The following is a 144,179-nucleotide window of genomic DNA, read 5'->3' on the forward strand; positions in this document are numbered from 1 at the left end:
TGCAGAATTTTCCATTTGTGCCAGACGTGGCCCTCTCTAAATCTCCTGGCAACCACTGTGCACTGCTAGCGCTATCTGCCCTGGGAGAGAAGAGGAGAACTCAGCAGATTGCTGCTATAGAGCTTTTTTGGGGGGGAGAGGGGTGAGACTGACCAGAATGGCCACATTTCTGAGACCACAGGATGCCTCCACACATTCAAGGCCCTTCATCAGCTTCACTTTGTCCATGAAAGTGAACAAAAGGAACGCATTCGTCAAAGCTGAGTCTTCCTTTGGATGTCTCAGCCCATTCAATTGTCTCTGTTTTCTCCCTGTGATGAGTGTTTGCATCCATAGGTCTGGATGAGACACTTAGAGTGTAAACCCTTTAGTATCTGGGGACCTTTTGAATGGGGTAGAAGTTTGGCAATAACTAGGCAGTGTTTTGTACCGGGGAAAGATCCCACTGACGATGTGGCCTGGAAACTTGAGGTGGGTCACTGTGGAGGTCCAAACTGAGCAGTGGGTATTGGTTTAGAATTATTTAATCTCGCTGTAGTTGTGTACTATAATTTTACAGGCTCCTTTTGTTTTGCAGTCCACTGGGGGATGGTAGTGGCAGCCAGTTGCTCTTATGAGTCATCTGCAGGTATTCACTTAAGAACCCACACTTGTAAATCGGAAAAGAACTGAAGCAACAAAACTATAGTGTTAGCTCAGTGAGTCCTTCAGCTGAACCCTTTTCTCACGTTTTTTGTGCTGATCGATGGGTCATGGCCTTTAAAATATGGTGGTAGCAGATTAGAGCCAGCCCAACTCTGGGGGGTACCTATTCTCTACCTTTCCACTCTTTAAAGCAGGAGGTAAGAAGTTTCCAATGTTGCCCGTTGGTTAATGTATCAAGAGCAAATGCTTCCTCCAAAACAAGAGCTTAAGTAAAGAGAACAAGAGGAACACACGTTTGATGAACTTTTAAACGTCTCATTAGTATCTTCATTTTACTCCTGCAAACTGCTGGGTTTTGGGGAAGAGGTTTCATAGCAAATAGAGCAAAGGCATTTCAGTGGTCGCAGCTAAACATTGACAAAAACCAAAGAGGGAAACCAGTTAGGATAATGTGTATGTCAATGAAACTGAAACTGAAACCCAAATCAACAGCAGAAAAACGTAATTAATGTTCATTCTCTCTGTGCTCAGCTGGGAGAAATGTAGTTTTCTCTTTTGTTATCTGTTTATCTGTCTAGTGTGTGTGTGTGTGTGTGTGTGTGTGTGTGTGTGTGTGTTAAGGCGGATGCCTGCAACAAATTTAGTACAGCGTTTCTTGTAACTTTAGTGTGTTTTCTAACATCATAACAGAAACTGCTTATTACTGTATGTGCTGATTTTACAGTACCAAAAGGAACATTTTGACCAAGAGCTCCTTGAATCTCTTTTGGGGAATTTGGCTCCAGTGTTAAGAGGACAGATAATGTGAATTCTCAGTGAAATTCCACAAATCTCCCCAATCATTTAAAAAAAAAAAGTGCACACTACATATGCTGAAATATAGCTCTATCAATACCCCCCCACCGCCCGGAAAAAAAACCCAATGCCACCCCCCCGGCTCCCCAACTGGCTGCTGCGATTCTGGAAACTTTATGCTATTTCCTGTGCAGTTTATGAACCACACACTCAAGTTTCAGGATATAAAAGTTGTATTAAGTGCATCTAGCCAATAATAACTGTTGTCAGTAGCCACCGGTGTGGTGCTCTGCTCTTATTCGATGATGATAACAGTTGGCTGCATGCGTGTTCCCTCTGCATGCTGCCCCAGCTCTGCGCAGATCGCTGACACAGCAAACCCCGAGAGAACCCCCAAAGACCACAGACTCTAGTAAGGTACGAAGGAACCCGAGCCAGGTTTATTGTCAAACGAAGCACAGTAATAGTTTCCTATAGACTCTACAGGACATACTACGAATATGTGCCCCCTGGCAATGGACACAGCTCAGTCAGTGGCGGGACTTTCCACTGCCCCCTAGGCTGGCCAAAGATACGCATTCCGGGACCTACTTTTATACAGTTACAGGACAAATTACTCATCCCTCCTGACATATTGAGGTACAGCCTCTTGGCTCATTAGGGTGTTGTCTCCCCTTTGATCATGTTGTTCCAGACATACAGATCTATCCATCATGCTGTCCTGTCTTTAAGATGCCCCTGCCTGTTCCTTGTTATGTCTATGGAGTGTCCTTGCATCGGGCTGTCCAGGTGCCATCTTGGCACAAGTTCCTCTTATTAGCCCTTATGTGTGAACGCACCTGCTTCTAACAACCCTCTTCTCGACAATTTCTGTGAGTGAGGCCTGCCTCTGGCTCACAGCCCAGTTTTTGCTTAGCAGTGCCTGGAAGTACTTTGGTTCAGGCTTCAGGCCTCAGACTAGGCCTCTAACACAAGAATTTATATTTCAGGGCCTCATCTTACTACAATAACCTTTAAATGCTTGGAGCTGCAGCCACAGCGATGTCAGTGCTGCGCCCAGTGCAACTGAGGAAAGGGGCATATGGGTGGGTTTGTGACACCGTTATGCTCTGCTGAGGGCTGGTTTGTGTTCTGGCACATCTTATCACACAACACTCTTAGGACTGTCTCCTTCCCAGCCATACCTGCATTAAACCCTCTACACAGGAGACTGAGGGAAACAGCAAAGAGCCAGCTATGTTGTCTGTTTGCCACCCATGGATTTCCTAATACCAGAAAAATCCTCAAGTAGCTGGTTATGTCTTTCTGGTTTTATTTAAAGTAAATTTAGTGATTTAGTGTACACCACTGGGGGGTTGGCTCTGGTGGCTACAGTCTCAAGCTCAGTGCTCTGCCACGATTTCAGATCTAACGCGTCTAGGAACACATGAAGCCCAAGGAAAGTAACACATTCACAAGAACAAAGTCTAACATCTTTTATCAATTGGTATGAATATCCAAGCATAGATAAATCCTACATATAGCCATGCACAAATTATAGCTACAGTCATACTCACATCCTCCTAGGCAGTACTAGGGTCTGCTGGGTCTCATGGCTTGATCATGAGTAGAGGGATGGTTCCGTAGGGAGGGCAGTTTTCCCAAGCTGACTGTATCTCATATCATGCACAATAGCCTGGGTTGTGGAAGACCAAGGTTCAGTTCCTGCGGTGCCAGACACATCCTGTGTGATCCTAAGCATGTCACTTAGAACCTCTGTATCTCAGTTTCCCATATGTAAAATGAGGATAATAGCTCTGCCCTAACTCACAGAGTGAGGATCAGTACATTAGATTGCTCAGCTATTACAATGATGTGTGGCCAGATAAGTACCTAAGTCAGAGAGAGAAAATTGCCCATTGCAATAATATTTCTCCAATTGTACCTAGGGTTTGGCATTTACAGCCCTACTTTCTGTAAATGTTTAAAACAGAAATAATACTTCTGAAACATTGATGCTGGATTAACTCCTAAGGATAGAGTGTAGCTAAGGCAGCGGCCCTGTTGGCTGTATTTTGAACTAAGCAGAACTCATGATGTGAAGGTCTTTCAGGACCGATAGCCACTACAGCTTTAATAGAACAGCCTTGTGTTTACGGACATCGAGTGATTTAAAAAAAATGTTTTTTGCTAACGATATTAGGTACTTTGTGTAATTTTCTTAGTCTTGATACTTTACTGAAGTAACAACAGTCTGGCCTATTGCACACAGCTAGAGGAAGATGGCCTGTTATAAGAAAATACATATAATAAAAAATCATTAGCTTGTTCAAATTAATGTTACATTTCTTATAAGGTACAAGGAAAGGCGAACTTGAAACTAAATGGAGGACAAATGTCACAGGAAGTGGGATCTGAGATTATAGAATAGGAAAAAATGGTAAAGCACAACAATTATATATACATCCACAAAACAGACAGATTTAGCCTAAACTGTAATTCTATCTAGGGTGCCCAAGGACATGCACAAATCACTCAAGCTTCGCATGAGGGGCTTTTGTCATTAGTGAAAAATCTCCATTGAAATTAGAAATTCTGTACAGTTTGGGGTAAGAGTAAATTAGGTGTTTAGATGCCCAGAATCTGGTCTCAAATCCATCCATAATGTAAATATAAAAAATATTCTATGGGTCTGCTGGCCCCAAAAATGTGGTAGGCATGCTAGGGATGTATGTATATGCATGCACATGCAAGATTTTAAAAAGTCGCTAGTGATTTTGGGTGCCCAGATTGAGACATCTTTTAAAGAAGTGGTGCTCAGCCCCTTCTGAAAATTAGGCCACTTTAAGGGTACGTCTTCACTATCCGCCGGATCGGCAGATAGTAATCGATCTATCGGGGATCGATTTATCGCGTCTCATCTAGACGTGATAAATCGATCCCCGAACGCGCTCCCCGTCAACTCCGGAACTCCACCAGAGCGAGAGGCGGAAGCAGAGTCGACGGGGGAGCCGCGGCCATCAATCCCACACCATGAGGACGGGAGGTAAATCGAGCTAAGATATATCGACTTCAGCTACGCTATTCTCGTAGCTGAAGTTGCGTATCTTAGATCGACACCCCCCTCCCCCCAGTGTTGACTAGGGTTACCATTCGTCCGGATTTACCCGGACATGTCCTCCTTTTTGTGCTAAAAATAGCGTCTGGGGGGAATTTGTAAATCACTCAAAATGTCCGGGATTTCCCCCCTCCCCCCGGCAGAGCAGAGCGAGCGGCTGGGAGGGCTGCAGGAAAGTCACGGGCTGGACTCCGGAGCAGCTCCTCCTCCCCCGCCCCCTCCCTGCATTCTGAGCCGGCAGCTCCCTTGCAGCCCAGTGTCCCGGTCCGGCAGCACTGTGCAGGGCCAGGGACCGGGTTTTGTGTTGCGCTGACGTGTCCGGCTCGCACAGAGCCCAACACCCTGTTCTGAGCAGCAGGGTAAGGGGGCCAGGGGGCAGGAAGGTTCTGGAGGGGGCAGTCAAGAAACAGGGGGGGGCTTTTGGGGGGGAGTGGAGAAAGTTTTGGGCAGTCAGGGTACAGGTAGGGGGGTAGGGTCCTGGGGGGCATTTGGGGGGTTCTTAGGAGGGGGCAGTCAGGGGACAAGGAACAGGGAGTCTTAGGTAGGGGGTGGGGTTCTGGAGGGCAGTTAGGAGCAGGGGTCCCAGGAGGGGGCAGTCAGGGGACAAGGAGCGGGGGGGTAGGGGGCTGGGAGTTCTGGGGGGGAGCTGTCAGGGGGCAGGAGTGGGGAGAGGGATCGGAGCAGTCAGGGGACAGGGAGCAGAGGGGTTTAGATGGGTTGGGAGTTCTGGGGGGGGCTATCAGGGGGTGGGGAGTGGTTGGATGGGGCGTGGGAGTCCCAGGGGTCTGTCTGGGGGTGGGGGGGGGGGTGGATAAGGGTTGGGGCAGTCAGGGGACAAGAGGCAGGGAGGCTTAGATAGGGGGTGGAGTCCTGGGGGCAGTTAGGGGCAGGGGTCCCAGCAGGGGGCAGTCAGGGGACAAGGAACGGGGGGAGGGTTGGGGGTTCTGGGGGGGCGGGAAGTGGGAGGGGCAGGGGCGGGGCTCCTCCCATCCTCTTTTTTGCTTGCTGAAATATGGTAACCCTAGTGTTGACCAGCCCTTAGATGTCTTCAGTTGGGAACCCAAAATTGCTTGAAATCCAGGCCAAGGTTGTTAGCTTATGAAGAGGTTACGCTCTATATTTTAGAACTGACATTACAAGTGATAATTTTTTTTTTTAAAAGAGAGGGGAAGCAATATGGTGAAGTTGAATAAAAGTTATGCCCGGCCCCTGAGCTCCTGGCTGGGGAGGCTAGTCCCCGGCCCCTCCCCCGCAGAGCCACACCGCTAGGCAGGCAGCGCTCTGGGTGGCGGATCTGCGCCTTCCTGCCGAGCAGAGCGGCAGCATGTCTGGCTCCAGCCGGCGCGGCAGCAGACATGCTGCTCTGCTCGGCATGGTAAGTGGGCTGGGGGGGTTGTATAAGGGGCGGGAGGCCCTAGGGGGCAGTCAGGGAGCAGGGGGTGGTTGAAGGGACAGAGGTTCTGGAGAGGGGGGGCAGTCAGGGTATGGGGAACAGGGGGGTTGGATAGGCGTGGGGTCCCAGAGGGCCTGTCAGGGGTGTGGATGGGGTCGGGGCAGTCAGGGGACTGGGAGCAGGGGGGGTGGATGGGGGTGGGGTTCCAGGGGGTGGTTAGGGGCGGGGGGGGGGGAGGTCCCAGGAGGAGGCAGTTAGGGGACAAGGAGCAGGGGGGTTGGATGGGTTGAGGGTTCTGAGGGGGGCAGTAAGTTTCGCAACCCTAATGTGGCCCCTCGGGCCAAAAGTTTGCCCACCCCTGGTTTAGGCAGCACACACTTTGGTCATTCAGTTATTGTTTATTACATATATTTGTATTAATTCAATTCTTCTAGCTGGTATGGCAGGAGGGCTTTTTTGAGGGGGGAGGGGCACTGAATGATGGTGAGGTCTCATATCACTCTATGAAAACTGGGATGAGCAGGGCTTTCCAGGTCCAGAGGACTGCATGGAAGGAGAGCCATAAAAGCAGGGGTAGAAGGAAACAAAAGGAGTGTTGAGGCTGGCTTTGAGGAAACAGGAAAGGTGACATGGTCAGAGAAGTAAGCTAGAGATATAAGCGCATTTTTGATCTAGAGTAAGGGATTGTCTATATGGTGTGGAAATGTGCACTACGGGGGGGGTTGATTTTTAAAGTACACCAACATGTTGCATATTAATTGGTTCAGATAGACCCTGCCGGTGCATGTTAAAGGTTCCCCAGCATGCATTAATAGAGAATGTTAAAGTGCACTAGAGACCCTTTAGTGCACACCAGCTGGGCCTGCAGAGACCAATCAATGCACAACATGTTAGCATGCCGTAGAACTTACATCCCCTTAGTTCTACATGCCCTGCCATGTAGATGAGCCCTGAGTCTACATTTCTTAGGTTCTCCATAGTTACCACTGTAGAGTTGTACTATTAGGAAACTGCCAGGCATACCTATACTACTATTCTATTTACTATATTAGGCTATGAACTTCAGGGGTGAGAATCTCAGCCCTGGGCTGTTCCCTTTATGCTAGGTAGAAGAGCAGGAGTGATGTAAATGGGCTGTAGAAGTAAAATGGGGATAATGATACTGCCCTCCTTTGCAAAGTGCTATATGAGAGCTAGGTATTATTTATTTTTATTGAAATCCTTGATTCCGGCTGAGGGAGGATTTCCCTTGCAGAAGAGGGCCATAAAATTACTTTCTGTGAACCCCCTTCAAAATCCTGGTGTAAGGGCAGGGCTGCAGTACTGCTGAGATGCCATCAGCCTGGGGAGGATTCTGTAACTTGGCCAGGTTTCTATGAATGGCTAAATTACGCAGACTCTGGAGGATGGGAAGGGTGCAAAAGTGGTTTAAAGCCTTAGCCCCCCCACAGGACTCCAAGAGGGAACTGTTTTTTGTTTGGCATTCGCTGAAGCATGACAATTGTCCTCTTCTTTAAACCCTGGTTCACTTTTTAACATTTTTTAAAACAAATATTTTACTATGAAATCAACCAAAAATTAGAACTTTAACTGCTATGCTAGACAGCTAAATGGTTAATGTAGAAAAAATAACCCCCCACCAAGCACACACTGACCAGCACTGTAAAGGCATTGGGTATCCCCCTCCTGACCACAGGAAGGCATAAACATGCAAACACTGCATAAGTCTTGGTAAGATATCACTGATATGGAACAAATATTAACGTTTCAAAGACTCACAAGAAACTCTTGTTTTAAAAATGTAATTTAATCCATTAATTCTACAGCAGTCATCATACACATCAGCACAATACTTAAGTACATTGGACAAGTATCCAAGAAAGATGCAATTACCCAGAAATATTCTTTTGTTAAAAAAGAAAAAAGAAACAAACTTCTAAAGATGTAACAGGAAAAATATTGGTTACAATAAACAGCAGGTTAATTGACTAAACATGTCACTACTTTTCATTATCAAGTTAAAGGCACTTATCATGTTAACAAACTCCAATTTGTCTAGGCCTCCTGTCTCAAGTGCCCTGAAATCTAGAGAGGACCAAAGGCCAGATTCTGATCTCTCCTCCCTCACTGTAAAGACAGCATAACTCCATAGAAACTAATGGAGAGTAGGGTATGTCTGAGATCAGAAAATGGCCCTTAATATGCAGGCGGTGTTATAAGTCTTTAGTGTCCCACAAGCCATTTGGCTAGAAGCAAATGTATCTTGCCACAACTGTTGTCTGCTCTGACAGCACTGGCAAAGGTTTCCTGGCATTTGGACTGTATGGTCATGGCCCAGTTCTCCTCTCACTTGTGTCTGTTTGGCACTGATGTAATGGCATTGATCTCAATGGCATTATTCCAGATTTATACCAGAGAAAATGAGAAGAGAATCAGGCCCTAGCTCACTGGATCATAAATATGAGCCAACTGCTGCACTCAGTTGCTTATATACCATTGGGACTGGTGAGTCTTTGCTTGCCTGAAACAATGCATTATTCCTCATTCATGATGGACCTATTGCTCACCTCTGTCCCAATTATTTCACAGCAATGAACCAAAACAAATAAAATGGAGCAGATGCCTGCATGCTTGGCCATGCTGTGCTGTTAAATGAATGGCTGTTGTGCAGAGCTGTACAAGTTAAATTATCTATTGCGGTCTTGATTGCTATGCTGGACCACATATTTGGAGGAAGGCTCTTTAGATGTTTTCCAAATCCTCCCCTTGGATTCATGAGTGGTATGGATTGTGTGTATTTAATGGGAGCTACATGCAGGCAAGCATATGAGGGCTGAATTTGTCCCTTTTCTGTAATCAAGGGGGATTTTCTAAGTGAGCATTGAGCAAAAAAATAACTCAGATCTGGCTGCCCCTTCTTTTAAAAACCTGCAGAGGGAACTGAGGTGTGTGGGGGAAATGCGGGAAACATCACAAAGGCTACCTTGCACTTTCCCAAGATTATCGGGTTTAGGAGATGGGGGCAGGATTTGTTGACCAGCAGAATAAATGGAGGTTGGGGATGGTGACTGACTGCCAGAATCTGTGAGCTCTAGTGGCTGACTGGATGTCATAGCCAACCATGCAAAGGCCTTTCCATAACTTCAGGTTTAGGGCCCCCTCATCCTGTCCCTAGATAGCTTGGCTTCATATGCTGACAGACACAGCCCATACTTTCATATCCTTGGAACAACCATTGTAGGAGATTTGCAGCCTTTGGCTGTATTAACTTTTGAGCCCATTTCCTGCCATTTGGTGGGAGAGGGTGGATGCATCTGGCACTCCCACCCTCTACATGAATCCCTGTTTCCACAAAGGGCTCTTTGTGCAGTCCAAAGATTGTGCCATATCTGCAGCTGTCTTCCCCATGCCCCAATTCTGGGTGAGAATGGGGAGAGGGACTCATTCAGACAGGAAGATCTGAGCCTGAACACAGAGCATAGAACTTTGCACCTTTGAAAGCCAAGAAGACTGATGCTCTTTGCAGGGATGGGGTGAATCAGAGATGAAAAAGGCCTATTGACTTATCTATTCATTCACGTGCAAGGGCCAGGATTGCTTCAAATAATGTATTTTCTAGTACTTCATGGAAAAACTGTCCCTTTATGGAGCATTTGGGTCTAACCACTGTTGTGGGTGTTCACTGTTCTCTAACAAATGGATTGAACAGCAAATCACTTTTAGGGATATATTCTTGCTTTGATACAGGCTTGGGACTCCAATTATTTTTAATAGGATTTGTGTCTGCATATTGCAGGAAGGGACCCCATTAAATCTTCAGTGCTATACTTAGCAGGAAATTAATTCTTTATAATAAATCAATACATAATGACTGAAGGTACAGCTTCTCATAGAACACAGCAGCACTTGCAGTCGAACTGCCAGACATGTTCAGTTGGGCCTTGAGGTTCATCCAATGACACTATTCCTGAGACATATTTGTCTCCATTGCACATATTCATTTATTATAGCATCTCAGTAGTGTTCTATAATCTGAAAGTCTTTATCAGAGATGAAGGTATGTGAGAGAGGTGTTACTATTGTAACTTTATTACTGTATGTTATCACACACACCTAGAGCATACCAGGATTTTATTTTATTTTATTTTATTTAGCTTAGCCCAAAGTTTTCAAATTTGGGGCCTCCAAGACAAATCCACAGTTAGGCACACAAATAAATGGCCCGGTTTTCAGAAATGCTGAGCATCAACAACTCCAATGTCTTTAACAGAAACTGCAGGTGCTCAACACTTCTGAAAAACAGGCCACATAAATAGGTATCTACATTTATGTGCCTAATTCTGGTCTCCAAATTTGACAGTTTTGGCCTTAGAGCACTGAAGACATGGAACTTTACAAAGCAGAAATATAAAAATAGTTGAAACCACAGTGCGCACACAATGTCAAGACAACCAAGAGATACAGGGAAATAACATCCAAAATATTTTTTCTGCATAGATTCGAAGAAAGCAAAATAAATAATCTTAATTTTACATTCCTGTTTTATATGTATTCTATAGGCTAGCTCAGCGGTTCTCAAACTCTGTACATGCTATGGATCACTTCTTAAAATAGAGATGAGCTCTTTCCTGGACACTTCCCCCCTTCCAATTTCCTAATCCCAATTCAAGTTTTGGTTACTTGCAAAACTAGTCTCAGAACAGTATTAAGGAGACAGAATGAAAATCAACTTCTTAGTACACTTCCACATTTTTTTCATGTGCTATTTACTCCCTATCTCTGGATGCACAGAAGGAGTTTGTAGGTGGGATTTTCAAAAGCACACAGTGCTAGCCTAACTCTGCTCCACTGAGGTTAGTGGGAGCAGTTATATCAACACTGAGCACTTCTGAAAATCCCACCCTCCGCTTAGTAGTACTAAATCTCTCCTTGGTGCCTTTCCGCACCTGCTTTCATCTGCACTTTGGTCATATCTGCCTGTGTGTTTACTATCTCTCCACTTTAGGTGTCATCTCTATATTTGAACCCAGAGCAACACCAGACAGAGAGCATCCTGATGCATGTGTGCTTCATTTATTCAGTTTAAAAATAAAGTCCTGGACAGGACTACAAACATCAGGGAACATCACCAACTGGAAACTGACAGATGCTTCACTAGCATGACATGCCTCCTGAAGGGATCCGCAGATTAGTTTGAGAACCCCTGTGCTAACTTCAACTTAGTACAAAACTGTAGTGGCAAATTCAGAGCAATGACATTCTTCCTGCCAGACTTAAAGGAAAAACTGTGAACACTTCCCTCTTGAAAAGCTGCAGAGCAGCAAATATTTTCTAATAATAAAATACAGAATGTACATCAGTGCTAGAAAGTGTGATCCATCTACTCCCTACTAAAGCAAATGCCATCTGGCACGTGAAGACTACACCTATGCCACAAAGAGAAGTTTCTTATAACATAGTAGGGCTCTGTTAAAACAAAAAACCTACCAAACTCCGCAGCGTTTTTGTGCCTCATTTATGGACTGCATAATTGCTGAGACAAAACAAATGTAAATAAATAATTTTATAAAATACATTCTTCATGTGAGGTGAAATTTTAATGTAACATATGGCTCTGTTAAAGCATCCTGAATAATTCGTTAGCCATAACCTTGCTCAAGATAAATTTGTCACACCTCAGAGAAAAAATAAAGCAAAATGTAAAAGATAACCTGTTTTGCATAATGTATATTTCAGCTGCTGGCTACAGCTATCTAGTACTAGGTAAAGATAGGTTGACCTGGTATGTCAGCATGAAATCAAAGAAATCAAAGACTGAAGAGAATTATTTGGTTATCTAGTCAGTCCTTGGTGCCCAGACAGATGTAGCAGATACTAAACTGATGAAGACACTGTGATCTCAGCCAAAAGGTAGTGAAGTGGTTAATTACCATACATGATACATTTAGTGTGTTAAGATTTTGACACATTTATATTTTTGACAGTTGGTGAGTTATTTGAATATTTAGCCACAGACATTAAAATATAAAAACATCTACTGTATGTGCCTGCTGATTCTAACAACAGTCATGATATTAGGATTCCCAGTGAATACTATATATAAGAATATCCTAAGTTCATGTCACATATACTTTATGAACTTACAAATAAATAGATCTACAAAAATCTGGTCTTGTCTCCTCTCTCTCTCTCTCTTTTTTTTTTTGTAAAATGCAATATGCAAAAAAAGCTCTTTCTGGTGATGAGAAATTAGGAATTGCACATTTAGTAGGATGAATATATTACTGGTGCAACACCTAAGTCAACCACTAGTCAACAAAAAGACATCATATGAAACAAAATTTTAAATTTTATTTTACATATTTATACATAAAACTTTCAAGGTAACTCTCTGAATCCAACTGAATGTTAATAGCACATTTAAAAATGAATGTCAGGTAGTCAACATTCACAAAATGTTGAAAACTGATTAAAATATACATATTACTGAACGCTACAATTTCACTATGAGGCAGGCATTTTTTTTTTCTTTTTACTTGTATAGCACCGTCAATTACAGTTTCTTTGTTTAAAACTACAGTGAAGAATAAAAAGTAGTCAATGGTAAAATACTGTTCAACTTAAAATCTCTAAACAAACAAAAATAAAGGTAAACTACCTTTTCTTCTTATCCATGGTTTGTAATGTTATAAGTACTGTACATTTTTGTAATAATATTATTAAAATGCCTGATATTTAGTGGCACAAATAAAAAATTAAAATAAATTAAGGAGCAGAGGCCAATCACTGGACATAAAGCTTCAGACATTATCAATGACTAACACTCATTTTCTTGTGCGCCACCTTGAGCATCAGCATTTGTACAACCACAGAAGCAAAATAAATGCTAGCGTATTCTGATGGCTTCTTGCTTTATTTTGCTGGCATTTTCTCTGCCATGTGCTTCTGCTGACTTTCAGCATGTCTGGGGAGGGGAAAAAAAGCTATGTTACTCACTACCAAGAAAAATTAAATGGACTATTCAACATCTTAAAACATACTTCAACCTAAATAAGGCTTCCCCAATGAAGAGAATATTAAGCAATCAAATATTACTGTGTTCAGATTAGCTTAGTGTAACCTTTCATGACCTTGGCCTGGTTACCTAGTGTACAATACATGTTGAGAGGAAAGAAACATTCCTTAGACTAAAGGAAACTCCTGGGATCATATAACCTGCAAACATTTTCCCTGCTCCCACCCAAGGAATTAAATTTGTTAGTTTCAGAACAATTAGACGGTATAACAAGCTGAGGAATTAGCCAGGAATTAGGGTTGACACTGCATCCCTTGCCCTTTGGTGACATGACAATACAGAGTAATATCACAAAGTGTAACAACGAAATACACTGATATAGAAGATGTCAAAGACACTTCTAAACGTTTAAACAATTTCATTTACTACTGATGCAAAATGCTTTCAGAATGCTGAAATGTTTTTGGAAGCACAGAAAAAGAAATAGATGGAACATCAAGCAAACACTGCAAGGTATACAATGATAGTAAGTGATGTAAATCATTGTGCAAATTCATATTCCTGCAGTACCCATCACAACAAAAAGTACATATAACATCCTAAATACTATTTGACAACACAAGCAGCACTCATTACTAGGAACTCTCAGAACTGATTACTGTCCAACCACTACAACTAGATAATCCACTGCTGTTTGTCCCAAAGTACTGGGTAGTAGAGGCGTTAGCTGCTCTACTTCAGGGTGTGGTCAGCCCTGCTCATGTGAGCCGAGTGCGACTGGTTCCAGCTGGTAGCACCCAACAAGGGCCCCTGCTCAAGTAATGAGCAAAGATCAACAACAGGGTGGAGCTGTGGCGGGACCAGGGGGGCGCGAGCACCCACTGGCACTGGGGAAAGTTGGTGCCTATGGCCATCATTGTACTAGGGTAAAGGATCTCCCACTGAGTGAAGGAACTACAGGTTGATCTCATTGCTATCAGTCCCTGGAGAGGTCTGCACTTGTGTTCTGCTTGGTAGGATACAGCCGCTCCTTAACAGACGACATTGCTGTGGACAATCAGATTTCACTAATGAGTGGTCGACAACAGATGCTATCCATACTCCCTGGCTTCTGGCTGAGCTGCACAGAGAATTTAACTGCCTGCTTCATGTGGCATATATAGACAACAAAGCAGCTTTTGATTCAGCTGACAGATCAGCACTTCGGTTTGCACCAAAAGGTCTTGGCACACCAGATATTCTGCTAAATCTGGTGCACGATCTTCACATCAGTACCAATGTGCTGGTCAACTGCTTTCACTGGATTTCTACACAACCTCAGACATGCAGTAGGGATGTATTCTTACCCCAGCAGTATTCTGTTGCGCTATCAAATGGATATTAGGACTTGCAACTCCACGTCGGAATCAAGGTTGGTCAAAAAGTGTTCACCGACCAAGACTACGTTGATGACACTGCCTTGCTTGTGGACAAGCCAGAGACTTTCAGCCCTGCTTTTCAAAGTTTCTAAGATGCCGCCCCCATTATGAGGTTGTACATCTCATGGCAGAAGACCAAGGTCCAGAACCTGAGCTGGGACACCAGAACCCTGATGCAGGTGGGTTGTATAATGCCATCAGCCGTGGTCATGGTGGCTCGCGTAACGCTTCTCAGAAGACCATGCATGTTTGATGATAATGGGGAGAAGTGCCTACAGGCCAACTCCAACCCCTCTTTCCTGTAAGTTCACCCAGGCAGGTGTGCTACTGCTGACTTGGAGGGGGCCCGGATGAATGCGAGGATGCCCAAATTGTACAGCTGAGAACCCTGCTCTGAATGAACTCACTGTGAGACAGCATGCAGGGGCAGATCAAGTATCTATTACTGTGAAAATCCTTCAACCCCCAAAGGTGGGACTATGTAATAGACCAAGGCCAGGCAGAGAATGTTCACTTAAATGGGAAATTCTCTGGCACATAACAATTATTTTGCATAAAGCTATGTTACAATGCACTTGGGATCTCTAACAGATATTAACTTGTGCATGCCTGAAAGGAGACTTTATAATTATTCAGCTCCACTCCTAACCCCAAATCCTCTTAAGTTTTACTGTTATTCTGCTAATTACCACATAGTGACTGTGCACATGCAAGATTTCTAAATGAGGAGGCTTTACTTGTGATTGCAACAGAGGTGAGCCAGGACTGCAATATTTAAAAGCACCCATAGGTGGCATGTAAACTACTTTGAATGATGGTATTTGACTTAACTACACTCCAATTACCATATCATTTATGACAAAACTTTTCCCAGGTAGTGGCTAACTGTATTTCAACCAAATATAATGCAACACAAAGGTCTTTAAAAAAAATAATAAAAATCAAACATTACACACCATTTCCCCCCTTTTCCATATCATCAAAATGGAGTTCTGAAAATATCATTTTAAAATAGACTTTGTTTAAATGTTTATTCAGAAAGATTTTTAAAAACTATTACAAATGTTTTTGGCGTCCCATACAATTTTACATGGGAAGTTTAATGCTGCAGTGCTGAAAATAGTAGCTCTGACCAATATGCACTGGAAATAATCCAACATCTTTTTAATCTTTATTATGCAGAAACCTTTAAAATCTGCCATAATATTATACAAGTTAAAAATATCCCTTAAATCATGTCAGAGACGATGGATTAAGTGGACTTAATGCCTGTATTCTGGCATGTTTTCTCTCAATCCACTGCTTAATATTGTTCTATCTCCTTGCAATCCTTCTGGTTGCAAAGTCTACCTCATCTAGCCTGCACCACACAAATCCTATGGGGATTTTTTTTTAAAACCTTTTTGATGTGTTGGGATTAAAACTTTCTGGCAGCACCAAAGCAGATTTATTCTTAACTAGCTTCTATTCTCTACCTTTCAGAAATGACAGTGCCAGACCTTGGTAAAGCAAACATCTACATTTTGGTCTCTAGGGATATGGAGTTGGACAGCTAGTTGATATTTCTCAGCAGAAAGTTGCTGAAAATATTTAGGATTGCCTGTGGCTGAATTATTTTGCTATTGTTGCAGAAATGGCCTTAAAGTACGGTAACACTGATGGAGACCATTGTGTAAAAAGATATCCAAAGAGTTAAAAGTCATGCCCTGAGGAAGATATAGTCCTGGCTCCAGCCTGCTGCTCCTCCCCAAAGTTAACCCAGGTTTCCCATTTCCGAGCCGTAATCATCTCTGAAGTTCCACTTATTTTACTGAGAGTGCTTTTAGAGAAAATTGTGGCTTAGTTTTAGACATGAATTGGGTCCAAGAATAGGAACCTTCATTTGGTGAATGATATATCATTAAGTAACAGCAATTACTTAAATACTATTCTGTATCGATTAGTAATTGATTTTTTTTTATTGCTCAAAGCACCCACTTACCTTGGCAGTGGGTTCTAATATAGATTTCTAAATAAAACACACAAAATAATGGTATGAATTGCAATAAAAACTATGTAATGGAGGATCAAAGTGGTAACTGCTCAAGTTTTTAATGCTTACACTGGTGATCCAATATGAATTTTGTAAAAGGAAGATTTGTTCATTTCAGCTGCTCTGTGACAGCTTACAGATACAGGGTTTACCCATCACCACCAACTTTTAGGCCTGCCATTCTCCCCAAATATTGCTCCAAAACATAGAAAGTATATTAAACTTGGAATATTCTCAGCAGCAGTGTTTAACAGAAGACTTTACTAACCTGGTCAAGTCTTCAATGTCTACCAGCATTGCATCCTGCTCTGTGTGCAATTCATCTCGAATAAGAAGCAGCTGCACCAATTCTTCATTCAAGCCTGGTACCAGAGACAAGGAGTTTATAATTTAATTCAATCATAGATTAATGATTAGGGAATCTGTTAGCTCCTCTTAAATCATTATGTTGCATATAGTAAACTACTGCTTACATGGAGAAGCAGAAAGATTCCCTATGTAAGGTTTTGGTCTCCATAAAAGGAAGCGTATCGCAAAATGGAATAAAAGTAGTGATTATCTATATTACTGATAGAGCTATAACAAATAACTACTATGGGTTTCATGAAATAACTGAATGTAGCATCCTCTCAATTCAAACTTTAGGTTTTAGCTAATCCATCTACTTAAAGACAGTTGGAAAAGACTTTTGGTCCGAGTAGCCTCTACTCACTAAGAAAAAATAAATCACTCATTAGGAAAAAGTGTGTGAAAAAATAACCTAAAGTAATCCCAGAAGAAGATGTCTCTAGAGCATAATGAGCTTCCTGGAACTCTCCCCTTCTCAATGCTGCCATAACTGCAAGCCTGACACTGTTCTGTAGCCCAGAAAATCTGCATCCTAATCTGAACACAGACCTTTTCTGTTCAAAAAGAAGAATGGAAATGAAACAGTGTGAAGAAAAAGGGCAGTATTTCCAAATAGCTCTGAGAGATGAAAGAGCTGTACTTCAGTAAAAGAAATCAGTGGCAGATTTGTGGTAATGGCAGACATCTTGAATACTACAACAGACTTTCTGACCTCTTGCAGCCTGTAAACAAAAACCTGTGGTTGATATCTACTTATAGGTTAAGGAATGTAGTGATTCTAAGCAAAAATACAGCCAACATGTGACGCAAGTGACAGTGGGTAACTATATAAATGTTACAGGATGCTTGTTCTGCTTTGCCTGGAATAAAATACATTGCAATTCAGAATGGAGTGCAGGTGGGTTCTTCCTTAATATAGCAAAATGATATGGTGAATCATTCTGGAGAGTGGTAGGGGACTACTGAGTTTCTGACTGACTGCTAGCTAATCCAGAAAACACCACAAAGGAAAGTGCACTTGCTCCTTCGTGTGCACACACAAAATCTGCCTTTCAAGCTAGAAGCCACACACCACAATTCAACAGATAACAGTAAACAGAAAGGGACCTGGGTGGGGAGCAGTCAAGAACAAAAATGATGCCTGAATGAAATGTTTAGAATAAAAATCTAGTGATATAGGTTGTGGTTCTGTTAATGATTCACTGTCCCACTCAGAAACCGAAAATAACTGTAGTTATAACCGCAGGCACGGAGGTAAACCTAAGTAAACAAAGTGTCCCAGCGTGCCAGCTGCTTACTGTGACGAGCTGGGACAGCAACTGTTGGGGAAATTTTTTGGGGGTGGGGGGTGGGAGAAGCTGGGGTCAGGGGAGTAACCCCTGTGGCTGTGTTAGAAACCGATGGCCCTGTGTCCCCGTTTTTCCTCGTTTGGTTTTCCCCCAAATCAGTAGGATTCTGCCCACTGATACCTAGAACAGTCAGTGAAAGTTTGGAATTGATTGGATGCGGCATTTAAAAATTATCACATTACATACAGACAGCAGTGCTGGTGAGTTGAGTTTAAGGCCCACACAAGTTCGGCCAAATATGATTTTTCAAGTTAATACATCAAAATGAACACACAAGATTTACTTTCTTCCTGTGGTAACATACATATTGCACTTTTTCCCACACCCAGGGCTGGCTCCAGATTTTTGCTGCCCCAAGCAGCAAAGGGGGTGGGGGGCTGGGGTGGGGGGGAGGAAGCCACGATCGGCGGCATTTCGGCGGCTACTCTACTGCGCCGCTTCATTCTTTGGCAGCAATTCAGCAGCTGGTCCTTCCCTCCGAGAGGGACTGAGGATCCGCCGCCGAATTGCCGCTGAAGACCCGGACGTGCCACCCCCTTCCATGTGCCGCCCCAAGCACCAGCTTGCTCCGCTGGTGCCTGGAGCCGGCCCTACCCACACCTAAGTTAATGTACTATAACTAATTAAAAGGAAAATACCAAATAATTAAAACAAAAGTCACTTACTTTCTATTTGTGAGTGGAGATCATTGACTATCACTTGTAGCTGCCCAATAGTCATATCTCTCAGGTCAGTGGGTTTTAAACTTCTTTTCATCAAGCATTCACTTATATGAGGCATATGTGGCAGCTAAAGATGGATTAAAAGCCTTTTAGGTTATTATTACTTCAAATGATTTATATTTCTAAATAAAAATAATAAAAAATGTGTTGACATTCCAAGTACTATCCTCCCCTTTCCCTATCCCCTACCATGTACATGCTTTCATGTAGCCATAGAAAGCCCATTTACTGAGACTTCCAAAATGAAAACTTGTGATTAATATTTAAGTCAACCTTTCAAAGGAAAGAACAAGGATGAATAAATCCTTTTATGAGAAACTGTCACAAAAATAATCATCATCCCCGTAGTTATAACCTTCTAGCTTCATCACTTCATTTCCCCCCACAGATATCACTCCATAAATGACCCAATACAGTGACCCATGTTGACTGCAACTACTGATTGAAATTTCATACCTAAATCTCTTGCCTTGTATGCAGTTATACATGGTAACTGCACATCCTTTGGCATATATGGATATTCCTAACTGAGCCATTTCTAAAACACTAAGAATCAAGCTTAAAACAAAGCGTTTAGCCACTGGACTGTATCTACATCATCACAATATAAACGTTGATGTGGCATTAAACTAGACAAGTGTCAACTTAAATAGAAACATTCTTGAGAAAAGTCATCTAAAAAGACAGCTGTTACCAATTACTGACAGTTTTAAATTAAGATACCATTTTAATTCTCAATCAGCCTTTATGTTTAACACAGGCAGACAGGATAGATGGATGAATGGTTAGCCTTAGTTTTTTGCTGCTCTTCAGAGAGTGATTTATACAATATAGAGCGAGAGAGATTTATTTGAAAACCATTTTAAGTCTGGGATTAATTTTTTCATATATTACATTGCTATAGATGTTGGAAGAATGACTATTGAGTTAAGGTCTCATCTTTGAAATGTACATTCTACTTTCAAGTACTTATTTTTTTGGTTTTCTTTTCATTTCTGCTTAGCAGAGTTTTGTTTCTGCTGCATTCTTTAATTACTAATCTGAACAGATTTGTGAATAGCGGTAGTAATGATTATATATTTATCTCTTAGTTTTCTCTCTAGATACACATTACACACACAGTTAAAAGATTAACAAAGGCTTATATAAAAAGTTAGTTCTAATTTACTGATAACGGGCAGATGCAAATTAGCTCCTAAAATAACATTTTGAAAGGCTTAAATGTTATTAAAAATTATATGCACTTTATTTTTCAGCACACACAGATATATTATTATATGTGAATAAATAGAACTTCACTCGTGGGTAGTTCCACTGACTGCAAAAACATCCTTTTGAAGTACACTGTATTGTCATGCCTTACTCCATTTCTGAATTTGAATATCTTTATTATTCTGTCAAATCTTCTAAAGCAGAGGTTCTCAACCTTTTTGAGATCAGGACCCATTTGTAAATGTTTATGGGCTGTGGTAACCCAGTAAATAGTCAGGGATGGAAGCCCTAGGGTGGTTTTGGTCAGGTCCTGCCCAGTGGCAGGTCCTGTGCTGAGGGGCTGACTGGGCTTGGCTCTCCGCTCTGGGTGTTGCAACCTCTGGGGTTGCAGAGCCAGTAAGGTTTGGCACTGCCTCCCCCCCCCGGACAAAACTTGTGTGAGTGGACTTGTCACCTGGCTCATGGGGTTGCAGTGCCAGTCATTCAAATTTGGCCTACCAGGACTCCCACCATCATGAGGGCTGGGCCAAACCTGACTGGCGCTGGTACCCTAGAGGTTGCAATACACGGAGCAGGGAGGTGAGCCCAGCCAGCCCCGTGGGACAAGAGCCACAGGTTGAGAAACCCTGTTCTAAAGTTGATAATTTCCAGCTGAATAACCTCAGATAATTTTGTAACAACTAGGAAAGAGTTTCCTAAGAATCTCTCTCACTCTCTCAAACACACTTATTTATTATTACTTATAAACAAATAGATACACATATATGAACATACAACCTCTAACTTGTAAGACACAGTTTGGCTTCATTATTATAAAATATTAAGTATGGATCTGATCCTGCAAATGTTTACTAGCAGGTGTAGTGCTTGATCTAAATAAGACTACATGTGGCAGTAAGCACTGCACCCAATAAAATGTGTTTGCAAGATAGCACCTTAAAGCTAGATGACGTTTCATTGAATAGAATTTATTTTCCCTACTTTCTCGGACTGTAATGAGCACTAAAAATTATTTTAAGTGCATTTTACTCTTTGTAAATAAAAAAATCCTTTGTTCATGTTGTTTTGCAGATATTTGGATGCACTAGTACAGAATTTGGATAACTGGAAAGAATTAGTTATTCTCAAGTGGTTAAGTATTCCAACAATAAAACAACAAATTAACAACATCTGGTGGTCATTGAATGCATACTGGCCTTTGGTTTGATACTCACAAGATCAGCTACGGGGGATTTTTTCCTGTTCTGCTTTTCCACCTCCACTTGCATTTTGGCCATTGGTTTTGCCATAGCCAAAGCCATTTTGGCTTCAGCTTGCAGTTTCTTTTGTCTAGTGAGAAAATCCATGTCATCTAGGGATTCGGATTCCTCTTCAGTAGTGTCTCTATCAGAGTAGGAGGAGCTTTGCTTGCTCTAAGAAAGTGCACACACATCAGTTATAAGTGTATAATAATGTTCACACTTCAAGATAGACAATATTGTAAGAAATTTTAGCTTTAAGCTTTAAAATTTTCATGTGTGCAAGTGGTGTGATTTCTTCAGGGGAGATGGAGATCATTTAATTTTATTTATTTGCTCAACAAAATGATTTTTAAATATCAAAAACCATTTTTCAAGACAGGAACACTTAAATGCGAATAGTAACTTGAGTTTTAGTTAGGGAGAGAAACCTGCTAGATCAGTGAGTGTTTGAAGGCGTGGATTGAATCAAACTCTGGGAAATCCCAGGGAGGCCCTTGGGTATTGTTAATATACGGGGAAAGAAGGAATTGTGGCAGATCTGCTAATTTCCTTGTTACAATAATGTTCAGAAGGAAGGGGTGGTGAGAAGCTGATGATGCTCCATGCCATCCCCTTCCTTACTGTTACCAGCCCATAAAAGGAGGGAACTTATTCACATATCTAGCACATCTGAGCTACCTAGGAATATGCAGTTTGTTGAAGCCATGTTGGTCCCAGAATATTAGAGAGAATGTGGGTGAGGCAATATCTTATATTGTATCTCTCACCAACAGAAGTTGGTTCAATAAAAGGTATTACCTCACCCACCTTGTCTCTCTATCTAGAAATAGTTTGCCAACTGCGGCCAGCAGTCAAAATATTTTTACAGATAATCAAGGACTGTTCTTAAGATAACAAGATGGTTATAAAAACTTAACAAGCTCCTTGTCTGCTTACATCATTGCCAGTTTATAACTTTTCCCAATCATAACTTAATTTATACCTATCTTAAATATATTAAGAATAGCACATGCATGTGCTAAAGAATTATTTTAAATAATAGAAGCTCATGTACATACGTGTGCTTTAAAATCTTTTTATTTCTTCAACAAGGCCTTTTGTGAAACTAGTTATCAGACCTACCATTGGAGACAAAGGTGTATCCAAGCTTGTTTCAGTCTTGCTGTCATCGGCATCGCTATCCTTGTCACTACCACTGTCATTTACAAAACAAATCTGCAGGTTCATCCCACTTTGTAGCCTGGAGGGGGAGGAAAGGGACAGGTGTTAGCATGCATACTCTCTCTCAACAACAAATCCAAAGTACTGTCACCAGCAATCACTGTTTCTTAACAAGATGTGCTAACATATTAGCAAATATAGGAGCTCTGACCTAAATCAACACTGAAGGTTTAACTGTCTCTATCAGCATATCCTTCTGAGAGCCAGACTTATTTCTAGCAGAAAACAAAATGCTAGAGTGCCTTAAGCACAAGTTATTTAACTTTTAAAAAGAATGCCGTCAACTTGATTTTTTTTTTCAATTTGTGTAAAAACAAAAAGTGTTTCCAATAGTTTTTTTTTTTTTAAGGGAAGTATTCATTGTGTCTAAAAACAAACATTCCCCATGGTATTATTTGAAACTTAAACATTGCAGCACTAAACTTGAAAGTGAAATTGACTATAAACAAAAGTGTAATTGACTTAACTGATTCTCAGTGTTGAAGAGGAGAAAAATATAAAGAGTAAACGAGGAGTATAGCGTCAAGTAAAATTCATTCACTTTTAATAAATCTAGGGTGTTCTTAGGAACACAGTGAAAGCAATATATTTAACACACTGGGCCAGATCCTCTGATGTGGCGTGGCTGCTTTGCCTTGCAGTGCTCATGAAACTTATTTATTTATTTGTATTACCCAAAGTGCCCAAGAACCCTAGTCATGGACAAGGACTCCATTCTGCTAGGCTTGTACAAACTCAGAGCAAAAATCAAGCCGAGGAGCTGATGGATCCAACACTGGAAGGAAGACCTCAGTACAAGAGAGATCCTCTGATGGCCGAGAACCCACACAGAAGCTCTTGTGCCACTCCCCATCCCTGCTGCTGGCACAGTTTCTCCATCATGCACTGATCTCCAGCAAAGAGAAGTTAAATTCAAGAACCAATTCAACAGCAAAGCCAGGAACAGAACACAGCTTTTCTCGCTGAAAGTCTTGTGCTCTACCACAGTACTGAAACACAACCGCTGATTTTAAATCGTAGTTCCTGTGTTTCAATTAAAAAGCTCGCCAATTCAGTAACGGTACTGTGCTTTTGCTGCCATCTGTTGTTGAATTTTAGTATTTCTAAAAGCTCTACACAGTTTGTCATTATACCTTTCTAGATAGAAAACATGCAGTTTGTAATATAATGCACAACTGCCGCAGTGAAATGATATTCATTGAAGGGTTTAATTTACAGTATTCCTATTAATGTCTTTGTATAACCTGACTGCCTTTCAGACCAGTTCCAATCTAGACATTCCCCTGCACCCCCACTCCTTGTTTGCTCGTCTATTATTGTAAACTCTTTGGGGGTGGGAACTGTCTCAAATGATGTGTTTGTACAGTACCAAGGGACTGGATCCCTGATCACAATTGTGGCCACTAGGTGCTACTGGGGTACAAAGTAATAGATGTGCCTTTATTGGCAAAAGGCGGCAAGGACCATTGTCGGTCTTTCTAACCTTCTGTGCTGTGAGAGATTTGCCCTTTCCAAGAACACTTACGCTCATTTGTCAACTGAGTTTTTTCCAACTTGATGACTTAGAACAATGTGGTTTCAAAATGCAGATAATAAGGCAGATCTCTGGGTGGGGGGTGGGGTGGGGTGGATTAACTGTTCTAATGCTGGGCTTTGCCCCACTTTTGCTCAGATAATGGTTATCCCTTTGAGTACTAAATTTATCAGCTGGGGAATTTTAGAAGCAGCATATGCCTTAACCTTATCAACCTTTAATTCAAAGATTCATGGAGTTTAAGGCCAGAAGAGATAATTAGATCATCTAGCCTGACCTGTATATCATAGACCATGAAATTCCATCCAGTTGCCCCTGTATTGTGTTTGAATAAAGTATAACTTGTGCTTGGCTAAAATTTATCTTCCAGAAAGGCATCTGGTTTTGATTTGAAGACATCAAGAGGATGGATAATCCAGCACCTACTGAGGGAGTTTGTTCCAGTGGTTAATCCCCATTACTGTTAAAAATGTATGCCTCTTTTCTAATTTGAATGTGTCTGGCTTCAACATCTAGCCATTGGTTTTTGTTATGCCTTTCTCTGCTAGTGTAAAAAGACCTTTAGTACCATTATCTCCTCCCTCCCCCCACCCCGCCCCAAAAGATACTTTATACAGTATAGTCAACTAATCTCAGTCTTCTTTTTGATAAATTAACCAAATTGGGATCTTTAAGTCTCTCATTGTAAGGCATCTTCTCCATTCGCAAATCATTTATGTGGCTCTTTCCTTCACTCTGTCAACATCCTTTTTAAAATGCTGACACCAACACTGGACGCAGTAATTCCAGAATCTGTCTCCCCAATGCCATATGCAGAGGTAAAATCATTTTCAGCTGTTTGTCCATTATGACCCCTAAATTCTTTTCGGAGTTACTGTTTTCCAGTACACGGTCCTCCATTCTGTAGGTATTCTTTGTTCCTATATATCTAACTTGACTATATTAAAATACATTTTGTTTGACTGGCTTACCAAGCAATCCAGCTCTCTCTCTATATGACTGCCTGGTCCTCCTCATTATTTATCACTCTGCCAATCTTTGTATCATCTGCAAATTTATCAGCAGTGACTTTATATTTATTTCCAGATCACTGATGAAAATATTCGTTAGCGTTAGGTTTAGTACTGATCCCTGTGGAACACCCTCTTTCAATGAAGATTCCCCACCAACAAACTACTTTTTGAAATGTGTCAGTTAGCCAGTTCTTAATCCATCTAATGTGTGCTTTATTGATATTGCATAATGTTTTTTTTATTAGCATGGCAGCTGTACTGAGTCAAATACCTTTCAAAAGTCTACATCTATCACATCTGCAGTTATTTTTATCAACCACATTTGTAATCTCATCAAAGAATAAAAGCTGTATTTTCCATAAAGCAACATTGACTGGCCTTAATTATATTACTATCCTTTACTTCTTTACTGGTTGAATCCTGTATCAGCTTTTCCATTATTTTGCCTGGGATTCATCTCAGGTAAACCTGCCTATAGTTACCTGGGTCATCCCATTTGCCCTATTTGAATATTGGCATGACATTAAAACTCTTCCAGTCTTTTGGAAATTCCCTGGTATTCCAAGATTTATTAAAAATTAACATTAGGGGGCCAGAGATCACCTCAGCCAATTCTTTTAGGATTGTTAGGTGCAAGTTCATTTAAGATGGAAGTTTATATATAAAATAACATCTGCGTACCACCCTCCCAGCTCCCACCACAACTTCCTAATCAGAACCAAGATACACAGGAAAACTAAAAAGTGTGTAGGAGATGTTTCTCCTTTTTAAATACAGGGAATTATGTTCACAAATTCCCATGCCTCAAAATGAGAATGAATCCTCTAGCTGGGGCCATTAGGATAGAAGAGCTCTTGTAGGATCAAGATCTTGTAGGATTCAGAAAGCGTCAAAAGGAAAATAGGAGAATTGCTTGGACAGAGTGAATGAGAAGGCATTTAAAACAACAGGAAATCACCTTAGCACCACTTTGTCTCTGTGGGAATGCAGACACACCTTCTCTTAGGGCAGGTCTTCACTACGGGGGGGAGGGGGGGGTGTCGATTTAAGATACGCAAATTCGCGTAGCTGAATTCGACATATCGGAGCCAACTTACCCTGCTGTGAGTACGGCGGCAAAATCGACCTCCGCGGCTCCCCGTCGACGGCGCTTACTCCCACCTCCGCTGGTGGAGTAAGAGCGTCGATTCGGGGAGCGATTGTCGCGTCCCGATGAGACGCGATAATTCGATCCCCGAGAGATTGATTTCTACCCGCCGATTCAGGCGGGTAGTGTAGACCTAGCCTTAGGTTAAAGCCTGTAATTCCTTTACATTCCTGGTAGAGGTAGTAACCAAGAACTCTACCCAGTAAAAAGTATGATACTACAGTTAATGGTTTAAGAGTGCACTTTGAAAAGCATTTAAAAATAGGCTGAAGTTTCCAGGTAGATCTGATTGCCTTCTAGCTTGACTGCTGCTGTGCCAATGGTCTCTGCATATTTCACTAACTTTAATTTCACTTTGAACTTTTATAACTTATAAAATTCTCAATGGCCTATTATGTGAACACTCTCTTTCAGAGAGGCAAGGAGCTCTGTCAGTCATTCCACTTGCAATATCCCATGCAAGGGCAGATACCATTGCAATCCCTACATGCAAAGGGCTTAAGACTGTTCCGTCCATGCACCCTCAGAGGTGCAAATCATTACAAAGGAGGTGGGGGAAGAAGCTGAGAGAATGTCTCCTAAGCTACAAATACTTCCTTCATCTTTTGAGCTCCCTCATGGAGGATGGAAGTTTTTGGTAGTTATCTCAATCAGAGGTGTGTACTGGGTAGGTAAAGAATTGTGCAGGTTTTCCCCCCACCCCCAATATTTTCCTATCCTACTCTTAAATTAAGGACTGCTGTACTCTGAAAGCACTGAGCCTGATTTATAGACACTGGGGTGTCTGCAGAGGAACAATTCAGATTTAAAGAAAGCTCGTTTCTATGCCCAAACTTTGCACATACTTTCTGTTCTTCCCAGATGTGTAGTTTCCATAAAGAAGCTGCGATTTGAGAATTATTCACAATTCTTATTTCACTAAGAATTTCAAATAAGAGGGAGAAGTAGACATATCACTACACACACAACATAGCGTAACTCACAATCACAGGCTCTGATGCATGTCATTCTTTATTCCTTATTCCCAGCAGATTTGCTTATATTCTATTTAGTGGGAATGGTCAGTAGAATATCATTTTCCATTTATTTTAATGGCTCTTTTGATGCATTATTAATATGCAACATAATGATAAATAATTGCACACTGACATTATACCACATTAGGTTTTCAATGGGTTTTAGGCATAAAGAATGAATTACAGCTACCCAGGGAAACCTGTAACAAAATACATTGTTCTACTTTGCTTAATATTGAATTGTTCAGAGAGGGAAACAGGTGTAACATGCTGGTTTGCTCAACTCAGACCCCTTTCAAAGGCACAACCTGAGCACTTCAAAAACACAAACAATAACAGAAAAGGCACACAGTTCAGGTTAGAGAATAAAGAGCTCACATGGGAGATAACTGTTAAAACTAGATTCTATTGACTTTGATATATTAAGAACAGCCGTATTATTCAGGTCCGATTAAAGTGCTACACAGATTTAAAGAAGAGACTGACTGTTAGGTTTAGCAAGTGATTACACTGAGAGGGGAATTTGCAAAATTGAGACATTGAGCTGGATTCTCCTCCCCTCCTTCCCCCCCCCAAAAAAGCCTCCTGTTAGGATACATGGCTGGAAAATAGAGAAAACAAGAAGCTTTTTCAGATGATGGCTTCTCAGATGTGTATATTGTCACGTCTCCTGTGGGCTGTTGCAGCTCAGTTTGCATGGAGACCTGTTTAGGGTTTTTATTTTTATGCTTGCATACATTGCCCCCAGCAATGGCCATTCAGATCTTATTCATAACACCTAAATAAAATTCTAGAGTAATAAAATGTTAACATGGATAAATGCCTTTACTGCCATTATTTGCTCTCACAATGAACATACTTCAGAACGCTAAAACAATATGAGACAAGAAATTTCTTGTTACATTAGAGCAGCACTGGCCTAGCTATTCATATGAATTCCCTACATTGCACACGTACAACTACAGTCTATTTTTTAACTCAATTTCACAAAGAAAAAGTAAATTTATCAACTAAAAGTTAGACTGAATGCACATTCATGTTATGACAGTAGCTATCAAAAACAAAAAATTCAGTAATGAAATGCACCTCACTGCACTCCACGATGGGAGTTCACCCTTCAACAGCAATACTGTCATTTTCATTATTTTCTGCCACAACCGTAAAATTCTTGGAATATATTTCATAGTGAACTGTAATATATCCACCACACTACTATCATGCATTATTTGTACTACAGTAGTGCCTAGAGGCCCCAGCCAGACTACAGTCCCAGTGATCTAGGTGCTATAGAGATAGAGGGAGAAAGAGAAGACAGTCCCTGCCCCAAGAGCTTGCAGTCTTAGACCCTAATCCTGCAAACATCTACACATGCATGTAGCTTTACTACCATGACAGACAGCAATGTGAATACTTACAATCAAAGTTAATCATGCATATAAGTGTTTGTAGGACCATGGCCTTAGCTTAAGACACTGTAGCGAGTGAGTGAAACAGCAGGGCCACTGTAACATGAGCATGTGCAGAATTTCTAGGCACAGGAAGGTTTTTTTGTTCGTATGCTGCTAACAGACAACTTTCATCATCTGCATTTTTTATTTTGAAGTTTTGTTTGAGAATTTCAGTCTCTTGAAAGATGCCAGATTAACAGCCCAGGCAATTCACTCCTGTATTCATTCTTAGAACAGGTACAGTGTGAGCAGCAGTGGTGCAAACTTCCCCATATGACTCTGTCAATATGTCTAAATCCTGATGCGGAGGGACCATCTCAAGAGGTAAAAGTCAGTCTCCATATCCATTCAATATTTGGTCTGTCTGCTGAGACTGCAAGGAAGACTGCCAGTTGGTGCTAATTGTAAGTAGTAGTTTTTGCCATATGGACAGCTATTCAATAGGAACTAACTCATTTGACAAAGGCCATTAAAAAGAAATAAAATCATCTTCTGGTCACTAACAACCTTAGCTGGATTCAAACTGGTAACCTAAAGAGGAAAGACTATGTATTCCATGTTGCCAGCCTGGAATATTTTTTGGTAGTGATTCATAAGTTCTGTAAAAACATTCTGAAACTACAGAGTTTGAGATACATGAATCACAAAAAGAATGGTGGGAGTCTCATTATATAACTGCTCACCGGAAAATCCTATTTCTCTTTCCAAATCAGTTTTCCATATATGCAAACAATGCACCTTGCACGCAAATGTTGATTGAATAAAGGGGGTCGGGGGAGAGAGAATACAAGAGCTGGACACGTGCTATATTCACTATACAGTAAAGGGCTTTTATTATGTTTTTGTTTTCTACAGAACATATCCTTTTTCAATACGAAAGCACTCCTACGAAGATTCCTCCACCCCCTATAATAACAACCAATGTGTTTTAAAGTTCTGACCGGTGTATAAATATTAACAAAATTCAAAAGCATTTAGTACATCTGGTAATTTCACTTGGTACATCTGTCAAATTCTGCTTGCACACTGTTAATTAGACCTGCTGTATAATTAGAAGATAGGGGTTACTGGCTTTGCTTTAAAGGAAAGTAGTTACTAAACAAAGTCAAATTGTTTTTCTTTTCAATTTATTTGAAGTTAAGCTTGATTTTATAATTGTAGCCTCTCTCAAATAATGGTTAATTCTCTCCTGCTTTTGTGCATCTTTAAGATTTTGTCTCTAGCCACACCCTGGAAACATGTACTTCTCTACACTTAACATGAGAGTCCATTCAGAAACTTCCCAAACGAGGTTAGCTGTTATGGGGAGAACAACTGGTTCACCACTATCTGGGTAAACACACATCTCTGGACTATTTTGAAACCTATTGTAGGTTTGTATAATACGACTGTCATTTTGGTATAAACATCAAACAACATGATAGTGAAGTATGAGAACAGATAGAGCCAGATCCACAGATATGGTAGATTTCCACACATAGTGCAAGCCAAAGGTGGCTTAAAGCTTATCTTTCCACTCTATGCATCTTTTCAGGGATGATTCCCCTTAAGTAAGGCAGAACAGACAGATGGCTGCTCTAACTTATGCCAGCTGTAAACAGATCTAGGATGCCAAAACAATGCAGAGGCATATTTGCCTCTCTCTGTCTCTGCTCTGCCCATGCCCTCCCCCCCGCAGTGTGTGTGTAACTGGGAGAGCATGAAATGAGAGTGGCATATGAGCTCCTATATTGGCTCTGCACTGCTGGGTAAATACCCTTACATTGCAGATATCCCACCAGGGCCAATTATACCAGCACTGGAGCTAGTTTACACTGGGGCATGGTGAAATCAGCTGCATTTCTCTGGAGAATTTGGCCCATGGGATTCTCTCTCTGTTCCCTTTGGATTTAAAATTATTTAAAAAAAAAATACAGGTGCCTTGTGAAGAAAGGCTTTCTTTAAAAGATCCTTTTATACTTCCAGTTAATATTACTTTTTTTACATTGGTGGGTCTTTAGGAGCAGTTTGATGAAGTCTGGGTGCACCCTGGGGTCACAGCAGGCTGTTCCACGCACATGGAAGGCTGCATCAAGCCATACATTGGAGAAGACGAAAGGGGCATCATTGGATAATCAAAAAGCGGTCATCTGAGCTCCTCTATCATGGACATCCATAGTGAAAACACACTGCCCAGAGCACCTGAAATTTAAAACCCGGGTCTTTCCAACTGTATGGCTCTGTGAAATATCATTGTTTTGGAGGATGAAGTAAACTCTGTAGCAGCCAGATTCCAGTTCATTAAGGACTCTGTAGATTAGGAACAGGACTTTGAATACTTATGTAAAAGGGGAGCGGGTAGTTTATGGAACATTTGCTATGCATCTGTTGCTTGCATGTCATGTGTCCATATCATCCTTTGTTGCACATGAAGTGCACTGCTGAAAGTTGCACCAGCTTAAGCCTTCTGGTGGTGGCTGTGTTCAGTTCCAGGTTGAATGAGCTGGGTAAATCTAACCTAGAGGAGATGAAAGCATGTATCACCATGTCTTGATTCTAGCCAGAAAGGAAAGGGGATACAGTGTCCTGGCTAACAGACGATGGTACCATCATCTTCAGGAGTAGTGACTTCAGCATGATTTTAAGGCTGCACATCAAATTGATGACACCCTGGACAGCTGTTGAGATTAGCATATTGGCAATTTCCTGAATGTATTTCTCTTTCCTACTATCGCAATGCTCTTTCTTAGACTGACCACCAAATCTGGTCATTTTATCCAGGCATTGGACATCTTGATGACAGAAAAAGCCCAGTAGTTAAGTTGGCAGAACAAGAATTGATTTTCATCCAAATATGGGTGGTACATGAGTATGTGACATTTCATGATCTCTGAATGACCTTATAAAATGTTCAAAGGAGAGAGAATAATGAGCCTTCTGGAACTTTCATGGTTGGGGCACAGATGATGAGGAGCAAAACACGCATCTTATTAACTTTAGGACAGAGTTTTACAACAGAGAAGACAAGGGAAGCTTCATATTGTTGCTTTCTTTAAATATTAGAAAAATCTGAAAATATAACAGACGATTTCTTATTTTCTGCTGAAAATGTTCCTAAATGTATGCTTTCTGATTGGAAACAAATACTGTATAAACATATTATACTATATTCTTAATGGATGTTTTGAATAATTTACTAAGAAAAACCAGAAAACTGAGCTGTTCACAAGTTGTCAGGAGGGATAGCTCAGTGGTTTGAGCATTGACCTACTCAACCCAGGGTTGTGAGTTCAATCCTTGAGGGGGCCATTTAGGGAGGTGGGGCAAAAATCTGTCTGGGGATTGGCCCTGCTTTGAGCAGGGGGTTGGACTAGATGACCTCCTAAGGTCCCTTCCAACCCTGATATTCTATGAGTTAGTATGGATGTATCATTATTTTACATACTGGAGGGATGTATATGGCCATGAAGATTACCTTTATGTGGGAGTAATTTGTAACTAAGCTCTTATGCATCAAATGCATAGTTTAGTTTAAAAAAAGGACTACTAATTTCTGCAACCTTATCTTTTTGCAAGTCCTGACCAAATTCCCTGGCTTCCTCTATTGGATCATCCCTACTTCAATCCCAGATCTGGAAGCATGCATGTGTTTTCCTTACATTTAACTCTCACATACAAAATACCTTCTATACAACAGTATATCCAAACAGATTAACCAATGCAATATATTTCTTTCACTGTCCAGTTTTCTAATGACATGCACAAACCAAGACAAATCAGGTTCTGTTTTTGAGAATGCACATACCTAGATGGATCTATGCTGTAATACTACTACCTCTATTGCCAACTTCTTGCACACCTGAGATAGTGTTATTCACATTTAGCTGGGAGGGAATGGGGGGGAGGTCGGGGGAGAAGAGAAGAGGGAAGAGCTGCAACATTCCCATTGTTCAGAGCCATGCTATTAATGGGGCTAACTGCGACATTTGCTTGTGTTGATGATTTTATTTTGGGTATGTTCAGTAACAGCAGCAGCAACAATAAGAACAACAAAAGGATAGCTCTGCTTTTGAATTAAAACCAGAATATTGTTTGCCTGCATGACAAGTAACAGGTCATTCTACCTCTATTCTGTTATGTTTTCATAGCTAATCAGCAACTTGATCCTGCAAGGTGCTGAGTGAACCCAATCCCACTGGAGTCAGGGAGATTTGAAGGTGTTCAGGGATCTTGCAGGAATGAGTTGCAAGTTCTCTTCCCCGTTGTCATATAGACGAACACTTTATGGTGGAAGAATTCAGCTCTGTGTAAAGCCCTTTGTAACTGTAATATCTCTGTCAGCACAACAGGCAAGAGAGGCATTTGTTATAGAATTCTAGAAATTAAAGATGGTAAATTACAGGATAGGTCACCTACTCCATCTCCAGCCAATGTTCTATAACCTCAGTCCCAAGATTGTTCTTTTTTGGAAATTATTCACAACAAACTGACATGACAGATACCAAATTTGTGTGGAACCTAGGAAACCATGGATCTAAAATGAGGGCCATTTAAAGGTATTGTTGCCACTAAAAATCTAGGGAGGTAACCAGAAGAGAAAATGGAGCCTACAAACATCAGGGCCTCCCTCAATATTCTAATGAATTTCTCATAGGACTTCATACTAAAGATATAATACACTACCCAAAGCCTCTCATTGGTTTTTACCTCCCCCGTGCCCACATATTCCCCTTTAATTTCACTCTGATGCTATGCCACATGAAATCCATAAACATTTGGAATGTTCACTATGCCATTTTACTTACCGAGAAGAAAGGCTTGGCTTGCCACTTTTGCTACAGCTGGTATAAATTCCTGGGCCATCATCAAAGAAACTTCCAAGTGCCAATTTCTGCCTGATAGACTCTCTCTCATTTTTCTGAGCCTAAAAGTGCAGGTAGACAACAAAGTATTAACCCATCAGCTATAAGAACACATTTCTGTAGTAATCAAGCTGACAGCAGTACAGCATTTACAGTATTGTAACATTAGATAAGCAAAATTAGAAACCCACCACCACATTGAGGACATTTCAGAAGCTTTGTTTTAAATTAATAATGTCTTTTCAGTTGCCACTAATGTACATACACTATTTATCTCAGCCTTGTTCACCTCAAAATTATCTAACCCACTCAGCCTCAATGCTTTAAAGAGCAGCTTCTTCATTCTTCCCTTGCATTGACTGTCACTCAAGTACCTAGTCTCCAGTGGAGATGATGATAAATGGAGATGAAATGGTGGTTCTAGAAAAAAAGGTACGGAAGGAAACCAACCTTTTATGCCTAACAACTCATTGTAAACCTAAAAAACTGCTGTGTTTATACTGTTACTTGGATTATGGACTCATAACATTTTAAGGAAGATTTTCCAAAACATTAGCAAAATACTTTCATATTGAGCTAACAACATAAAAATATCTGTTCAAAAGGAAGCTGCAGCTATTATAGAAAAAAACAGAGTGAAATCATTGGCTCATACATAAGAGTATAAACATTTATTAATTTCCTTAAAAATATAAATGATGAAGATAGTTTCATAAAATGTTTGTTTTCAGATTTATATTTTTAAAATAAATAATAATTATATATATAGTGGTTGTGCCGAAAATATAGGTAGTGTGAAAAGACACCTTTTTTCTGTCCGAGAGAGCTTACATTCTTATATATGAACGGACACAAAATAATTGCTGAAGCAGAGTAGAACAAACATCTGGAAAGTAACCAGTCTGATCTGAACTGAATTACCACAATCAAATTTATGTTACTTTTTCTATATACACCTCTATCTCGATATAACACTGTCCTCTGAGCCAAAAAATCTTACTGCATTATAGGTGAAACCGTGTTATATTGAACTTGCTTTGATCCGCCGGAGTGTGCAGCCCCGCCCCCCACCCCCCGGAGCACTGCTTTACTGTGTTATATCGGGTCGCGTTATATCGAGGAAGTGGTGTATATTTTCTTATGTGATTGTTTCTTCTCCAAACAATTTATTCAAAATATATTTATAATGGCTATTGCTGAATTACTTTTTATGGTTTTCTTTATAATTTTACATTTAAAAAATGTAAGCTACAAAGTGCTTTAAAAATCACCAATCAATGGCTATAGACTTGGTTTTATATTTGGACTGAACTGATCAATATGCAGTAAATGAAAACTTTATTTATGTTTAGTATTAATAGAATACTGTACCAGAGGACCATAAATAATTGTGTGTCAACATTGACAGAAAAAACATGTAGGAAGGCAAAGGACTAATGGAAAGAACATGTTCAGCCTATCAACTGCTCTAAGATAATGTACAGCACATGCTGTAAAATATGTAATAGACAAAGCAAAAGTGTACTGTGCAAGTCTGGGTTTACTTCTGATGTCTTCATATAAATGCACTTGAATTGTTTTACTTGTTTAATGTAATTAAAGATAAAATACCTTTCTGATTCTACATGGTAATATAAAATTACATGCAATTTTTTTTAAGCACAAAAGAGCCAGATCATAATGATTTAGTTATGACCTCAATCCTGGATACCGATTTTACACTATTATATCATCCATTATATGGTCAGATTCTTAGTAGAATTTGGTCTTCATTTGAAACCTGAACTCTCTTCTCGTATCACAATCTGACAAGGATGGCCAACTTTCTACTGTGTGAAAACCGGACAATGAGCGCCCGGAACCTCTCCCGCCTCCTGCTCCGCCTCTTTCCATCAAGTCTCTGCCCCCTGTTCCTCCCCCGCCACCATCGCTCACTGCTCTCTCCACCTCCCTCGCCCTGCCAGCTGATCAAGACTGTAGGGGTGGGGTGGGTAACTGGGGCAGGATGGGAGAGGGGGAGCCACACTCCAGAGGGAGGGGAAGCTGCAATCTGGGGTGGGTGTGGGGTGAGTGGGGCAGGGTTGGGAAGGGGGAGTCACGCTCAGGGCAGGACAGGGGAGCCGCCAGTACCTCTCTCCACTGGAGCCGTTCCTGAGTGCTCCTCAAGTCTCCAGCAGCAGCTGCTGCTCTTCCTACCCACCACCCCTGGTGGCAGAGGCCAGTTACTGCAAGTAACCAGACAGCGTCAGCAGTGCTAACCAGACTCTGCCAGGTTCCCTTTTTGACTTGACTTTAAGGGTACGTCCACACCACCTGCTGGATCGGCGGGTAGCGATCCATCTATCAGGGATCGATTTATCGTGTCTCATCTGAACGCGCTCCCCGTCGACTCCAGAACTCCACCAGGGCGAGAGGCAGAAGCGGAGTCAATGGGGGAGCTGCGGCCGTCGATCCCGCGCCATGAGGACAGGTGGTAAGTCGATCTAAGATATGTCGACTTCAGCTACGCTATTCTCGTAGCTGAAGTTGCGTATCTTAGATCGATTCCCCCCGCCCCCCAGTGTAGACCAGGCCTTAATCGAAAACCCGACACTTGGCAACCTTAAAAATTATAGGCAGGCCTGGTAGCAAAACCTATAATTAAAGTTGTCTAGCATTTTCAATTATAAGCCCCAATTTTCAGATGTTTACAACTTAGCCAGACTAACTGTTCTAGCTAAAATTTTCCATGTTTGCATCCTTCCTCAGACTGATCTTATATATGTGTTTGTTTATTTTAGTTTCAGCAAAAATTGTTTAGTCAGTTCAAAGAATAAGTTTAGGCAAAAATAGGTAGTTTTGCCAATACTACCTTTTCTTCCCAACTGTTTCTTATTTGTTATTTTATTAGCTCTCCCTGGAAACATCTGAAAAACAAAATACTTTTGATAGCTATTGATGCATGGGAAACTTCACACACAACTCTTCCCTCATTATGATAAAAATATACACTCTAGGACTATATCCTTTTGCAGCCTCCAGCAATTACTAGTAGGCCATATCCTGCTATTGATTTTTATGCCAAACCTTCATGGACTTCAGAGACAGTCATGTGATAAAGAATGGCTCGATATAGCCTATGGCACTTTTTCCAACATAAAGCTCTGCATTGGGTTTCTAATTGGAGCAGCGTACCACCACTGCCAACTTTGGAGAACAGCATTGGGGGAAAAATGAGAGGAAAGACTTGAAGATGGCTATCCAATGTAACGTCAACAAATGAATAAAATACAAATTTTTGAGGACAAGGAATGTATTTTTAAATCTCAATATTATTTTATTATATTTTACTTCATGCAATGAAATGCTATGCTAGACTGTGCAAATACTACCAGTTAACTGTCTCTCTAGTGATCAATTCATAATATATTTCATTACAACAGCTAAAAAGGTAGAAAAGAAAGTCTACTTCACACAGCACAAGCCAGATAAAGCAAAGCTGTTCTTTAGATTCTAATTCCTTGATTGTTTGTCTTACAGTTTGTAGCTGACGCCACATTGTCTGTTTTGAAGCAATTACATTAATCCCTCAGCTTCAGTGAAACCTTCTGTCTAGTGAATTCTGATAGCATCATCGTTAGTAGCCCTCATTAATGAATAAATCTAGATTTTGATGCTCACTGTGTACTATTCTCTAAAATTTACAGTAATGTATAGTCTTTCATTCATCCAGTAGATCGCTTTTCTATCCAAACATGATGAAGTAACATACTGCAGCACAAAACAAAAATCAATAGCTTTAAAAGCACATTTACTGAACTTAATAAGATGGAATATTAGTTTTCAGTACACCGAAAGTGCTGATACCATAAAGTAAGCCCCCATCAAATGATCCCTTGATTAGATTTTTCATGCAATCTATTACATGCTGAAGATGCTTGCACTCTTAATCTCTCTCAGCATTTTTTAAACTAGAAAAATGTCAGTTTGAAGGGCAAATCAAGATGTGAAGAAGGCACTCACTAAAGAAACAATGTACTATATCCTATAGTATCAAAAAAATCTAAATACAAGGTTAGAACAAATACAGGCCAATTCCTGCCACTTCCAGTTCTCTTATCCTATTCATTTTTACGATGAATCACTATTTTTAACTTTCCACAGAATGTTCTAATAGGATCTTTAGACCCCCCCAGGCCATGCCTCAGTACTAGAAGCTAGGAACTCCTGAATTCTAGTGAATACTAATACCTACTTATCTCTCTCACAAGGTTGCTGTGAGGATTAATTAAGATCTTTGAATATAGAAAGTATAGGTAAGTGTTAGATGAAAGATTTTTTTTTTAAAATCTGAAAGTAAACCAACCATGCTATACCATATGATGACAGCGTTTTGCCGCCTCAATCTCGCTAACCTGGGTTGTTTGTCCTGAACACACAGAAAGGCAGAAAAGGTGTGAGGGATGCAATATAATTCTGTTGCAACTTTAGTAACTTAACTCATTTGGGTAATATCTTGTACAGTGCAGGTCATGATTAATTTATTAATCATTTCCGCCAGTTGGAGGGCTACCATCAGTCCCGCACCACCACCACCTCCCCCACCCAGCCCCCTGCTCATTGCTGGGACCTCCAGCCCTCCCCTCGTGTGAGGGTTAAGGGACTAGGGAAAGGGAGTTCTTCTCTCTTCACTGTACCAGTCATTAGGAACCACAGCATCATTCTCCAGCTTCTTTAGGGGATATCTTCCACTAACTCCACTTTCAATTCTGGAGTATCAGGGAACCCAGACTTCCTCAGGACTGAATACCTGCACTGGACATCTTTTGCTTTTGCAGTCTGATATAATTGATCAACCCAGTGTTTTTAGTACATCATGGGCATACACCAACAGCATTAGTCAGCAATTAATCATCTTTTAACTGACACTCTTTGCATAGAACACATTATATCCTAATTAGTCTAAATCTACACAAACTTATATTTTGACTTTGTATTCATATGTATTATGATACTTAGTGACAGTATCATGTCCTATAGGTGCGTAAGGATTTCTGGGTCAATGCACATGAAAACAAAAATATTATATTAGTATCCGAAGTTTTAATATAAAAATTAGCATTGTTTGCAGTAACTTATTTTAAAGCTACAGAGTCACCACAAACTTTCTAAATGTATACAGTGCTCATTTACACTAGAAACACAAATTCAAAGAACTCTATAATCTAAACATTCATTGAGAAATCCACTGAAGAGACTGATATACTCTGGACAAGGCTAGCCACAAAACTGAACTTAAGCCCTTAGTCTGCCCTTAGTCTGTTCATTCCCTCTGGGGCACCTGGCATTGGCCACTGTCGGAAGACAGGATACTGGGCTAGATGGATCTTTGGTCTAAGTACCAGTATGGCTACCCAGTACGGCTGTTCTTATGTTACTAGTATGGTGACCTGGGTCCTAGTGACAGTAGTATTCCTCTACTCCCTTAATATGCACCTAAGGGTCATGCCCCACGAGTTCAAAAACATGTATCTACTCCAGTGCTTGCAAAGAGCAATGTTTTCTTCAATTTAATCTACTCTTAAGCACCTCTGCTAGAAGGAGCAGTGGCCTTGTTATTAAGGAACTGTCTTGGGAAGGCCCCAAATGCCTGCAAATTGAACATTATGATGATTAAATATTTACATAGAGGAGTGCCTAAAGACTGCAAAAAAGGATGAGAACCTTATTGTGTCCGGTGCTGTACAAATGGAGGAGAGAGACAATCCATGATCTGACTGGGTTGCATGTTGACTATGGCTTTCTAGTGTTTTAAGTTTTTCTTTACCTCAAGTCTATTGCTTATTATTCATCTCATTACTGTAAAAAAAATTTCAATTTGTATTAATATACTATCCTCAAATATCCCTTTCCTCCAAGTCACACAATTAATTTCCTTATCTTCTAACCTATTTACCATTTTTGTGGCCCTTGATTGGATTCTGATGTATCTATATTCTTTTAGAAATAAGATGCCAAAAATATAGGACTCCCTCCAAGCTGGCATAAAGTATTTTTAACATTTCCCATGTTCTACCAGTGCTATCCCTACATTCAGACCAGAATGTCATTTGCCTTTTTTGCAGCTTCACTTCATTTTCAGTTCATGTCCCATCTGTCTGTCTCTCTCACCTCCAAAGATTTTTCTGCATTACTGCTCTTTAAGTAGCACCCTCACCTTTTACGCTTGTACTGGGAGTTACTCTTCCCTGCTTTTTTAATTTTACATATTTCGTCCCATTTAGATCTCTCTAAAACTTTCAAATCAATCATTCTGTAATTTTGATCCATCCCCCAATGTGATTGCAATTCTTCCCAGTTTGATATCTGTACATTTGATCAATGTTCAATTTATTTTACCCACTAAATAATTACTGATATATTAAATAATACAATTCCAAATTCTGAGCCCACATTATCCCACTTTATAAGTCACCCTCTAGATAATGACCATAAAGGAATCAATTGTGCCATAAAGTTGTTATAAAACAGGGAACAGTTCCTAAAAAGCCTAATATACTTGAGAGCTGGATTTCATGTTAAAGATAGATCACCGTACCAGGTACACTGAATAGTCTAAGAGAGATATTAGAGAAACTTGGTTTCAGACAGGAACCAAATCAATAATCTCATTCCTCAGCTACCAAGAATTTTAAAATTATTTTCTACATAAAAAAATCACCATGAAACACTTAGAATTTAAAAACATTAACATAAATAATATTGTATTATATACATCTGTGGTCAAAGATAGGTCTGTTAAATCTATAGTGAGATACACAGATTTTCACCAAAGAATCAATTTTGTGGCTAAATCACACAGTCTAAAACAGGGCTTGGCAACCTTTCAGAAGTGGTGTGCCAAGTTTTTATTTATTCACGCTAATTTAAGGTTTCGCGTGCCAGTAATACATTTTAACCTTTTTAGAAGGTTTCTTTCTAGAAGTCTATAATATATAACTAAACTATTGTTGTATGTAAAGTAGATAAGGTTTTTAAAATGTTTAAGAAGCTTCATTTAAAATTAAATTAAAATGCAGAGCCCCCCGGACTGGTGGCCAGGACCCGGGCAATGTGAGTGCCACTGAAAATCAGCTCGTGTGCCGCCTTCGGCATCTGTGCCATAGGTTGCCTACCCCTGGTCTAAAAGGACAGCAGAAGTTTTACTTGTAGCTGTTACCTAGGCGAACACAAATGCTACATTTCACTAATCTCATGAGTTGTTTTGCCTTCTATCCCTTCACCTAGACTTTCACTAAGCAAAACAGGTTTGAATTATTAATTCCCAAATTATAAGTGCTATAAATAAATAGTGTTATAATTCTGAACACTACATCCTGCCACTAGACCACCTCCTGAAGGAAAAGGAAAAGTTACATAATCTCTTCCTTCCATATCCATTGAAGGATCTAATTTTAACCACAGGAATAGAACTGTTTGATTTTTATTTTTTATTTTAAACAACAATACCAAAAATATTTACAAGAACATAAAGAAAGAAAGAAAGAAAGAAAGAAAGAAAGAAAGAAAGAAAGAAAGATGTGGTATTATCAGTATATAACAAGGTCTAGCACAGAACTCATGTATGGATCAATTCCCCAACCATTGATTATGTGTGACTAAGTTAAGTTTCAAGGCCAGTTTGGCTAAACCAGTGAGATATTTGTGGTTTAGTCAAGGAAAGGAAAATGAGAATCTCTACATCTAAAACACTAATTTCAATTAAGTTTACATTAGGAGAGGTGCCAAACTGTCCTCAGTAAATTAACAAAAATGCCATGGTGAGGCCATCCTTATGACCCTCTGTGATCATAGTCTACCATGCCACTTCTATATAATTACTGCTTTTTAAAATATATATTAATTACAGCTTTGTTGTTTACTGACCCATACATTTACAATTTGTTTTCTTAATGGTCCTTATCTTTCCCACAAGAAAAAATAAAAATAAAAAACTTCTCACCCCTCTTTCAACCCCACAGCAATAACTTCCATTTACCACATCTGTCCCACCCATTTACCATCTGTTCTTCTTGCCAAATATTAGAACGGAGAAACATCCCTAGAGCTGCGCTGGTGATAATAGCACAAACAAGACGATTATAAAAGTTTTATGTATTATATACATAAAAATAAAAGCACATGCCCCTCTGCCGACTTATGGTACTATATAAATAAAGAATGCTTGCATCTGTGATTTTTCATTGTGTAGTTATGGATGCCACATTTTATTTCCAATGCATTAAAAGGGCAAATGTTACACACTTCACTTGGAAGTTGGAGTGTTGAGAGTTATGCTATTAACCTTGGGGCACTTGCCCTGGAAAACAAGTTACAGAAGTTAGTCAATCGGTCCAAAAATATTTGAGTGCTGGCTAAATATTCTTATATGACAATATAAAATTGATTCCATGGGTAATGTATTCACCATTTACATTTTAATCATTGGTGTAATTCTCTGCTGCCTGAACATTTGAACTGGCTTGATGTTTGAGAGGATACAACTTCCTCAGTCATTAGTAGTTGCTTTTTGGCACTGATCTACACTCCTGCAATGACCTACACTCTGTTGAAGGGTGACATGCTGTTTTCTGTTAGTTTGTAGATTCTTGAGCATGACAAGACCAATGTGGATAGGAATTATGGAAGTTTCTTGAAAGGTATTATTTATCACATCCAGTGAAAGTACAGGATTTAATGCTGATTGGACACACTGAGAGCTTCTCGGCTCTCTATGAGCTGAGAGGTGAAAACATTATCTAGGAAGACTAGCCCTGTAGGGCAGTCTTTTTTCCAGCAGAATTTCTACATAGACTCAATACAAAGAGGGGGTTTTGTCATGTACGGACAGGAAGTTACCAGATAAGCTTTTACAGTTTTTATCTTTTTTCACAATATACCAGATATTTGAAATATTATTACATTTGTTGATTCAACACAAACGTGGCAAGACTATATCAGTTACACATGGACCAATCAAGAGAAACTCCAGTGAGTCACTTGGGTTTATAGAAGTGTAACTGAAAGCAGAATTTGACCCACTGAATCTGCATTCAAGGACTAAGTAAGATGAACAATATAAATGCTGTCATACCTCTGGCAATGTACAGGATTAAGACAGTTGTGTACATGTTGCCAACAGTTTACTACTTGCTTTGGCTACACCTGCTTTCTGTTCCTGGATTAACTCCACATTTTCTTTCTTTGCTTTAGTTTGCTTGTAAAAGGTTTGGGATTAACAAGAAAAGACAAGACTTAAAAATACTTTAGTGCAACAATATTATCTCCAATTCTTACTTGTCAAATAAGATTGGGCAAATTTGTTTGACAAGAAAGCTCTATATGCCCTCAGAAAAAGGAACAGTCTAATGATCCAATAGCGTTTTGGGAGTACACGTACTACTGAGTTCTGTTTTATTTCTAATTCATCCACTATTGGAGAGTGCTAAGACAACATTTACTGGATAAGCTTTCTTGATTTGCTCAGTTTTATTAATGTTGTTTCTGAAATATCACTGGGTTATTCCCATCATTTATACTGTACGTTAAGAAGAATGTGAATCCCACAAAAGCAACTTGGAACATTAGTTGATTGACTGACCTCCTTTTATGTATACTTCATTCCACATATAACAAACAATAATTGACTCTGATGTGGGATTTAACAGTTTGTATATACAGTAGATTTTATATCTATATAGTAAATTGATTTAAATGTAGAGTTATTGCTGAAGTATTTTTACTGGGCAACAGTGTGAAATTTGTTCCAAACACGGCATCTTCCCTGTACAAGAACTTTACCGCAGGGGGTGTTAACATGTCATTAATGTGGACACTTATCACCTCAGACTTTTTCCCTTCTTGGCAATTATACAACATTGAAAACACAAACCATGGCAGGCTGACAAAAAGCAGTACACGAGTCAGCTCTTGGGATTAATTTACAGTATTTCCAAAGAAGTTTAAAAACCCAGCAGGGTTATGGCAATTTTTTATTTAATATTAGAAGCAATTGACTAAATGTTGGAAGGCGCTGAGGTTAGATACAATGGGCTGGATGCTGCCAGGTGCTGTAGTTAGTGAGAATTGGGGACGGTGGGTCTGTTATGAAATGATACTTCTACATACTGTGAAACAGTTTAGAACAACATTTGTTTCCTTGGGAGGAGGCGGAGGGGTGGGGGGGGGGGGGGAGGGAGAAGAAGAGAAGTTGCATAATATCCTGGCTCTGTAGGGAGAAACATATACTTGAAGTTAATGTCAGGACTTCAACCATGCAACTGAAGCTATTTTTGCCTTAGGTCTGTCATTACCAGATGCAGACAATTACTATATTTAAAGTTCCAAAACTGTACATGGCATACTTTATTTTTAAAGGGACAAAGGCTGTTATAATATTTATGAAAATCCTGTACCCATAGAACACTTGTTTTTGTATCTTTCACTACAAGATGTATTTACGGTGAAGTACAAATAAAATGAAAATTTAGAGTCAAAATGTTTCATTTCTTAAGCTGCACTGTAATTTGTATTAAAAACTAGAGGGTCACAATATTTAAATTATAGTCTTGACAACTAAATGTAGTGTGTAAGAAGTTTTACAGAACATTGTAACAACCAAATTTTAATGAAAATTACTTGTGTGTTAAATACAACAGAAAGTTTCACTATTTTAGCAAACAAGAAAGAAACATTTATATATCTGGATGAACTGTAGCATAGGGTGCTTTGAATGGTATTGGCAACTCTTCAGATTTGAACTGTTTCTCTTTTGCAAAAACAGAGCAATTGTTAGAAGACAAGCGTCCTTTTTGTCTCTTACCTTTTTATAATTCCCCTCCATCTCCAACGTGGATACTTTACTGATGATGTCATCCATTCCATCACTGTCCAAATTCATTCTTTAACTCTCAAACCCCCTCACTGCAGATTAAATATTCCTTGCAATTATCACTATTCATTGTATCCATAATTTATTAGTCCATACTCCAAGATCTGTTTGGATTTCTCATTTTTAAACTGAAATATCAGATGATAACTGAAATTCTGTCAGTGTCCTTGCTCTTTTTCATTCAGAGAGACTGTCTAGTACTTATACCTTCGTCTCATTCACGCTAGTGTGAGGACAGCTGCCATTCCATGCAGTTAAAATGTGACTTCTTGCTGACACTTCGGCCTGTCAAGGGTATGGTCTCCTCACAATCTGCTATCACCTTCCTCTGAATAATTCTGCTAGAATCCTCTTCAAAGCATGTTTCTTTTCCCTAATAAAGTAAAAGGCTGTCTTTGAGCCTTAGCCAGCTGATTACACGGAGTTCACTGCTTAGCAGTGTGTGTTGTAGCTACAAGAGGAAAGCAGCAGTCTTCATCCAGCCACTGGTAGTGCAGGATAAAAATAGATGGAAACTTGCCTAGCAGACTACACCAAGGCAGAGAAAACCTGGTATCTTATGACAAAATTAAAACAGTGTGGTTCAAAGTCAAGGCTACAGGAGGCAAAACTGGACTCACTTCTGAGACTTTCACGTACAACCTCCCTGTACAATAGACAATACTTTCTGTACAGATTGGTTGTTCTGTTTCAATATCCACAACTTTAGTCTATTAGGGGAAGCAAAAAAGAATTCCATAATTTGTTTGGAAATTCACCCAGTGCATTTCCAATTTCGGAAGGAGCTCTTCATTCTTTTTATTGCCTTTCTTGCCTCCAAGCATTGCATGGTTTGCTTACTTGCTTAAGAGACAGGAGTAACAAAATCTACAACTGGAGGATTTTTTTTCATCCATTTCTTTCACAAAGTACATAACTAGGGATTTTCTATTTTAAGGACGATTCCTTGGCTGGAATATTTACTTCCAGACATAATAAAGCTTTTAGGAGAAAAACCATAAATCATAGAATATCAGGGTTGGAAGGGACCTCAGGAGGTCATCTAGTCCAACCCCCTGCTCAAAGCAGGACCAATTCCCAACTAAATCATCCCAGCCAGGGCTTTGTCAAGCCAGGACTTAAAAACCTCCAAGGAAGGAGATTCCACCACTTCCCTAGGTAAAGCATTCCAGTGCTTCACCACCCTCCTAGTGAAATAGTGTTTCCTAATATCCAACCTAGACCTCCCCCACTGCAACTTGAGATCATTGCTCCTTGCTCTGTCATCTGCCACCACTGAGAACAGCCGAGCTCCATCCTCTTTGGAACCCCCCTCAGGTAGTTGAAAGCAGCTATCAAATCCCCCCTCATTCTTCTCTTCTGGAGACTAAACAATCCCAGTTCCCTCAGCCTCTCCTCACACGTCATGTGCTCCAGACCCCTAATCATTTTTGTTGCCCTCCGCTGGACTCTTTCCAATTTTTCCACATCCTTCTTGTAGTGTGGGGCCCAAAACTGGACACAGTACTCCAGATGAGGCCTCACCAATGTCGAATAAAGGGGAACGATCACGTTCCTCCATCTGCTGGCAATGCCACTACTTATACAGCCCAAAATGCCATTAGCCTTCTTGGCAACAAGAGCACACTGTTGACTCATATCCAGCTTCTCGTCCACTGTGACCCCTAGGTCCTTTTCTGCAGAACTGCTACCTAGCCATTCGGTCCCTAGTCTGTAGCAGTGCATAGGATTCTTCCATCCTAAGTGCAGGACTCTGCACTTGTCCTTGTTGAACCTCATCAGGTTTTTTTTGGCCCAACTCCTTTAGCACCCTTGGATGCAGCGCATCCAGCCTCATGGATTTGTGCTCATCCAGTTTTTCTAAATAGTCCCGAACCACTTCTTTCTCCACGGAGGGCTGGTCACCTCCTCCCCATACTGTGCTGCCCAGTCCAGCAGTCTGGGAGCTGACCTTGTTTGTGAAGACAGAGGCAAAAAAAGCATTGAGTACATTAGCTTTTTCCACATCCTCTGTCTCTAGGTTGCCTCCCTCATTCAGTAAGGGGCCCACACTTTCCTTGACTTTCTTCTTGTTGCTAACATACCTGAAGAAACCCTTCTTGTTACTCTTAACATCTCTTGCTAGCTGCAACTCCAAGTGCGATTTGGCCTTCCTGATTTCACTCTTGCATGCCTGAGCGATATTTTTATACTCCTCCCTGGTCATTTGTCCGATCTTCCAATTCTTGTAAGCTTCTTTTTTGTGTTTAAGGTCAGCAAGGATTTCACTGTTAAGCCAAGCTGGTCGCCTGCCATATTTACTATTCTTTCTACACATCGGGATGGTTTGTTCCTGCAACCGCAATAAGGATTCTTTAAAATACAGCCAGCTGTCCTGGACCCCTTTGCCCTTCACGTTATTCTCCCAGGGGATCCTGCCCATCTGTTCCCTGAGGGAGTCAAAGTCTGCTTTTCTGAAGTCCAGGGTCCGTATTCTGCTGCTCTCTTTTCTTCCTTGTGTCAGGATCCTGAACTCGAAATCCCAACCCAATGAAGAAAAAGGAAGCATTCAAATATAAAAATTTCACTTGTCACAAGCTTCTAGTATTTCCAGAGTCAGATTAAACCCCACTGGCATAGGCAGATACAAATTCAAGGAACACTGTGGAACCTTGCTCCCCAGCCAACCATCACAAGTAAGTTCCTCACTGCTCCCCACTCTCCATACCAGGATTCCTTTTGGATTTTGTAAAACCGTCTACTCACTCCAGATTTGTGGGCAAAGTATTAGTTTGGTAATGGTATTTAAGAAGTCATGGATTCCATGGCTCGCCATCTTTTTCCAAAGCCCAGTGTCTTTCCCTTTTTAATCCTTGCTCAGATTGAATATATGATTTCTATGGAGGAAGACACTGTTGTAAGTCACTCAGGAGTATTCATTCTGCTGCATGACAATTGTCAGTGGAGGAAGGGAGAAGGAATGGGGAATGGGTGAATGTACGAAAATCCTCCCACTGCATGGGGGATTTAAAGATCCTGTTGAACATGGGACACTGGTGCCAGTGCTTGTGGTGCTCTCTCTCCCCGCTTTACAGGGAGCCTGGATATTACAGCACCATGCATGGGGAGGGTTCGATTTTCCATACTGCATAGTTACAGAAACATTCACACTCTGCTCCCTCCAGGGGATCCCCTTGAGAAGAGGTTGGAGCCTGGTGTCTCTGATTCAGGGGCAGTGAGATTATGGAGGGAGGGAGAGAGAGAGCAGATTCCTCTCCTTCCCTCCTAAGAGCATAAGAATGGCCATACTGGTTCAAACCAATGGTCCATCTAGCCCAATATCTTCTCAAACACTGCATGGGTAGTTGATGAAGAAACTCCTTTCTTGGATTCTTCTCAGCACCCATGCATGCCTTCAAGATACATCAACCCTCAGTTGGTCTTCATTTTCTCAGAGAGGAGTAAAGGGTTATTGACAGTTTCTACTGCAGGCACAGCCAACCCAGCCAAGAATGGTAGAAACACACCAGGAATAAAGATTTCACTTGTGTCTGTCCTGTTTGTGGGACACAGAAAAGAACATGCCAGAAACAGGTAACTGAGTTAGGCACTCCGGCTGTGGCCGATGGGAGACAGGCTGTGATTACGTCCTGTTTGTTTACACTTCAAAGGCAATGTTCCCAAGGAAAAGGGCTAGGAAAAAATGGTGGTTTTTTTTTAAATGGAAGTGTAGGTCTCCACCAGTCGTTTGGTGCTCTTTTACAGCCTGCCAAAGTCCAATGGTTGATGATGATGTTCTTAATTTGCCAGTAGATTCTTACTATGCCTTTCCCCCAAGGGGGGGGGGGGAAAAAGCAGAAGTCTTGCACATAAGTGCTGAGATTTTCAAAGGGAGTAAGGGAGTTTGCCACCCATTGATCTTCAACACCTTTGAAAATCCCAGACTAAATTTTACCAAAATCTTTCAAATAAAACACATCTGAGGTTTTTAAAAGCTTTTTTGAGCTATGGGCAAAAACCAAACATACATAAAACAACACTAAGCAACCCTCCCCAGTACACACACTAGAACAGTGGTTTTCAAACTTTTTTTCTGGCGACCCAGCTGAAGAAAACTGTTGATGAGGGATTTGGGTGCAGGGGTGAGGGCTGTGGGGTGGGGCCGGGAATGAGGGGTTCAGGATTTGGGAGGGGCCTCTGGGCTGGAGTAGGGGATTGAGGTGCGAGAGGGGGTCAGGGTTCTGGGCTGGGGGTGCAAGCTCTGGGGTAGGGCAGAGGATTGGGGTGTGGGGTTGGGGCACAGGCTTACCTTGGGCGGCTCCTGATTAGTGACGCAGCAGGCATGCTAAGGCAGGCTTTCTGGCACCGCGGACTGCGCTGCGCCCCGGAAGCGGCCAGCAGCAGGTCCAGCTCCTGGGCAGAGATGGACAAGTGGCTCTCGCCCGCAGGGCCCCCCCCGCTCCAACTGGCCAGTTCCCGGCCAATAGAGTGCCGAGCTGGTGCTCGGGCAGCACGCCGAGCTCTGTGCCCCCTCCCCCACTTCCCCTCCTCCTGCCTAGGAGCCGGATCTGCTGTTGGCCACTTCCGGGGCACAACACAGTGTCAGAACAGGTAGGGACTAGCCTGCTTTAGCCGGGCAGCACCGCTGACAGGACTTTTAACAGCCCGGTTGGCAGTGCTGACCATAGCCACCACGACCCAGTGCCTTACATTCCATGACCCAGTATTGGGTCGCGACCCGCAGTTTGAAAATCACTGCACTACAAGAATTTTCAAAACATCTCTTCCTGCCCCCAACAAATCTCAAATTTTTGATTACGATTCATTTTGGACAAAAATTGTCTTCTGTCCACAGAGCAGTTATGCAAAAGTTGAAGTAGGAATGAGTTTAAGGTGGCGTATTTTAGAGTTTGGCACAAGGGGGGAGGCAAGTTTGGAGTCAGAGAAAACAAACTTCAGCCCCTATTATGTAAAGGCTTACATTTCTTTATAATGTAAAAAACTGGGGTTTGTTTTCATCGTAGCAGCAAATTTTGAGGTCAGAAAAAGGAAATAATTTGCATTGTTGCTTCCCTCCTACACGGCAGGTACAAGCCTTTTATAGCTAGAAATCTGTGTTCAAATTGTGCCTCGTTTCGCAAGTGAAAGTTAGTATGGTAGTTCCTTAACTAGATCCTGGTAGAAATATTTAGACTACAGAAACCCACTATGCACACTAGCGGGTCTTTCCAACTTGTTTTAGTCAGAGCTTTGCAGGTCACGAAGGAGATGAAGCGCCTGAGCCCAATGCTTGTACAGCAACCTGTCACTTTGATTGGCTTTAGTTTAATGCTATTAGTCCACTGCTTTCATGGCTGTCACTAAATTTCACCTACTAAGACTCCGCTCCAGGAAAGCACATGAGTCAATGTGAATCTTCATGTACTAAAAGTTAAGCATGTGTTTAAGTGCTTCACTGGATCAGGACCTAGATTTCTAAAGGATAAACACAGGCAGGATGGGATTTGTATTGCCAGGCTACAATTTTCTCATCTGTGCAGCAACAGTGATCTTCAAAGGATATCAAATATGCAATAAAAGGGCTGGTATCTAGTACAATATGACTAAACTCTATATCAGATTATTTAACAGTCCTAAATTGCTTTTTAAGTCTCTCATGAAATACCCAAATTATACTGACATGTTCACTCAAACTGCATTTTGCCAGTTAGCTTACTAGTTTTAATGATGTACAAATGATGCATAGTAATATTCTAAAACATTCTACTCAGAAGTTTAAAGAAAAAAGCATTAATAAATAGGGCTGGCTAAAATCAAGTATTTTCCTAGTTGGCTGCTTTGTAATTACTGTACTTTTTCTGCACAAGGGAATTTTACTTATGGGCTTGTTTTTATTATTTTTTTATTCCAATCCACAGCTGACTCAATGTGTCATTTTCCAGTGTTACTAAAATTAACTTCCCTTTTCCTGCAGTAGGGCTCCTGATTTTTATTTCTGATAACATCATTTGATTTCTCAATGTCTCCTTTCAAAATACATTTAGAGACATTTAAGTTATTGGCTAAAGGGAAGAAAAGTCCTTCCCTGTACTGCTGCATAGCTTTAATAAGCAGTTTTTCAAAAAAGAATGACTTCCCTGGATAAATCCTATGAACTATCCTTCAAAATTACTACAAAAGTTCATACTATGTAATTCACTTAAGCTTACAATGTTCAAAAAATGTATTTACTGTATATACCAAATAGGATCTGTGTGTGCTTTGGTAGGGTGACCATTCGTCCGGATTTACCCGGACATGTCCTCCTTTTTGTGTTAAAAATAGCGTCCGGGGGGGGGACTTGTAAATCACTAAAAATGTCTGGGATTTCCCCCCCATGCAGAGCGAGGCGCGGCTGGGAGGGCTGCAGGAAAGTCAGCCGCTCGCATGGGGCTCTGGCAGCCAGAGCCCTTCCCCCTGCAGCTTGCCGGGCTGGACTCCGGAGCAGCGGTAGAGCTCCTCCTCCCCCCCCCCCCCTGCATTCTGAGCCGGCCGGCCTGCCGGGCCGTTTGCATCGGGCCTCGGCAGCTCCTCCTCCCCTGCAGCCCAGCGCCCCGCTCCAGCAGCACTGTGCAGGGGCAGGGACTGGGTTGTGTGTTGTGCTGGGGAGCGCAGCCACGTGTCCGGCTCCGCACAGAGCCCAACACCCTGTTCTGAGCGGTGGGGTAAGGGGGCCAGGGGGCAGGAGAAGGGGCAGGGAGATTTTGGAGGGGGCAGTCAAGAGACGGGGGGGTCAGGAGTTTTGGGGGGGGCTTTTTAGGGGGATGGAGGTTTGGGGCAGTCAGGGTACAGGTAGGGGGTAGGGTCCTGGGGGGCAGTTTGGGGGGGGGTCTTAGGAGGGGGCAGTTAGGGGACAAGGAACAGGGAGGCTTAGGTAGGGGGTGGGGTTCTGGAGGGCAGTTAGGAGCAGGGGTCCCAGGAGGGGGCAGTCAGGGGACAAGGAGCGGGGTGTGTGTGTTTGGGAGTTCTGGGGGGGGGGCTGGCAGGGGTGGGGAGAGGGATCGGAGCAGTCAGGGGACAGGGAGCAGAGGGGTTTAGATGGGTTGGGAGTTCTGGGGGGGGCTGTCAGGGGGTGGGGAGTGGTTGGATGGGGCGTGGGAGTCCCAGGGGTCTGTCTGGGGGTGGGGGTGTGGATAAGGGTTGGGGCAATCAGGGTACGGGTAGGGTCCTAAGGGGCCAGTTAGGATGGGGGGAGGGTCTCAGGAGGGGGCAGTCAGGGGACAAGAGGCAGGGAGGCTTAGGTAGGGGGTGGAGTCCTGGGGGGCAGTTAGGGGCAGGGGTCCCAGGAGGGGGCAATCAGGGGACAAGGAACAGGGGGAGGGTTGGGGGTTCTGAGGGGGGTGGGAAGTGGGAGGGGCAGGGGCGGGGCTAGGGCAGGACGGGGGCGGGGCTCCTCCCGTCCTCTTTTTTGCTTGCTGAAATATAGTAACCCTAGGTTTGGGCAGGAGAGTGGGGGCTAAGGTTTGGTCAGCAGGTACACAGAGCTTTTTATTTTACTCAGGGGCATGAAAATTAATCCACACCAATTAAGTCTGACTTCACTGAAGGTAAAAATCACATTTTATTCCTTTTTACCCTACATAAAGTTGGCAACCTACCTAGTAAGGATATCAAATGCTATCAAACATACATTCGGAATCTTCAAATTTGGGTATGGAACACATGGATTAGAATCATTGCACTATACTTTCAGAATACTTAATTTATATTAAGTATTTATGCATTCTGGGATTTAAATATTGTACAATATATGGCAAATTCATTTTCAGAAATAAAGCATGGAATGCTTTGAAGACAATTGTCTTTATGCAAGAAATGTTCTAGGTTAACTTGCCTGGACAATATATAATCATTATTAGACAGCATAAGGATTTTTGACATTATACTTTTTTAATTTATGGAGAGCAAATAATTGTATTTTTAAATGAAAAACATCCTAATGGAAGAAACAAGGCAAGTTTTCTCATAAACCTTCACTGTTCTTGTAAAATACTGTGTTTATACTCAGGTATACGGTAAATAATTATATCAAAAAGTCTTTCTACTCTATAATTTCAATATAAATTAAACAACAACATGAAGAGCTGGCGTTTATTCAGCCGTTTTACACTTGCTTCCCCCTTAAATTATCTGAAAAGGTCCACTGTTAATCCAGTGATAAAATACTGTGTCTGCCTATTAAAACTGATATTTAGAAATGCGTCTAAGTATTTCCTCATGGGATTAATACATAGAAGGTTCTGTTGAAGCAGTTAATCACTATGGGTTGATCATTTGTCCCTGGATAAAGAGCATATTCTTTTTACTCTTCCTGACAAAGCAACATTGTAATAAATCAGAATGAATAAGTAAAAGAATTAAAAAACCAACCCCCCCCCCAAAAAAAAACTAAACACAGAAACATCCCCCCCCCCCACTTCAGGGTATGAAAAAACATCATAAGTGTTAACATAAACAAAGAGTTTATGCATCGTTTTAATTTAATCCAAGAGAAAGGACAGTTTTGTAGTTAAAGCCCTGGACTAGGACTTTTGCGATCTGGATTCAGCTCCCCACATCTGTCCTTGGACAGTCACTGACTCTCTGCCCTCATTTCCCAACCTGTACAATGGGAATAAAATGTTCTGTTTTATCTATTTAGATTATAAACTGTTTAGGACAGGAGCTCTCTCTTATTACATGTATGTATGGTGTCTAGTACATGGGGCCATGCGCCCAGTGGGGACCTCTATGTACTATCACCACATAAATAATAAATGCAATTAATGTATGTGATGTGATTTTATTTCAACACCACTAAAGTAAAAGTCAAGCTTTTGGGCTTTGTAATTATGTTTAGGCAAAATGAAATGAAATGAAATCACACACACCACTGCAGTATCCAACTCAGAATAGTTTGCTTCTTTCATTAGACAAAAAGGAGACAGGTTCTATTTAGAATACATTCACACAGAATCTTTCACCTAAACGGCCTCTTTGCCCTTTATTTAAACTTTTTCAGGCTAATTACCCTGTCATCCAAGTACAGTTGGAGAAATGTCTTCGCTGAGATTCGCTCAGGACTAACTTTGTAATGAGACCATCCGACAGAAAAAAAAAGTCATATCAGTTGATTTAGCTTATTAGTCTAGAACAGGGGTCGGCAACCTTTTAGAAGCGGTGTGCCGAGTCTTCATTTATTCACTCTAATTTAAGGTTTCGCGTGCCAGTAATACATTTTAATCTTTTTAGAAGGTCTCTTTCTAGAAGTCTATAATATATAACTAAACTATTGTTGTATGTAAAGTAAACAAGGTTTCAAAATGTTTAAGAAGTTTCATTTTAAATTAAATTAAAATAAAGAGCCCCCCCGGACTGGTGGCCAGGACCCGGGCAGTGAGAGTGCCACAGAAAATCAGCATGGCATGTGGGCCATAGATTGCCTACCCCGGTCCAGAAGCTGATAATTCTGGTTTTAACTCAAATCAAATCAAATCACAACCTTAAATGAAAATTCTTTGTTCAATGAACATCTTCTTTCAAATGAGAGAGAAGAAATCAATTCAGAATACAGTACTATGCAATACAATAGGTTTCTGACAAAGCAGGGCCTCTTTGTACAATCTAACTACCATTTCTAGGGTCACATTGCAGCCACCAGCAATTGTCATTCCTCTCAGTAGCTTCTCAAGTACTGAGAGGACGAGGGTCATTGTACAAAGGCATTATACCTCCACTTCTGTTAGAGGGCATGCCACTACTAATATTTAAATTATTGCCTTGAAAACTAAACTATAAAACAAATGTATTTCTGGGTTGTCACAACATTGCAGAGCTGACTGGGCATTTCAGTAGACAGCTACTTTCTTCCCATTTGTAGTTTTTGGCAATAAAGCCAATTGGAGAGGATTACACGGCTGCTGTACATGCTGTATCCATTCAGATAAACAGTTCAGTCCCTAGGCCAGCCACTCTGGCACCCTTTATGTGCTTTAAATATATACACAGACAACATGCATTGCAGTCAGTTTAATGACACATACCAAGCTACATTATAAGGTACACTTAGCTTTTGTATTATTAGGTAAGGGTTACTTTTGTGAGAGAGAAGTCCATGTAAAATTTCGTCAGCTATGAAACTCGAATCATGGTTATAGTTACAAAAACTGTTTCTCCTTTCAGTGAATTTAAATGGTAGCAGTAGGGAAGAGAGTTTGAAGTCTGAGGTTGTATTTGGGGCATCCTAACATAAAAACTGGAACACATATTTAGTGCAGCTCTACTTTATTATTAGTAGTAGAATCACAGTAGCAACTTAAGAGGCCCCAATCAAGATAGGGGCTTCATTGTGTGGGGGCAGTATAGACACAAAGGGAGATAGAGTCTCTGCCTAAAAGAGTTTATAATTTAAATAGATGAGACCAAGGGAGGAAGAGTTAACAGAGGCATAAAGAGGGGAAGTAACTTCCCCAAGGTCACAAACAAGGTCAATGGCTGAGCCAGGAATAGAACCAAGGTCTTCTAACTCTGTTCAGTCCTCTATACAATAGGCCATGCTGCCTTCCTGTGGCTCAAGCTGCTACAGTTAAGAATGCAATGTAATAACCCCCTCCCCACTCCTTCATATTCAAGGATCGAAATTAGTCACCCCCTTGAAGATATAAAACTATATATCAATTTCAAGCTATACCATCTTTTTGGTGCATGCAAAGTCTGGGGGAAAACGCATTTCAATTTTCAGGTTTTATAAAAGCAAGAAAACAGGACAGATTAACTCTTAGTCTTAAAATTAAAAACTTAATTTTTCATACTGATAGTAAGGCATGAAACAGTAAGTGCCTTCTGCTGTTTTTTTTAAAGGTTACTAAAAATGAGCAATACGATTATAACTGAAATTTGTAGGAGTATTTTAAACATTCAGATTTAATTATGCACAGATAACACTTATCTGAGTCAATGAAATGAACAAAACTATGAACTATACATTTTCTAAGGTATGACATAAAGAGAATGATAGAGAAGAGGCCATAATGATCTTCTTGTTCCAAGGATCCAATCTTTTCCAAAGAGTGCACTTTAGCAGATTATCTAGTTAACTGATCCTGGTAAGCCAACTAGAGTACCTATACCTATGAACACCTCTCGCAATAATCTCAAAAGTGGTTGCTAGTTTATTATTTATTAGTAGAATTTACAGCATTTTTTATATATGGTTAGGTTATAAACAAGTTTGGAAGGATTACATTTCTATCAGTAAATGTCAATAAACATTGATTTCACTGTGCACACAAACGTATGAAAATATATTTTCATCAATAATAATCAAAATGAACAGATAGGCAATGTAAGAAAAATGCTGCTTGAGAACTTCTGAGAGTTTGATTTAAGGATATGTACTTTGTATATTTTAATATGTGATGTCGACAATTTGCATTTTAATGGTTATAAAGCTTTATCTTTTTGAATCTCAACTATCATTAAATGATTATCTGACCTTCCCCATAATTTCCTGCAACTGTAAAAATTTAAATTTATAAAAATAGAAAAAAATGCTTAAAATAATCAATATTATCCATCATAATTATAAAAAATAAAATTCTGCCAAGCCTAGAGAAATGTCATATCAATGGACAATTATTTAAGGAACACTTGTTTTATTATGAAGGTCTGAATGGGTTACTTTAGAAAAACTCTTTTAAAGTCAGTCCTATTATGAAAGTACCACTCTGAAGGCTGGCCATCATCCGTCTTCACATTTATACAGACATGTCTGAAAAGTTTCACAGGATGATCAGAAAGCACTTTCAGGTAGAGAAGGGGAGCTTTTTTCACAGCTCCAAAGAGAAAAAGAGCCAGCCTCATCCTTGCATTCTAACCTGTCTGTTGAAAGGGCTCCCGAGACCCCATTTCCATGGCAGCAGGCTCCTTTAGTTTACTTAATAGTAGCAGTTTTTCCATTGGTGATCAGTGTGCCCTGGAGCTATTGATCTACTGAGCTCCAACTCCCTTGTTACAAAACGGTTTTTAGCATTTACAAAATGCAGAAATCAGCTGAAGAAAAGAATGATTTTGGAAGATAGGATGGGTGCCATGTCTTCTGCCCTAATACAGGAGAAGTAGACTGCAATGTTGCCAACTCTTGTGATTTTATCTTGAGTCTCATAATATTTGGTGTCTTTCCTGAGTCTCTCAGCTTTCATTTCTAGTATTTATGGTTGCTGAGAAATCTTCAAAATGTGAATCCTAAAGGCTCAAAAAATAGAAAGCAAATAAAAGGACCCCCAAATTAGTTATGTTTAAAAATGTAATGATTTATAAATCAAATTTCATGATTTTTTGGAGACCCTGACTAATGATTTTTCAGTAGTTGATATTAGCATTACTGAGGCCATATGTATACTTCAGACCTTTGTTGATCTAGGTATATCAGTCACAGGTGTGAAGAAAAGTTAGCCCTGACTGACATAGCTGTGGCAGCAAAAGTCCCTAAAATGGCCTGAAACAGCAAGTACTTTAGGACCTCTCTTTCTTTTCCCAAGGAAATCAGGTGGCTGTTAGATCTACAGACAGTTCTTTACTGAAAGGACTCCTTTCAAAATGGAGAGCTTGTAGCCTACAAGCTGACCAACTCCCTAAGAATTCTGCAAAGGGAGAGGCATTTACTGAGAAATATCACTCTTCCCCTTCTTTCTATGGAAGTGCAGCAAGTCAAATTTAATACAAGTTTAATATGGAGGGGCATCCTGATGTTTCAGCACGTGTATATAGCTACTAAATTTTGTGCAGCTCCATATGACATTAATGCACAGAGATCATACAGAAAGCTTGGAGTAGCGCGGGGGTGAAATGTTGAGGAAGAGGGATCTGAATACAGGATTTGGGGACTGAACTGTTCCGGGGAGGGAAGGCTGAAAACTGAAGGTCCAATCAAATTTCTGAAGTGATGCTGAACATGTTTTAGTTCAGTTAACACATGGAAATAAAACAGTTTTTAGTCACAATTCAAGCTGTACAAGTTGTCAGCAAAAGGTAAATATCCTAGTGAAGACAGAGCCATACTATCCAAATTCCATCTAAGCAGATCTTGTCCTATGAATTGTGTCCCAGACCCTTCCTGAAATACCTGTTTTGGAGCTAATTCCAGGACTTCTAAGAAAATCAAATCTAATTGGTCATATCAGTTTTTTATCTGTGTATAAAGCCCAAGAATGTTTGGCCTTTCAGCCAACAGAAATAGGTACATATCCAAATTGATGCTAGTCTGCAAAACTGAATGGCTCCCATGGGCAATTTTCTGTTTAGGGAGTATTATATTACACAGAGATTCAGTTTCAATGTTTTGGAGTCCAGAAATTTATCAACTTTTAGAAGATCATCAGAAATAAGTCTGAGGTGGTGATATTTAACATTACTGCCATGTTAATAGTAGTATTATGGTAGCATCTATGTAACAAAAAGGCAAACTCTGATCCGAAGAGCTCACAATAGACTCATTCATCAAGATGAAGAAAATATGCAAGAAGCTGACATTAGCTTGATTTTCAGAATAAATACAACCTTAACTATGTTACTCTATGCAAAGGGCACCTTAAGGATTTAATGGTGAACTGAAATGCTTTATTACTTAATACTAGTTAAGATCCTAAATCATTAAAATAGTACATGGGTATATTTAAATTGCAAGGAAGTACATTATAACAAAATATTTTATTTACTTATCAGGGCCTGAGTTAAGGTTGTATTTCTTCGATGCATGTTGATGACATCATAGCTGTCTCAAGTATTTTAAACAAATGTGCAAGTTCTGGTATTTTTCATGTTAAATTTGCAGGAGAAAAAATAGAGCCCTAAAGCACAGGTCTTGGGAGATTAGTTGAAAACACATTTGCAATTTACTTTTAAATTGTATTTATTCATAATGTTAACACTACACACATATTCTCTTAAATATTTCACTGATCTTAACAAGTGTTTGGCATTACTTACAAAAATAATTTCAATCACTTTTAATGGTGCTGTAATGGAGATTACCAACATACCAATGCCAATATGCCTGAACTGGATAGGCGATCTGTAATGGTGAAAGGGTCTATGCCTAATGAGTCAATAATAGTAGGGATGGCAGTGGTTTGTGTAATAATTATTAGTTGGGAACTGGACGGAGGCCACTACACAGCCTCAAGTGGTAATAACTTTTGGTCACCAGTGACCTGGTATGGATTCAGATTGATAACCTAGAAGTGAAAGGATTCATATTTCATTACCATATGACATTCAATTCCACTGCAATCAATGTATAATCCTTCCAATTTAAGAGATTCCATATATAAAAGCACAGATCATTAACCTTCCCAGGAGAGTTATCATCATATTATTTAGAATATGATCTAAAACTGTTTAATGAACATCTAGCATTTTTCTTCTTGGAATTGTGAATTCTGTTTAAAAATCTAATTGTATGGATCATCTTCTCAAGAATTTAGAAAGTAGCAGCAGCAGTTGATTTAGGTCAAACAAGATCTGTGTAGTGAGATGTGTATAAATGAATTGCTTTTTGCTGTCTCGGGTTTTAAGATAAAACTGTGCTGCTGATCCACCACTCTAGGATTCTTATGGTAGCATAATATACAGTCCGGCTTAGCATTTAGAATTTATTTTTTAAACAGCCCCTGCAGGGATTTAACATCTCAACTGTATAGGGTCTCTCTCTTTACTAAGTGTATTTTAAAGCTCTGATGAAACCCAAAGCACATTTCAAAAAGGAATTTGACCACAGATATCACACGTGACTATAGCAGCCTTAACATTGACATTTTCCCTTCCCCCCCATCACAGCCCGTGTTTAGGGAAGCCACCCTTCCTCTCTAGCTTGCTGAAATCCAATCATTTATGGCTTGTAGTTTGATTCTAAACCCTGGATTGCTGATCACAGAAGGATTAAAACTTGACCTCCAGGTTAAAGGGTTTGATTATTTGGGTTGTTTTGTCGCACCGTGCAACCAAACAGAGGTATTTAAACAAAACAAAGATCATTCTCATATGATATTTTTCTAAAATAAAGATTCACATACGACTAGTGATTTAGTGTTAATATTTTTGTTTTGAAAGAATACATTGTAACGAATAAGCAGATTAAAAGTATTAAAAATGTAGCCATACTATGATCACACAAAACCAAATGCTTTAGGATGCTACCCAGCCTAATAGCAGCATTCTTGACTGAACCTAATGTATCTTCACTTAGTCACAGTTCCCAGAAGACTGGCTTCCATTTGAGAAGAGACAATAGGCGACCTTTAACCCTTCAGTTCCCAGAACTATGCTGGGAAAACATTCTCAGAGACACAACAATGATGCTATTTACTAAATTACTAACATGACAGGCTAAAGGCTTCAGAAAACTATTTAAATACATTTTTAGAAGGGGATAGACTGGAATAATTATTGTAAACTGCTAATTGGATTAAAAATCTTCAAACTCAAAAATCATTTTTAACTCTGTACTATGTGTATATACTGGTACTTTGGTTTACTTCCCTTCATGCTATAATGCTGTTTTATGCATGCGGATATATGTGATTAACAGTAATCTTCAAGCAGGACCAAGCCGTGGGAGTGGAATCTGTAGGTAGGTAGGTAGGTAGGTAGGTGTGTGTATGTGTGTGATAATACTGTCCCTCTACTGTTAGGAAAGTGAAGTAATGTCAGTGTAAACGCCTAAATTCTTACTTTGCCCTATGGAAAGGTAATACATTAGTCTTTGTTACCAATTATCTTCTCACCTTCATCTCTGATTATTAGCATTGTGGCAGTGCCCAGAGGGCCCAACCAAGATTGGGAGACTACACTGTGCTCGTGCTACAAACCCATAAAAAGGCACCGTCTCTGCCCCAAAGACCTTGCAATCAATTAATCCATATTTTGATTATTTATCAAAATAGCAAACCATAATGTAAACAATGAAAAGACAGCATTTGAAAATGACGACTACATTTTAATGCATCTACCAGGATAAATAGGCAATTACAGACAGTGAATATAGAACTCTTAAAAATATTAAAAGCTAATTTCTCTTCATATATAACTACGAAGGTGCTAAAACAGCCACTTCGTACAAGTAATTTAAATCAAGTACTCTCATTTATACTTGTCGTAACAGAGTAAGTGTTGACGCATTATATAACGTAAAATGCAACTCGTTCACAAAGACTCAGATGAATACATATTACTGAACGTAAAGCATCAATGAATGGAAGTGGCAGAGAAAATAAATCAGTTATCTGTTCCTTTTCCACTTAGTTCATCTAAATATTTTTACTGTATTAGTGAACATTGTGTAGTGTACACAAGAATTTAGACATTGACACACTGAAAGTTAACATTTAAAAATATTGTTTACTATTATTTTATGCACCTGTTATTTGTTCCATAATTTGCTTCCCAAAATTGTTTCCCCATTTCTTAAAAAGCTCTTCATTTAAAGGAGTTCCTGTATCCATATAGGCATACATGTCAGGACAAATTATACCTATATAATTCACATTTTACAAGCCAACTAAGCATTATTTTCTACACTGCTCATCAGATTTACAACAAAACACAGTACTAACAATACTGTAGAAGCCGAAGAGAGACAACCTGCTGCACTGAAAAAGGCAGGCCTTTCTCTCCCCAAAGGATGCCTATCATCGTAACAGAGCTTTAATTCTTACCTGATACGAACAGTTTTCCTGGTGTACCATCTCAGTGCATCATACAGAGAGCAGACACCAAAGCCAGGAATGTTTACAGAAGCTGCACAGTTAAAATTTACAGCATCTGAAGGAGAAAAGAACGCCCTTGTAAGGCGAGAAGCTTCCTGCAGATTAAAATGGATGCTGTTTCTGCTGTTTCAACCTGCGCAATGGCACTGCCTTTGCTAGTGAGGAGTGTAGCAGTGCTGTTCTCCTCAGGGAACTAGCAATGAGGTCTAACAACATGTAGCTGAGACTGTGATGGGGGAGGGGGTTCACTCATCACTAGCACAATCGGCCAATTATATTATAGACACAAAGAAAAGGATCAGTCTGAGGCTGGTGTGACCTTCTGGTGCTTTCTGAAGGCAGTTAACTGATGTGGAAACATTCTAGTCCTCATTAAAGGGAAAAAAAAAAGGGGGGGGGGGGAGAGAGACAAATCAATACTTCACTTGAACATTTCTGACCTTCGGCATCCTACTCCCTCCCTATAGCCGTTCTTCGATTACTGCTTAGAAGTTTTAATGAGGCTTACAAACAGAGAGTCATAATTGTATTACAGAAATATAAACAATTGCCTTGGTAATTTAAAAACATGAATCTATTTCAATCAAACAACATTTCTTTCTTTGGACAAGACCATATACAGCTGAATAAACCAAACTCAGGTGTACATTCCACCCAAAAAAGAATCGAGGTATGTATTTCATCTTCCCAAAATAGATTTTAAGATATTGAATCATTAAATAATAGGTAGGAATGCATTCTAGTTATTTTCTTTTAACAATGTATCTGAGAAACATAAAATCTTTTCTTGAAAATATTTTCTAACATTTCCTGTGAAGTATAATTATAGGATGCAATGGTGTTTAAAGAATTTACTTTCTATATTGTAATGTCCATTGTGAGCTGGAGCTTTGAACACAGATATTATCCAATACAGGGAACAGTTAATGCCACACAGTTTGTTTCAAATGAAACAGACATCTGTGTTCTTTGCAACAGCCCCAAACAAAAAATAGGCTATTCTATAACTAAATTTCACTGATGAAAAGAAATCTGAAGATCAGACAAATATCCAGAGGAAACTATACTCAGCCACAGTTTGCCTGCACAGCATTTTTAGGAACAACTATGACTTGGTATTTTAGATCTGAGCTTGTTTATTTTTGTAATACCCTGTCATCCAATCCTCAGAGGAGAGATAATTAGGCCTGAAAATTCTTAGAGGCTAGACAAATATTCCAAAACAGCAGTGATAATTATTTAAGAATAACTAAACAAACATTAATTTTTGTAAATCTTCTATTGCACTTTCAGAATAATATTTTGAGATTATACACTGGTTTTACAAATGGCAGTACAGGTCAGGCTGTAATTCTCAACATATAAAAGAAACTAAATACAAACTTTGTATTCCACTGATGAACAGTCTTATTATAGAAGACAAGAGTGAAAGAAGAAATAAAATACTATTTTACAATTTCTCAGAATTTGTGACCTTGGGCTGGGAGTTTTAGCAAGTAGCTCATAGAAAAACGTGAGATTTCAGAGTCACTTTCACCGCTGGGCTGCTCACCTTCAATTTAAAACGGTGAAAAAAATGTTAGGTGGTCCTGGCACATTAACAGTCAAGTGTAATGTGTAAAACACTGAGGCCAGATTGTGCCTAGCTCTTGTGTAAGTGCTAGGACATCAGAGCATTTTTTTGCTCTTGTATTCAAGAAATGCTCCCTCCTAATACTTCTAACCATACAGAAAAGAGCATGGAGACATCCAGACATCAGGCGAAGAGCACGTTCCTATGGTACATCACAGTGGTCATGCTTCCTCCCTGAATGCTGCAGAACTCCAGCAGGGATTGTGCCAATCAGAGACAAATCCTTCCAGAGCTCAACATAGGGTGGTGCGTCTGCACCAATCCCAAGCCGACCAGTGCCTATCATGCACAATCTAGAGCTCAATGTTAATAGACACCTTCAAACTCTGCCAATCTTTGCATAGGAATACAAGATGTCTCCAGTCCTGCATAATGCCATCCCCTGGGATTGCCCCTTTAATAGCGTAGCTATGATGTTCCAATCTCTTGCTAGCTCACGTAATGATGATATCAATGAAGCCATGCTTCTTTCACTGCACTGCCAGTGGAGAAGACATGCTGAGCTGAAGTCCCTCAATTTACCCTGGAGGAGACTGCTGCTTGATGTATTATAGACTAGGCTATTGGTAAAACATAGTAAAAAGTTAAAATGTACTGAGTAATATTCATTTTTGCACAATATCCTGTACGGTATGAAAATGCACAAAACTATCTCTGCAATAAAAAAACTATATGCTTCTCCTTCCTAAATCTATTATTTCTATAAATTTGAGAATGCTAGTTTCATTACTGAAAAGCTATCAGCGTATCTCTTCTATATTATTTGCATTAAGAACAGGAGTACTTATGGCACCTTAGAGACTAACAAATTTATTAGATCATAAGCTTTCTTGGGCTACAGCTCACTTCTTCGGATGCATAGAATGGAACATATATTGAGGAGATATATATACATACATACAGAGAGCATGAACAGGTGGGAGTTGTCTTACTAACTCTGAGAGGCCAATTAAGTAAGTGAGTAAGTCCATTAATTAAGTCCATTTCCTGGACACTACTGTGCTAATAAGCGATGGTCACATAAATACCACCCTATACTGGAAACCTATTGACCGCTACACTTACCTACATGCCTCCAGCTTCCATCCAGGACACACCACACGATCCATTGTCTACAGCCAAGCTCTAAGATATAACCGCATTTGCTCCAATCCCTCAGACAGAGACAAGCACCTACAAGATCTCTATCAAGCATTCTTGAAACTACAATTCCCACCTGCTGAAGTGAAAAAACAGATTGACAGAGCCAGACGAGTACCCAGAAGTCACCTCCTACAAGACAGGCCCAACAAAGAAAATAACAGAACACCACTAGCTGTCACCTTCAGCCCCCAACTAAAACCTCTCCAGCGCATCATCAAAGAGCTACAACCTATCCTGAAAGATGATCTCTCACTCTCACAGATCTTGGGAGACAGACCTGTCCTCGCTTACAGACAGCCCCCCAACCTAAAGCAAATACTCACCAGTAACCACACATTACTGAACAAAAACACTGACCCAGGAACCTATCCTTGTAACAAAGCCCGATGCCAACTCTGTCCACATATCTATTCAAGTGACATCATCATAGGACCTAATCACATCAGCCATACCATCAGGGGCTCATTCACCTGCACATCTACCAATGTGATATATGCCATCATGTGCCAGCAATGCCCCTCTGCCATGTACATTGGCCAAACCGGACAGTCTCTACGCAAAAGAATTAATGGACACAAATCTGACATCAGGAATCATAATACTCAAAAACCAGTGGGAGAACACTTTAACCTGTCTGGTCATTCAATGACAGACCTGCGGGTGGCTATCTTACAACAGAAAAACTTCAAAAAACAGACTCCAACGAGAGACTGCTGAGCTGGAATTGATATACAAACTAGATACAATCAATTTAGGATTGAATAAGGACTGGGAATGGCTGAGCCATTACAAACATTGAATCTATCTCCCCTTGTAAGTATTCTCACACTTCTTATCAAACTGTCTGTACTGGGCTAGCTTGATTATCACTTCAAAAGTTTTTTTTCACTTACTTAATTGGCCTCTAACAGTTAGTAAGACAACTCCCACCTGTTCATGCTCTCTGAATGTGTGTATATGTATCTCCTCAATATATGTTCCATTCTATGCATCTGAAGAAGTGGGCTGTAGCCCACGAAAGCTTATGCTCTAATAAATTTGTTAGTCTCTAAGGTGCCACAAGTACTCCTGTTCTTTTTGCGGATACAGACTAACATGGCTGCTAATCTGAAACCTGTTATTATTTGCACTGTTTCCTAGGCCTGTGGAGGCTGAGTTCACAAGTTCAAATGGCTATGGGAAAACAGGAATCTTGAGTTTTCCTCACAGCCCCTGATTCAAGTGCCAAAAATCTATCCCCGACTCAGGATTTCTCTCTCAAAAATGGCCTTGCATGATGATCTCGCCACCCCCACTTTTCTCAGCTCTTCATCCTTGCAAGTACATTAAAAAAACAGGGGAAAATGTGGGTGGATGGAGATTCACCAGAGTTTTCACACAAGTGGGAGGGCAAAGAGCTGAAGGGAGAAAAATCCCATAAAACCAATTGTTTTCTCAGTTTCTTCTTTCAGGGCCTTATCCAGTATCTCAGCAGAAAGGCTGATATGTAGTCATCACCCGCACAACCATGTGAGGAATTCTTCATCTCTGCAGCACAGCTTCACAGGAAATAAGGGCTCAGTCAACAACTCTGGTCAGTGTCAACAACTCAGTGTCAACAACTCAGTGTCCATCCCCACCAGGGTAGGAATGCTACGTGGCTACAGTTTGTAAGGACTGTGGGACAGGAACAGCTCCAGGCTGCTCTCAGGGGAGAGAACTGAGCAGAAATAAGAACTACCTTACCTTGCAGAAGGAGGTTTCAACTACTCTGCTGCATACTGCAGAGGTGTTTGGATGGGGAGGGGGAAAAGTGCATTTCTTTCAAAAGTTTTACAACTTTTACAAGCAAACAATAACAAAAACCAAAACCAACAGGTTGGGCTATGAGGGAGGAAGGCAAGGAAGTTTGGTTGTTAGGAAGGATGGAGAAAGAAGAAGGCTACTTTATTTCTCTTTTTGGCTGAACTCCAAAATGGAAGACAGACAACTGATAATTATGACCAGACACGGGTTCCTCTAGGTGGCTGATGTTCACTCTGGTGGAGAAGCCCTTATCATCAGTGTATGTGTGGACTTAATGCTTAGCAAATCTCAACATAAATTACCCAAGATATTAATTGCCACATATGGGATAATCATAATGAAACAATTTGCAAACTCCAGCTCTGGAAAGAGGGTGAAAAGACAGGACTCCTAACCAGGTACACAACAGGTAGTTGAGAGGGGATAAGCCCTCTTAAGGTAGGGAATGGTCTCTGTGGCTCTGGAGTCTCAGCAATTTTTGATGAGTGAACATCACCTGAAGTGTTTTGGTTTTTTGGGGGCTGGATCAGACAAACTGCCTTTTTTTTTTTTTAAAGAATGATATAAAAACACTTAAATTTTAATTTTTCATTCTGAAGAAATGTAAAGGGATCTCTCAGCAAGACTTTTTTTCAGAAGCTTCCTTTACAGAGGGCAAAACGTTTGCCCCAAAAGACCAAAAAACAAACAAAAACCCCACAACCGAAAAAACAAAACAAAAAAAAACAAAACTCCTTGCTTAATGCTAAAAGCAGCTTCCTGTGTTACATAATCTCCTGATGACATTTATCATGTGTGTCATAAGAAAGACTCATGAAATTATCCCACTCTTCACACATTACTGGTTTATTTATAGTTGAAATGACTCAGTGCCATTTCACACAAAGCAGATTTCTGACAAGAATAGCGTGAATCTTGTTGGACACAGCTTTGGCGCAGTGAGGTGCGAAGTATACAAAACCACCCTGTTTAACAGTTTATTCCTTCTATACGTATTTGTGTGTGGGGGCTGCTTTATGTTTAACTTTTAGTTTGCGGCACAGTATCCCTCCACCTCTTCCAAGAGACTATTCTTAACAGACCAACTGGTCTGGTTGGCATATAGCTCCCAATTCTGCAATGAGCTGTGTGTGGACATATGCCTATATCTATGCAGAATCCCATTAAAATATCAATGAATCAACACAGGTGCAGGGGTCTGCCCGTATACAGCTCATTGCAGGATCAGGGCCATAATTACACCATAGTAACAGGCTCCACGGGAATTCCTTAGAGCAAGCAAAGAGTCTTTCTTTAAATTGAAAGAATAAAGGAAAGAGTATCTGTCTAGAGGTTAGTGTACTAGGCTATGAGCCAGGCAAACATCTGCACCTGCTCTTTCTTCATCACTTTGTGATTATCCATCCAGAGGGCAAGTCAGATAGGTAGGTAATAAATAAAGCTGTGGGTGCTTCAAGTGAATGAAAGTTATTTGGCTGTCTCCCAAGTGGGTCACTACAAAATGGTGTCCCTTGCTATAGAAAAGAACATTCCTATTTCTGCACCTACATGATGCCAATTAGAATGCCTAGGAACCTTTGACAGTCCACCAAGGGAGGAAGGGGTCTTGAAAATAAACTAAATTTCACTGCCCTAAGAACCTCTTTCTGAAAACTGCTTTTGATAATGCAGTATGGATGCTTTCGTGTTGTTTTGAGAACACATACAAGGATGACTATGCTGTTAGCCTAAACATTCCTTGCTGAGAAGAGATACAGCACATCTCTCCGGCCAGGAGAAAGCTACTGCACGAATAGAGAGAGATCTTAGCCTGGCAAAGCACTGACTTTTCCGTCTCTTCTGACTACTGTTAAATAATGGAATATTTAATCCACCTTGCCCAGCTGGCTTTAAGAGAAATGTTGCCCCAACAAATAAAAGGGAAAATGTTGCCTGACTTACAAAATGGTTTTCTATAGTTGAAATAAAATATAAGGGTCTCATATATGTTGAGATAGTGCTACCTACTTACAGTGTCAGACAGGGATTGAGGTTGATATGAAAAAAAGACATTTTATGAAGAAAAGCAGGAACAGTATACAACACTACTGGGTCTTAATGAAAGACTAGGTCATAAACAACAAAATCTAACTCTTATATATAAGGCTTTTCATCAGTAGTTCAAAGCACTTTACAAAGGTGGTTAGTGTCATTATCCCTATTCTACACATGGGAAAACCAGCAGGGAGCGGAAATGACTTTGCCAAGATCACCCAGCAGGCCAGAGGCAGAGCCAGGAATAGAACCCAGGGCCTCTCGAGTCCCAGTTTTGTGTTCTGTCCAACTAAGCAGACCTTCTTGGATAAACAGATCACTGCTGAGTAGCAGTTAGTTCCCATTGCATGAAAGGAAGATAGAAACAGAATTTTGGTTTACAAAGGGAACACAGGATCCAGGGGATAAATGTAAATCTTCAAAGAGAAATAATCTTCCTTCCAAAAACCTAGTTACCAGGGTGGGAACCTGTCAGTGTCCTGTATTCTCACCAAATAGACCCCAAGGTGAAAACCTGGGACTCGCAGTGAGCTAGGGGACAATTCTATAGGCAGCCCTCTCCACAAGATTGTATGGGCTGTTAAAGAGAGAAGTTCCTAAAGCAACCACCTCCCTAGACTTGCATCACCATGAGAAACTCCATTGAAAGTCCACCTAGAAATCAGATTTGGGGAATGGAGGAAAGTGTGTCACTGCTTAAAGAAGTCACAATCTGCTCAACTGTCCCCTTTCTGAATCCAAGGCTTAATAGAGAGAGGAAAAAATCTTGAGATCTAGAGTTGATCTTTGACAGCAGTCGTGGGAATTGATGAACCAGTGCCACATACTAAGCCTATTGTGAACAGTTTGGGATCACTAGAACAAAGCAAGCTCTGACATACTGAACTGTTTGGAGAATTTTATGGATAAAGGCAAGAGGAAATCAGGTTGTGGGGATTAGCAGTTAAATATAAGAGGGGTGTCCCTGGGTCTAGGTATCAATTGCACATTCTTACTGAGGTGAAGTGATCAGGAGAGTTGCATGGGGAACTAAGAAGCATGAACCTGACAAAACACAGCAAAATGTCTGGATGTTAAAAGTGTGTTATCTGTCCATCTACTGAAGGAGGAGCAGCACCTAGGTATTACCATTTGGTGTGTCCCGATTCAGGAAAGAAATTTTACTTAGCTGTTAGCTTCTAGTCCTGTGCATGGCACATCTCTCTATTCTTTTATTCCTAAAATGCATCTATTTCTTTAACTGCCATATGTTAAGAGTATTCTTTTAAAGAATGAAGTGTTCCGTGCAGCAAGCCACCAGTTAAACTCAAAGAAGCCCTCCTGAATCAATGCCTATGTAAAGGACTAAACTGCTCAGCAGATAGTATTTTATATTTGCTCATACTTTGCTATCCAAAATTTGCCAAGATTTGTGCTAAACTTGTCAGAAGACTGCTCTGTTTTAAGTTTACAGTGTGCTAGGTCATTGCTTCATTACTGAATCAGAGGGAAGTCTGCCTCACCAAAATCGCTTCATACAGCACTTTTTTTTTTTAATTAAATAATGGAGATTTCCTATCTCCTAGAACTGGAAGGGACCTTGAAAGGTCATCGAGTCCAGCCCCCTGCCTTCACTAGCAGGACCAAGTACTGATTTTGCCCCAGATCCCTAAGTGGCCCCCTCAAGGATTGAACTCACAACCCTGGGTTTAGCAGGCCAATGCTCAAACCACTGAGTTATCCCTCACAGTAAGTGTTTCTTGAAGATCTTGCATCCAAAAGCTGACCTGGCCTGACCCAACTTAAGCTATGTCTACACTTGCAGAGTTTTTTGCGCTGTCAGTTTCACCGGTGATAAGGAACCGGTAAAAGAAAAGCGCTGGTTTGGGTTCTCACTCACTTCCACAGGCGTCAGATCGTGCTCACGTTTGCAGCACTTCCATCACCGATGAGAGCAGCACACTGAAGGCAGCTATCCCACAGTGCAGCTCTCTCCAAAGGGTGAGGGGGTGATTGTGGGGCATCCTGGGTCCCTGCACAGCCTCCTCTCCCCAAACACTGATCCGCTCCAGTGGCTCAGCACTGCTCCAAGCAGGGGACTGTTTGCTCTGTGGAGCAGCCATTATCACCTGGCCAGCTAAGTGAGCACTTGCCAAGAAAACAAAAAGGAGAGTTTCAAAGTTCCGGGAGCTTTACAGGGGAAGGGGCGGATGTCTGTTTACCTGGCTTCAGAGCAGCGGAGCTGCTAGCCAGAGTAGTCACCTAGGCATTGTGGGATATCCTCCGGAGGCTAAACGCTTTGTAAACAGGAAGAATGTATCTTCACTTGCATATCACCGCAAAAGTATCACCGGTAAGAACTGAACGCCTCTTGTGGAGGTGGTTTTCTGTTTGCAGTGAATCTTCTGAGTTTCACCGCAAAAAGTCATTGGCAAGCGTAGATGCTCCCGCGGTTTTTGTGCAAAAAAGGGACTTCTTGCGCTTTAAATGGCAAATGTAGACATGCTCCTATCCTGTGAAATCTTATGGGATCACAGCACAATGTGGCACACAGATTGCAAAACTCTTTCTGAGCTTAAATTCAATAAGGCTCTTGGAATGTTTTACAGTCCATACAGGCTGACCATTCCTCCCTGTCCCAGAATTCAGGTATGTCTAGGATTTGAAAACCTTCAGGACTTACATTAAGCAACTGAAAAGGAAGAGAAGGGAGATAACGTGGCAAAATTAACTTTTTCTCAAAAACAAGGAATCCGGTGGCACCTTAAAGACTAACAGATTTATTTGGGCATAAGATTTCGTGGGTAAAAAACCCCCACTTCTTCATGCATCCGAAGAACTCCTCATTGTTTTTGTGGATACAGACTAACATGGCTACCCCTCTGATAACTTTTTCTATAACTCTTGCCACCACCCATGCAAAAAACTACACACCAAAAAAACTTGTACAGTAAACCAAAATATAGTAAAAAGAAGAACAGGAGTACTTGTGGCACCTTAGAGACTAACAAATTTATTAGAGCATAAGCTTTCGTGGACTATAGTATTATGCACTGTGTCAGACACTAGAGTTGCTGAGCACTCTCAACTCCTACTACCACAGAAGGGGTATGCAAAGTTGTAACTCACCTGGAAGCCATAACCTTACTTCTTTCAGCATATGTAGTACCCCACCACCCCTCATTATAGTTAATGTACAATGCAGCTGAATTGCAGTAGCTGCAAGAACTTAAAATTGAATTTACAGATACTATGTTTTAATTTTTAAACCATAACATTGCACAAACAAGGATTTTTAAAGAAGTGAATTTCTTTTTGTATTTCTGGGATTTAAAAAGATGAATGAAAAAGCAAGGTGCTGGTTTGTATGTTATTTGAGCATTTATCAGCAACTTGCTCCCTTAACTTAATTCTTGGCCAGAGCTGATCCGAGGTGCTCTTGCCCTAAATATAATGAGAGTAACTCTCTTTTTTGCCCACAGTCACTCTCACAATAAATGGACACTCAATATTTTGATGCCTTATGTTGCTTGTTCTGTTTATCTGGGACAGCTGGGAGAAAGCTGGGTCTTCTGGCTAACAGTGGTTTACAGTACACAATGCTGGAGTTAGTTTTAGTTTAGTTTTCTAGAACTTAATTAATATATGCTTCATGTAATGAGCAAGGTAAAACTCTATTAGGACTTTTTTAACAAGTTATTCATGTGTAACAACGGAAGAGTAATTAATCAAACTGGTTACTTGTAGGAGAAAGTTATACAACCCTTATTCAAACAAATGACACAGTATGTCTGCTATGCATACTATCCATAGTTACTCACACTCCTTTTTTCTTCACCAATGACTAGTTTTTTCACTAACACTAGAGGCAATGCTGTTTACTTAATGCTTGCATAAGTATAATGTATTTTCAAGAAACCTATGAAAAATACATGCACAATTACTGAAATGTAATGGTAATTTGCTCATGGTTTCCTTGGAGTTATGTACTTAGCTGTATTTTAGGTTAAGCTACACATTTTTCAGGGTTACTGCACCTGGCAAATATAGAAGGAATGTTTTTTGAAAACTGAGCAATGCTAGCAATCTGTTATGACAACATATTTGCTTGAAAACGCGAGTCTTTCCTCAAATTACTATAATATATAGAATACTTTAGATTAATTTCTTATTTAAACAGGATACTGCTGAGATGTTTTCCATAATTTTGAATATATCACTATTCTCTGTAATAAAATAATCCTTTAGAAGCTTAAAAATTCTTGGCACTTCTACAATTTCAACAAAGATTCTTAAAGTGCTTTACAAACTGTAAGCCTCAAAAAACCCTAGGAAACATAGTAGGATAGAAACTGAAACGTTTGCTTCATTGGTTTGTTTGGGAGGTCTGTCTGCTGTAAATTGTAGGTTAAAAATCTCCCACCAATGCTCTCCCACCAGTGCAACTCCACCCTGTGGTAGCAAGAGTGAGATTACTACAGCAGATGGGGAATCAGTTATTTTACCACCACTCCCCTCCCTCCCTGCCTTTTCTCATCATATTAAAGATGAAGTAGACTGCTGTTCTCCCTTCCTTCCCCACACACCGAGGGTGGAGGAGGGACAGCAGCCCCCCAAACCTTGTCAGCCCTCTCATCCAAGAAAAGTTTCAAGAGAGTTTTTTCCAACCCCGAATAAAGATATGACAGGCAATTATGACAGTGAAAATATAGTGTAAGTATACAAGATTTAAAAAACAAAACAAAACAAAAAAACCCACCCAAAACAAACAACCCCCATCCCACAGACACAATATGGGACAAAAGTTATATATAAGGATAGCAGGGGTGGGCAACCTGTGGCTCCGGAGCCACATGCGGCTCTGGAGCCACATGCGGCTCTTCATAAGTTAATATTCGGCTCCTTGTACAGATACTGACTCTGGGGCTGGAGCTACAGGCGGCAACTTTCCAATGTGCCAGGGGGTGATCACTGCTCAACCCCTGGCTTTGGCACAGGCCCTGCTGATCAGCACCTCCCACATCCCACGCCTTCCCCCCAGAACCTCCTGCATGCCACAAACCAGCTGATTGGGAGGTGCGGGGAGGGATGTGGGAGGTGCTGATCAGCGTGGCTGCCGGTGGGTGGGAGGCGCTGGGAGCGGGGGCGGGGGGAGCTGCTGATGTATTACTGTGGCTCTTTGGCAATGTACGTTGATAAATTCTGGCTCCTTCTCAGGAGGATGGCCACCCCTGATGTACAGAAAGAATGTATCCATCTATTCACACGGGAAGAGATAATGCTGCAAAAGTCCATTTTGATCTAGTCTTGGTCTACACTACAGAGTTAGATCGACATAAGGCAGCTTATGTCGACCTAACTGTGGCAGGGTCTACACTAAGGCTACACTCTGCTGGAGCCCTGAAATTGACAAGAGAGCCAGCTCCTAGCTTGGCTGCTGCCCCCTCTCCACTCCAAGTTGGGCTGCCACCCAGGATCCCAGCTTGGGCTGCAGCCCAGGCTCCCCGCTGAGAGCCCTGCTGCCCCCGGGAGCACAGCAACCAAATGGACTCCGGGTGCGGATTTCCCCACTGGAGGCAAGAAGCCCCAGGAGCTTCCCCACTCCCCCCCACTCCCAGCTGGGAGTTGGGAGGCAAGAAGCCCCAGGGTGCAGTTGGGCTCCCGGGGGCGGGGAGCTGCACGGACCTGAGAGCCCTGGCTCTCAGCCCCCCACAATGCCCCTCTTCAGTCAGTGGAAGAACTCCTGGCGAGGACATGCCCCACCGACAGAAGGAGGGTAGTGTGGATATCAGACACTGCAGTAATTACGGTGATGGCTGTAAATCAACCAAACATAGGTTGACTTAAGACTGTAGTGTAGACATGTCCCTAAAAGCACTTACCTGTGGAATGTTAACATACTCTGAAAGGACTTTTTGCATGCATGCATGCAGCATGTCTCCTTATAAAACACTACTGCAGATTTGGGATGGGAGGTTTGGCATTTAAAAAAAAAAAAAAAAAACAACACCAAGAAAATGTGTGTATAAAATAGATGTTGATTCTTGATCAGGAAAATGTTCGTCCTTAAAAAGGAACATGCAATGGGGTGTTGCACCCCACACTTGCCCGGAAAGCGTTAATACAGACTGAGAAGGGGGCTAATTAACCCAACACTCCACAGCTGAGGTGAATCAGGGGGCTGAGTAATCCTGTGACTGAGTGAGAGAGTCCAACTGAGGAGGAAGAGTTGGGCTGGGACTATAAAGACAGGAAATTGGAAGCAGAGGGGGGCTTACTGGGAAAATCTGTGGTCACCCCTGGGAGAAAGGGAGGTATGTTTGGGCTGGCAAACTCGGGAAGCAAAGGAAGTAGGACAGGGCTCAGGGAAAGGCAGTCGTGTTTAAGAGGGAACAGACCTTGACTGCTAGCTAGAGGGTTCGTGAGCTGGAACCCAGAATAGAGCGCAGGCTTGGGTTCCCCTGCCAGCCCCTGAGGGAGTGGCACTACTAGGCAGCAAATGGGAAAACTGCCTAGGACTACTGGTGAGGAAAGATTTTGACACCCCAGAAGGGGAAACAATTTGGTGATCTGGCTGGAAAGCCAAGTCAGAGAGGGGCAGCAGAAGGTTGTGGAGAGAGAGAAGGGCCTCGGACCCAGAGAGAGAGGCAGAAAATGGTATGCAATCACGGGAAGGGGCGTTGACTTCAAGCTACTCCCCAGAACCTCCAGGAGGAGATAACATCCTAGTGGTGAGCGGACAACCCCATCACAGAACAAAATATTTTATACATTGCTACTATTTTATTTGTGACAATACACTTGTGCAGGGCTCTCTTACAGAAGGTAATGTCATGAAATTACTTTTGACATTTTCAACATGTCCCCTTATAAAACACCCATGCATCATAACAAACATTTGATTTCCATGTCCCTGATAAATATGGAGAATGGTACAACAGTCTTTTCAGTTTCATATTACAGTACATTTATGCCTCGTATCTCAAAATGCTTTACAATGAAACATTAAAATTATTCTCCAAGTACTGTAAATCTCCAGGGACTTAAATTGTGGCAGTTACTAACTCTTTCCTGAAGTTATACATAGACCTAGCAATACTTGCTGATCTAACAGTGCAAACTTCTCCCCCTATTTCTGGCTCTATAATCCACTGGCAGCACCCTCCATGGTTAGTTCTGAGATTGCAAAAAATGTACCTATTATGCAGTTGCATTATCTGAGCCAATCAATAATTACTTACTCTAGTTCATCTGCCAGGTATTACAGAGGATAGTGAAATGGCAAGGGAAAACTATGGTTGAATTAGTTTGCAACTTTATTTCTTTGTATCCATAAGAAAAGAGTTCTTTGGATAGTTAACATATTAATCAGAAAAAAGGACATAGTAAACACAGGCTTTTTCATGGATCTATATAGAAATTCAATTGCTTTTTTTTTTTGGCACTAATGATAACTAGATGGTGCAGCCCTCCTGCTCTGCAGCACTATTTCTACCACCTTTGGGAGATGACGAAATGTGTCATGGTTTCCATTCCCATCTAGTAAAAGGCAATTCACCATTTCTGGCGCACTTACACAAAGGGAGGAGAAGGGAATCTGAAGTTCTATGAAAGCAGGTGTTTGTGGATTAGCTGATACATACCACAATTCATTCAGTCATAGCCTATTATTCTACACCATTTCAACTCAACCAGAATTAAACCTCCTCCATCAGCTTCTCCCTGCAGAACTAATACAAAAAGGCATCAAGTGTAAATTAAAACCAAAAAGCATTTATGGTTCGCTGATAGGCTTTCAGACCTACTTCATACTAGCTGGGCCCATATTTATTGTATTTTCTTTAGCAGAAAGAGCCAAGTCCAAGAAGTTATAAGACCAAAGTGTCAGATGCACAAGTCTGTACCAACCAGGTGGACTGACCATTCATAACTAGCACAGTAGTTCTGACACATTAAACTTTGGGAGAAACTACAGAAAGCAGTGGAAAATATTGATTGAAGTAATAGATTTTCCCCCTCAGGATCCCACAACACGCTCTGTGCAGCTTCCTTTTCTCTAGCAGAGCCTTCTTGAGGAGCTCTGCAGAGGAAGTTAAGAAAACCCTATGACTTTTGATTTAAAGACTGCACAAGATGAATACATCAAAGATAGTGAGGCACTCATACTATTGTTATGGAGGCCATATAGTAGCCTATCACCACAACAGTAAATTAGTCCCATGCAATGAAAGCAGTAATTTTTCCACCTCCTACAATAATTGCAATTAAGTTTCATAGCAGAAAAGTTATTTTAAAAAGTTGTTTATAAATCCACATCTGGATGTGTACACATTGCCTAGGGGGAAAAAAAGTCAGAAGGCCCGTTTACAACCCTCCACTTACACTGAATGAACACACACACAATTCTGCAAGGGGTTAAGGTAATAAACCCATCTTTAGCACTAGAAATACTGCTATACCAACTGAACGAAATATTTAACCTCATTAGGTGTCCCTTACCCACCGTGCAGGCCAGCCACTAGAGGGCGACATGATCAGTCACTTACGGTATGTCTACACTGCACTCCACTGGCAACAGATACACATTGCAGTGAAATGCAGGCATGCGTCCACGCTGCACTGCATAGCTATACACAGCAATGAAAGATTCTGGCAGTGGGGAGGCAACCAGGAAAGACTGTGGAAGCGGGAAACTGCTGGAGCCCTTTCATAGAATCATCATAGAATATCAGGGTTGGAAGGGACCTCAGGAGGTCATCTAGTCCAACCCCTGCTCAAAGCAGACCAATTCCCAACCATCATACCAGCCAGGGCTTTGTCAAGCCTGACCTTAAAAACCTCTAAGGAAGGAGATTCCATCACCTCCCTAGGTAACCCATTCCAGTGCTTCACCACCATCCTAGTGAAAAAGTTTTTCCTAATATCCAACCTAACCTCCCCCACTGCAACTTGAGACTATTACTCCTTGTTCGGTCATCTGGTCATTCAGGTAGTTGAAAGCAGCTATCAAATCCCCCCTCATTCTTCTCTTCTGCAGACTTTCCTGCTGCTGGAGACATGTAGTACCCTTAACTTAGTCAAAGCTTTGTTGAATGACTTACAAAACCACCATTATCTTCTCTCAAAGAAAGAACTGAACTGCTGCATTTGCACTATCATTTACTTGAACAAAAACATGGGACAGTACTTACCAATGATTTGCACAATTCCTAGAGAAAGTTGATAAGGTAAACAGAGGTCTCAAAGCTGCAAAATGAAATAAATGGCACCTTACATTTAGCAAATGTGAATGTAAACTATGGGGGGTGGGGACAGAAGTGGTGAAGACAAACACCCCCTTAAAAATTATACTACATGTTTTGAAGGGTCCCCACTTTTCTAAAACTTGAGCTGCACTTATGCTAAAAATCTAAGCTACTATGGTGGGTGTCCCACCAGTATCCAAATCAGGAAGCTAGATACGTTATTACCAGTGATACTTAGTGTATCTGCTTTTCTTCATCGGTTCATTCTTGGAAAGAGGTACACTACCAAAATTGAAAAAGATTCTTGTTCTCTAAAGTACTACCTAGGAAAGAAATCTTCTCAATTCCATACTCTACCTGCCAAGGCTGCTGGAACAATTTTTATAGTGGGGTTGCTGAGAGCCATCACATCAAACTAGACCCTGTATATAATGGAATCCAATTCAAGGTGAGGGGTGCAGTAGCACCCCTAGTTCCAGCACCTATGCTACCTGCTCACAAGAATGGAGTAAGCAGGTAGAACGAACAGAGCGAGCTGCTGTACTTGACATGGCAGTAACAGGGTTCTTTCCAGCTGAGGGGCTAGGATCACAAGACTACTGCAGCCCTCATTTAGTGCTCTTAAGAAAACATTTGAAAACTTAAATAGACAACTTTTTCCTAAATGAAGCACTGTATAATTACACCAGATATTCTGAAATATTTTAAGCTGGCTCTTCTTGTGTTTGACTGTATAACATTTTCATTCTTGCTATCAAGTACACTCAATGGATCCAACATAGTAACAAACCCAGGGCTCTTAATTTGAAGAAATTTTTAGCTGACCAAATCCCCTTCTCTCAGCTCCGTTTGTTTGTGTAAGGGTCTAAATTTACTCTGCATTACGGTGAAGTTTTCCACATGATCTTTACTGATTTTTTTCCTTCTACCAAAAATAGTGCTGGAGGTGGAAATTTTTCAATTTTCACGACAGGGTGGGTTTAAGATTCAGTCCATGATGACAGGGATAAATTATTTTCCAGACTTTATCCTCTAGCAGTTTCTCATGGCTTCCAGGGGTCGGTCTGTATGTCAAGTGCCCTGGGGACCTGGCTTTCAAATTCAGCGCAGCCAAAGTCTGTAGCGTTTGGGGCTGAGGGTATCCATACCAACTCTGTCCCTTCTCAGCAAGAAAGACTGCCCTCTGCTGTGTCTTGCAGGAAGCTTCCTGCTGCTCTCTAGGAAAGGCAGAGAGCAGGCGCAGCAGGGCTAGTAGGAGGCAGCTCTAGACCTGCTTCTTTCCTCCACTCCTGAAATGGTTGGAGAGAAGAGAACAGTATGCTGAATTGCATATGTAGGGGGAGTGGTAGAGGAAGATGAATTAGAGAACAGTGTGTTGTGGTGCAAGGGAGAGAAAGCTAAAGCAGGGAAAGAGGAGGACAAAAGATTGCCCTGGAGATGGGGAGAAAAATGGCGTGGGGTGGAATTACATGAATCCACATAAAACATTTTACTTCCTCTCAGAGTTTAGAGTCTAACCTTCCTGCCCCCCCTCCAAAAAAAATTATATCTACAAAAGCATAGTTGAGAGATTACACACACACACATACACACACACACCCCAGAGCAGGCTAAGTAAGGGCAGTGGCAGTGCAAGCGTCCCCACATTGCCCTGGCTATGTGCCTTAATCTGAACCTAGAGGAACCTGAGTGAGGAGTTCATGCTGTTAGTGTACAGTCTATTCATTCCTTGAACCCTGTGAGAAGACTGCAACAAGAGATGCCAATTGCTTCCAAGTGAGGGGATCATCTTTGTGATACAGACAATTCAGAAAAATAGAAACTGAATATTTAGAGTCAGTACAACAGATGAAGGAATCCTAGTTTATTAATGCCAGAATTCCACAGAGAATATACGTAAAAGGAATGAAAAGAAGCTTGTATCCCATAAAACAAACCAGTATTATGAATTTTATTAACTTAGTTCATTTTCTAATTTCAAGCTACTGCATAAAATGAGCTCACGCTAGTAGATTCACAGACTGAAGCCAGACACATAAGTAACATCCTCAGGATCAAGGAAGCTATAGCATGTAAAGCAATTTTAATCACTAGAGGTCCCTGTGACACAGGAACAAAAATACAATACTTGGGCAGCTAAAGTAAAGTTTTAAACACAACTTCAATAAATCATAACTTTGAAAATCACTGTTTAAAAGTAATTGTATAAAATCTGTATATTTCAAATTATCTTCATGTTAATTAGGCATTTTTATACAAAAGTAAAAAAAGTTTCCTTTCTTTACATCTGATTCTACAGAAACACATTAAAGCTGGAGTCAAAAAACAAAAATACAGCCTGCAAGTGCTTTCCTTGACTTCAAAAGGACTAACATGCCTAAAGTTCAGCATGTTGTGGAAGTGACTCAACAACCGGTGCATCCCCTTGTGGCTGGGCTTGGCCTAACAGGCTCCCTGTCTGGTGCCTGCTATGAACAGCTACTCCAGCCTTGAAGTGGTGTGCTTCTTCCAGCCAGGTCACATTCGGTTCCACCCCTTCCAGAGTAACAGAGTCCCACAAGATAATGGTCCAGTGTCCTTACACAAGGTCTTCAACTCTGGGCCCAGAGTTCCTTACACCCCTTGTTTCAAGGCTTTCAATAATCATTACCCTTTGTACCGGGGGGTGCGCCGGGCCGCCGGGGGGTGCGCCGGGGGCCGGCGGTGCTGGGCGGCCGGGGGGTGCGCCGGGCCGCCGGGGACCGGCGGTGCTGGGCGGCCGGGGGGTGCGCCAGGCCGCCGGGGGCCGGCGGTGCTGGGCCGGGGGCCGGCAGTGCTGGGCGGCCGGGGGTGCTCGGCCGGGGGCCGGGGACCGGCAGTGCTGGGCGGCCGGGGGGGTGCGCCAGGCCGCCGGGGGTGCTGGGCCGGGGGCCAGCAGTGCTGGGCGGCCGGGGGTGCTCGGCCGGGGGCCGGGGACCGGCAGTGCTGGGCGGGCCGGGGGTGCTCGGCCGGGGGCCGGGCCCGGGGCCGGCACCCCAGGGCCCGAGCTGACCCAGGCTGGAAACGCCGGGGGGGCCAGTCTGGGCCGCGCCTCCTCCCCCCCCCCCTTACCTGCTTCAGGCTTCCCGCGAATCAAATGTTCGCGGGAAGCAGGGGAGGGGGCGGAGACTTTGGGGAAGGGGCAGAGTTGGGCCGGGGGCATGGGCGGGGCTGGGGCCAGGGCCCGTAGAGTGTCCTCCTTTTGGAGGCACAAAATATGGTAACCCTAGTCAAGGTAGCCATAGCCATTTTATGCATGAAACAACTAAGGTCTTTGAACTGTGAATGATATCCTAAACAAAGCTCTGGCAGAATGATTTTTGTATGCAACCTATAGTTACATACCTCTGACCTATTTGTTTTTTGATGCCGGGGGGGGGGGGGAGGGAGGGATAGCTCAGGGGTTTGAGCGTTGGCCTGCTAAACCCAGGGTTGAGAGTTCAATCCTTGAGGGGGCCATTTAGGGATCTGGGGCAAAAATCTGTCTGGGGATTGGTCCTGCTTTGAGCAGGGGGTTGGACTAGATGACCTCCTGAGGTCCCTTCCAACCCTGATATTTTATGTATCAACATGAAATAGCTTTAAACCACATAGATCTCACAGTTAGATCTGTCAATTTAGATCTGTCATGTTACTTCCCATACCACACTAGATGCAATCAGCATGTATATTATTGTAAAGTCTCTAGAGATCTCAGGAAAGACGAGCAACTATAGTAACGACCCTCTTCAATTAAAATACCCCAGCCAAACCACACAACCACCATCCCCAACCCAAAATATACCCATTGTAATGCACCGGCTGCGTGTGCATGTGCAACCAATGTTGCCCTCTAACAATTGGCCCACAGAGAAGATGAAGAGACATTTCAGTTCAAGTAGCCTATGTTTTTGGAGCAAAAGAACCAAAGTTAATTCCCTGGCTTCCAAGCGTGAGTGAGGAATATGGTGATATCAGTTGTCTGCAACACATCAATTCTCTTTTATTTCCCCTCAGGTTTCTGAGGAGGGAGTGGGTTCAAGGGAGATTCTTTATGGGCAGTCTTATATTAGAAGATATTTTAACAGGACAGGTGCCCTGAGAACAGGATGGGCACTTATAGATTATATGAATATGAAGAAATAAATTGCATCACCACCATGAAAGCAAGGTTCTCCTTTTAAAAATAAATAACCAGATAATACCAACATTAACATACACATCCCAAAACTAAACACACAATAGTAAATATAGTGTTAATTCCATACAAAATACAATAACGTAGAACCAGTAAAGCAGACCTTTACCTGAGGCAGGGTCAGAAAGAATAATAAGTGAAAGATGAAATTTCTAGAACTACATCAGGAATTTTCATATTTCAGACTCTACAACCAATGGCTAGCATAATCTGAGAGCATAATTCTCCAAAATTAACAGGTCTCCAGTTGGGAGATTCAACATCTAAAATCTCAGCAACCCACATTGCTCGGGAGTCTAATTAACATGCAGAGTAAAGTCCTATTCAACTGAGTAATCTGTCTAAGAATCTGGGCCTTAATTATGTTTAGTCTACATTTTAAGCCTTGGTTTTATCAAAAATGAATGTAAAGATAACTTTCTAAATCAGGGGTCAGCAACCTTTCAGAAGTGGTGTGCCGAGTCTTCGTTTATTCACTCTAATTTAAGGTTTCGCGTGCTGGTAATACATTTTAACGTTTTTAGAAGGTCTCTAAGTATATATATTATATAACTAAACTATTGTTGTATGTAAAGTAAACAAGGTTTTTAAAAAGGTTTAAAAAGCTTCATTTAAAATTAAATTAAAATGCAGATCTTATCAGTTTAGTGCAGTGGTTCTTAACCTGGGTGCACGCACCCCCTGGAGGTGCAGATGCCCTTTCTGGAGGTGCGAGACTTTTTTTAGAAGGTAAATCATCGAAAACACAAATTAAGCACAGGCATATAAGTACAACTACTTTGTTTCATCAAACCTATGTATTTATTAACATTATACTTTTTTAATGATTACTGTAATATAGAAACAAAGTTTTTAAGTTTTTAAGCAAGTTGTAGTGTAATTTTTGATAAGGGCTGCAGAGTTCTGGGACCAGGCCAGGAGCAGAGCCCTGGGCTGGCTGCTGGTACCCCAAGCTGGCAGGAGGTCTGAGCAGGGCCGGAGGCCAGGACCCCAGCTGGCAGGGGGCCGGGCAGCTGGAACCCCAGACCAGCAGCAAGGTGAGCGGGGCCGGTGGCTGGTATCCCAGGCCGGAAGCAGGCTGAGCGGGGCTGATTGCCAGGATCCCGGCTGGCAAGGGGCCGGTGGCCAGAACTCCAGACGATCAGCAGGCTGAGCGGGGCCGGAAGCCAGAACCCCAGACTGGCTGTGGGCTGAGTGGCTCAACCCGCTGCTGGTCTGGGGTTCCATCCGCCAGCTCCTGCCAGCTGGGGTCCCGGCCGCCAGCCCCGCTCAGCCTGCTGCCGGCCGGGGTTTCCGTTCACCCAGGCCGCAGCTGGCTGAGCAAGGCCGGCAGCCGGGACCCCGGCTGGAAGCAGCATGCCAGTAAAAATTGGCACGCGTGCTGCAGGTTGCCAACCCCTGTTCTAAATTCTCAATCCCTGTGATTGAATTTATTCAGTAAAATCATAACACACACAACTTTTTTATTCAGATTCCTCAGATGCTGGCTTTTCTTTAATGGGAGTGGCAGAAAGCATGGCATAACCAGGTCCTACAGAAATCAGCCAGCAGATCATATTTTACTTACGTTTGTTTAAGTCTCACATTTTGAAACTGACATCAAATAGTTATGTCAGCAATATTATTCATAACAAAATACAGCAATAAAAAAATGTTTCACTAATCATTTCTGAAACCATCGACAGGCTGTGTTCTCAGAGTTGGAAAAATTCCTAATATGAACATAAGATTCTCATGTTGATAAAACTATTTGAAATCACTGTGGGAGAGTGTAATTTTTGAAAGGGAGGGCCCACTAAGCAATAGGATGTAAAAAGCGAATAACAGGAAAATCAAGGGTGGGTCTCAAGTGAGCTTTATTAGTCATGGAAGGACAGAGAACACTCACTGGCTGTTCATATTGTGACAAACAGCACCATGGAAAAGCAAGAGAGAGTATCTCATGTCTTAAATCGGAGTTCTCTCCCTTCTCACTTGTTGGATAAGACTTTTTTCCTCTTAATATAAAACTCCAAAATGCTGGAAATGTCTTCACTTTTTCATTACCAAGATCGCACTTTTTAGCACAGTTTTACATGCATTATTAAATGCCATTAATATCAAAGCTGATTCAGTTATTTGTGTCTGCTTCAATGAGAATAAAACGGCTTAAAAGTTATGTGGTAGAGTTGTTGATCATAAAGCCCATTCCACTCAGAACCAAATTTTGGGTCAAATTCAGTCCTCAGTTATCCTTATGTGAAGTCAACGTTTATTATTACTATTTACAAAAGGGCAACATTTGTTTTCACAAACTTGGAAGGATATGGAGAAAGAGAGGTGAGGTGAAATGGCCAAGATTTAAAGATAAAGTATCAGACATTACCCAGTATAGATCAATAATAGTTTAATAATTATTAGTTTCACACACTACTCAATTCTTCATGAGGTCAAAATACAAATATTTGCCCACATGCTAGGAGGTATCTTCTGTCAAAATGACTGCAACCCACTAAGGCTAGAACATAACAAAAATGAATGCTATGTTTGACATTTCAAACTAGTGTTTCAATATAAAGCCCATACAGAGTATAATGCTCAGATTTCATTAAAGATTTCAGTGCATTTTACACTGGCAACAGAATGATTAAATAGGATAATCAAGGCTTTAAATCCACAAACATTCTTAAAAACCAATTCAGAGATCAAACACCACAAGGAGGGGCAACAAAAGCTAGGAAGTTCTACTGCAAATACAAATACTGGACTACAACATGGGGGGGGGGGGAGGGGGAAAGCTGCTTTACAAACTGCATTACAAAAACATTTCAACCCTGATACGATTTTTATTTCCACACCCTTGATCCTGATACGATTTTTATTTCCACACCCTTGATTCCTTTAATTCAAGTGTCCCAGAATGTGAAATGTATTCACTAACGAAATATTTTCATCTCAGCATGGAACATCGGCAGCTCTTCATTATGATTTCCACCCTTTCGGGCAACAGGTGATTTTCATGCTGATTCACCAAACCGGGTCAGAATGAGACATTTATTTCTTGATAAGAACTATAGACTAATCCTCACCCCTTCAGCTCAAGCCACCAGAAAGGTTCTTCCACAGCTGTTAGAAGCAGTCCACCAACTTATTATTAGCATCAAGACAACAACTTGATATATAACCTTAAGAAAATTATATGTCCCGGTCTCCCTTTAGGGAAAATTTCAATATGTACTTTGGTCACTTCCCAGACTACCAGGGTGAGCTGAATGAAAACAGAAGTTACTAACAGAATGAAAAATTTCTTATGTGATGATTTTCTATCTGTTGCACAGCTTCTATCCTCATTCATTACTAATGGGAAGTAATGAACAGTGAATCAAATAAGTTTGAGGGAAAGGATAAGCAGAGTTTTAATTATTATAGTAGAATAATAGGCAAGAATGCAAGTTTCTCCCAAATCAAGCAAGAGCTTTGTAAACTGAGGAGTTATGTGGGAACCAACCTGGTAGCATCTTCCTACCAAGAGATGCCTCTCAGGAAGAATGGAAACTTAGGCCTTGGCTACACTTGCGGATTCACAGAGCTGCCGCGGCAGCGCTGTGAAGCGCAAGTGTAGTCGTGCTGCGAGAGCTTTCTCTCGCGCCGCCTGCGCTGCAAGTACTCCACCTCTCCGAGGGGAACAGCTTACAGCGCTGCGAGCGAGCGTGCAGTGCTGCAGGCGCTGATTACGCTGGCACTTTACAGCGCTGCACTCGAGGGTGTGTGTGTGTGTGTGTTTTCACACCCCTGAGCGCAGCGCTGTGAATTGCCAGTGTAGCCAAGGCCTAACTCTGCAATTTTTCCCCTGATGAGGCTCACCCTGTCCCTTCCCAATGGCCCTGAGAAGTTCCCAGATGACTAGCATGTCAACTGGTGCAGGATTTTAACTTCTTGCCTGCAGCAACTTTGTGGCCCTAAGGCCTTGGCATTTTAGATGGAATGAGATAAACTGGGTATAAATCAGGGGTTCTCAAACTGGGGGTTGGGACCCCTCAGGGGAACACGAGGTCATTACAAGGGGGGTTGCGAGCTGTCAACCTCTACCCCAAACCCCGCTTGCCTCCAGCCTTTATAATGGTGTTAAATATATTAAAAGGTATGTTTAATTTATTAGGTGGGGGTCACACTCAGAGGCTTGCGATGTGAAAGGGGTTGCCATAAAAAAGTTTGAGACCCACTGGTATAAATGCATATGTACCTCCTGTATTCTTGGGATATTAATTTGTATTACTATACTGCCTGGGAGCTGTAGTCATAGATTCCCAGAGCACTGGGAATGCCAGTTTATACAGAACTCTCAAAGAATGCTAAGAGTTAGAACAAAATGATGGGAGAGCTATTGCACAGGAATTGTAGAAAAAGGAACTTAACCTTTGGACAGAAGTTTCTGGAGCGATAACAACCATCTTTTCCTCATGACCACAGGAGCATGATTCTTACAGAGAGAGGGGGGGGGGAACAAATTCCCCAACCTGCCTTTTGGAGGTAACGGTGACTTGGAAGGCCAGCCACAGACTTGTATAATCTGGGCAGCTGTGCACACCCAAATAGTCTGATATGACTATCTATATAACGCTGCTATGGCTGGTACCCATATTTTTATGGTGCCTGACTGTAGGATTTCAACCAACACTCATGTAGCTTAGATCACCAGAACTTGGTGATTATAATGTTTGTATTACGATACCATCTAGATGTGAGGGCCCCATTGTACTGTGCACAGAACAAATGAAGAGGAAGTGCCTGATTCAAAGAGTTTGTTTCCCTGGCACCAGAAACATAATTTGACCAAGTCAATGAAAGAAATTTCCTAGTTGAGTTCTGTCTAGATCAGGGGTCGGCAACCTTTCAGAAGTGGTATGCCGAGTGGTTTCGTGTGCCAGTAATACATTTTAACGTTTTTAGAAGGTCTCTCTCTATAAGTCTATAATATATAACTAAACTATTGTATGTAAAGTAAACAAGGTTTTTAAAATGTTTAAGAAGCTTCATTTAAAATTAAATTAAAATGCAGATCTTATCAGTTTTAGTGCAGTGGTTCTTAACCTGGGGTGCATGCACCCCCTGGGGGTGCAAGATGCCCTTTCTGGGGATGCGAGATAGATGAGATTTTTTTTTAGAAGGTAAATCATTGAAAACACAAATTAAGCACAGGCACATAAGTACAACTACTTTGTTTCATCAAACTTATGTATTTATTAACATTATACATTTTTTTAACGATTACTGTAATATACAAAGTTAAGTTTTTAAGCTAATTGTAGTGTAATTTTTGATAAGAGCTGCAGAGCGCTGGGAACAGACCAGGAGCAGAGCCCTGGGCTGGCTGCCGGTACCCCAAGCCGGTAGGAGGGCTGAGCAGGGCCATAGGCCCGGATCCCAGGAGGCTGGAACCCCAGACCAGCAGCGAGGTGAGCGGGGCTGGCAGCTGGTATCCCAGGCCGGCAGCAGGCTGAGCAGGGACAGCGGCCAAGACCTTGGCTGGCAAGGGGCTGTCGGCCAGAACTCCAGACCATCAGCAGGCTGAGTGGGCCTGGCAGGCAGAATCCTGAGTGGCTCAGCCCGCTGCCGGTCTGGGGTTCCGTCCGCCAGCTCTTGCCAGCCAGGGTCCTGGCCATCAGCCCCCCTCAGCCCGCTGCTGGCCGGGGGTTCTATTCACCCAGGCCGGCAGCAGGCTCTGCGTGGCAGGGGCCAGGATCCCGGCTGGAAGCAGTGTGCCAGTAAAAAAAAACGGCATGCGTGCCGCAGGTTGGCAACCTGCGGCATGCATGATAGCAAAAATGCAAAATGGACTAATGGAGAATCCCTACTGAACTACACTTCTCTACACCAGCAATCCTAACCACCGCCTATAACTGGCTACAGCTAACCACTGTCAGGAAATTACTCATGCAATGAAGCTTTGGACCTTTACAAATCTTTACCATTTATAGCACGGTAACATTATAGCCAGAACCAAGTCTGTTTTATCCCTCAGTGAGCAATTCTCTGCAGTGGAAACCAAAGGCTCTTCTTGATTTTTAAACAACTGGTGGGTATGAATCCTTTTCCAGCAGCTGTTAAGTTATGAATGGGCACTGATTAGCATGTTGTCTGAATAGGGATAGGTGCATAACTTGCAAACTGAGCCTTGCTGTGACTAATGCCAGCTGGTCTAGATGAAATTATAAAGTGGGTTTGCAACTGGTTGAAAGACCATACTCAAAGAGTAGTTATCAATGGTTCGCTGTATAACTCATGGTGAGGGGGTGGGGGAGAGATGTATTACGTAGGGTCCTGCAGGGATCAGTCCTGGGGCTGACTAGTCAATGTGTTCATTAATGACTTAGATAATGGAGTGGAAAGTATGCTTATAAAATGTGTAGATAACATCAAGCTGGGAGAGGTTGCAAGCATTTTGGAGAACAGGATTAAAATTCAAAATTACCCTGACAAAGTAGAAAACTGGTCTGAGTTCAACAAGATGAAATTCAATAAAGAAAAATGCAAAGTACTTCACTTAGGAAGTAAAATATCAAATGCACAACTACAAAATAAGCGAGTAGGTGGTAGTACTGCTGAAAAGGAACTAGGGGTTATAGTGGATCACAAATTGACTATGAGGCAACAACATGATGCAGTTGCAAAAGAGGCTAATATTCTGGGATATATTAATAGGAATGTTGCATGTAAGACAAAGAGGTAATTGTCCTACTCTACTTGGCACTGGTGAGGTCTCAGCTGGAGTATTGTGTCTAATTCTGGGCACAACACTTTATGAAGGATCTGGGGAGGGTCCCGAGGAGAGCAACACAAATGCTAAAAGATTTAGAAGAGATTAGAAACTGAGCATGTTTAGTCTTGAGAAAAGAAGACTGAGGGAGGTGGAGTGAGAGAACCTGAAAACAAATACATTAAGGGCTGTTATAAAGATGACTGTGGTCAATTATTCTCCATGTCCACTGAAGGTAGGACAAGAAGTAATGGAGTAATATGCAGTAAGGGGGATTGAAGTTAGATATTAGGAAAAAAATTCTAACTATCAGGGTAGTTAAGCTCTGGAATCAGCTTCCAAAGGAGGCTGTAGAATCTTCATCATCACTGGAGATTTTTAAAAACAGGTTGGACAAACACCTGTCAGGGATTGTCTAGGTGTACTTGGTTCTGCCTCAGCACAGGAGGCTGGATTTGATGACTTATCAAGGTCCCTTCCAGACCTACATTTCTACAATATGTCTCACTCCAAGCAAGGACCAGATAGCTAGACAATGAGCCACTTGCTTGACACCAAGAAGGTCTTCCTTACTAAGTACATGACAAATTTTTGGTCTGAATGGATTTATCTGAGACTTTGAAATTACTATGCAGTGCGTCCTCGCTCTTATGGTCTTCAAAGAATCTTTTTGAAGGAAATCCCTTCTGAAGGTGTGAATATATAGCTACTGCTGCACCAAATTTATATTAAAAAAAATTATATAAAAACAAAGATATTTCATAACATTTTAGTTTAACACTTGGTTTTAAACAGAAGTCCTCTTGCGGATGTTCGGATGTCTTCAAAGTAGATGCCCATAGGAAACTGCATCTAATAATGCTTGTTAATACTGATGAGGTCCTTGCAAGCAACTGGCATCCTGTCCTAGAAAAATCCTGCAAGGTGTGTGTTTGTTTGTTTTTTTAAAGTGGTGCAGGTATGGTGCTTCTGCTGACTGTTCACAGGGGGCAGGCAGCATACTATTTGTCCTGGCCTGAAGAAGTCCTGCTTCTTTTCACTGGGAAGCTGAAAACACATATCCAGTATCTTGACAGGGAACAGGACAGACTTTGGATCCCTTCAGGATTTCTTCCCCCTCCAGCCCAGATCTATAATGGGAAGTATGCTCTGAGTTGGCTGGATTGTGTCCTCCTCATCTTTAGACTCTCTTCCAAAATGCTCAGAAGCTCCAAATTGGGGCTTTTTTGCATTGTATGTTGGCTCTAACTCTAAGCCCTGTATCATGGCAAAGCGAGGTGTGTGTGTGTGGTGGGGGGGCGAGGGGGAGGCTGGATGCGAACAAGAAGGGCATAATTCACTCTCTGTAGAGCTTCGGGGCCTCGCATAGCAGCACTTAGATTTAACCTGGTGTTTGCAGGACAGTTCTGCCACATCTGAGTGAGGGCAGAGAAGTCCTAGAAGGGAAGCACTGGGAGTGGTGGATTCAGATGGTTAAAGCCACCATAGTGCCAATACCAGATCTGGGGGAGGAGGAAGAAAGATTATATATTGCCACTGCATGAAATATAAACTAAAGTTCTAAAATAAAATGACCAGAAGATAGAAAATCTGGTGGCTTGACCTGAAGGGCAGGGCTTAGTCCTGAAAACTTCAGCCACACCACTCAATTGCCTCTAAATTCCAAAGATGGGGAGCCTTACACTCTTGGTGATTGAGGTCAACAGCTATGCAACAGAAAGAGCTGACTTAATAACAAGTTTTTCCAAAGTACTGTTTTGTTTGTTTCCAGTATAGGATTGTGCTGTAGAAAATTTTAGATCACACTGCAGTATCTTAGCAGATAATTAATTTAGCCAAAAACCGTGGATGACACCGTATTCAAGACTCTCAAAGAGGCCAGGATATTTCTCCACACCATACATTTTACTCTCTTCTCTCCATTTTTACACAAATCACCTCTACTTCTGTATCTAAACACATTAATCAGTAATAATTTCTGCCAAGGTTAGTTGGGTTATTACCCTCAAATGTCTGAATACTCTAAAACAAATTAAAATGGTCTTTGACTACCAGTCATCACCTCTGGGGTGGGGATAGATGGAGAGCCTGTCCACATTCAAGTAAATGGTAACTTTCATTGATCTGAATGAAGCCAGGATTTTGTCCCAGGTGCCTGGGATATTTTTATGGGGTTTGCTATTTTCCCTAGTCCAGTTCATAAATCAAGATAAAAATAGTTACCAAGCCTCCCTTAAAAATACAGAATAACAAACAAAATATATTTATGGTCAATTTAAATACAATTCTATTCCTCCCCCCAAGGAAAAATACTTGCTATACAAGCATTTGATATTGAAATATTAAATATTTTTAAACATACTGTACATTTGTATGTAGAACCACTACTACCATAGTAATATTGAGAGATCATCATTCTGCTTTTTGAGTTTCTTCACAAAATAAATATAGCAATAGCACACACTCCTGCGTGTCAAACAGAACTGTAAACTTCAATACAGTAAGTGCGTGACTCCTTTAAGTGATATGAAAAATAAAAATATTTGCCATTTTAATCTCCTGACAAGAAACATTTTCCCAAAAGGTCTTAAACAGAAGGATTACCAGGTCCCTGAATGCTGCACTGCACCTATCACTGACTAACAATCATGGATGTTCCCCTGACTTTCTGCTCCCTTTCATTTCTACAGACCACCAAGAAGTTGAGAGTTTCCCAAGACTTGGGGTAAAATCCTATTTCCATTGAAGGAAATGGCAAAACTCCCTTTGACTTCAGTGAAGCCAAAATTTCTCTAAATCTTCATAATTTCATTTTGCTTTATCAAGACTCACCCCTCTCCTCCTTTCTGCTTTTTGGCTAAAAGCAAGCAAGACTTACTTTCTGCTTAATTAACAGGTCTGTCCTTTCCCCGCGTTTTCTGGTCCCTACCCCGGTGAGGATCAAAAAACTGCTGTGCATACAAACATGTTGTTTTCTATGTCCACCAAAGGTAGGACAAGTAATAATCAGTGTAATCTGAAGCAAGGAAGATTTAGGTTAGATATCAGGCAAATCTTTGTAAATAAGGATAGTTAAGTACGGGAATAGGTTATCAAGGGACATTGTGGAAACCCCATCATTGTAGGTTTTTAAGAACAGGTTAGAAAAACAACTGTCAGGGATGGTCCAGGTATACCTAATCGAGCCTCAGCATGGGGGAAGAAGGGTGTAGGGGGGATGGATTAGATGAACTCTTGAGGTCCCTTCCAGCCCTACATTTTTATGCATCTATGATTTTGTAATAAGATATGGCCCATGCCCTGAAGACCATAAATAGACAAAATGAACATTATTCTATTAATAGAAATCCCCTCCCCACCTGTAAATCCCATTCTCCCCATATAGATGATTTAAATTAATCATATTTTTTTAAAAGCTAGAAGGTGAACACTGTATTAACCCCCCCCCATATATTGTTTTCTTTTAATTTGCCTACATAAGTGAGGCCTAAAACTCAACTCGATGCCATTTCTCCACCTGCCTATAATGCAATAACTTTTGAAGACCACCTCCAATCAATTCCACAATTTCAGGGAACATTCTAGGCATCAATGGGGAAAGCCTGATTGATTCTGGTGATACTGAGAAAACCAGAAAAGCCTGATTCCACACAGTGTTCCTCTGTGTTTCCAGGCAGAGGCACCTCAGCTAGTCACTTCCCTCTATTTCATTTGCATACTTCAATCCCATTTGTTGAATGGAAGCAGCAACTAAAACTGCAGATCAGGATTGAGGTGATATGAGAGATTGCGGGGGGTGCGGGGTGCGCATGGTTTCAGAACTGTATTAACAGGGGCTACTTCAGCTCAGGAGTCATATTGGCCGAGTAAGAGTGAGGCTGGAGATCAGCTCTGTGGCTCCCTCCACACTATGCGTGGCTCAGGCAATATCATTTCTCTCTGCAGCACCAAACTGGCACTGTCAAGGGAAGAGATGACCATAGCAGGCAGTAGGGTTAGGGTTACTGGAAGGAGTGAGTGATGACTGGCTTTGTTACCTCTGATGTCATACTACTGCTCAGGCTCCTCTCCATGCAGCACTAAATGGGCAGTGTCAAGAGGAAGTTGTTGACTTGAAATGGTAAAGCAAAGAGAAGATGGTTTAACAATAATATTTAAGTTTGGTGGCAGTGTCCTGTAAAACTCCTACAGGTTCACTCACCTGTCAGCTCAGCCTACATAAGCAACAAAGCGCACAACCATCTGGTGCACTTCAGCTGAATTCTAACAATGCAATTGTACACTTTTTTTGGCCAAGTAAAGAGAGGCTCTACACTAAACTCAATGGCATTTCTCTCTAATGCAATACCTTCAGAAAACCACATCTGGTCAACTCCAGAATTACAGGGAATGTTCTAGGTATCCATGGGCAGAACTCTACTGATTTTGGTAAAAATCAGAAAAGCTTGATTTCCACTAAAATCATGCCTACAGAGTGCTCATTGGGTCACTCAGAATACAGGGTTGAGGCAGTGATCTCACACAGGCCTGTGGGTATGATAGTTTTCTGCAGTAGAATTTAAGTGGATAATAAGACTGGTTAGCTTTACTACCACTAAGCCTAATTACACATAACATAGAAATTTCCATTTTGTGCTAACAGTCTTTTCCATGATTAATTACAGCATTTTTGAGATTATAAATCTTGCCCCATCCTTCATACTAAGCCAAACATTATTATGTGGTCTTGTGGTAATAGCTGGCTTTCCAATATTGTTAGAGGTGATCCACAAAGGGAAAATAATTGTTTGTGCTCTTTTTTGCTTCTTTATAAAGAACTGAACTTTATTCCTGTTTTTCAGGAATATCAAGTTTCATCTTCCCTGATTCTACTGGAAGACAAGATAACAAGAGTGGGAGTTTTCAGACCTAAATTGAAGAGGTGGGAAGCCTGAATTGAAGAGGTGGGAACCACAAAGATTTTCTGCCAAATATATAAGCAGGAGCTGGAGTCAAATAAACACTGACAATCAAGCAAAAAACAACCCAGTTTTATATAGTCAGATTAAAAATTCCTACCCTATCCTTTCCACTGCTCAGATTAAGTCTCTTATGATGTCATAACTGTACTACTTTTCCAGTTGTTCAAGAGTCCTGTAGCAAAAACAGGTTAGTTGAGATCTGACATTTCTAATGTAAAACCAAACCAGAAAAAAATAGTTTAAAAAAAAAAAAAAACAGGCCTTTTTTACACATCATGAAGACGGGGAGAGGCAAAACTGATTCCCCTCATTTGTAAGTCACTTAACAGAACTGTCTTTCCAACATTGAATGTGAAAAATAATGAGAGAAAAGAAAAGGGAAACTATCTTGTATAAGAACTTATGTTAGATCATTTGAATATTCATTAAATATTAGGGTCATATACAATAAAGAATTAAATGAAGTGAGTAAAGTTTTTTGTTACTGATAAGAACAGTTTGATGTAAAATTACTACATGGCACGAAAACTACAGTACAACTACATGCACCGTAGCGTAAGAAACACAATGCTGATATTCCCCAAGTCCCATTTTAATGAATTCAATATAATAGTTACATTAAATAAAAAAGTTAAGATTATTTTTTTCACAACTTACTAAAAGCATTTCTATTCTCTGTGGACCATATGCACTACCACTGAAGCAAGCTTTTATACGCATAAAAATTATGCATTTTTATATAGTTTTCTTTTATTCACTATTGCTAATTACTAGTTAAAAGACATTTAGATATCATCTCTGTACTTGCCATCCAGACATACCCCCCTTTGAACCTTAGGTGGTCTCTTTAGTTTATATTAATGAGCACGTCTTTAACTTCTAAAATACTTTGTTACAATATGTTCCGGTAGAGTAATTTTTTCATTCAAAGGAGCATTGCAAGTCATCCAACAAGAAGCCAAAATCAGGTGATGTCAACAAGATTTACTATCTGACTCATCTGTCACACTCAAATGCCTCCATAACTTGGGGACAGTAAAAAACAAAAGATAGAGTGTTTGTCATTTTACACCAGGGGTCGGCAACGTTCGGCACGCAGGTCGCCAGGGTAAGCACCCTAACGGGCAGGGCCAGTTTATTTACCTGCTGACGCGGCGGGTTCGGCCGATCGCGGCCCCCACTGGCCGCGGTTCGCCGTCCCGGGCCAATGGGAGCGGCATGAAGCGGCGCGGGCCGAGGGATGTGCTGGTCACGGCTTCCCGCCGCCCCCATTGGCCCGGGACGGCAAACCGCGGCCAGTGGGGGCCGCAATTGGCTGAACCTGTCATGTCAGCAGGTAAATAAACTGGCCTGGCCCGGCCCGCTAGGGTGTTTACCCTGGCGAGCCGCATGCCGAACGTTGCCGACCCCTGTTTTACACCATCAGAAAAGTAGGAAACTCTCAGAACAGTAGGAATATTCTAGTATCTTCAAACCTGAGGTTCATTTCTAATACTTAATAGGAAAATTATTTTCCTATCATGATATAATATATTGAAATGGGAGTAGATCAAAACGCGCTAGTAAACTGTTAATGCCGGGCAGCAGGATTCAAATGGATAATTAGTGCACTGCAAGCCAGTGCAGGATAGATTTTCACTCCAGATTGCTGTGGACTAACTAAACAACGAGGAGTCCAGTGGCATGTTAAAGACTAACAAATTTATTGGGGCGTAAGTTTTCGTGGGTAAAAAATCCACTTCTTCAGCCCAGACCAAGGTGTGACATCCAGAGTGCCTTTTCCTGCTACCCCAGATCAACCTCACAGAGGACTTGGAGCGAGATTTTTCCCCCGCAGGAGGTGCTGGCAAGGCTGACAAGGACCAAAAACACAGTGCCCTGGAAAAGCCACCTGCTGAAGAAGCGAGACCCCGGCTGCTTGGTGCTCACCGTCTTCAACAAATGCAATCAGTTCAGCGGCATCCCCCGCTCCTGGAAAAAATCCATGCCTGTGCTCGTCCACAAAAAAGGCGAATGAGATGACCCATCTCCCTCTGCTCCACCATCTACAAGCTGTATGCCAGCTCCCTCGCAGCAAGGATCACAGACTGGTCAGCATGCAGGGGCGCCGTCAGCTCAGTGCAGAAGGGCTTCATGTCCTGCGACGGATGTTACTGAAGAAGTGGGTTTTTTACCCACAAAAGCTTATGCCCAAATAAATCTGTTAGTCTTTAAGGTGCCACCGGACTCCTCCTTGTTTTTGTGGATACAGAGTAACATGGCTACACCTCTGATACTGTGGACTAATTGTTCGTGTAGACAAGCCCAAACACTAAATTATATGAAGATCCGGGTGGATAAAAATCAATGATTTAAAAAAATTGATTTTTTTTATTTAAATCTGATTTTTTTTGATAAAATGCTTTTTGACGAAAAAACAATTTAAATATAGTTTTAATTAAGCTATAATGTCTCATCCCGGAATAGGGAGTATAAATTCTAATTTTATAGTATGAGAATAAATTCATGGAATGTTTAAGAAAAGTTTTGTAAATGAGTTCCAATAGTTAGGGACCCAATCTTATGGGGTTCCAAGGGCTTCTGTATAGATTATTTAGGTTAATCTTTCTATCTACCCAGTGGGACTCGGTGATCAGTCTAGAAGATACCATCAGAGATGCTTAGTTTTGCGGTTCTCAAACTGGATTTGTGTCTCCAGAGAGAACATGCTTGTTAACAGCAAAAATGTTTTTAAATAAATAATATACAGAGGTGAAAAATAACAGACCTCAACCTATTGTCCCTCTTCAAAAAGTCAATCCCTTACCTCTCTCTAAAAGTGCAAAGTTTCAAAAAGTTCATAAATAGAAGATTGCTGGGGGCAGAATAGATCTGGACAAGGAGAAGAAGTCTGGAGAAAAAATGTGAGAAGGGAGGGATAGGCAGTAGAAACAAAAGTGAAACTATTTGAGCAGCATATTCCAGAAGTCTTGAGGTCTTTCTGAGCATAGCCTTCATTGATTTGAGATCTACCATTCCATTCTCTTACTAGAAAGGGAAAACCTATAATGGCAGCAGGCCATAAAAGAGCCCCAGTTTGGGAATATTTTAACAAAGTTCCTCTACCTGTGGGTAAGACAGGCATGCATGCAAAATACAAACAGTGCAACAAAGAAATGCAAGGCCTGGTTGCCCGAATGAATCATCATCATGAGAAGTGTTCCTTCTTAGGAAGAAGCTGCACTGAAGATGATGAAAGGAACATGTCTGAACATGCAGGATCTTCAGGTTGGTAAACTTTTTTATTTCATACTTCTTTCTTAAGGACTGTCTGTCTTCCTTCTGGACTACTCTTGAATTCTCATGTTTGAGCAAAAAATATAGTTGTCACTCTATGGTACTATCATTTTAGATGCAGTTGTGATAAAAAATAAATAGCTGAAATAGATCTTCCTTTTACAATTTCACCTTTAAAGTAGTACTAAGTGTCAATGAATGCAATGAATAATACTAAATGAGCACTATGGTAATAATAATTAAATAACTGCATTGACTTATTTTGTTTAGGAGAATCCATCCTCAATATACAGGATTCTGAAGACTATCCACCTTCAAGATCACCATTATTTTCTACAGTTTCAGAGTTATCTGCCAATGATAGTATTTCAGTCACATAGTGTATGTCCCATAGCCACAGTATATCACTGTAGCAAAAAGGAAAGGAAAAAAAAATCTCCATCATCCAGAAACAACCATTGATAAATTTGTGATAAGAACCAGCAGATTAAAAAAAGTTAATTGATGAAAAAAAAAATGCCCAGTTTGTTTATGCAACAAACTCTCCTTTCCGTATGATTGAGAACCCACACTTCATTAACATGGTTCAGTCATTAAGACCAGGATACACTCCACCCAACAGAGCAGATGTCGCAGGCAAATTGCTGGATAAAATGTATGAAAGAGAAATTGAGCAGTGTGCAAAAAGGTATAGAGGGTAAAATTGTTAACCTGAGTCTTGATGGGTGGAGCAATGTCCACAATGATCCTGTTGTATGTGCTTATATGACAACAGAAGAAGGGAATGTCTTCCTTACAGAAGCAATTGATACATCAGGAAATGCACACACAGCAGAATACTTACAAAAAGTAGCAGTAAAAGCTATAACAAACTGGGGGGAGAGGAGGGTGATTCAAATATCTAGTATGCAGCTTGGTCACAGACAATGCTGCAAATATATCCAAGATGAGAAAAAATTATTTAGAAGAGAGTGCCAAGCTAATAACATACGGTTGCAGTGCTCATTTGATGCACCTCCTAGCCAACGACTTCAGTGTTCCAGAAATAAAGGCTAAAGTTGTTGAAATTGCAAAATACTTCCATAACAACCACTTTGCAGCAGCTGCTCTGAAAAAAATGGGAGGAACCAAGTTAACTCTCCCACAAGATGTGCGATGGAATTCAGTAGTGGATTGTTCTGATAAAGAACTGGCCTAATCTGATGACAGTTTGTGAACAAAATCGTGAAAAAATAGATGGCACTGTCACAGCCAAAGTTCTCAACATTGGGCTTAAGAGAAATGTTGAACACATGTGGAGTACCCTTGAACAAAATGCAGGGAAATAGCTGTTTTACTGCTGATGCTGTTGAAATTTGGAAGGAACTGAGTGAGATTTTAAAAAGAGAAATATGCAATGACAGAGTTAAATTACAAGCATTAAAAAAAACGAATGGGACAAGCACTATCTCCAGCTCATTTTCTTGCAAATATTCTCAATGCTTGGTACCAGGGTCAAACTTTAACTCCTGAAGAAGAGGAGTTGGCCATGACATGGACATCCAGCAATCATCCCTCCATAATGCCAACTATAATAAACTTCAGAGCTAAGAGTGAACCATTCAAGAGATATATGTTTGCTGATGATGTTTTAAAGAAAGTCTCACCAGTGAACTGGTGGAAGTCACTTAAGCACTTGGATTCAGAGACTGTTGAAGTGATAATCTCACTTTTAACAGCAGTAGCTTCTTCTGCCGGTGTAGAAAGAATATTTTCTGCCTTTGGACTAATTCATTCCAAATTGAGAAATCGTTTGGGACCTGAAAAAGCAGGAAAGCTTGTTTTTCTTTTCCAGGTTATGTACAAATAGGAAAATGAAGGTGAAAATGATTGAATTAGCTACAGAAGCCAATATTTTAAGTTTCTCACGTTGACCTGGCTGACATAGTCTATTTAATTATTTTTTAATATTTCATTTAACTATTTTAGTTAAAACAATTTTAACAAAAATAAACCTGATTTTAAAAAAAATTGAATGTTTAACTAAATTCAAAAATTCATATGCTTGTTTTATTAAAATGTTTGTTGTTGAAATAAAAAAATCCAGAATACATAATGATGTTGTTCTAGTTAAATAAAACAATTTAAATGTCTGTCTGATGATGTTCTCCTCCTAATACAGCATGGCAAGAAAATCCTCCAAATATTAATGATTAACTTGTTGAATTGGAGATATTTATGAAGTCATTGGAAGATGAACTATCTGCTTCAATTACCTTTGGTAAATGAAATAACCAAACAATCATTCATTTTCTGATATAGCTGTAAAACTAATCTGAAAAGTTTTCAAAATAAATCACTTAAAAAATGTATAGTGTGTACCTTCTAAAAATGAAACCTACATCTATCTCTGAGTTGTGAAGTATGTATTAAGGTTGTATATGTATTAAGGTTAACAAGAAAGCACTTCTATGTAGAAATCCATGATTAAATCGAGTCTTCCTGACTAGTGATTTAAATCAAATCCACCCTGATGAAGATCAACATTCAATACATTTTAACGCCATTATCAGAATACATTAGCCACACTCGGAAAGATACTACTGTATCATGTAGCTGGTGTCTACACTGCTGCTACTTTTGTTTAGAATGACCTAAGCGTCTTCATGTATCCATAGTAACTCTCAGCCTACAGGGACAAGTGTCAGGAAACACAAAGATATTAATGTAATCTGATCAATATAAATAAGCATTTATTTTCTAAAAGAAAACAGCTATACTGAGCAACAAGCAGGAACTAGAAGAGTCAGATTTTCTTTCAACTATATTTAAAGAGTAATTATTTTCATATACTGAACTGAGATTTCATAGTGGCATAAAATTGTGACTTTTTCCCTGCTCACTCCAATAAAAATAATAAAAAGTTTTTCAGTAAAAACACATTTCTTATGAAAAAAAACCTGTCGTTACCAAATGTAGAGAGTTTGAAATACTCACTCCATGTTTTTATAAACAAGACACTCTGAGGTGTTTGTAATTAAAAACTGAAATCTAAGGTGTTTCAAATATTGCCCTACAAGCAACTTCCATTTAATTTAAATTTTGAATTGAATTTTTAAGTCTCATTTTCTAATTTTACACAAGAATATTTTAATTTTGCAAGACAAGAACTAACAGGCTTCAGAGGCCATACTTGTTAATCAGTAGGAAAATCCTTGTTTGTTATTTAAATCCTTTACTTGGCAGCAAAATATCCTTTAGTCAAATTAAAACGGGTTATTTTTATAGTATTGTGCATGTGTGTGTGTGTGTGTGTGTGTGTGTGTGTGTGTGTGTGTGTGTGTGTGTGTGTGTGTGTGTGCACGCGCGGTTTGACTTCATTTTACTACTGCTCCTGGAAATTCTACTGCTAACACACATTTTTCCCCTCAACCAAAAAGATTATAGCTCTGCAGGGATGTATTTACATCCATCTTAACACACATCAGCATTTATCACAGATTGGGCCTCCGATTGTCACCACTTCATTCTCCTTGATCAATATTTAATCACTGCACAGTTATATAGAAGAGAATGAAAAATTTCATCTCAAGGTAACATGACTTTAATATGAAAAGCCATTAATTTACATTTCTGTGATGCAGTAACTGTTTTTTTTATTTTAAATCACCAAATTAAAAAATATAAAATAGAAATTAAAGTTACTTTTATAGATGCAGTAAGCATAAGGCACTGAAGCTTATTGAGTGTCTCAAAACATCTCGTCTGAGTAGTCCCATTTATTTCAATGGGATTACTCATATAAGGGTCTGAAAACTCAAGCTGCTACTTTGTACTTTAGAAACCTTATAAATTCTTACGGAGGGCTTAATTATCATATAGCAAAATGTTTGGCTCAAATTTGGGTCTCCGCTAGGTAGCCTGCACTGGATATGAAAGGGATAGTTTGTTTTTCCCATCTATATTTTCCTTGTTTTTGCAAGGGAGAAAGAAAATTTCAAGTACTTTTCCCAAACAAGGACATTCAGAAGATCCTGCAGCTGAGAAGTAAACATTTCCGTTTTTCTTCATTCTAGGATTTCACTGAGAAGTTAGATTTAAGATGAGGGGGAGGAGGGGGAAATCAATACTACTGATGGAGATCCTGACATAACTAGTGGTCCCTGCAATCTCAGCTGACAAACATTAAACGATTCCATTGTAACAGACTATTCTTCTAACAATGTGGTATTCTGACTGTCTGCTTACTTTTAACATTTTAACAAGGGCTGAAAAGTACCACATGGGAAGTTCATTATTTTATTAAACTGAAGGGGAAAAAAGTTGTTATATTTTATATGCACGTACTTTCTCTCTCACACATACACATAAGACAATGGCTCAGGAGGAGAACAATTTAAAATGTGTAGTCCAGAGGAAACAAAATGTATTGCCTTGTGTTCTATTAAGAAAAAAATTATTAAAAAAAAAACCAACAACAAACCCTTCTGTTGTGAATACCACTGTTGCACCAGTGTTTGCATCAGTCATGTTAGCAATGCTGGAAATTTTTTGTAAAATCACCTTAGACATGACTGATAGACTAACAGTCTATATGGGGCTTCCCTCAATGTCAAAGTTTGCACTAGAAAATTGTGTATCCATTTTCCAGCAATGGTAGAGCTGCACTAGAGACCGCAATGACAATCATTAGTGTTCACAGGGCTTAGGAGGAAAAATGAAAATAAAAGTCTCTAGTGTAAATAAGGCCAATGAGTAAAATATATCTCATGGATAGCTGACATGCAGCACGTATCATATCTCAGGAGAAACTCCAACTGATGCCATTATGGCCCACCCCACAAATATACTACTCTTGGGGGAAATTCTACACCAATGTGTATGTGTAGAATTCATGTCCCCTGCAGATTTTTTTTCTCTGCAGAATAGAGAGTCTGCTGGAGAGGCACTGAAGTCACATCTTTCACCCACCAGGGACTGCTGTGGTGCCAAGGAGAGGGCAGCCAGCCAGAGAGGCTGCATTCTTCACAGCAGGGCCAGGTGAGGAGGTACCAGATGGTCAGACTGGGGCACGTGGGGCTGCTGGGGGAAGGGGGGGGGGCACAGACTGAAGTTCAGAAGGGCTAGTGCAGAAGACAGACTGGGATGCAGGCTCAGGAGCTAGTGCAGTGACAGCATCGAGCCAGGGGCTGAATGGGAGGCTAGAGGTCAGCCAGGATCTGGATGGGGGAGGCTCCCCAACTTCCTAACCATCTCCCTCTCCCCCTGAAAAAAACAACTCTGTTCCATATTTCTCCCACCCACACCTAACAATCCTCCAGGTTCACTCCTAGCTCCTCCATTACCCCTGACTTCCCCCAAGCATTTGCACTGCTTCGGAGGGGTAAGGAAATACGTTTCTGTATTGTAGTTTAAATGAATTATGCAAAGTTCTGTATTAAATATGCCTAGTAAGAATCTATTTATAAAATACACATTTCATGATTATTTTTTTTTGGTCTTTGTTACAGACATACTTGCTGACAGATATTTTGAAATAAATTACTAAAATAATTGAAACTGGTATGATTATATTGTTACTTTGACAAATAAAATACGCAGTACTTTAAAATATTGTGTGCAGAATTTTTCATTTTTTTGGTGCAGAATTCCCCCAAGAGTAATATATGAAATAAACTGTGGAACAGTATTGTACTGCATTTGCAAACAAGAGCTTTCTTAGTAGATGTTATTTATATTATAGCATTATTATGGGCCAATCAACATTGATACATTCATTCCAGATTTAGGCCCCTATTGCAGTAGCTCTCAAATTTGCTGAGCCTGGAACCCTCCCACTCCTTTATCAATATTTCCCAAAATTTTAGGGCCTCGATCAAATATTTTTATTCATTCTAATCAAGGTGGAGTTCTTTATTTGATTCAGTCTAACCAACCCCCTTCCTACAGCAGTCTTAATTACTGTAAGTAGCATACTTACAGAGGAAGTCCTTAAAAGCAGCTAAAGTACAGAATAAGATGACTTACACCCAAGCTCATCTGAAAAGAATCCTTTCCTTGAGTAATAAGGTCCACTCATCCATTGTACTGCATATTTCGTCTTGCTTGCAGAACCAGAGCTGTCAGTCACTGGCAATCCCTAAGAATTCCCTGCCCCATTAGTGTTAACTCCAGGTGCAAAAACTTCCAGGATAATTCCATCCTTCTTTCCCAAATAAGAAACTGTGTTAACTAAACTTTGGGGGGGGGAAACTAACAAGTTTTTCCTATTGCACAGCATGGGGATAATTTTCCCTAACAAAATAAATCTGAATTTTTGGATGTCAAGATCCATCTCTGACTCTGCATTACCCCTTTGTTTCCAGGGTGGCTGGATCTGTGGACCTTATTATTTGAAGAAAGGAAGTTTTCAGGTAAGTTTCAACACATTTTTCTATGTCTCATTATATTGAGGTCCACAGGGTTGTTACACTGAGATTTTCACAGAAGTGTGCTTCCAGGGTGGGAAGTAGGATAATCCTTTAAATATGGATATCCAAAACAAGGTGAGTTATATATCCTCTGTGTTCCCCTTATTAGAGTACGACAGCAGGAAGATGATTTCTGCAGGGAATTGGCTGAAGACTAATGTGGTGAATTGATGGCCACATGGACCTCCTAACTTCTCTCAACATAGGGCACCATAGCACTTGCCCAGTGTATCTAAAGATATCTGAGAGATGGAAGAGCGTTTCAAGACTCCTGTGATTAAAAAATTAAGTTTACTAGGCAATGAAAGCTATGACGCCTGTGAGGATGACCTGTGTGAATAAAAAGTATAATAGTGGGCCTCAGAGAAAGCTCTGAACTTCAAAATCTCACCTGACAGGAAATAGCAGTTATTGGGAAGACTACTTTAATGGACTGGAAGTATGACACTTTCAGAACTACTCCAATTGAATGCTTACAGGTAGATCCAGAATGAGGTTCCAAAGTTGTGTTCTGAACTTGTGGGACTGAATCATGGGAGTTGCCATAAGGAAGCATTTAATATCAGAATTTGTAGACAATTTAAGTTTCCTGAATAGGCGGAGAACATGATAGTGCTGAGATGACCTTCTAGCCTGGACACCTATAATTCAGCCCTCTGGGAGAAACACAAGACTTGTAACATGGTAGATAAACCATAGACTTTGCATCAGCTGCTAGAACCAAGTTCTGTTAGTTGGCTTCTTTCTAGGGTCCACAAGTTTTGAACTTGTCTGGGGTGCAGAATGTCTTTACCTCATGGACAAGCTCTGCTGTAGCAAAGGCAGTGGGAGGTTGAATACTAGGTTCATCGGTCTTGAGAACCATAGTCTCTTTATCCAGAATAGTTTGAACATTATCATTGCTGCTCTCTCCTTCCTGTCTTTGTATAGTCCGGGGGAGCAGTGGAAAGTTCTCTCAGACACAGGATCCATATAGGCCATATGAGGCTGCATTTCCCTGGAAGCCTCAGCCTGGAATATCAGTAGGAAAGCCTTGTGAGGCCTATTCCCTGGGGGGCAGACAACTGGACCTGAAAGCCCATACAGCTCTTTCTGCTGTTGGCAGTGTCCAAAGCCCCTCATTTCATGGCCTGAGGCAAAGCAGAGAGAGGAGGAAGCTGAGCTCTGTAATCAAGGGCATGCTGGGGGCTCCAAGGACTGGCTACTAAGCCTGCCAATTTGTCTGACTCTTGATCCACTGGGTTCTGGAACAGTTGGGGCAGCGGCATAAACTCTCAAGTATTGCTCTGGGGAGCTGTGGGGTTTGCAGTGGCCTCAGCATTTCTACACCTTTTGCCAGCTTTTCCAATCCTACTCACCTCTTTTTCTGCCCTTTCTGCATTGGAGGCAGACTGAGGCAACCCCACCCATGCAGGACTTCCAAGACAGTGTCTGCATCTTGCCTATCACAGCCAGCCTCTCCAGTCCTGTCTGGTTCTTATCCTATCTAGTGGTGGGCAGTGGTGCTGGAACAGTTTTTGTAGTGGGGGTGCATCTCAGCACCCCCTCTTGCCCCAGTCCATGCCCCTCACCACCCCCTAGAGCTGGGGCTGGGAGCAGGCTGTGGAGGTGGGTTTGGGGGGTGGAGAGACATGGAGATGGGTAAGGAAGAGGAGGCTGGGGCGGGGCCAGCAGCCCGGCAGGACCCCTGGTGCCAATAGCAGAGGCGCCGGTGCCCTGGCAACTCGTTGGGACCCCGAGCCGGCAGCCAGGACCCCACATGCAGGGCCAACGGCCAGGCAGGACCCCTGGGGCCGGTAGCAGATCCCCCAGTGCCCCGCAGCCAAGCAGGATCTAGGGCTAGCAGTGGATCCCTCGGGCAGCAGCGAGGCGAGGAGCTGGGACCCCCTGCAGCAGGGATATGGGGCCAGCAACCGGGACTTTGGGCAGCAGAAGTGTAGGACTGGTGGCTGGGACACCAGGTGTAAAACCTGGGGGTGCTGCAGCACCACCCAAACCTCTATTTCCTGCGCCTATAGTGGTGCGTGGGCTGACGGAGGGAAAACCGCCATCTGCCCACAGAGATGGCCAAGATACATAATAAGTAAGAGGCTGGAGCTGGAGACAGCCTTTTCCTTATGCTTTTGGCTTCCATGACCTACCTCTTTCCCTGAAGCCTGCATGGGCATCGGCTACAGCCACATCTTTTAATGTCATATGGAAAAACTCTCAACAAAAATACTATTGCAATTTTTTCTGGTAATTAGAAGAGAGAGAAACTGAGAAATAAAGACATCTGTCCGGCTCAGAAAACTAACACATAAATTTGATTTTTTACTTTGTTTCTAACCAAACCTTGAAAATAATCACTAAACAAGCATTGCTCTTTATTTTTTCTAACTAGCAGAAATAGATCACCAGAAGCATCAGTTACTGAATTTAAATCAGTTTTGTAGTAACAAGAGAAAAATAAAATCATTGTTTTTGCTTTGCATTTGTCATTCTAACCTATACCATATATGTTAAGCTTTTCAGAGTTTTACTAATACCATTTTTAAAATAACCTATCTGAGGAACTGTCTGCCTGCCCTGAATTCTGTTGCTGTGGCAGCAATGAGTGACTTGATTCGGAGTCGATGACCGTCCTATGATATAATTCTGGAGTGTTGAAGCGGGCAGGGCCTTCTTCACTTGCTTTCCTTCTGGACATATGCCAGACCAGCTGTGTACCATCCTTCTGGTTGAGGCGCTCTCTCTCTCTCTCTTTTTTTTTTTTTTTTTTTTAAGTATTTGGTGGGAGGCTGTTGTTTCTTGTTTAATACAGTTGGAGGGAGATTATGAATTTATGTTTTGGCCCTGTTTAGTATCTTCTCTCTAACTCCACTAGGGCCGTATTCCTTTTTGTCTGTAATATTTATTGTATTATATACACCGAGGACTTTGGGCAATATTTATTATTGACAATCTTTGTTAGCAGCAAACTCATTTGCCCTGGTCATGTGATTTTATCTGGTATGGACCGAGCCTGGAATTTGGAAAGTTCATTCCTCAAATCAGAAGATGTTTTATGCTACCTTGAATAAACAGACCTCTCTTTTTATACTTTTCAATACTACCCTCAGTTTACAAGATATCTTTTATACGATATCTTAGATTCTATATTCTAATTTTCTATAATGCCAGGTGTTATATTTCCCATACTATTTTGCTGAAAGGCAGAACAATAATATTTCGTTTTCATACCAAATGTTTCCCTTCAACACTAAAAATAATGGATATATGCAGCATGTGTCAGTTATGAGTATTAAAATTCCTAACTCTTTCATTTATTGTATCTGACTTTCAAGTGCCAGATGTATAATTATCATAATCTCAAGTGTATATTTTTGATTCCTACTGCTGTCCCAACAAAAGATTCAAGCTTTCACTTAAATGTAAGCAAGTAAGAAACATTGAAGTCCCGTCCCCTCCCAAGATACTAGACTACAAAACATCTTGGTTCCAAAAATTACAACAAAGAAAGTATATTTTTGAAGTAGGCTTTTCCCTGACACAAAATAAACAGAGTCTGCTTCGGGGAAATGAACTGTTAGATTTGTTCTTAGAATACATTTTACTATTTTCTTTTTTAGAATACAAGATTTTAGTATGCTGCTAATTTCTATACCAAATACAAATACTTGAACTCAGTTACTTTCCTTCCAATCATTTCAACTATAAGAGTAGCAGTTTCCCTACCTCAAACAAGCATATTAAAAAGACTTTTATTGTTAGCTGAACTCACAAACTCTATCAATTCATTTTAACTATCTCAACATACTGTATGAAATATTCACTTACCCAACGATTATGAAGTGCAGCCAACTTATTTGTATCCATAATATATGTGTTGAGTACTCATATGCAGAAACAGCCATTTATCAAAACTTTTTGCTATCCCACATACACTTTCATTAATGAAAGCCTCTGTAGTGGCAACAAAACTTTGAGCTGAACTGAATAACTAGAGTGATCTTGCTGAACTACTTTCAGAAAAAACATCCTTTGGATCTATGGAATTCGAAATGGTCTTCAAGAAACTTTACATTGCATATTAGAGTGTTTTCTTAGCTAAATGACAATGCACTTTTTGGTCAAATCATTAATATATTGCCAGCCTCATCTAACCTTTGAGCTGGGTGGAAAGTGGCCAAAGTACACTGTCACTTTACCACATTATGCTGCGAATGAATCAATGATGTATCAGCCATTACATCACATCACATCAGTTATTACAACCAATTACATCTGCAAAATAAGCCATGCAAAGCAACCAATCTATTGTTTGGTTAAAGACAATATTTTCTCAGGCTAATGAAAATATGCATTTTTGCTGTCAACTAAGACAGAAAACAAATATTGACTATGCTTTGTGAAGCTCTCTTGCCAAAATAATCATTTTCACTGCTCAAAACTGCTCATTAAATCAATTTTTGAGACGTTAAATGATTAAATTAATTAATTAAACAAAATGATAGACCCTATAAAAGTGATCAGATGGAGGGAGACGGTCGTTCAATATTCATCCTGTTGTGCTCTTAAGTTGCAAGGGCAATATAGGTAGAAAGAAGTTACAGCTCAGTATTTTAAACCAGATGCTCATTTTCAAAATGAACTTGTCTACTGGTAAAGGTGGAGGAAAGAGCATGTTTAAGTTTTCCTGGGCAAAAACTGACCAATGCACACTTTATAAGCATGAAAGAGTCTAGCATGTTGTTCCCATGCTTCTAAACTATTAAATGCTCCTCCCTCAAAGCAGTGAGCAAATCAACCACTAATGGCAGAACAACTCAACCTCCCAGAGAGCAGAAGAGACACAATATTCTTCTTGTTTAGAGTCAAAGATCTGTCACTGCACATGTGCACAAATCAAGTGTTACTGTGTGCATAATGTGGACAACCTCCGCAGATTAAATGGAAGCTTCCCCCCATCGCAGTAAATTGTATTATGTAACTGAGCTAGGCTGAAAAATAAAATTCCAACTTCCATTTTCTCTCCCCAGCAGAAAGGGCTGCTGGTCCACCCAGCACTTTCTGATGGCCTGACTGTAAAGTATGAAGGCACCCTTGCTCATCCTTTCACACATTCCAAGGCACCTGCCTAAGAATTCCCTTATTTCCTCCTGGCAATCTTGTATGTGTGCAGGCGCTCCTCCGTGCACCCCCTATGGCTACCGTCTCCTTTCAGAGCCAGTCTGCCTCTCCTTAAAACCCACTTCTTCTCCAACGCCAATAAAACTTAGTTTAAATACTTTGTTTTAAGGATTTAATCCTGTATTATAACCCTATATTATAAACGCTCCTGAAGGTCTCAGTGTCCAAAAAAGAGCAAAAAAATCTTGAAACCCTCAAGATGCCCACAGAACTAATCTATGCATAGGAAGCAAATGTTTTGATTGGTATAGATCTAGTCTTGTGCTCCTACCTTGCCCACTTTGTTTTCCCTCTGAATGGGATCCCTGAAGCCTCCTGGAGAAAATAAAGAGCATTCTGCCAGTTTATGCAAGTCAAAGAAGATCATAAGAACTGGATGACTCAAGACTGATGGTAGGATATAGAAAACTTCATCTTCTGATTGTTGTTTAAGCAGTCATGGGATACGAAGGAAGATCCTCTCACTGGTTAAAAGAAGGAAACTAAGAGTAGGAATAAATTGTCAGTTTTCACAGTGGAGAGAGGTAAATGGCGGGAGTCCCCCAAAGATCTGTACTGGGACCAGTGCTGTTCAATATATTCATAAATGATGTGGGAAAAGCAGTAAACAGTGAGGTGGCAAAGTACTCAAGATAGTTAACTATGAAGAATTACAAAGCAACCTCACAAAACTGGGTGACTGGGAGCATCAAAATAGCAGATGAAATGCAATGTTGATAAATGCAAAGTAATGCACACTGGAAAACATAATCTCAACTATACATACAAATTGATGGGTTCTGAATAAGCTGTTACCACTCAGGAAAGAGCTCTTGGAGTCCATTGTGAATAGCTCTCCGAAAAGATCTGCTCAATGGGCAGTAGAAGTCCAAAAAGCTATCAATGTTAAGAACCATTAGGGAAGGGATAGATAATAAGACAGAAAATAGACCACTATTCATGGCACGCTATCACCTCGAATACTGCATGTAGTTCTGGTAGCCCTATCTCAAAAAAGATATTACGAATTGCAAAAAGAACAGAGAAGGGCAACAAAAATTATTAGGGGTATGGAACAGCTTCCATATGAGGAGAGATTAAGACTGGGACTATTCAGCTTGGAATAGAGACTAAGGGGGGATATGATGGAGGTCTACAAAATCATGAATGGTGTGGAGAAAAAGTGGGGTTTTTTTAAAATCCTCTTTTGCCTCTTTACTCCACACAACGCAAGAACCAGAAGTCACCCAATGAAATTAAGGAAACCTAAGGAAATACTTCTTCATACAACGCACAGGCAACCTGTGGAACTCAACGCCATGGGATGTTGTGAAAGCCAAAAGTATAACTGGGTTCAAAAAATAATTGGGTAAGTTCCTGGAGGATAGGTCCATCAATGGCAATAAGCCAAGATGGTTAGAGATGTAACCCCATGCTCTGAGTGTCTCTATGCCTCTGAGTGCCCCAAGTTAAGACTGGATAACAGGGGATGGATCACTTAATAGCCCTGTTCTGATCATTCCCTTGGAAGAATCTGGCATTAGCCACGGTCAGAAGACAGGATACTGTACTAGATGGACTGATCTGACCCAGTATGGCTATTCTTATATTTAAATCCTGCTAAATTAAGTAGTAACCAAATTGTTATTGTCTGAAGATTACTCAGTGGTCTGTGTGGAGTTAACTGGTGTGTTTCAGTTTAGTTTGTAGTGAACAAGTATATTCACATTAGAAAGCGCCATATCCAGCATGCTTCTTGACAGTGTACATAGAAAGAGTTTAAAGGCTGAGTGGCTGAAAAGGGGCATGGAGAATGCAGCACCCTCTTACCCTTACAGGAAGCTACCTCAGATCAGCATTGAGGAACAGTCCCAGGGGCTGAAAAAATCAGCTTGTGTTACCATTGCCCACTGTAAACCTGTTCCATGGACACCAGAATTCATTTTCTAATGCCATCAATCCAGCAATCACCACAAGCACTAGAGTCATTTTTAAAAGGTAAAAGTCATCTTGCTAAGTCAATTTACTAGTTTTTTCAGGCTTTTAGAGACTATGAAATACACATTGTATCAGTTTCAGAAAATACACTCTTGATCGTAGTTATCTTCCACAGAGACATGATGAAAAAACGGTATTAAGCCCATTAATGCTAATTTTGTAAGAACCATTACTGAGGCTGCAAATAGAAGGGGATTGCTTCCTATTCACAAAAGAAGGTTGTAATACAATAGATACTAAGTACCATAAATCATGGTATGACATGTTTGGTATTCTTTGTAATGCAGCTAAGACTCAGTAATTGAAAAGAGAGTAAAGAAGAAATATTGGCAGCAGATTTCCAGCACCTGGATGATGAGATTAGTCCAAAATAGTTGTGAAGGAATGTTCGAAGCATTAAATATCTTCTGAAAAGATGTAATTTCTTTATCAGATGAAGGTCTAAGATGCTTAAGAGGTATCTAAAGCAACCCATAAATCCAAGGCATGATCTATGCAAGTTAGAATTGGTTTACAGGAGGGCAGTCTCTCTTTAATATTCATTAATGCTGCAATATGAAGAGCTGTCCCCAAAAGAAACAAATGAATGTGATGAGTTTGTCAGGTTAACACTTTCACATGCATCCACAACCGAGCAAAATGTTATGAAAAATTTGAGACAGCGCAACTTCCAAGTCACTCAGTAGCAGCTGATGAAATTATTCAACACACTGTACAAGTCTGAGGGAGATTAAAGTTTTAAAGGAATTTAAATTCCTCTAAAGGATCCAAAAAGTCCCAGAAATACTCCTTTACTCCAGGAAGTCGGACCCTACTACTTGTACGTGTATCCTCATAACTCAGGTGACTGGCAAGACGGCACATGTCCAACCTCAGAGTTCTAGTTTAAATACAGCCCACGTCAGAAGAATATGTGTATAAGCATATTTTTTCTTTAAAAAATGATCTAACAAATTATATGATATTGCTCCCTTGGAGAACAATGGAGCCTTATTTTAAAGCCCCTTTGACAATCATCAGCACATAAAATACAGTCAGCACAGTTTTAGGATGTGTCTGCACTAGTAATTTGTCTTATAATTTCCAGCTGCTGCTATCTGTTTAAGTCTACTGGTGGTCTCTCTATTATAAACAAGAGAGAAGAGGCTGCAGGCATTTTAACAATTGTGTTCAGAACAAGTCTAGACACAAGGCTGGATATTAGTTGTGCAAGAGTGCCTGGGGCCCTGGTCCATGACTGAGGCTCACTAGGCTAGATATTAGGGCTGTCAAGCAATTAAAAAAATTAATCGTGATTAATCGCACTGTTAAACAATAATAGAATACTATTTATTTAAATAGTTTTGGACATTTTCTACATTTTCAAATATATTTATTTTAATTACAAACAGAATATAAAGGGTACAGTGCTCACTTTATATTCATTTTTGATTACAAGTATTTGCACTATAAAAAAAAGAAACAGAATTTTTCAAATCACCTAATACAAGTACTGTTGCGCAATCTCTTTATCATGAAAGTTGAATTTACAAATGTAGAATTATGTAAAAAAACCCTGCATTCAAAAATAAAACAATGTAAAACTTTAGAGCAGTTGCTCTCAAACTGGGGCCGCCGCTTGTGTGCGTGCAGGCCAGGCCGGTTTGTTTACCTGCCAGGTCCCCAGGTTCGGCCGATCACGGCTGCCACTAGCCGCGGTTCGCCGCTCCAGGCCAATGGGGGCTGCGGGAAGTGGCAGACAGCAAATCCCTTGTCCCGCGCCACTTCCCGCAGCCCCCATTGGCCTGGAGCAGCGAACTGCGGCCAGTGGGAGCTGCGATCGGCCGAACCTGCTGACCCGACAGGTAAACAAACCGGCCCGGCTCGCCAGGGGCTTTCCCTACACAAGCGGCGGCCCCAGTTTGAGAACCACTGCTTTAGAGCCTACAAGTCCACTCAGTCCTACTTCTTGTTCAGCCAATCGCTCAGACAAACAAGTTTGTTTACCTTTGCAGGAGATAATGCTGCCTGCTTCTTGTTTACAATATCACATGGAAGTGAGAACAAGGGTTCTCATGACACTGTTGTAACCAGCATCACAAGATATTTACATGCCAGATGCGCTGAAGATTCATATGTCCCTTCATGCTTCAACCACTATTCCAGGGGACATGCGTCCATGCTGATGACGGGTTCTGCTCAATAACAATCCAAAGTAGTACGGACCAATGCATGTTCATTTTCATTATCTGAGTCAGATGCCACCAGCAGAAGATTGATTTTCTTTTTTGGTTGTTCGATGCGGAAACTACAGAACCCGGAGTGTTGCTCTTTTAAGCCTTCTGAAAGCATGCTCCATACCTCATCCCTCTCAGATTTTGAAAGGCACTTCAGATTCTTAAACCTTGGGTCAAGTGCCGTAGCTATCTTTAGAAATCTTCCATTGGTACCTTCTTTGCATTTTGTGAAATCTGCAGTGAAAGTGTTCTTAAAATGAACAACATGTGCTGGGTCATCATCCGAGAATGCTATAACATAAAATATATGGCAGAATGCGGGTAACAGAGCAGGGGGCATACAATTCTCCCCAAGGAGTTCAGTAACAAGTTTAATTAATGCATTTTTTTTAAACGAGCATCATCAGCATGGAAGCACGTCCTCTGGAATGGTGGCGGAAGCAGGAAGGGGCATATGAATATTTAGCATATCTGGCACGTAAATACCTTGCAACGCCTGCTACAAAAGTGCCATGCGAACAGCCTGTTCTCACTTTCTGGTGACATTGTAAATAAGAAGAGGGTAGCATTAGCTCCTGTAAATGTAAACAAACTTGTTTGTCTTAGTGATTGGCTGAACAAGAAGTAGGACTGAGTGGACTTGTAGGCTCTGAAGTTTTATATTGTTCTGTTTTCGAGTGCAGATATGTAACAAAAAAAAAATCTACATTTGTAAATTGCACTTTCACAACAGAGATTGCACTACACTACTTCTAGGAGATGAATTTAAAAATGATAAATAATATTTTTTGTTTATCATTTTTACAGTGCAAATATTTGTAATCAAAAATAATATACACTTTGATTTCATAGAATCATAGAATATCAGAGTTGGAAGGGACCTCAAGAGGTCATCTAGTCCAACCCCCTGCTCAAAGCAGGACCAATTCCCAGCTAAATCATCCCAGCCAGGGCTTTGTCAAGCCGGGCCTTAAAAACCTCCAAGGAAGGAGATTCCACCACCTCCCTAGGTAACGCATTCCAGTGTTTCACCACCCTCCTAGTGAAATAATTACAACACAGAATACAATATATATGAAAATGTAGAACATCATCCAAAATATTTAATAAATGTCAATTGGTATTCTATTGTTTAACAGTGCAATTAAAACTGATTAATCGCAATTAATTTTTTTAATCCCAATTAATTTTTTTGAGTTAATCACATGAGTTAACTGCGATTAATCAACAGCCTTACTAGATATGATACAAACATAACCAAAAGATGATCTTTGTTCCACAGAGTTTACAATCTAAGCGGACTAACAAAAGGCAAACAGGAAGATATAACAGACAGGGGGAGCACAGGGAAACGATGCAATTAGTGCTTCCACTGTTGCTGCTACCGGGAGAAACAATAATGGCAAATTTCAGGGAGGTGGTGGGGAGTAAATGTAGGTAAGGGCAAAGCATTCAGTGTGGATAGGAAACATTTTTTGAATAATTATTAGCAGAAATCATGCCATAGATAACCGTCTATAGCATGGCTTTAACAAAGTTCTTAACATAACTGTAACTTTTTTTTAATTAGTGTGAGATATAGATATAGATTAGTGCAAACCATGTTACAGTAGAGTCTGGTCAGAGCTGTTCTTGAAATCAGGTTTCAAATACATGAGTATTAAAGTGAACAGGACCACTAGTTCAGAGCTGATGATGCAATCTCAAATTAGTCAACAAAACTCTGAAAGAGGAAGATGACCTACTATAAACTGGAGTATTTGGGAGAGTGAGGACCTGAAATATTGAATGAACAATTAGATAAAGTGAATTTGTCACTCATCCAGTACTCAGGTCATAAGGCAGCCAGAGTATTAACTAATCCTTAAGTACTAGGCGTTGGTAGAATCTTCTCTTGGAAAATGCTAAAGAGAGTTTAAAAATAAATACTAATTCCAAAAGAATTCTGAATTTTCCCAATTTGTAATCAGGCTTGTGCTGGCTGTTCTTTTGATAACATCTCACGGAATCTATAGGGGAATCTCATTAACATTCACTACTAGAAGGACCACTGTTAATCAAAACTAAAACACACACACCCCTGTTACCAACACTATTTTAGATTACTACAACTAAAATAATTTCTAAAATCTAATTTCTTTTTGCATTTCACTTAACTTTGGCAAAAAAAATAAACTAGTCAGTTTCAGTTTTCAGTCAATTATGTACACATCAGTTTCAAACCGTGATACTCATGGTCACAGAAAATCTCAGTTTTCACCACTGCAAGGAATATATATATATACACACCTCTACCCCGATATAACGCAACCTGATATAACACGAATTCGGATATAACGTGGTAAAGCAGTGCTCCGGGGGGGGTGGGGCTGTACACTCCGGCGGATCAAAGCAAGTTTGATATAACGCGGTTTCACCTATAACTTAGTAAGAGTTTTTGGCTCCCGAGGACAGCGTTCTATCGGGGTAGAGGTGTATTTAAAACAAAAAACCCCACACAAACCCTGTCAATTCAGGAAAAAACAATGAAAACCTTTCTGGTTCTTTCTGTGTTTACAAACTCTCTTAAGGAGTGAATCACCTAAAATGACTTAGCACAGGGACTCTCAAACTGGGGGATGTGACCCCACAGGGGGTCATGAGGTTATTATGTAGGAGGTCACGAGCTGTCAGCCTCCACTCGCAAAGCCTGCTTCACTTCCAGCATTTATAATAGTGTTAAGTATATTTAAAAACTGTTAATTTATAAGGGGGTCACACTCAAAGGCTTGCTGTGTGAAAGGGTCACTACTACAGACATTTGAGAACCACTGCCTTAGAAGCTGACCCCAGAAGTCAAATCAGGAATCCTAACTCTATCTGAATCCTTCTAAGACTTCAGATTTTCCTTATTATTATATCTGAAGTTCCTGTCACAGGTTTCTGCAAGTAACCTAGAATTAATTATATAATATTTATAGGAGTTTCATAAAGAAAAGGAAGGTATAGTCTTGTGTTTATTGCACTGGACTGGACTCAGGAAACCTGGATTCAATTCCCAGTTCTTCCACATGCTTCTTGTATGACTGAATAAGTAACTTGATCTCTCTGGTCTCAATTCCTCACCTGCAGCAGCAGCTCTGGCCTAAAAAGAAGAATCTGCAGCTTTCTCAAATTGTACCAGACTGAAAGGTGAAGAAAGGGACACTTGTGCTCTGCTATGCCTGCTCCCCCATCCTCTAAGAAAACCTGGGAAAATTTGGAAGAAATTTACTTCAAACTAGACAGATAAGGACATGAAGTTTCTTTGAGTCCCCCTCCCTCTGCCTCCTCAGTCCGAAAGACCCCGACAGCCAAGAAGATGTGTGCAAGGAGAAATACCTCTAACATCAAGTTGGATGATGGGGGAAAAGGTCTGTTAATGTCCAGCATGGGGAGGCTGGAGAGAATCCTCAACATCAAGAAACAGCAGGGGAAGAAGCACATGGGCTCCCCGCCTCAAAGGGTCTATAAACTGTAATTATACACCCAAAGCTGGCCCGTTCCAGCAGAAGCGGGCTCATGGGGCTCAGGCTCGCAGCGCTGTTTAATTATACTGTAGATATTCCAGCTCCATCTGCAATCCAAGTTCTGGGACTCTCCCACCTCATTGGGTCCTAGAGCCTGAGCTCCAGCCCGAGCCCAAATATCTATAGTGCAGTTAAACGGCCTGTTAGCCAAAGCCCTACAAACCCAAGTTGCTGTTATGGGCTAACCCCAGGTTTTTAAACTGTAGTGTGGGCATGCCCCAAGAGATAAGGGAAAACCCTTCCTGAAGATGGAATAGAGCTGAGTGAATGGAGGTTAGAGAGAATGTTACTGCAGGAGAGCACAGCAAAACAGTTATTGTTAAACTGGCCATGATAGCAGAGATCCCCCACTTCCCCACTATTTACTCACCCTGACCTTCTCTATTATAGAAAGTGAGGATCTGTAAAAATATGAGTCTATCTGCACTTCAAGCAGTCTAATACAGTGTACATACCTGTTCTAAACTATGTCCATAAGGCACAGATGCTAATTAGAAGGAACAGATCCAGGACTGAAATAACAGAAATGAGATTCCTGCAATAGCTTAGTGGCTTTGATGGATTCACAAAACTGAAGCACATAAGCCAAATAAACGTTCAAATACATAAACAGAAATATGCATGGAAAAAGAGAAAGGCTGCCACAATGAGCTACACACATTGTTGTTCCCAAGGATGCTGGAAAATTGCAGGGGGGGGGGGGGGGGAATTAGTTACAATTATCAGGAATTCTTCCAGTACCTCACATACCATAAAACTGATACATTTATAAAAATGGGAAATGCCAACTGTGGGCTTAAGCTGACAGGCAGGTCAGCAATGAGAAAGAAAATGTGTACGTGCTGTGTCTCTGGAGATGTGAGCCTAGTCTCCCTAGCCTGATCTGATCTACAGAAAGCAGTGCTACTGCAATACTTACAAGGAGTTCTGTGTGGGACTGTACTTCACCCAAACTGCAATTTCCATCATTGGAACAACATGTAGCACAGATTAGGCTTCCATGGAATCCCTTGCATAGGGATCAATGTTTGTAGCAGCTAAACAAAGAGAAGCTATGTGCTCATCCGCCAGGCAGGAGGCAAAGTGCTACGCCAAGTACAGGTAGTGTAGTGGGAGGATTCTGATTTGGAGAAAGGGTAGTCAAAGCACTAATACTAGATAAAGGGGAAGAGTAGGTCCAAGACAGAGAATGTTTGGTTTATTTTTTAGTGCATTGGCTCCAATTAGCATTTTTTCTTAAATGTAAGGGCCAAAATTATTACACATGGCAATGATCCAAAAATCTTTCAGGGTAACACCTCACTTAGGCAAGCACCCAACTAGAAAGGAAGAGTTCCTACATTTGCTGCTGCTGCTTAGTTAGAGATGGTTTTCTGTAAGCTTGAGTGACCAAAAGTAAGAGTACATCAGTTTACATTGATGAGATCATCATCATAACAATAAAGAAAAAATGACTTTAAAAAAAAAAAAAGCTTAGTTTCTGAATAAGCCACTATCAATTACAAGACCACCTAAAAAGTCCTGGGGTCAGTGATTTTATTCCCACACTTTCTACATGCTGCTGTTATTAGCTCACCCTTAGTTCCAAGTCTGGTCTTTTAAAAATGCATTGTGGCAGCTGTCATGCTACCAGACTGCCCTAATTACAATATCTAATAACCACAAGATTTTTCAAAAATCATTTGTAATATTCAAGGAATGATTCATTCAAAGTCATTTCAAAACACAGACAGTAAGTATGATATAAAGTCCTAGATGCCTAACTAGAAGGCCAATGCTGCAAGTACTCAGTACCTTTTTCTTCAGCTGATATCGGTAAGAAGTGAGGTTGCAGAGCACCTTGCAGAATCAAGCCCTAGGAAAGTGAAGTTATAAGGTGGAGGTTAACGGAAGTTAACATCAGTCTTATTGTCCGTCATAAAGCAGTGTTTGAATGTACCTTCAATGGTTATAGAGAAAAGTTTAGGGAATGTCATGCCTTCTTTTAATTTACATATTATGAAAACAATTCTTAATGAATGGGATTTCATATCTCCCTGAACAGAATGCTGTATACTCAACCCTCCACTGACACCTGCTTATTGGGGAGTAAATATGTGCTAGTTTCTTTTCCTTCCTGAAAGATTCCAAAATTATTACTTTTTATGCTAAATCATATAGTATGAGATTTCACAATATACTGTATTTGTCCTTCCAAATAGTTATATGATTGAATTAGTTTCCATCTTGATCTCTGGAGTACTGGGTTCCAGTTCTGGGTCAGGTTACAAGTGAAAACATGTTTGATGTTTTAGGTGATTTTGTTCAGCTCTCACACAAAAATAAATAAAATAAAATAAATGGCCATTACTGTGTGTGTGACAGTCTCTGCTCAACAGCAGCCCAGGACTGGAATCCCACTGTTCTGGCCAGTTAGGAGTAATTCATTGGCAGAGCTGTATAGGGAAGCCAATGCCATTTAATCCCTCAAAGAGTAGGCACCTAAATTCACACACATACATACATACGCTCACACACATAAAAGACAACTTTCACAGCATATATACAATCTTCATCAAGGCTAGGCCATACTTAAAATGAAGTGACATCAGCATCTCTTATTGTTGAAACTAAAAGCCATTGTATTATTTGTTACAGTTGCAACAACAGAATACAAGCAAAATGTTGTTCTTTAGCTTCATACTTTCTAAAATCTGTTCCAAATAAAATATAGACCTTAAGACATTAACCAGGAGATTTTTTTTTTAAACACTGTAATAACTTTGAGTCTAGCAATGATAATTTTTGGTTGCTGCTTTAAGATATTTGCTGAACTCTGATGAAAAGAATAGCTGTGAAAATCTGCTATACAGCAGTGATTAAAGGAAACACATTTGAAACACAAAGTGGGGGTCTTACAACCAGGTTCTACTAGGCAAAGAAAACAACCCCTTCCCTCTTTTAGTATTAGCAATACCATTTACACTGAGACATGCTGTTACTTGTCCTCATGCTCTAAAGTCAAAGTGCAGGCATCCAATTTCCAGTAGCCTGAGGCCCTGTATACTCAAACCACACCCCAAGGCAAGGTACCAAATGACAAGCATACTGTAATGGTTGCCACATACTTTAGCCTAGCTAAAGTATGCAATCCTTCTTGGCTAAGATACAGATTTAAATGCTTGGGTTGCAATTGTTGCTATACCTCAAAATAAAGCAACCAGAGAAATGCCCTTCAAAAAGGAGATACCCATCCAGGTCCATATTGGGAAGTGTACTTGATCAGTGGTTCTCAACCAGGGGTCCGGGAGGCCCTGCAAGCAGGTTTAGGGGTGCCACCAAACAGGGCCAGCATTAGACTCACTGGGGCCCAGGGTAAAAGCTGAAGCCCCACTGTATGGGGCTAAAGCCCAGGGCCCTGAGCCCCACCCCACCACCTGGGGCTGAAGCCTGAGCAACTTAGCTTTGCGGGCGGCCCTGTGGCATGGGGCCCCAGCAACTGTTTGACTTGCTACCCCCTAATGCCAGCTCTGGCTTTTATATGCAGAAAACCAGTTACTGTGGCACAGGTGGGCCATGGAGTTTTTATAGCATGTTTGGGGGGGGGGGGGGGGGTTCTCAGAAAGAAAAAGGTTGAGAACCCTTGTACTAGATGGCCTAAGACTCCTGCTTATGTTTATTCCACCCACTCCCGCTCCTGATGCCACCCACATTGTCTGGCTTTCCTGTATCCAGCCAGGTGTCTGGCTGATAAGAAACAGGAAGTGCCACTGAGCCCCACCAAAATCTCAGAATTCACAATATGTTACAAATGGTCACTGAGTCACCAGCTCGATCTGCTCAACAGACACACACCCTGGCTCTCTGATCCAGGCCAGGGGTGGGCAGGTCAGAGTCAAGCTATTCCTTCCACAGCTGAAGGAATGAAAAAGGCTGCAGAAAGACAGAAATTCTTTGCAGATCTGCAAGAAAGGGGACAGATCTAGATTCACACACAATGACGCTTCTTACTAGCAACAATGTTGCATTCAATAAGCGGCCCTCCCAGGTTAGAAGGATGAAAAAACCCGTCACAATTAAAGGGCAACAGCGATTTGCCCAATTACCATCTATGGCAATGCTCCGTATGGATCCCTGCGACTGACTCACCGCCTAGTAACATGTCTTGTCACCATAAGTAATTCCCTTTACTCCGACTCGCCCCCCCTCGCTCCCGCCCCAAAGCCACAGACCTTGCAGATAACGGGGACCAACTTACTGAGGTGTAGTTTGTTTTCTGGCTCTGGTTTCGTACCTCCTGTTCCTGAAACTGTAACCCTGCCAGGTGTTTCTCCAAAGCCTCCCAGTCCATAGTCGGGAGCTGAGGGTCCTGCTCTTTCAGCCAAGTGCCCCCCGTGGAGCTGTCCAAGGGGTGCCCGGGGGCGACCCCCCCTCCGCCGCGGAGCCTCCCCACAGCCGGCTGGGCTTTCTGGGGATGGGCTTTGCGCCCTCCTGCCCCGCGGTGTCCCGTCCTGCGGCTGGGGGGCACCACGTTGCCGTTCTGCCGGAGGTCCTGGGGCGAGGGGTTGCCGTTGGGGGCGGGGGGCGGCATGATGTTGGAGGCGCTGGTGCGTCTCACATCCTCCAGCTCCTCCGCCAAACTCCTTCGCTTGGCAGCCTTGGCATCGCAGCCGGCGGTGCTGAGCCCGTCCTCCTCCCACGCGGCAGTGCCCTTCCTTCCGTACCCCAGGTAATCCTCCCCCTCCTCCTCCGAGTCCTCCAGGGCCGCCAAGTCCAGGCTGCTGGGGGAGGGGGAGGATTTGCACTCCGAGCAAGGGGTGACTTTGCTGGAGCTGGACTCGGAGCTGGAGCGGCTGCTGCACGCGTCGCTTCCTAAATCCATCCCATCCTCGCGGTAATCCTGAGGGGGAGAGAAGGAAACACGCAGCGGATTAGAGAGAGCAGGAACCAGCCGCCTCCTGTCTGGCCGCCGCCGCCCGCGGGAAGCGCATCGCCTCCGGGCACAGAAAGCCCAGCCACGGATGTGCCTCTCCAGCTAGCGCCGCGTCCAGATTTGCACGGGGGGGTTGTACGGGGGGGCTGCTCTAGGGGCCCGCCCCCCCCCGGCCAGGGGCTTCCCCGACTCTCCCAAACTTTCCTACCACCTCCACCGCGCTCCGGCTGGAGGAAGCATCTGCGCCCGTCCTCCGCCCGCTTTGGGGGAGCGGGTCTCGGGTCGTCCCCCCCTCCGGACCCTGGCGCTCACCCCCGGGAGGGGAGGGGCAGACGCCTTCGTTAGGGCTCCATGGTGTGGTCAGGAGGCGGCTGGCCCCATAGCTCAGCCACGGTCTCCTCTGGCGGTGGTGGTAACGTCCCGGCTGCCGCGTCCAGCTGCTGAGCCGGGGACCCGCCGGCAGCGCAGCGAAACGGGGGGTGCGGGAGGGAGCTCGGCCGGCAGCCGTGGCATGAAGTCCCGTCCCCACGCTGCCGGCGTAAGAAGCAACGGGGAGGCTGGTGCTCACACCGCCCCCTGCGGTACAGCCGGGCAAGACGCAGAGCTGCCGCTCCGGCGGGGACTGGGGAGCGGCAGCCCCTGCGTGGAACGGCTGTTTCTCTTTTTACTGCTCCTTCCCAGGCAAAGCCCGTGAGGGCTGCACCCTCTCCCCTCTAACAATGTGCACACGAGAGCCTGGCCCGGCTACAATAAGCTGCACTCAGGTAAAGTACGGCCACAAATTCCCCTTTTTTTGTGGGAAGAGAAACACATTGTGATCCTATGAACTTTGGAGCAGCTTCTGATCAATGGACTGTGAGCTGGCAGGAATCCAACCACCCCTTCAGCTCTCATTCATTTGCTTTCTTTTTCGGGCCCTCCAGCATGCACAGTTTGAACTGCCTGCAGCCATGAAATTAAGTCTATTAGTACAAAAGCCACACAAAAAGAGTGTATAGCAAATGAGGATTAAGGCCATGTCATACCAGTATCTACATGTACCAACCAGTGCAAGTAGCTCAGCACACTTTGCAATCATACCTCTGTCTCAGCTGCACAAGGTTTCTTTGAATAGTTTTAAAGAATGTTTTGGAGCAATTAATGCCTGACTTATATAGCAGCGTGTAATAATAATGTAACACACAAGCTGTACCTTAGTGCACCCAGCTAAGCAATGTCATATTATTCTCTTCAACTCTCTTGGCTTTTTAACTAAGATCAAGTAGAGAAAGCCTGGTTCAGCATGGACACTCGATGTGGAATCAGACATGGGTTCTAGGCCCAGCTCAGCCAGTGGTTCACTACTCAGTCTACTTCCCCAGCTGTGACTCAGTTTCACTGCTTACCCTCCTCTATACTTTGAGTTCCATGAGTGAAGAGTGCTCAAGAATACAATAAATTTAGTACAAATATAGTAATAGTTTAGTGGTTGGTACCTTCTCCCAGAGGACTATATTCTGCTCAGGGGGACAGTAAGGTTCCTGTTCACTGTACAAGGCATATCCATATTATAAAATGTCCCTCCTAGTGTAAAAATAAAGGCTAAAAATGTCAAAAGTGCTTAAGTCACTTAGTAGCCTAAATCCTATATACAAAATCACCTAAAAACACTCAGGTGCCAGTCCCATTGAAATTCAAAATAAAATAGGCTAAATTGTGAAGATTCTTTATTTTGATTCATACAAATCAACTAAAACACAAACCCACCTCCTCTCATGGACTCTTGCCAATGCTTTGTGGAAAAGACAATAGCACAAGAATAAATCCAGCAGATAACTCAGCCCCCATTCTACTAATACTCCTGAAACAAAGTATTTATTTCAAACTCTTCCCAAAAAGATATCCAACACAGGCAACTCAACTGAATCAAAAGCCTGAATTAATAGATGGGCTTAGCAGTATGCCCCAAAATGCCCAGGCTCAAAATACTTACAAATCAAGGGAGCTACAGCTAAGATACCTCTGCTGATCTCAGCTGCACCTGAATCACAAGAGCTGTAGTACCTCGGGTAGTCAAGTTACAAACACAAACTCATAGGTCAAATCCAACACCTTAAACTCCACCAGAAACCAGTTGCTGACAGGTACAGAATCTGGTATATGTTTGTGACAGTTGTGGAACTGCTATGTTATAATCTAAGAATACTGAGTATAATAATTTTATGAACATTGTATGTAAGCTGGTCAGTGAGGGGAAGTTACTGTAACTGTAGCAGGTTATCAGAATTTCCTGTGTGACTGTACTGATGTAACTTATATTGAGGACAACAGAATGTTTATTATATACCTGTAATGGGGTCAGTGCATGAAAACAACGCAATGGGTTCCCAGATCAGAACATCCAGAAACACACTTGAAAGACCACAGGGCAAGCTTTTAGGAGACAGCATCCTTAAAACTGTCTCCAACAAGTTGCAAGCCTTGTTTTGCCAAACCTGAGATCCTGGAGATCATAAGCACACCAGTTAAAAAGTGCTTCTCAGGAGAAGGCAGTGGGGAGGAGGCTTTTTTCAGAAGTAGTCCAGGGAGATAGGTTGATGGAGGGAGAGATTTTGAGGAGAAAGTCTGGAGGAGTTGGGCCTTCCCAGATCAAGCAAATCATAAGACTTAGGGGAAAGCACACGTGTGTGTATAGTCTGGTTTATTATTTTGAACATGTGTTTTCTCTGATGTATTTTTGTTCTAATACATTTAATAAAGCCTTTGTTTTAAGGAGAACGTTTAGTCACTGGTCATTGCTCCCAGAGAGAACAGAATTGCTCCTGCTGAAGTAATCACAGTTGATCACAGAGACCTGCAGCTAGGGCCTGATCAGAGTTGGAGAATCATGTGATTCCACTCTGAGCCAGGTGACAGCTTGAGGGGTGTAACCTGAGAAGGGGTGCACTTTATGACACCAGGTGGGATCAGAGGTATGGAGAGCCCACTAACCATGACAGTGTTCATGAAGAGACGCCTCACTCGATAAATGGGCCGCTGTATTCTCCACTACCTTTAGCCCAGGGGTTGGCAACCTTTGGCACGCAGCCCTCCAGGGTAAGCACCCTGGCAGGCCGGGTCGGTTTGTTTGCCTGCCGCATCCGCAGGTTTGGCTAATCGCGGCTCCCACTGGCCGTAGTTTGCCGTCCCAGGCCAATGGGGGTGGTGGAAAGCGGCACGGGTTGAGGGATGTGCTGGCCGCCGCTTCCCGCCGCCCCCATTGGCCTGGGACGGCGAACCGTGGCCAGTGGGAGCCATGATCAGCCAAACCTGTGAATGCAGTAGGTAAACAAACCGGCCCAGCCTGCCAGGGTGCTTACCCTGGCGGGCCGCGTGCCAAAGGTTGCCAATCCCTGCTTTAGCCTAAAAGTGATCTTGTATGCAACATAGATGGGTCCTGGTAGCAAGGTCTGCCTCAAAAAGAAATGACTACAACCTCTGACAAGATGCAAAATGAAAACACCTGCATTACTCATTGCTGCTATATGATCATCTAACAGCAGCAGAGGATCCAACATTAAGTTGTGAACACTAGTGACAAATGGCAGACAATGAGGCTGATATCTTTTCTATATATACCATCATCACTCTAATCTAATCCAGTTTTAATCAACTGCTCCTGTCTCAACCAAACACTGGGGAAGATGCTGAACTGCACCAGCTGGGTGAAATAATAGAAAAAAGTTAGGTGGTGTCAGCATACTGAAGGCATTTCAGCTCATGTCTCCTCATTAACCATCCTAATGGCCCCATACATACATTGAATAAAAGATAAAATATACTCTGCAGAAACCCTACATGAGTCTGGAGCAGAATAGCAATATCGAAACCCAGATGGATCTTTCCAAAAGTAAAGAGCAAAGATGCTCCGTCTACTTATAATCTGATCTATCCATGAGTCAGTAATACAGCATAATTAACAGGGTCAAAGGCAGATGACAGATTTATAATTTCAGATTGGATACCTGATCTTCATCCATTGCCACAAAGAGGTCATTGACCAATGCCATCTCTGTACAAGATTGAACAGAGACAGCTAGATACTGTGAATGTTTCTAGGTAAAGCTGATAAATGGAAAGACAAACTCAAACGATAACCTCAAAAAAAGCAACAACCACTTCTCTCTCTATTTAATCTTAAATTTTGGATCTTAATTATGTGTATTCAAATGTGGATTGTTAACTACTTAATGGTTGAATGGTATATCCCCCCTCATACACACACACACTCATCCCTATATTAAAAGAACATGATTAAGGTTGTAAAGTCAAACACTCAAAATTAGGAAATGCCAGAATTAAGGTTGTCCATTGGAACCTTATTTCTGCCCCCTTGTGCTTATGCATAATGATACCATCTCTGATCACAGCATCACACAGTATTTTGGGAACCCTGCCTCATTCAGTAATATCCTCTATGTGGACCACCACAAGAGGAGGATGAGACACCCATTTTGCCAGCTAATCTGTCTCCCCCATCCCTGTCTCCCAGTCTCCTTTTCCAGCTGCCCCCGCCTTCCCTCCTTACCTCGGCTCACATTCCCAGACTCTTTTCCTAGCTTGTGCCAGTCATTTTTCCTTCCCTCTTTTTTAATTTCTAAGAACCCATAAAATAAAATCCCTAAAAACCACCACCACCAACACCAACAAAATGGACAAGCACACAGGAGAGTTTGATACTCACTTGGTAACCAAACTAAGACACTAAGCTCCTATTTATAACCTTTAATTTAGGTTTATCAGCTATATTATTCAAACAGAAATGGAATTTAACACACATGTATTAAATTAATAACTTATAAACTTGGTGGACTTTTAAAAATGCCTTTTTATCAAAAACTGTTAAAAATTATACATAATAAGAAAAAGTTGGGGTTTTTTAAAACCAAGACAACACCTCTGCAGGTTTTGCCATTGGTTTGATGGCAGACTTAGACTGCCTGCAGTTTGAAGGATTAGATTTAACTGTAATGATAATGCTACTAGTGGTCAGCACCAATTGCACTGGAGGATGTAAATAGGTAAATCCATATCATTATCAGTTTTCACCAACTCTCTCTAATTAATCTATTTTTTTTAAACTAGCGTAACTAATTACTGGTAGTTCTAGAAATAACTCTCTTAAAAGGCTAATAAATTTTATTATATTCTGACTCATTGAAGCCAACTGTAACATGCAAATTTGCTGACTCCAAAAACAGCATTAAAAGGACTTCTGTATACTGTACATTTACTTAATATTCTCCCTAGCTGCACCTTCAAAATTACATTTGCAAAAATATAGTAACTGACGATGCTATACAGTACTTGAGACTTTGCTTTATGGTGTTTTGGGTAATGATGATGGTTACTGTCGTACAGCAAAGGATTCCACACTAAGCGAGGCTGTAGGAAACATTTCTTACAAAGCCTAGGGATTTTTCAGAGTAGAAAGCTGTATAGTGTCCTTAAATTTTATCTATTATTCAGTTTTAATTAATTAGATTAGGCATGGACCTCTTAATGAGTAGTACTAATATATTAATGACAAATAAGTACATTAATACAAAATTAAGGATGCATATTTAATGTCATAAAATTCCAGAAATGCAAAAGTTAAGATTCCAACAGCAGTAGTTGTGGTGCACATGCTTTGAGTTGCATGGCATTAGGACACACAATAATATATATTTAAGTACAAAATGAGAAATAGGAAAAATACGTGCAAGGTGGTTAACATTGTTGGGAGGTCCTTAACTTCTGCATTTGCTGACTTTAATTTTAACTATCCAACTTTAACGTGTGCACTACATTTCTTAGGGTTTTTGTTTATTTGTTTAAACAGGGTAAAGAAAAAGGGAAAGAACTAAAAAGAAAAGTCAGCAGTTATCCGGCTCACATGGCTTTTAAGCTCCTTGCTTCGCATCTATTCATCTTGAGGAGATTAGAGGCTCTAGCTGGGGATCTTATAAGTGCCTTAAAGAAAAAAAGGATGTACACACTTAGGCCTTGATCCTGCAAACACTTACATAGGTGCAGAATTTTATGCACGTGAGTTGTCTGATTTAAGGCAGGTGCATAAAGTGTACTCACATATGTGCAGCAAATCTATATGTAAATGTGCACCTGTAGATTAATTCATATTCTACTGCGCATGCTCAGTATATAATATTCAAACTATTATAATAAACATGTTTAGACCAATCAAAAAACCCCAAGCACAGTAAGAATGATTTATATTAATCTTCATATGTTACCTATACTTTTCATAGCCCTGCCCAAAAAAAAAAAAAAGATTTTGTTTTTCAATGGGGAAAGTATCTTTCCTCCTCCTTTCCCACAACTTAAAAAAAGCCAAAGAACTTTGCTTAAATCTTCCAGAAGAAAAAAAATTATCAATCATCTTCAGTTAGAGACCAAACATGGTGATTTTTCTGCCACTGAAGCAAATGTTTTGGAAAGTTGAGTTTGTGAAAGCAGAAAGTTGTAATGGAAAGTGTTTTGAAATGTTAGCAGACCCTAGCAGAGTATGATATAGAAGCAAAGTTCAATAAAATGTGGGCAAAGGAGTGGATAGTGGAATGCTGTTGCATGAACAGCAAGCATAAAATGCAATTCAAATACAGGAATACCACATGCGGGGCTCTAAAAGGTTCAGTGCTGTCTCTACTCTTATTCAGTGTGTGTGCTATTAGCAGAATTAGTGAGCAGATACTGGAAAGGCGTTCTCCAGAAGGGCTTCAATGTTGGATTTGTCTCCTTAGGTCCAAAATATCCCAAATATGTTGACCTTCTGGATATGCTACAAAGCCTGTCTTTTTTAGTAGATATTTGGGAACGCTTTTGTTCGGAATCTGAGGGGTAGAATGACTTTATTCATGTTCTTGTGGACTGATTGGCAGTAGAGATATGCTGTTATTTTGGTCCACATTGATTTTAGTGCACACAGACTCCATTTTTAATTGAGGACCAGGGCTCCTGGAGCCTCGGATATGTTTTACTTTTATGATTGTTTAATTATAATAAATAAAATTTTCACTACAGAGTAATTTAATAGTCATTTCGGGGATATCAGGCTGTAATTACATGATAATCTTTGTCTTTTTGTAGTATGCAAAACAATACACGGCTACTGAGATGAACAGTCAGAAAAAGACTGAAGTGTTCAATCAATCTTAGACCATTTATTCTAAGAAACAGAGATTATTCCTACTATGCAGCAAACAAGAATATTCAAAGAAGGCCTCACTCTTCGCTTTTTTTTTTTTTTTAAGTTCTCAGTATCATTTGGAAGGAGAGAGAAGTTAAGATGAATGATCATGTTTTATTGGTTAATAAAAACAATAACTGTTGAAAGAAAGTTTTTAAAGTGAATTATAATTCCAGGGCATATCCACTGTGGGGGGGAAAAAGTATCACGAGTGGATATATACATATTGGTGATGACTTCGGCTTGGATTTTCAAAAAGCCTAAGGGAATTAAGTGTCAAAATCCCTTAGGCCTTGCCTTGTCTACACTACATAGGCCCAGCCAACAACTACACCAGTATAACTATACCGGCAGAACCCCCTAGTGTAGATTCAGCATATGCCAACAGAAGGAGGAGTTCTGTGGGTGTAGTAAACACTACTTCCCTGAACGACATTAGCTAGGCCAACAGAAGCCTTCTGTTGCATCTACACTGGGAGTTTTGCTGGCATAGCTATATTGATTAGCAGTGGGTGGGTTTTTTTTTTCCCCACATCTCTGACTGACAACTATCCTGACAAAACATTGCAGTGTAGAGCTGGCCTAAGATGCATTTGAAATTCTTAGCCTTTATAGGTATTTGTGAGGGGATAGTGCTTGGTGTTTCTAACTGGCTTTAATTCTTCTCTTGTGGTATAGTTTAACACTATTATCACCTTAACAAATAAGTGCCAGTTTAATAAAGCAAAGTTGCAGAACGGTTGATTATGCACTGATAGACACAGATTGCATAAAAGAAATCTTAAAAATCAATCATTACACATAGTGAGAGACTATAAATAAAGCTTTCTGCAACCGGGTATAATGATAACACTGTTCTACAGATAAGAGAACTCCTATAATGTGGGGAACATTTAATTAACAATACAGTGCTGGTCTTATAATCCATAGAGATGGCATAATAAAAGTTAGGCCTTTTTTTTTCTGCAGACATTACTTAGTGGCCACGTTCAGTTGTGATAATGTCCATGTCAGATAAAATAATAGCATTATAGGAGGTACAGCAAGGGCTCAATTCAATAAGAAAAGGATTCTATGGATACAGCCATATGAAGCTCAGGAGGTCCTTTAGTGGTATGTCTCAGCATGAAGGCTTATCTGGATTCTCTTCAGATCCACATTTCAGTAGCTACAGAGCACCTAAGTAGCTGACATTCAGTGCCATCCTGTCTTTCACCCAGCCCCACAGACACGAAGGGCAAATTGGACTCTCCAGCATGACATCAGGAGAAGGGAACACCACTAAGAAATTTGTTCCTTCCCTCACTGGCATAGGAATGAGCATAAATCAGGAAGAAGAAGGGGGAGGGGGGAGGGAGAAAGGAAGAGGAAAACTGATCCCATGCACACTTCAGAAAGAAATGACAGACCTGTTTGGCATAACTTCTAATTTGAAGTGTAACTTGTAACTAAACAACACTTGTATAAGGACTTGGTAAAATGAACAATGGTTCAGCTCTTGGGTCATTTTCAAGTTTTCAAGCTCCATTCATCAGGTTAGAAGAAATAACTGCCCTGTTTCAGAGGTCAACCAAAGAGACATTTATGTCAATCCGTCAGTGCAGACAAATAAAAGCAAGACCCAGATATGGGTTATGAACCCCCCTCCGACCCCCTCAAAACAAAAAAAGTAGTCATCTCTATGGAACACTATCTTCTCCATACAACATAACTCTTTCATATTAAAAGAAAGGTTCCTTTGTACCTGGTATATTTCTTCCGCAACTAATTAAATGCTTACATTATGGTAATGAAGACATGTATTTTCCAATCTTTATTTGTTTTCTATTAAAATGAAGATGGATACACAGTCTTATTTAATTACGTGGTTAGCACTCTACCTTTTCAATTATATATATATATATATATATATATATATATATATATATATATATATATATATATATATATATAGTATATAGTATATAGTATATTTCCTCTCAACCCTTCACAAGAAGAGACCAGATATTGTTATTAAAAAGAATATATAATTTATCTCTTTTTACAAGTCAAATGGGTTGCCTTTCCAAAGCCATGAACAACCTGAAATGCACAGGAATTTTAAAGGGTGAAGAGTGGGAACACAAATCCTTGTAGATGAAAACATACTTTACAGTAATTTTATACAGTGCAACAAAGAGACTTTAATGCCCACAAGGCGAGTCAAGTTTATTCTGAAACTCAAAGACATTGGGAAAATAAAATCTTGTATTTAGGACTTTCGTCAAATTAGTGCATGGCCATTTAAAAAGTTAACAGCTTGTAATAATAAGCAACCTGTTGCATTTATTTCATTACCATTTTAGCTTCACACACAATGTCTTCAAAATACGTATTAGACTGAAGTTAAAATGGTAATGAAATAAATACATTAACTTGTAATAATAATCAAGCTCAACTTTTAAAGAGCTAGAGAGAAGGGAGTTCAGGATGCGGGCTCTGGGAGGGGGCTCAGGGCTGGGGCAGGGGTGCGGAAGGGGGTGAGGGTGTGGGCTCCAGCCAGGCGGCGCTTACCTCAGGAGGCTCCCAGTCGGCAGCGCAGCGAGGCTAAGGCAGACTCCCTGCCTGCCCTGGCCCCGCGCCACTCCCAGAAACAGCCAGCACGTCCTTGCGGCCCCTGGGGGGGAGTCCAGGGGGCTCCGCATGCTGTCCCCGCCCTGAACACTGACTCTGCAGCTCCCATTGGCTGTAGTTTCTGGCCAATGGAAGCTGCGGAATCGGCGCTCAGGGCGGGGGCAATGCGCCGGAATCCCCAGCCCCCGCCAGGGGCCACAAAGACATGCTGACCAGTTCCAGGAGTGACACGGGGTCAGGGCAGGCAGGGACCCTGCCTTAGCCCCTCTGCGCTGCCAGACTTTTAGCGGCCTAAACTCTTCTAGATTGGCTTCAGTAGGCTCCGGGAGATAGCGCCCAATTCCGAGAGACTCCTGGTGAAACTGGGAGGGTTGGTAACACTATCCATGTAAGACATCCCTATGGAAGTCTATGACAAGTATTACAATATCTGAGCTCCCTCTCCTTCCTGCTGCTTAGAGCCCTTCCTGCCCCCTTCATAGTCCCACCCGTTGTGCAATGTGGAACACAATTTCTTGCACCAGAGCTCACGGATATGAAAATATTTGCAGGCTGCCATCTGCAGATACTGTAATATATGTAGGAAATCTCACTGAGCTATTACAATATGAGCAGGAGACCTCATGAGCTCTCTGAAGCCTCCCATAAAAATAGATAGGATGGCTTACAATATTATCCACTCAAGCCTTTGAAAAAATACCCAAAGACACCAGTCCTCACTATGGACAACAGTATAAACTCGATTTGGAATTTTTAAGCCAAATTGCTTTAAGATATGACATTTTTTAAAAGTTAGGAGTTTTTCCACTTTTGAAAAAAAATATCCTCTCTCATTAACTACTTGTTCAGTTACCCTAAATCTTTCCCAATATAAGACCACCACAGATGAGAAATGTAGGTGGTTTAGTTCAGTTTCGGCCAAACTGCAAAGCAAGAAAAGCAGACAATATTGTGCTTTTATAGAAAGCTAGACAACTTTTACTCAAGAGAGACTGCTTTTTCCCCACAGTTATCGTGTTTGAAGCTGTTTATTGTTCAACCCACAGATTTATGCAGAACTATTAACAAAGACAACAGTCCGTGTACATTTAAAGTCATCCAGGGGCTTCTAATAAGCTCACTTTTTAATATGATCAGAACAGTTGAATTCCATGATTATCATGTTAATATGATAGAGACTAACAAGCCAAATCCCCAGGTCACTGTTTCATGAAGTGATGCAAATCTCACTATCCTAGGATGTTACAGGAATGCTCTATTTCACATGAACACAAGTCACAATTATGGCAACTTTTTGAAAAGGAGAAGCTGCCTCATATATTTTCCCTCTTCCAGATACATTTTATTCTTACACTGAATAACAAAACAGGCTTTATGTTTAATTAATAGGAATATATTCTGATATTTACATGTTCATGAGTGAGAATCTCCATTACCTCATCTGAAATATCTGTACAGATGCTGACTTGGTAACACGGGTATACTGACATTCCACATATTGACAACATCAGTGATACTGAATGTCACGTAGAGTCCAAGTTCAGAGACTTCTCCGAAAGATCTGCTAATGAAATTGCAGTTGCCTGGTCTAGGGGCCAGTTATCTCAGAGATTTTCCTGCCTATCTCCAGTTACCCATGTACTGTGACAACTGCATTCATTATCATGCACTCAGAAATAATACTTCAGCTATTTGACCCAGAGAAGGTAAATCTCACAAGAACCAGGACCAGAACACACTCAGTGGTGGGTCTGTGCCTCTGGAATCTGATCCCAATACATATGACATAAGAATGGCCATACTGGATCAGACCAAAGTTCAATCTAGACCAGTATCCTGTCTTCCAATAGTGGCCAGTGCCAGATGCCCCAGAGGGAATGAACAGAGGCTAGGACACCATTCCTATCCATCCTGGCTAATAACCATTGATGGATCTATCCTCTATGAACTTATCTAGTTCTTTTTTGAATCCTGTTATAGTCTTGGCCTTCACAACATCCAGGTTGATATGTGCCAGATCCCAAACCTATCCACTTCTAGTAAGCTGTAAGATATCTTTCTTTTCTTTTTTTTTAAGGTTTTCTGCCTATTGGAGGTATGGCCCCATGTAGTCCATAATTCCACACCTGCCAAGTTTTCTATGGAGAATTATGTTCCAGAACCTAAGCTTTCATTTACAAAGAATAATTTTCTTGCTCTCATAGTTATTAAACTAACCCTGTAAATGTAAGCCTAGTGTAACAGCCTCAATATCTTCTTCCCAAGTCTGCAGATAGCTAGAAACAACAGCTCTGAGAAGGATGAACTGCCCCTTTCATATCAGTGGGTTAACTCTGAAACACAGAGAAGACTATTTAAATGCCAGCTTTGTTAAATATTTCATTGCTGATCAATTCAGCAGAAATATCCAGTTAATGTGCTTATCCATCATTCACAAACTGACTCCTTCGTTTTCCCCAGTACCTAAAGACCAAACTGTTCCCCATCCTGCTATCAGAACTTTGGGTTTCTTTCCTACCAAGTTCTGTGACAGAGTTATGTGTTATCAGTACCAAAAAAATAAATAAATAAAAAACTGTGAATATTGAAGACTCAGCGTAAAATAAACAACATAGGGGCTCCTAGAGTTATTGTATTATCTTTTCAAAATCTAGGGATCCTGCTATAGAACTGTAGCAACCTTGGACCTTGCCAACCAATGTGGCATAGAATACATGAGATCCTGACTAAAATTCTTTCTCTCAATTTCCTAGAGAGACAAGGTGGGCAAGGTAATATCTTTTATTGGACCAACTTCTGGTGAGAGAGGCAAGCTGTCAAGCTTACATAGAGCTCTTCTTCAGGTATAGGAAATTTAGGCCATGTCTACACTACCATTTATGTCAGCAAAACTTATGTTGCTCAAGGGTGTGAAAAAATAGATATAGAGTGATTGTTTTGTGAAACGTGTTCACGCACAGGTGATGGGTGTTTTTGTCTGTTATTTTCCTGTGTGAGATCATTCAAGAGCATAGTGATTGTCTGGTTTCACCACCACAGTTGCTATTGGGGCATTTAGTGCACTGGCTGAAGTATACCACATGTTGTCATAGGCACCCATAAATCGTGAAAGGTGTGTTGGGAGAGAGGGGGGAGGAAGAGAGGTGTTGATTTCTGACACTCTGCTGGCTGCTATCCACCATTAAAGATTTTACCAGATACAGGTCACAGATACAGCAGAGGATCACAAAATATATGCTCTCTAATTTGGAGAATGTGTTATTTGGGTCTGTTTTAACGTATGTAAAATGCAAACAGATACCATGGTGATGGATGCCTTAAAATACTTGTAATAAACAAAATCAGTTAGGGCTTTGCAAATTTATATTTTAAGTCCAAATTTCAAGTATGAACAACATGTGCCTGGCATCAGTTGCCTAGGATAATTGCCATTTGTACAATTTGCCAGATCAAAAACTACAGGAGCTATAACACAGCCCTTATAGGCCTGACTAGGGAAAAATACTAAACAAAACTCTCGTGATTGGCCACCCTAGTAGCTGTGCAGACCTGTCCCCATGTGTACTGCCTATCTGAATTTTACAGTGCTGTACGGGCCTCATGTGAGCCTCCAACATTCCCACTGTGTGTACATGCCTGAGATATGAAGTAAAAAATTCAGTGCATCGAGCCAAATGGATGCCCTGGTACTAGAAGTCCAAGGTAAGAGTATGTGAGCTGTAACATCATGAAGATTTTGATATATTTCTGTATAGGTCTGGCTGTAATTAGCTTAATGTAGCTATTTTAGAAGGAGAGAGGCAGCTGATACTCAAATTTGGTCCTAAGTACAACTGAAATTGCATAAGACTATTTCACACATATTTGAAGGTACAGCCTGAGGACAAACCCCTATAAAAGTGAAAATCTATTGGAGGAAAGAAGTATACTTGAGTGCCAAGAACATGCTTGAGTGCCAAGAAAGAGAGCCTGAGCCCTTAGAAAGGTGGCCAATGTTGGTGGCAATCTAGGCAAAATTTGTTTATAAATTCTAAAGTGCAAATTGCTGCACATGAATGTACTCCTTATATACAAGAGCAATGCAGATTTCTCTTTTCCTGAATGCCTTAATTTTACTTATGGAGGGCGGTGGAATCTTACTTTTGAGATTTTCTAGCTCATGGGACTGGGATTTATCTATTTTTGACAGCAGTCATTACTATACTTAACACACCTTTCTTCATTCAGTTTGTCACAGAATGAAGAAAAAGAACCCTAGGGCTTTACTTATCCTTAAACTACAAGGAGAGATGTGAATATTTTGCTCAGCCCCTCAGTTTTAGTGACTTTTTGAGGCCCAATTTAAGTCCTATGTGACCTGTGGGGCTAGGAGCTTACATTCCAGTTCAGTCAGTACATAAAACAAACAAAATTAAATTACTTTGGTTTACAGAGCTGTGGTGGGGGGAGAATTTCATGATAAATGTGCTTGTTAAAATAGTCTTCTGTTTCACAGATCAGTACAGAGTATTTGTTATTTAAAATAAATATTCCTTTGTAACTCCAGACAGAAAAATATTTTTAAAAGGATTGGAGAAAGTAAAGACTTTTAGTACAGACATACAGTTCACTCCCCTGCATAACAACTGCAGAGAAATGGTTCAGCTCTAAATGATTTATGACACCTGAATGCCATGGAAAATGACAAGGAGGATCCCTGAAAAATGTAAACATCTCTTTTTGTGTTTGAGTTATTGCATTTTCCTTGGCTTCTTAACTGTTTAGAACAAGGCATAAAGACCATTTATATATGAACATGTACATATTTGTATACTGAATACAGCATAGATGGGTATTGCATCTGCACGTCTCTGTGTGTGACATGCTATGTTTACATACATACATTTACTATTGTAATATCAACATTCTCTACTAAATAAAAAGTACTTTCAGAATAGCCTCAACAGACCAGGAAATGGCTTCATTTTGGGTCTGCAGGAAGGCAGCTGGTATAAAATGTCTATTTAAAAAAATGTTGTTGGTTCCAGCAGTGCCAAGTAAAACAGAGAGGTGGAAAACAAATTGGAGGGTAACATGAATTTGTGTGTCCTAATCACCTGAACTGCACCCTACCTGCACCCTGAAGTCTACCCTTTTTCCATCATCAGTGCTGTACACAGGGTTTCTTTGCCTGGAGAGTGTATTCTCCCTGCAATGGAAGATACAGGCCATGCTGAGTTTCCAAATACAGGGCCCAATCCTGCTTCCATTGGAGTCTCTGGAAGCTTTGTCATCGACTTCAAGGGGATAGGGATTGGACCCAGTGTTTGTCGTCCTCCCCTCCCCACGAAGCAGTATATTGGCATGTATATAGGGGCATGCAGTGCCAACCTGCAAACAAGCAAGATTCCCGCACTGGTTCTGCCTGCCTGCAAACGTCCGTAGGAACGTTTTCATTTCTTTTCATCGTCACACAAAGAATTTCTTATAGCTAACGTTCTTGCAAAACTTTTTAAAGCTTGCAAAGCATAATGTTCTTGCATGCTGCTGACTCTCTGCGTTTCATTTAAACTTGCACTGCATCTGATATGTGAAATGATCTCTCTTATTTATTACTGCTTATTCTTACATAAAAGGGGCTCTCTGGTCTAAAATTGCACATTAAATTATGACGATTAGTCTATGCTATTAGTCTAAAATTCTTTGGGTTACAAATGCTGTAATATTGATAATTTTACTTAATAAGTTAGAAATGCCTGCTTGCTGCATTGCTACACATTTTACTCTCAGCCCTGTTTCTTCTAATTACAATTTAGACTCCAGCAACAAAAAGAATATTTACCACCACTGGAATGAGGAAACACAAAATCTTGCCATTTCTCTTTAAAAATTATCAGCACATAACATGACATATTAGAATGAAAAGCACAGGAGCCTACCTGCAAACCAGCAAGGTTCAAGATATTAGATCTATCTGCAAACTTCACTGGGAAAATCTGCATCTTAAATCTCCTGATTTTAAAGGTACAGGCCCCTTTTCAATACAGAATGAAGAAAAAGGACAGTTTATATTACTACAATCAAATCATCTTGCAAAAAAAGGTGGTGAGTGTTTCCTTTTGGGGCTGATCGGTTTAAACTTTTAAGTGTAGCAATTTAATCCTGTGCTTAAGAGGGCTGAGAGTGGGGAGCAGCACTGAGTCTACATGATTAACGTTTCTTTATATCTTCTACCTGTTGGGACAAAGAGGAAGGGATGGAGAAGAGGGGAAACTGTCTTGCCTTTTCCATACTGTGATTCCATTTTACAGCAGCAAAAGGCTTCAAGACACACCCTCCCCCATTCATAGTTTTGGGATCCCCCTTTAACCTACCCTTAAAGAAAAGAAGAGTGGAACCCAGGCCTTAGATCTTTTGAGTGGTGCCTCAATGGACAAGCCAGTCCTCCTCCTTTTCAGCTAGGAGCAAGCTGCTTCAACATAGTAGCAGAGAGCACGTTAGTAGTACCATGTACAAACTTACGTTTCAATCAATGTTAATATTGACAGAATTGTACTTTATAGGTAAGGTATCCTAAAGGTGAGTTACAAAGATTAAACATAATTGGTCTCATTATCTTGTTTTGCTTCTCTATGATAGATAAAGAAGGCCTGAAATATTTGTTTGATTTACTCAATATCCTTTTTTTTTGGCTTGTTTTTTACGTTATAAATTCAGATCCTATCTACAGTCTGGAGGATTCTGTGATGACTGGAGCACTATTAAAATGGCAATATTACAAAACCAAGCAAGTGAGAAGGGAATTATTTAATTAGTTGGTATTAAGCACCTGTTTGTTGGTTTTTGTTAGTATGTATTTAACTTCACGGCTAATTAACATTTTGAGAGAGTCCTTGTCAAAGATACAATACCCTTTCGGTTCAGGCATGAGAAATAACATTGATTATATGAGAACTTCCTGACAAGACCTCCACAGCTAAACCAAGGCAGATGAGAGTGTTGCTATTCTAAATATTTCTAAGGGGGAAAATCAGGAAAAAAAAATTAAAAATGCACACAACCCTTTTAGGCTCCCAATGAATGATAAAGGAAGGAACACACCCAATGATATTAAAATTAATTCAAGGTTACCTTTAACATGGTAGAGCAGAGAAGATGGGTCTGCTGCTTGAAACCTTTGGGACCATGTCATTCAGGAGAACAAACTGGCCAGATAGGATGGGTGATTTTATTCACAAACACTGTAAAATATGCTGAGACCGACACCAGAAGGTTTATTGCTGCTTCAGTGAGGTAGGGATTAGCACTTGGATATATTTAAACTAAAATTCCACTTAAATCAGTAGAAAGAAAATGCTACCTCATTGATTTAACAAAGGTACATTAAAGGCAATTATCAAAAAATTAGACTTCAATAAGTAAATAACTTAATTAAAACCTATTAGCAGTCTAGTATCAGCATCTCTCCAAGGAGTCCAAGGAACTGGTTATCTACACATGAAGAGTCTAGTTTTGCTTAATCTCTCTCTCTCTTTTTTCCCCTCATCAAGATCAACACTCTTTACATCTTAAAAGCATAAAAGTATCTTGCACAAACAGAAGTAAATAATACATAACACTGATGGTGGTGTTTCTTTTAACCAACGCACATGTTCATGGGTTCCTTTTGCATAACTGTTCATCTTTCCCATATACAGCTTTCTGAATCACTTGTTGTGCCACTTCCTCCTCCTTTCACATGCCTTATTTTCTCCACTCTGAATCCTTGCTCATCTGTGTATTCCGTCTGCCTAGTTTCCTTCCCCTGTCTCCTGCTTGATATTCTCAACAGCCTGTTTTACTCCAACCATTTGTTATCATCTATGCCATACCCAGCCATTTCCTACCTCTCCCTGGACACTATCGCCCCAGAAACCTCACCATTCTTTCTTCCCTAGCAATCCTACCCTTTTCCCCTGCATTCCTTCCAATGCCCATCTCCTCCTTCACACTGCACTCCTGCTCATCTCTCATGGCCATTTCTTCTCTTCACTTTCCCCTTCCTCCCTCAGTCCTGTTGCTCTCATAATGCTGGGCCACTCCTTCTCCTCTCTGGTGCCCTATTCCATTCCTACTCTGCCTAATGTAAATGTATTTGGGGAAATGGGAAGCCTGATCATCTCCCCTACTCTATATTCTGTCCTTGTGCTACAGTGAGTGCAGAAGAGGATCAGAGAGAAGGGAGAAGGCTAGCTGTGTAGAAGCTGCCTGGTTAGTTCTTCTGTGCAATCAGACGAGAAGGTACTCAAGAACAGTGGGAACTCTTGACATAAATGATTTGGAGTGCCACTCTGCCTACAGAAAAAAACCCCTCTCCAGTCCCGCTGTACTCCTAAGTGCCTCAGAAAAATATCTCGGTTTTGTGTTTCAGAGGTGTGCCATACACCCTGGGACACAACTAACCAGGAAGTCTGAAAGATGAGCAGCTCCTGCCAAAGGAATGCACAGATTTGCTGAGTTCCACAGCTGGATGGGGAGGTAGGAGATATACGAGGTGAGTGCAGGCTCCAAGAAGAGGCCACAGGGGGCAGGGAGGAATAAATATGAGATTTGCTGAAAAGACTCAGAGACTCAGTTTAAAACATTTGAACCCTTGAATGCTCACCCAAATGGAGGCAGAGAATTGTCCATTACTAAATTCTCCTCAAATCAGCACAGATTTGCCGAGGTTTATCCAAACTCACCGGGCTTGTGAATTCATTTTTCATTTGTTTTCCGTTTGACCAGGCTTCCTTTCCTATTCAATGCCAGCTCTCATTTGTCAGACACAAATAGAACAATTAAAAACTCTAACACTTAGAAAGAGTAAATAAGCTTGGTAAACAAAAGGCAGGATCAATAAGTCTCAGCAAAACATTTGTCAGAATCTTAGGACAGTCCCTCTACCCTCGCAAAAGACTTGTGGAATTTTGTGCAATTATCATTGCTTTAAAAAGAGGCAACTTTATAAACTGGTCTCGTCTCACAGGCACATTTGTGAGGAATGCAAGTATGGAAATAGCTGAAATACTTGAAATACATGAATCCACAAACAGCGCTACATCATCCTCTTAATATTTATCCTTGCTATTTACTGGCCAAAGGTATTAACTCATGAATTTTGATATGTTAAAAAATTTATATTGTACCACAGGGCAGCAACATTAAGGAAATAATTCTGCCCTTGGTCATTTGTGCATGATTCCCACTGATGTCATTAAGAGCCATGCTTACTGACCCCAGGAGCAGAATTTGGCCAGCTGAGAATTAGTAGATAAAGCTCTGCTTCCCCCTGCCCCTGACATTCACCCTATGCTAGATTCGGGGGTGTAACTCCTCCACCCCAGGGAACTCTTGGAAGGACAGCTGCAGCAAGATTCTGGCTCCTTTACAAGGCTCAGGCAGCACAAAAGAGGCTGGAAGGGGGGCGGGGAGGGAGAAATCTGGCCCTCAATTAAGTTTCAGTGACAAGCACTGGGTCTCTCTCTCTCTCTCTCTCTCTCTCTGTCATGGGCTTTACAGGATCAAAAATGGGTGTTGAAGTTAACTATTACTGATAATGGGGGAGAGTAACACTTTGATTGGTACCACAGTATATTTCAGTCTGGCTGGTAGCAAAGCAAACAAGACAACAGTCCATTGATTTCAGGGACAGCTTGAGGCATTTGTGATGCAACTGATTGCTATGGCGCTGTGGTTTAGAGTCTATACAGTCCTACATTCACTGTGCAACTCAGAGGCAGGGAAAAAATTAATTACCAGATCATACTATGGTCCTGGCTGCAGGACTGGATGGGGAGGCATTTGTTAAGCTCACCTCATTAACCTGTGTTTGGAATTGATTTATATAAACTCGTTTTGCATCTAAAAGGGACAGATTTTTTTTTTTTAAGAAAACACTTAGATTCTGAGAAATACAGCAACATCTGTAGAAAAACCCTACATCCATGGATTTCTATTGTCCCCATCTCTCTTACTGAACAATAGTTACAAACTTGAGAGATGAAGACATCTCTATTTAAAATGCTTTTAAAAAGCTACACATACATCATGAATTGTGCTGAGAAATACTACTGTTCAATTATAATGTTCAGCTGTAACTGGAGAGGAAAAACATTCACAGGAAGGCCCCCGTGTTAAACCATTTTAGGGCCAAATTTTACAAGAAATGGTAGAATATCCAGCCATTTATCTGTCTTGTGATGTATACTGATCAGACAATTTATCTTATAATAATGATGGGTGGTCAAGGGCAAAATGGCTACTAAATGTATGATTTTATATTACTGGAAAATTGCATCTCCTCTTATACTGAATCTTTTCCAACCTCAGCTTCTAAACTTATACAGAACAATCGAGACTGGTTTGGGAAAATATCAGCATATTCTGAACGCTATTATACAACCTCTAGAAATGCATGTATATATAGCGCTATCATTCCCTTTTGACCTTTCTTTTATTTGAACAGGCTGATCAGGGATGGATTCAGGTTAAATGCAGAATCCACTTTGATACAAATATGCCTCCTCCCAAAACAGTAATATTCTTTGGGTACATAGGTGCTACTGGAAAACAAGATCTATGGACTAGGGAAAAGATGGGAGGGCATGAGCATTGGTGAAAAAAATACTTTTGCAGGCATCATTCAAAACATTGGACAAGGATATACCAGTCTATTCAATTACAGTTTAAATTTGAATCTGTGACTGTTGCTGATTCCTAGTCTCCATTCAAGGGCAACTGTCATTTTCACAGAGTGGTATTCATAAGTTTGTCTGTCTCTGCATCTTTAGAAGACATTCTACATTTATATGCAATTCAGGTTTTACAGGAGTACATATTACTGCTTTTCTTTTCCACAGTGATTTATTAAATGTGTAATACAGCCTTTTTGTGAAATGCAGTATTAACATTCCAGTGCACTAAACTGGCTGAGAATATACTGTATTTTGTTTGGTTTGGTTCTAATTGACAGTGACATAATTGAAGTTTCTCAGCTACATTTTCCTAAGCAGCATTCCTTTATTATTATTTTAGTAAATGTGATGCCTACAAAAGTTACTGGCTGGATAGCTCTGTAGACCAAAGACATAGGTTCATCCACAAAGCACATACGGCACACACGAGGCAGGCCTGCTTGCCCTGTCCCAACAACACACTTCAACCCTACCATGGAGGGACCATCCCTTGAAAAAGGGAAGTTCTGTCTCCATGATTATTTTCCCTTCTTGTTCCCTCTGCTGAGACTGACAACCAGAGAACCATTTGTGGGGATGATTGACTGAGACTAACTCATTTCACGTGGCTACCATACAATTTCCAGATGGCAGCAGCTTTCACTCAACACTGGCCTGGGCACTAGGGTGACCAGATAGCAAGTGTGAAAAATCGGGGCATGGGGTTGGGGGTAAGAGGTGCCTATATAAGACAATGTCCCAAATATCGGGACTGCCCCTATAAAATCAGGACATCTGGTCACCCTACTGGTCACTGATCCTGCACTCAGCTGTAGGTAGCCCCAGAATGGAGCTCATTGCAGGACTGGGGCCTTGGGCTTACTCTGAACCAGGAACCTACAATCAGAAAAAGTGTGTATCTCTTTAACCCCAGGGTCATCCAGCTCCCCTCTCCACAATGAAAATTTAAACAAAAGAGCATTCAAATGGCTTGACATAAGCAGTCTGCTATGTCATGCATATCTGACCATGTTTGAGCTACCTGGGTAGGGCTGAACTAGGGAAAGAACAGTCAAAAGGAGGCAGCAATTGTAAATTAAAACCAAAACCAAACCAAACCAAAACAACAAGAGCGTGTAGCTTGCTCATTCACACAGTTCAGCCACACAGGCAGCTGTGAAGGCAATCTGTATTATGCATGCCTTTCTTCAAACACAAAAGAGGAAACACTTTTCTAAAATGTATGTGCATAAATAAGAACTGCCTGGGGGCAAATTTAGGTTCAAAAACTTTCCCTCATTCATCCCTTTGTGTCATTGAACAGTAAACAGATTGCAAATACAGCAAGGCAATGAAAACATTATCTATTATCACACCTAATAGTTGTGCAGTCATTCCAAGGGTGATTGCCATCTTTTTCACCTGCTTTGTTTTACAAAACTTCAATATACAATGGAAGGATTTTTAAAAATAAATTACCAGATTAAAATTCAATCTAATTATTACTGAAGACAAGTTTGCTACTAATCCTATATAAAGATAAGAAGTTGGATGATAATAAACAGACATGCCACACAAAGTTTAGAAAAATAAAATACATAATTACAGCATATATATTTATGTGTGAAAGTGGGAAAAAAATCTCTTTCCTGATGCTGGATTATACTTTGATTGTAACAGATGCAGCTTTTTATATTTGTTTTCTGCATAAATCTACATATTAGTCTGAAAGCCACTGTATGTGCTTTGTGTTATCTCCGTTACATCAATCATTCCCTTTTCTGGTTGATAGTTTTTTGAGTTTAGGGCTTGATATTGTAAATTATTTATATATGTAATTCTTACTTACATACTTTCATGAGTAGTTCCCCTGAATAGTTTTTACAGTATCATCATAAGTGTTCGTGGCATTTTACAAGGTTTTCCTGATCCTGCAAACCTTGAGGTAGTTCCATCAGAATAAATGGCATGGTGCAACTAATCTCATGACATCTCCACCACAAAGCTCTTTACTGAGGTTTAACATTTAAAATACTGCCCTACATTTAAATCTTGGCTTTCTGCATATATTGACACAGTCAAGGCCGGCTCCAGGGTTCTGGCCGCCCCAAGCAGCTAAAACACACCAAAAAAAAAAAAAAAAAAAAAAAAAAAAGCCGTGATCGCGATCTGCGGCGGCAATTTGGCGGGAGGTCCTTCACTCCCAGGCAGAGTGAGGGACCGTCCGCCGAATTGCCGCCGAATATCTGGACGTGCCGCCCCAAGCACCTGCTTGAGAAGCTGGTGCCTGGAGCCGGCCCTGGACACAGTGTCCTAAAAGCTACTTTATGTACATATTGCAGAACCTGTACATTGTCTTCTTTCTTCATATTAATTGTATATGGAGCCATCCAAAATAATATTTTAGTTGCCTCTTGGACCATGTAAAAAGAAGAGCAGGGTTTCCCCGACCATATTTACGCAGCTGTTCTGATTACTGAGCAGTCAGTGCTGCTGATTAGTACCGGTTATGGAACTGAACTTGACTCACACCTCAGCTCTATTCCTCGCTCCGCAGCTGGGCTGCTGTGTTACCTTGGGCAAACCGCTTCACCCCCCCCCCTATTGTTTCCCCCCCTACCTTTGTCTGTCTTGTTTATTTATACTGTAAGCTTGTTGGGGCAGGGCCTGTCTCTCACTATATTTAGCTCAAAGAGGCCCAAAATGAGATACTAGTAATAGGTGCCATCATAATAGAAATAATATGTAATACCACAGCAGGACCTTAAGCTAGTGTAACACCAACTGACCCGGTCGTCAGCAGGCAGGATTGAACCTGGGGCCTCTGCAGCTTAGTGCATGAGCTTCTACTGCAGGGGTGGGCAAACTACGGCCCGCGGGCCAGATCTAGCCCCTCAGGCCTTAGGATCCCCGCGCCGCTCTCAGAAGTAGCCAGCACCACGTCCCTGCGGCCCCCAGGCAGGGGAGCAGAAGGATCCGTGCGTTGCCCTTGCCTCAAGGCACCGCCCGCCAGAGCTCCCATTGGCGGGGAACGGGGAACTTTGGCCAATGGGAGCTTCGGGGGAGGTACCTGGAGGCGCGGCATGGGCAGCGCATGCGGAGCCCTCTGCCCCTGCCCCCCATCTGCTATGGGCTGCAGCACTTCCGGGAGCAGCGCGGGGCCGGGGACAGGGCAGGCATGCAGGGAGCCTGCCCTGGCCCCAGTGCATGCCACTGCCACCCCGGAGCCGCTTTAGGTAAGCAGCGCCGGGCCAGAGCTTGAACCCCTC

At 41.1% G+C, this 144,179-nt stretch overlaps 1 protein-coding gene across 5 annotated transcripts; it reads right to left on the minus strand.

Moving 5' to 3' along the window:
* Positions 1-12,261: 12,261 nt before the first annotated feature.
* Positions 12,262-120,976, minus strand: SCHIP1 (schwannomin interacting protein 1). 5 transcript variants are annotated; one of them, XM_042853697.2, is made up of 8 exons: positions 120,730-120,976; positions 119,779-120,384; positions 33,431-33,549; positions 22,390-22,507; positions 21,241-21,438; positions 18,758-18,881; positions 16,664-16,757; positions 12,262-12,894 (listed from the first exon to the last, which is right to left on the minus strand). In XM_042853697.2, the coding sequence occupies exons 2-8, from the start codon at positions 120,364-120,366 to the stop codon at positions 12,843-12,845; spliced, it is 1,293 nt and encodes a 430-aa protein (XP_042709631.2). In that variant the 5' UTR covers positions 120,367-120,384; positions 120,730-120,976; the 3' UTR covers positions 12,262-12,842. The 5 variants fall into 5 exon arrangements, with proteins under 5 accessions (XP_042709631.2, XP_023958360.2, XP_042709632.1 ...); XM_024102592.3 differs by having other exon boundaries at positions 119,743-120,384; positions 120,730-120,949; XM_042853698.2 differs by lacking the exons at positions 119,779-120,384; positions 120,730-120,976 and adding an exon at positions 106,412-106,690.
* Positions 120,977-144,179: the final 23,203 nt, after the last annotated feature.

Source organism: Chrysemys picta, chromosome 9 (assembly GCF_011386835.1).
Source record: "Chrysemys picta bellii isolate R12L10 chromosome 9, ASM1138683v2, whole genome shotgun sequence".
In the NCBI taxonomy this organism is placed as follows: domain Eukaryota; kingdom Metazoa; phylum Chordata; order Testudines; family Emydidae; genus Chrysemys; species Chrysemys picta.

Excerpts from the sequence above, each read along its gene's own strand:
- SCHIP1 (XM_024102592.3), bottom strand. The coding sequence starts at position 120,366 with ATGGATTTAGGAAGCGACGCGTGCAGCAGCCGCTCCAGCTCCGAGTCC. Across the intron at positions 18,882-21,240 it reads AATCCCCCGTAGCTGATCTT|CTGCCACATATGCCTCATAT; the intron begins GTGAGTATCAAA and ends ATCCATCTTTAG. Across the intron at positions 16,758-18,757 it reads TCTCCACTCACAAATAGAAA|GCTTGAATGAAGAATTGGTG; the intron begins GTAAGTGACTTT and ends CTCTGGTACCAG.